Raw genomic sequence first — 144,179 nt, 5'->3', positions numbered from 1 at the left:
GGTTTGAATCCCCACTCAGCCATGAAGCTCACTTGGAGTCAGTCGCCATCTCTTATCCTCGCAGGGTTGTTTGTGGGGATGAAATGGGGAGGAGGAGAACAGGGCTGTCTTAAGCATATGTGGCGCTGAGGTGCAAAGATCTGCCCACCACCTCCGCCCTGGTTGCCCAGTCCCAGGCGTGCAGGAGGGCGCCAGCTGGCTGGGTCACCCCCAAACTTGCAGCGCAGAGCTGCCCACAACAGAAGAGCCCGCCGGACTCAACTCTTGGCCTGGCACCCCTGAGAACCCGGCACCCAGGTGCCCCGCACCCCTCATGCCTATGGGTAAGACGGCCCTGGAGGAGAACCTTGGAAGATAAAGGTGTATATAAAAGAAATAAATGAATAAATAGCACAGGGATGGGGAATCTGAGACCTTCCAGACCTTGTTGGACTCCAACTCCCCTCATCCCTAACCATTGTTCATGCTGGCTGCGACTGATGGGAATTGGAGTCTAACTCGGAAGGGATACAGCTTCCCCACCTCTGGTGTAACAGCACGTTGCCAAAGGAGTTCGAAGAAACATATTTGGTGGTTTCCATTCACTACTCAGCATTTTCACTTAGTAATAGACATCTCAAGCCCCCTCCAATAATTTTTCTTTTCTTTTCCCATCTATATGTTTTGTTTTTTGAATCAGCGGATCATAGAGATCACGTGTCAACTACAGCGGATGCTCGGGTTGCGAACATGATCCATGCGGGAGGCACATTCGCAACCCACAGTGTTCGCAACCCGTGCGTGCACAGACGCGGGTTGCGATTCGGCGCTTCTGCGCATGCGCAAAGTGCGATTCAGTGCTTCTGCGCATGCGCGACCGCTGAAACCGGAAGTAACCCGTTCCTGAAAAAACACAACCTGAAGCGGCTGTAACCCGAGGTATGACTGTACATCCATTTAGTCACTGCTGAGGCGGGATGATCTCCCACTGTATCCTTGTTCCTGTCCTGTCTATCCTAGACACAACAGACTGTGTGGCAATTGTTGACAAAGCTAGACTCCTTGCATACACAGAGTTCCACGCTGCTGCTATTTCATTCTCCTCAGGAAGTAATGAAACTACTTCTTCTTTTTTTCTTCTTTCTTTTCACGGCCAGTTTTACTTCTGCTTTAAAATTAGCCAAAACTGAACAGGCAAAAAGGAGCTGAAAGAGACAGGAAAAGAGAAGCAGCGAAGAGCAGGAGAATATTGTTATGCTCTGCTTTTATCTTCTGATCTTATCCTGTTAACTTTCATAAAACCTGCAGGTATGGGGCGGTATATAAATTAATTTAATTAATTTAATTAATTAAATTATTAATTAAATTAAAAATTTGTAATATGGTTTGTTTATATAAAGCCTCCCCCCAAATCAGAGTACACAGCAGCAGCAGCAGCAGGTGTCAAGGTGGACTTGGAGCTGCTTACCTGACCTTCTAGCTGCTAACCAGGAGGGGGATAGGTCATTTGGCTGCGAGACCTGCCTGGTCTCTAGAAACGTTAGAGGAGCCCATCTGGGCTTCCTGCTAGTACATTTAGACTGCTCCCAGTAAGTAGCTGCAACTCACCTGCCAGAAGTAGCTGCAACTCACCTGCCAGAAGGTCAGGTAAGTACCTCCTCCCCACCATCAAAGGATGGTAAAAAAGTACTGTACAATAAACGTGACCAGCCAAAATTACATAAAGCAGCGCAATCAGCCAACACCCACAATGACATTCTTGCTCTCACAACATAGAGGCCGCTTTGTAGCATTCAGTCTCTCATTGGGAAGCCGCATTTACTCACATAATAATAATAATAATAATAATAATAATAATAATAATAATAATAAATTTTATTTATATCCCGCCCTCCCCAGCCGAAGCTGGGCTCAGGGCGGCTAACAACAATCAAAATAGCTCAACATTCTAAAACATTCATTATAAAATTAATTAAATCAAATTAAAATCAAATTGATGGCAACCATCAAGCAAAGTTTTGTGCAGATTGCCAGAGGAGGGGGTCAGGCTGCGCCCTGACAAAAGGCCTGGTGGAACAGCTCTGTCTTGCAGGCCCTGCGGAAGGATGTCAGGTCCTGCAGGGCCCTAGTCTCTTGTGACAGAGCGTTCCACCAGATTGGAGCCGCGGCCGAGAATCAGTACCCCCCCACCCCCAATCTCTCACCTAGGAGCCTGCTAGCCCATCCAAAGATAACTGCCCTCATAAACCCCAACGGAGGGCATGTAGTTGGTGGTGAGTTAGCCAAAGCATCTGGGTATCATCAGCGCTAATATGCCCAAGAACCTCACCAAAATGCTGGAGAAGATGCACCTCCACAGACACATACCTCCACATGTGGTGGCAATGTCCCAAAATCCAACTCTTCTGGACAGCAATCATACAAGAAATATGCAAAATACTGCTTCTTCTAATTAGCTAAATTAACAGTGAAAATTAGACAACAGGGCGGTGAAACATTTCAAAAAGAATGGGAAAAATTTATGTTGTATATAGGAAAGATAAGGTGAAATAATGAAACCAGTAGAACTGAAATAAACCTCATAATGTGAAATACAAAGAAATTTACCGGATAGTAAAAATAAAAAGAAGCAAAATGACTAATGTAACTAATAGTAGTTGCAAATGAATATAGATAGACAACAAGAATTGTGTAAATAGAAGGATTTATTTGTGTACAAATACTCTATGGACAAATATGGAAGAAGAACAATAATATGCAAAATGGATAAAAACAGATGCAATACAAAAAAGCCAAAAGAAGGAAGGAGGGAAGTCAGCTCTCAAGAGCAAGTAGAAATGTAAACTGTAATACAATATGTGCATGTGGAGTATGTAACTGAAAAACCAATAAAGATGATTTTTTTTTTTTAAAAAAAGAAAGAAATATGCAAAATAACGAAGCAAGTATAAACCTCAAGGGAGCAGCCTCCTCTGTTTGGCATCACCCCCAACAGGACTGCACATTGGCAAGGTCAGGAGGGATGTTTCATGATCAATGTGATGCTACAGCATCATGCTCAGCTACAGTGAGGTTCACAGCACTCTTCTAAGCTGTTACAGCGACAGCTGGACAGGAAATACAGCTGGGGATCAGCAGCACACACACACACCCACACACCCATGGATAACTCAGCACTGAAACAGCCCATGCAGGGCTGCACTGGATTGGTCTACTACTACTACTACTACTACTAATAATAATAATTTATTTGTACCCCGCCCATCTGGCTGGGTTTCCCCAGCCACTCTGGGCGCCTTCCATAGAAACCAAAATACAGTAAAATATCACACATTGAAAACTTCCCTGAACAGGGCTGCCTTAATATGTCTTCTGAATGTCAGGTAGTTGTTTATCTCTTTGACATCTGGTGGGAGGGTGTTCCACAGGGTGGGTGCCACTACCGAGAAGGCCCTCTGCCTGGTTCCCTGTAGCTTTGCTTCTCACAGTGAGGGAACCGCCAGAAGGCCCTCGGCGCTGGACCTCAGCGTCTGGGCAGAACGATGGGGGTGGAGACGCTCCTTCAGGTATACTGGGCCGAGGCCGTTTAGGGCTTTAAATCAAGAAGCATTGGGGGCGGGGTGGAATTATGTTATGCATCACGAATAATTTATTATTATTATTATTATTATTATTATTATTATTATTATTATTATTAATACCCCGCCCTCCCCAGCCAAGGCCGGGCTCAGAGCGGCTTACAAGCAATAATAAAAACAAGTTGAATGATTACAACTTAAAAACAAAATTAAAATACAACATTAAAATAATGAAACATTAAAATATTAAAATGTAGTCTCATCGCAGGAGGAAAAGGAAAAGAAAAAAGAAAGAGAGGGAGAGAATCAAATTGGCTCCAAGCCAAAGGCCAGGCGGAACAACTCTGTCTTACAGGCCCTGCGGAAAGAAATCAGATCCTGCAGGGCCCTGGTCTCATGAGGCAGAGCGTTCCACCAGGCCGGGGCCAGTGCTGAAAAGGCCCTGGCTCTGGTTGAAGCCAATCTAACTTCCTTAGGGCCCGAGACCTCTAGGGTGTTGCTATTTATGGACCTTGAGGCTCTCCGTGGGGCATACCGGGAGAGGCGGTCCCGTAGCTACAAGGGTCCTAGGCCGTCAAAAGCAAAAGGTCAAAAGCACCACCTTAAATCTGACCCTGTACTCCGCCGGGAGCCAGTGCAGCTGGAAAAGCACTGGGTGAATATGCTCCCATGGCAGAGACCCCGTGAGGAGCTTTGCTGCAGCATTCTGTACCCGCTGGAGTTTCTGGGACAGCTTCAAGGGCAGCCCCGCGTAGAGCGAATTACAGTAGTCAAGCCTGGAGGTGACCGTCGCATGGATCACTGTGGCTTCACACACCCCTTGCTTTCCTAGGAAGATGCTTCTGCCCACTGGTTTGTGTAGCTCAGCACATTACCCTGCCCAGCAGCGGTTCTCGTGGTGTTTAGGTCTTCCTCTTCCCTCCTTGGAGATGCGCTGGCTAAACAAAGGACCCTGCACATTGCAAACCATGCCCTCTGCCACTGAGCAATGTGCTCCTTCCTTCCTTCCATGCTAGAGGCCGACCAGGACTTGACATTTCCCTATGCTTATCAAGCATCTACATAGAGATAGACAGGGAGCATCAGAACAAGCAAGATAAGCAGAAGAAAGCATGCTTAATCCAATGGCTGAAAGCGTGGGAGAAAAAAGGTACAGTGTGATCCGCTCTAAGGAACATTCCTGCACATCCTTGTCAGTCACCCTACCTGCTTTCCCCCATCACCACCCAACTATAAAGACTTATCCATCGTATTTGTTTTTCTCTAACTGCATGTTGGACTGCTGACCTTACAGGGAACCAGATGTGAGCAATAAGTAGGAGGAGACAGACACACACACACACACACACACAGAGAGAGAGAGAGAGAGAGAGAGAGTTTGGAGCAGTGATGTGGTCCTCCAGATGTTGCTGGGCTCCAGTTCCTTGGCCAATGATGGCTGGGGCTGATGGGAGTGGGAGATGCACAACATCTGGAGAAACACAGGTTCCCTGTTCCTGTGTCTGAGCCTTCCTTGGAAAGGGACTCCCCGCACACATTCAGCGGCCAACAAATCGCTGGGGATTAAGGCAGAGCAATAACTCTGTGGATGTTTAACCAAGAAGCGTCACAGATGCTGATAGTCAAAGGGGAGTGACGTGGGAAAAGCTCTTTTTTTTTTACAGAAAGGCATTCCTACTGTTATAATCTTAATATTTATGACCAGATAAAGGTTTCATTTTTGAAATAATAAATTTTCAGAGTAGTTTTTACAGTTATAACAAAAATTACTGATTTGGTTATATTATTAGAAATACATAGACAGATAATTATGAAATTAGTGTGAGGTTTAATAAGCTAACTGTTTATATTTGGACAACTTTTCTGCTGTACTTTATTGGAAGGAGAAAAATAATCATTTCCTTAATAACAATTTTAACAATTTATTTAACTAAAACAATAACATTATAGCATATGTATCCATGTTTGTTAACTGATGCGGTTAAACATTTAAAAACAAAAACAAAAAAAAAACCCCTTAGACTGATTTTCAGCACACAAGTAAAACTTAAAACAAATCCTTATTTCCTGATGGCCTTTGGACTATAATGTAACTTAAATAGAAAACTATATTTAGAAATATATTTCCCTCCAAAAGCATTTTATTTTAAAAATTCAATTTAAATTTTAAAAAGTGATTTAAATTTAAAAAAATTGATTTAAATTTTAAAAAATCAATTTAAATAACAAAATCTGATTTAAATAAAAAATATGATTTTTTATTTTTTAAAAAAATCATTGATTTTTATCCACCCTGCCTTCAGCTCACTTCTGCACTCACAAAATATTCCTCTTCTCCTCCAGCATCATTTGCAAAAATCATGATGCATAACATAATTCCACCCCGCCCCCAATGCTTCTTGATTGCGACTCATCAAGAGCCCAGCTTCAGTAAGAACATGGAAACTTATCCAGCTATGACTATTTCTTTGGGAGCCTGTGATTCAGTGAGGCGCCATCTATGGAAACAGCTTCGTCAGACACTGAGTTACAGGCAGGGGTGGGTGGGGGAAATCTGATTTAGTTCACATTTTAATGGTAACCTATCTAAATGGCCTGCAGACCTCCAGATGTCAGGGAACTTGCATCAGCCCCAGCCAACAAGGTGGCCAGTAGTCAGGGATGATGGGAGCTGCAGCCTGGAGGGCAGAAGAAGAAGGAGGAGGAGGAGGGGGAGGAGGAGGAGAATTTGGATTTGATATCCCGCTTTATCACTACCCTGAGGAGTCTCAAAAAAGGAACGTGGGTGGCACTGTGGGTTAAAACACAGAGCCTAGGGCTCGCCAATCAGAAGGTCAGCAGTTCAAATCCCCGTGACGGGGTGAGCTCCCATTGCTCGGTCCCTGCTCCTGCCAAGCTAGCAGTTCGAAAGCACACCAAAGTGCAAGTAGATAAATAGGTACCGCTCCGGCGGGAAGATAAGCAATGTTTCTGTGTGCTGCTCTGGTTCACCAGAAGTGGCTTAGTCATGGTGGCCACATGACCTGGAAGCTGTACGCCGGCTCCCTCGGCCAATAAAGCAAGATGAGCGCCGCAACCCCAGAGTCATCCGAGCCTGGACCTAACGGTCAGGGGTCCCTTTACCCTTTACCTTTAAGGAGTCTCAAAGCGGCTAACATTCTCCTTTCCCTTCCTCCCCCACAACAAACACTCTGTGAGGTGAGTGAGGCTGAGAGACTTCAGAGAAGTGTGACTGGCCCAAGGTCACCCAGCAGCTGCATGTGGAGGAGCGGAGACGCGAACCCAGTTCACCAGATTACGAGTCCACCGCTCCTGGTTTAAACAAACAAAATAAGGAAGTTTTCCTAACAGAAACACTTTCCCCAAGCTGCTGTGAGCCACAGTACGGGGTTTGTTTGTTTGTTTGTTTGTAAAGCAACAACCCAGGTACAATCTGAATAGCTGCCTTTTTGTCCTCCACAGCTAATATGACCTTCAGAGGAGGAGGAAATCAAAGTGAGGACTATCACAGGGAGAGTTAATCTCCCCTCCTCTAGCAGCAAATCCCCAAATCCAATGCCCCCTCTTCCAAGTCCTGGAAGTTGCTTTTAAAGAAAAGAGAAGCCACTACAGATCTAATGATGGACTGACCCCAACATCACGTCTAGTTCAGGCACAATGTTCTTAGGACCTTGAGTGAAGAGGTCTGTTATCAGCAGGTGCCTTTTAAAGTCATCCCCGGATGACAGGTTGCATCTACCAAGCCACAAACCCTCTCCTGTACAAAACGAAACCTCTTGTGTACCCAGCTGCTAAAAGGAAGGAGGCCTGTCCTCTATTGTGCCTGCTTCCTTATAGGTAGTGGCATAATTAGACTCATAATTAGGCAACCAAGCTAACTGCGTCACACTCAAGGCTTCCCTCCCTCTAATTAGGGCAGTAGGTTAATGGGAAGATGCAAAGCAGGTCAGGTCTCCAAGGAGCCAAAGCCCAGGATAATTGAGACGATCTGGACTGGGGAAAGCAAAGGTGGCCATACATGATAAACAGAAGAGAAATAGAGCCAGGCTAGTCGGTCACCAAGGGACGCGGGTGGCGCTATGGGTTAAACCACAGAGCCTAGGACTTGCCGATCAGAAGGTCGGTGGTTCAAATCCCTGTGACGGGGTGAGCTCCCATTGCTCAGTCCCTGCTCCTGCCAACCTAGCAGTTCAAAAGCACATCAAAGTTCAAGTAGATAAATAGGTACCACTCCGGCGGGAAGGTAAACAGTGTTTCCGTGCACTGCTCTGGTTCGCCAGAAGCGGCTTAGTCATGCTGGCCACATGACCCAGAAGCTGTACGCCGGCTCCCTCAGCCATTAAGCGAGATGAGCACCACAAACCCAGAATCATCTGCGACTGGACCTTACGGTCAGGGGTCCCTTTACCTTTACCTTTAGTCAGTCACCAAAGCTACTGGTCCATTTCATTCCTCCGCATTAAAGTAAGTTCTTTATTTCTCATGTACAATTGGAGAAATCCTCTGGTGGTGAACCCAACTCTGAGCAACCATTGCCTATCTGAGCCTTTGTCCAGCTGCTTCAAAACAGAGATGGGAAACGTTATTTCGGTCCAAGGGCCAAAGGGCAATGGCAGGAGGAGCTGGAGGCAAATGTGGGCAGACCAATGCATGTATTTTTTTACCTTTGTGTAGTAGTGTAGTTTACACACACACACACACACACACACACACACACACACCTCCCTGTCCTCCGTGCAGAGCAAGAGGCAATATGGGGGGTTAAGGACACATTCCAGCCAGGCCAACGCATTGGGGATGCAATGAAGGCTTTGCCCTGAAGGCTGCCCTCGGTCCCTGGATCTGAATCCCATCACCACCGCTTTAAAATGAACCAACTGGTCATCCGGAGGATGTCCTAACAAATCACTTTAAAGGATTCCGAAATGAAGGAGCGGCAGACAAGGAAGAGAGCGGCCGGCCGCCATGTGTACAGGCAAAGAATGCCGGAAGGAAACAAAGTCTTGGAAAGCGCTGCTTGGCAAGGAAGAGGTCATGGCAGAAAACATCTGCAAGATGATCTTCATTACCTGGGGGGAGGAATGTGTGTGCTTGTGTGCATGTGTTAATAATGCATTTGGACTTTGTGGAATTCTGTGTTTGTCAGTTCTCTGCCCGTCTGCCTTTAGACACCAGAATAAAGCAAACAGTGGCTACTGGGCATGGCAGCAATGTGCTCTTTCCAGGACTGGGGGGGGGGTGAACCATGCTTCTGAATAACCACAGTAGAATCCAACCAAAAGGTCAAGGTAAAGGACCCCTGGGTGGTTAGATCCAGTCAAAGGTGACTATGGGGTTGTGGCGCTCATCTCGCTTTCATGCTGAGGCAGCTGGCGTTTGTCTACAGACAGTTTTCTGAGTTATGTGGCCAGCATGACTAAACCGCTTCTGGCACAACAGAACACCGTGACAGAAACCAGTGCGCACAGAAGCACCATTTACCTTCCCGCTGCAGTGGTACCTATTTATCTACTTGCACTGGCATGCTTTCGAACTGCTAGGTTGGCAGGAGCAGGGACCGAGCAACGGGAGCTCACCCTATCGCGGGGATTTGAACTGCTGACCTTCTGATTGGCAAGCCCTAGGCTCTGTGTTTTAACCCACAGCGCCACCCACATACTTCCAAGTACTTCCCTTAGCAGAAGGATTCCCACTGGCATGATGGAGAATGGAACTTCCTCTCTTTCTCTCCTTCCTCTCTGCACACCATCTCCAAATCTGCTCTGCTCCAGAGGGGTAGGGGGTAACCCCAGAACAGATTTAAGGGGTGCAGGGGATGGGGAAGGGAAGTCTTGCTGCAGAGACAAAAGTCCTTGCACCAGCCAAACTCCTTTTCTTGGCTACTGCCCTCAGCTGCTGGGGAGCACTAGCAGGGCAGAGCTATTACTCTCATGTCCTGCCCCTAGGCTTTGCATAAATGTCTGGTTGGTCACTATAGAAAACACAATCATGAGCTAAATGGGCTTTTGGTCTGATGCAAGAGGCCTCTTCTCACATTTTTTACTTTAATGTGCCTTTGGCCTAGCTTGTAAAGTTTTGTTTTAGTTGTCTTCTTCAGGATTTTGTTTTTGTTTTTCTTACTTCCCTCCAGAATTTTTGCTTGAATTGCATTTTTTCCCCTTTTCTTCTCAAGAGTTGCCTTCCTTCACATAAGCTTGATTGGCAATTTCACTCGCCATCGGAGGCCCTGCGAAAGATTTCTCTGCTGCCAGAACCATGGCGGGGGAAGCACCAAAGATTTGGAATAGCTTTACTTTTGCAAAAGCAGCAAAGAATAATTTACTTAAGGGAGTCTTTGACTGATACTCCCTCTTAACTTGATTGTTTCTACCAATGCCTTTTTAAAAAAAGAATAGTTAAGTGTTGGTGGGGGGAAAGCAACGGGAGCTAATTCCATCGGGGGGGGGGGATTTGAACCACTGACCTTCCGATCAACAAGCCCAAGAGGCTCAGTGGTTTAGACCACAGTGCCACCTGCATCCCCTCACTAGCCAGGATGAATCTGCTCTGTCTCCACAGTCAGTGAGAGGCAGGAATGCTTCCGAATGCCAGCTGTTGGGAGTCACAAGATGGGAGAGGGCTCTTCTGCTTGAAACCTGCAGGCATCTGTTTGGCCACTGGGATGAAGAATGCCAGATTAGATGGGTCACTGGCCTGACCCAACAAGCTCTTATATTCTTAACTAACATGATGACTGCTGGAATCAACCACAAGTATAGTTCAGGGCATGGGCAGCTGCTTTTACATTGCTTTACAAGAGGGGAAAGAGGGTGCTGATTTCCATAAAACCTGCACATGCTAATGTATACATACAGATGCAAATTTAAAGGTAAAGGGACCCCTGACCATTAGGTCTAGTCGTGGCCGACTCTGGGGTTGCGGCGCTCATCTCGCTTTATTGGCCGAGGGAGCCGGCGTACAGCTTCCGGGTCATGTGGCCAGCATGACTAAGCCACTTCTGGCGAACCAGAGCAGCGCACGGAAACGCCGTTTACCTTCCCGCCAGAATGGTTCCTATTTATCTACTTGCACTGGTATGCTTTCAAACTGCTAGGTTGGCAGGCGCTGGGACCGAACAACGGGAACTCACCCCATCGCAGGGATTTGAACCACCGACCTTCTGATTGGCAAGTCCTAGGCTCTGTGGTTTAGACCACAGTGCCACCCACGTCCCTTTTAGATGCAAATTTAGAGGGAAATAATCTGAATTGAAAAGCAGGGATGGCTGGAATTAGGTGATCCATTTGTCTGCTCAGTCTGGTGTCCAGCTGCTGATTGTGGATGGGCAATTTAAAGGGCCTGTCCTCCTTGCGATGCGTTATCTTTAAACCAGATGAGGACCTGATGAAAAATTCAAATAGAGGACTTCCCTCTAACAGCCCTTCAGATAAAGGTAAAGGACTATCCTCTGTAAGGTAAGGCACTGGGGTGCTAGCATTTGAAAGCAACACCGGTACAACTTGCTCTCTTGCAGATTAGCGTGCAAAAAACCCCCACAGAAAAATAGTGTCTGGTATGGAATGGATGGAGTCGGGTGTGTTTAACCTGCAGAGATTCGTTCACAAATGCAAGTTACTGCTTTGACCCTACAAGCATCAAGAAATGAATATCCACGTAGAAATTAGAAGAAAGTTATGTACTTACAAAAAACAAACAAACAACCCCAAAGGATGCAAAATGCCTTGGCTAGTCCCAAAGTGTTCTGCTTGTGTATATTCATTGGAAGCTTATTCTATTCATTTTGTAAAACGGCGCTGCAGTGAGATGACCTGATTACTGAACAATGGCATACAGAAACATGTGGGGGTGGAACTATTCAGTGTTGCAAACACACGACTGAAAACTGAATCATGTGGGTCACACAGTGTAGCAATTGGACCTCAAAAGATCGAAGTGTAATTTCTGTTAGGAATGTCTGCAACTGCTTCCCAAGAAAGGCAGTATAACTCCTGCGGCTTGGAGTAATTAAACTGAGATTTAGATAGTCTCTTGCAGGTGATGTGATATCCTCTTAAGATTAAGTGAAGCCAGGTAAACACAAGAGCCTCTTCCAGTCCCATACAATCAGCCTGAACTTATTTTCCTTTCAACACCTGCGTGAGCGAGATAAAATGTAGCTGACTCAAGCACAGCAGGCAAAGTTTACTTTGCATCAGCTTCTTCAGTTCTGGGCCCAACTTATAAAGTGGTGATGGTTCAAAGAACCTGTGGCTCTCCAGATGTGGCTGGACTCTTAACTTTCATTAGCCCCAGTCAGCATTACCAGTGGTTGGTGATGAAAGTGAGTTGTAGTCCAACAACATCAGGACCAGTGGTGTAGCGTGGGGGGTGCAGGGCGGGCCGGCCGCAACATCTGGGGGTGCACGCTCGCACTCGCAGCTCTCTGCCCCTACCTGGCTCCACGGGTTAGGGGGCGCAAATTACTTGCCTTGCCCCGGGTGCTGACAACCCACGCTACGCCACTGATCAGGACAACCACAGGTTCCCCATCCCTGCCTTAAAATACTTGAAGGACTATTTGTATAAACCTGCCCGAGTCTTAGGCTTAGCCTCTGAGGCCCTGTTTGTTGGTTTGACAGCAAGAAGCATTATAATGGCTGCTACAGAAGACAGGGTCTTTTTCGTGATTGCCCCATGCCCATGGAACTCCCTGCTTAGGATTTTTAAAAAAGCAAAAAAACCCAAACTGCTTTAAATTCATTTTTATGTTGGTATTTTTCTGTTCCCAATTTTTTCTGTTTGCTTTTACACTTGTATTATTTGAGCCTACTGATAATTGTTTTTTATAATATTGCTTTGAGGATTGTTAGGTTTGTTGCTGTTTTTTATTGTTATGTTTTTATTACTTGTTTTTAACATGTTGGGAGCTACTGTGAGAGGGGCAGCCTCAAAAGACCATCTATAAATATGGAAAATAAATTACGAAAAAGTGAAAATGCAAGCCCTGGGTACTCCGTATAAACTAGCAATGAGAGACTTTGACAAAGTACTTCTGAAACCAGCAAGAAACTGATACAATGCGGACCAATCTGCAAAACGATAACTTTGAAGTGTAAATGGATGGAGTAACAGCAGCATACTGCTCAGTTTTAAGGCTCAGTTCTAAGAATAATTTAGGATTGTGGATCTAAATGCTTCCAAAATTAACTCTGTCACAACTCTGGGCTGGTTCCAATGCTACGTTTTGCATCTACTTTAGAAAAATTCCTGTGGGGAAATATATCTGGAAAAATGTTGCAGAAGAATGGAAATCCCATTTGAATTGCAAATGGAAAACCCTCAAGCAGAAGTCTTCCAGATTTTAGTATCTTGATAGCAGATCTTTCCTACAAAAGCCAGTCTAACATGCTGGGGTACCTGGGATTTGCTAGACTACAACTCCCATCCCTGCATAGCCAGTGGTCAGGGGTGATGGGAGTTATAGTCCAGCAACATCTGGGGGGGCCACAGGTTTCTTATCTCTCTGCCCACAAATCATTTATATTTATACCCCAGGGAGCTCAAGGCAGCATACAGGGTGTTCCTTCTCTCAACAACCTTGCCAGGCAGGTGAGCCTTAGAGGCTGTAACTCATCCACTTTAGCAGCCCACTTTACAGAACAAATAAATGTGCCACCAAGTGCACTGCAACCTTGCTTCCAGCACTGTGGCACCAGTTCTCCAAAATTCTCTTTCTAGAAAGAATGCAAGCCCCAACATTATGTTTTGGGCTGTTGGTTGAAAACACTTCTTTCCCTTCAAGCCGCTCCAAGTTATTAGTCCATTTTATTCCTGCAGTTTTTAATTCCTGCCAGTTTCATGTTCTTAACATAATGTTCTTAACATTATCTTCTGTTTTCTTACACTGCATTCTCTCTCTCTCTCTCTCTACACACACACTTATTTATTGCAGAGCTGTTCAAATTCTGGAACGAACAAAATACAGTAAAAACAGACAGGTAAACCTTATCACCAGCATCTGCCTGTGCATTGCCACTCTGTGAGGGGTAAACAGCAGCACCCAGAATTATTTTGAGGGAAAAGAGAGGCTTCAAAGGGCCTTGTGTGTCTGCAAATGAACCCAGCCAGCCCCCGTCTCGCTCGCTATTGTCTGCACCGCCTGCCCTTTCCAACGCTACCTGGAGATGCTGGCGCTGAACCCTGAAGCCTTTTTGCATGCAGGGCACGTGCTGCGCGCCGCTGAGCTGCAGCCAGCCAGAAGCCTCTCTGCGGCATTTCTCTACACACAGCTGGGCTTTGTTTCTCTGAGTCAGCGTGCTCTTTTTCCCACCAGTTAGAGATAAACTACCACCGCCACACACACACACAAAAAAAAAGGAAAAAGAAAGAGAGCAAAAACCAAACCCTCGAATCTGGAGGAGGATGCAGCAAACACTCTCCCCCCCCCCTCTCCAGGCCGGCTCGATTCCAAGCCTAAACCCAGATCCCCTAACCCATGGGGGGGGGGTTGTCACCCCAACTGCAATATAAAGCCCCCTCTCTCTCCACCCTCCGTCGCTGAGCCAGTCGAGAGAGGCGAGAGAGGATCAGGGAAAGCGCCATCGCCGGAGCAGACAGGGGACCTCTCCAAACCGAGCCTAGGCGCGGCGCGCCGCGTCGCCGGTCCCGAGGGCGCCCCAAGCAGCAGCCGGCCCGGCCCGGCGAGGCGGGGCCCGGATCGCCCTTTCTTACCAGCTGTCCCTGGAGAAGGAGCGCAGGAAGCGGATCCCGGGCGCGGGGATGGCTCTCATGGCGAGCGGTCTCGGCTAGGGCGCACAGCGCGGCGACGGACGCGAAGCAGGACCCGGGCGAGGAGCGCGCAATCGTCTCTCTCCGGGCGAGATGGATCAGGCCGTGCGTCTGCTTCGGGCCGGCGGCGGAGATGGAGGCGGAAGCTGGCGCTGCTCCGGGCCCGGCGCCCGCTGGCATTTAAATGCCCCGCTGGAGCCCGGGCACCGGGCACATGATGCCCGTGATTCAGGCAGCCTCCCCGCCCCGGCGCGGGCAGGGCTAAGCGGGAGAAGGAAGAGGCCGCCCCGGCAGCCCCTCCCCTGGCTCCGGCCGGCCCGGAATCACATGCTGCGCGCCCCAGTGCAGAGCCAAGGCGGGGAGGCGGCAACTGCGCCCCCGGGAATGGCTGTCAGGTTTTCACGCTGCTGGGATGCTTTTGAGCACCACCAGCCGCCTTGCCTCGGAAAAGCGAGAGCCTTTTTTGGTGTTGTCCTCAGCGTCAGAAATCGACGCTGGCAACTTTTATTCCTTGCTTCATTTGCTAAGCAATCTAATTTTGCCTGCAGCGCAACACGCTTGTTCTCGTTTTGTTTGCTTAGGAATTTGTTCATAGGATCATAGAATTGTAGAGTTGGAAGGGGCCCCCCAAGGAAGTCGAACCCCCTTCAGTGCAGGCAACGGGGTCTGCATAAAAGGCGGATCTACACGGATCCTCATGGATCCTCCACTTTTTAAAAAATAATATCAACAAATGCAGTGTCAAATCACACCTAGAAGGCACGCCTACAATCTGGACTATAAAAAACGTGGATCCAACACTTTGCCGCGCTGCAGCACCATAAAAACATGGATCCGAGGCACGGATCCTCATGAATTCATATGATTTTTATATTGAAACAAAATAAAAACATCATGATACTGTAGACCACATCTTAGACTGTAGGCAGAACCAAAAAAATCACGCATCCACGATTTCGTGGTGCCGCAGTGGCGCAAAAACATGGTTAAAAAACACGGATCCTCATGAATCCTCATGATTTTTGAACTAGATCAGCCCAAACTCACTTTCAAATTACACATCATGTCTAGGGGCACGACATCCACCACAGAAAACTCGGATCCATGGCTTCCTGGCCACACCATGGCCCAAAAACGTGGTTTTCAAGAACGGATCCTCATGGATCCTCACACTTTTTGCATTGGGCCAACCCAAACTCACCGTCAAATCACACATCATAGCCAGGGGCACAGCCTACACCACAAAAAACTCGGATCCATGCCTGCCTGGCCACGCCCTGGCCCAAAAACGTGGTTCCGAAGCATGGATCCTCATGAATCCTCATGATTTTTGCACTAGATCAGCCCAAAGTCACTGTCAAATCACACATCATTCCCAGGGGCACAGCATGCAACACAAAAATCTCAGATCCACGGCTTCCTGGCCACTCCATGGCCCAAAAACGTGGTTCCGAAGCACGGATCCTCATGGATCTTCACGCTTTTTGCATTGGGCCACCCCAAACTCACAGTCAAATCACACATCATAGCCAGGAGCACAGCCTGCACCACAAAAATCACAGACCCACAACTTCCTGGCAACACCATGGACCCAAAACGTGGTTTTGAAGGACGGATCCTCATGGATCCTAACACTTTTTGCATTGGGCCACCCTAAACTCACCATCATATCACACATCATGTCCAGGGGCACAGCCTGCACCACAAAAGACTAGGATCCACGGTTATCTGGCAACGCCATGGACCAAAAACGTGGTTTTGAAGCACGGATCCTCATGGATCCTAACGCTTTTTTCATTGGGCCAACCAAAACTCAATGGCAAATCACATATCATAGCCATGGGCATAGCCTACACAACAAAAAAATTGGATCCACGGTTATATGGCAACACCATGGACTAAAAACGTGGTTTTGAAGCATGGATCCTCATGGATCCTCATTCTTTTTGCACTAGATCACCCCAAAGTCACCATTAGATCAAACATCATGGCCAGGGGCACAGCATCCACCACAAAAATCACGGATCCACGGCTACCTGACCACTCCGTGGCCCAAAAAGGTGGTTTTGAAGCACGGATCCTCATGGATCTTCACGCTTTTTGCATTGGGCCAACCCAAACTCACTGTCAAATCACATATCATGGCCAGGGGCACAGCATCCACCACAAAAATCACGGATCCACGACTTCCTGGCAAATCCATGGCCCGAAAACGTGGTTTTGAAGCACGGATCCTCATGGATCCTCATGATTTTTGCACAAGACCAGCCCAAAGTCACCGTCAGATCTAACATCATGGCCATGGGCACAGCATCCAGCACAAAAATCACAGATCCATGGCTTCCTGGCCATACCATGGCCGAAAAACGTGGTTCCGAACCACGGATCCTCATGGATCTTCACGCTTTTTGCATTGGGCCACCCCAAACTCACAGTCAAATCACACATCATAGCCAGGAGCACAGCCTGCACCACAAAAAACTCGGATCCACGACTTCCTGGAAAATCCATGGCCTGAAAACGTGGTTTTGAAGCACGGATCCTCATGGATCCTCACGCTTTTTGCATTGGGCCACCCAAAACTCACAGTCAAATCACACATCATGTCCAGGGGCAGAGCCTGCACCACAAAAAACTCGGATCCACAGCTTCCTGGCCACTCCAAAGCCCAAAAACGTGGTTTTGAAGCACGGATCCTCATGGATCCTCACGGTTTTTGCATTGGGCCAACACAAACTCACCGTCAAATAACACATCATGTCCAGGGGCACAGCCTGCACCACAAAAAACTCGGATCCACTGCTTCCTGGCAATGCCATGGCCCAAAAACGTGGTTTTGAAACACGGATCCTCATGGATCCTCACGGTTTTTGCATTGGGCCATGTCAAACTCACCGTCAAATCACACATCATGTCCAGGGGCACAGCCTGCACCACAGAAAACTCGGATCCACGGCTTCCCTGGCCACTCCATGGCCCAAAAACATGGTTTTGAAGCACGGATCCTCATGGATCCTCACGCTTTTTGCACTAGATCAGCCCAAATTCACTGTCAAATCACACATCATGTCCAGGGGCAGAGCCTGCACCACAGAAAACTCGGATCCACGGCTTCCTGGCCACTCCATGGCCCAAAAACGTGGTTTTGAAGCACGGATCCTCATGGATCCTCACGCTTTTTGCATTGGGCCACCCCAAACTCACCGTCAAATCACACATCATGTCCAGGGGCACAGCCTGCACCACAAAAAAATCGGATCCACTGCTACCTGGCAATGCCATGGCCCAAAAACGTGGTTCCGAAGCACGGATCCTCATGGATCCTCACGCTTTTTGCACTAGATCAGCCCAAACTCACCGTCAAATCACACATCATTCCCAGGGGCACAGCCTGCACCACAAAAAACTCGGATCCACAGTTATCTGGCCTCTCCATGGCCCAAAAACGTGGCTTTGAAGCACGGATCCTCATGGATCCTCACGCTTTTTGCATTGGGGCTCCCCAAACTCACCATCAAATCACACATCATGTCCAGGGGCACAGCCTGCACCACAAGAAACTCGGATCCACGGCTTCCTGGTCACTCCATGGCCCAAAAACGTGGTTTTGAAGCACGGATCCTCATGGATCCTCACGCTTTTTGCACTAGATCAGCCCAAACTCACCGTCAAATCACACATCATGTCCAGGGGCACAGCCTGCACCACAGAAAACTCGGATCCACGGCTTCCTGGCCACTCCATGACCCAAAAACGTGGTTTTGAAGCACGGATCCTCATGGATCCTCACGCTTTTTGCACTAGATCAGCCCAAATTCACCGTCAAATCACACATCATGTCCAGGGGCAGAGCCTGCACCACAGAAAACTCGGATCCACGGCTTCCTGGCCACTCCATGGCCCAAAAACGTGGTTTTGAAGCACGGATCCTCATGGATCCTCACGCTTTTTGCATTGGGCCAACCCAAACTCACTGTCAACTTACACATCATGTCCAGGGGCACAGCCTACACCACAAAAATCTCGGATCCATAACTTCCTGGGCACTCCAAGGCCCCAAAATGTGGTTCCGAATCACAGATCCTCATGGATCCTCACGCTTTTTGCATTGGGCCAACCCAAACTCACAGTCAAATCACACGTCATAGCCAGGAGCAGAGCCTGCACCATAAAAATTATGGATCCACGGCTTCCTGGCAACGCCATTGCCCAAAAACGTAGTATTGAAGCACAGATCCTAAAGGATCCTCACTCTTTTCGCATTGGGGCTCCCCAATCTCACCATCAAATCACACATCATAGCCACGGGCACAACTCACAAATCATGAGTTGCACTACAAAAATCACAAAAATCCCCTTACCTGCACTGTTAATGTCACCACTGCAATATTATTATTATTATTACCTGGCAATGCCATGGCCCAAAAACGTGGTTTTGAAGCACGGATCCTCATGGATCCTCACGCTTTTTGCACTAGATCAGCCCAAACTCACCGTCAAATCACACATCATGTCCAGGGGCACAGCCTGCACCACAGAAAACTCGGATCCACGGCTTCCTGGCCACTCCATGGCCCAAAAACGTGGTTTTGAAGCACGGATCCTCATGGATCCTCACGCTTTTTGCACTAGATCAGCCCAAATTCACCGTCAAATCACACATCATGTCCAGGGGCAGAGCCTGCACCACAGAAAACTCGGATCCACGGCTTCCTGGCCACTCCATGGCCCAAAAACGTGGTTTTGAAGCACGGATCCTCATGGATCCTCACGCTTTTTGCATTGGGCCAACCCAAACTCACTGTCAACTTACACATCATGTCCAGGGGCACAGCCTACACCACAAAAATCTCGGATCCATAACTTCCTGGCCACTCCAAGGCCCCAAAATGTGGTTCCGAAGCACGGATCCTCATGGATCCTCACGCTTTTTGCATTGGGCCAACCCAAACTCACAGTCAAATCACACGTCATAGCCAGGAGCAGAGCCTGCACCATAAAAATTATGGATCCACGGCTTCCTGGCAACGCCATTGCCCAAAAACGTAGTTTTGAAGCACAGATCCTAAAGGATCCTCACTCTTTTCGCATTGGGGCTCCCCAATCTCACCATCAAATCACACATCATAGCCACGGGCACAACTCACAAATCATGAGTTGCACTACAAAAATCACAAAAATCCCCTTACCTGCACTGTTAATGTCACCACTGCAATATTATTATTAGAGCCGATAGGAGAATATATGACTACCGTATTTTTCGCTCTATAGGACACACTTTTTACCCTCCAAAAATTAAGGGGAAATGTGTGTGCATCCTATGGAGCGAATGCAGGCTCCTTGGCTTCAGCGATAGCAACACGAAGCCTCTGAAGCGCAGAGGGAGCGCTCCCTCCATGCTCCGGAGGCTTCACGTTGCTTTCGCTGAAGCCTGGAGAGCGAGAGGGGTCGGTGCGCACCGACCCCTCTCGCTGTTCAGGCTTCAGGGATAGCCGCCTGAAGCCTTTGGAGCACAGCACAAGTTCCTGCTGATCTCCGAAGGCTTGTGGTAAGCCGCCTGAAGCCTGGAGAACGAGAGGGGTCGGTGCACACCGATCCCTCTTGCTCTCCAGGCTTTGCTTCGCTGGAGAGGCACTGCACAATGTTTCCTCTCTGCGCAGCGCCCCTTCAGTGAAGCTGGAGGAGAATCCAGTAATGAAGTTATGTTCTTGGGGGACAGGGGGTGGGCTGGTGTGAAGGACTCCCTGGTCCAGAATGGGGTAACTGTGCCCCTGAAGGACCAGGTGCACAGCCTGGGAGTCATTTTGGACTCACAGCTGTCCATAGACGCACAGGTCAATTCTGTATCCAGGGCAGCTGTCTACCAGCTCCATCTGGTACGCAGGCTGAGACCCTACCTGCCGGAGACTGCCTCACTAGAGTGGTGCATGCTCTTGTTATCTTCTGCTTGGACTACTGCAATGTGCTCTACTTGGGGCTACCTTTGAAGGTGACCCAGAAACTACAACTAATCCAGAACGCAGCAGCTAGTCTGGTGACTGGGAGTGGCCACCAAGACCATATAACACATGTCCTGAAAGACTTACATTGGCTCCCAGTACATTTCTGAGCACAATTCAAAGTGTTGGTGCTGGCCTTTAAAGCCCTAAACGGCCTCGATGCAGTATACCTGAAGGAGCATAATAGATGCCTTTCTTGCCTCCAGGGTGATCATGGCCAAAGAGCTAGGTCACAATGGAACAATTTTCCCACTTACCGTACTTGCCACTTCATGCAGATATGTCAAAGATTGCCAGTGCAAGCTCTGAAGAACTATTTGAGATTTGGAGTGCTAAAGAAAGGTGTTTTGATTATTCCAGTAAATGACAGAGAAGTCCACTGGAAACTGATAGTAATCATTTTTAAAAGGAAGACCATGCTCTATCTAGATTCCAAACATGGATTGAACCACTCTGTGATTGATGCAATAACATCCTTCTTAGCATGTTTGTATAAGATGGATTCAAAATATCCCTATAGTTTTGCGGCTGATCATTTTTTGCACCAACTGATATACCCAGGCAAGGTACCATAATTCCAGTGACTACGGTCCTTTCACATGTACCATTGCCCATCTGATTGCTTCTGCTGCCCAATTACAGTTCATACAAAAGGATATGGCTGCCATTAGACCCTGGATTGCAAAAGAAATAATACAGTACTGTGGGAAAACCTATTTTGAAGGACAAGACAAATATTTTCAAGTGGAAATTGATGCTGTTCCTCCCAAGAAGAGACAAATCTTGAACGAGAGTTACATTACTGTGTCTCGATCATGCCCAGAGGGATGGAAGGATACACTAACCTGTTGCTCAGATATCCTTGTTTGAAGGCTGCTGGTCACTATGTTTCTTGAAGGAAGGGTGCAGGAGGCCCAGTGGTGACCTAACTATGGCTTACTGTGAAGGAAACTGCAAGGACTGGTACCACTGCTTTCGCATAGGCATTGATTCAAAAGAACTTCCAGAGGTTTTTGTGTGTCCAGACTGTCAAACCACTGTGGCCAAATAGATTTTGAAACTGCGAACTGTCATATTCCACAGGTTGGTATAATACAGCAAAATCCAAACATATAGTTTTCATCATCATGGCAGGGATGGTCCTTTTCCATAGAATTCTTATTTATGGAGTTAGTTTTTATATCCTGCTTTTCTCTACTTGAAGGAGTCCCAAAGTGGCTAAAAATCTCCTTTCCCTTCCACCCCCGCAACAAACACTCGGTGAGGTGAGTGGGGCTGAGAGAGTTCAGAGAGAAGTGTGACTGGCCCAAGGTCACCCAGCAGCTGCATGTGGAGGAGCGGGGAAGCGAACCCAGCTCACCAGATTAGAGTCCACCGCTCTTAACTACCACACCACAGAAACGTATCTCTTAAAACTCTGGAGCAAGCTGTTCAGTTCAGCCTCATAGTGATACTGATTTGTGGAGGGAAGGTTGGTGATGAGCAAGATCTGTTCCCATTTCCCAACACAGAGACCATAGAGCAGTTTCTTTTGGGGGCTGAACCTGCAGAGTGTTTCTGTTCAGAATTTCCGTGGCAGAAATTGGCTAAGTGCCTTCAGCTTCTCAAATCGAACCCCATCATGAAACTTTCAGGTGTAGTTGTTGGAGGTGGAGGGCAGAGAAGGTGCTAGTCCTTACCTCCCTCCTCCCAGCCTATCATTGCCCAATGGGCTGAATTTCAGGGCTTTTGCATGTAAAGGGCAAGCTTGTTCTTTACTTGTTTAGACTCTTTAAACTTGGAAACAGATATTTGGCTCCATGACCAAAATGACCAAAAGGGTCATGTGATGGGATGATGAGCTGCTTGTGCATAAAATAGTAGTCCCTCAGAGTTTGTTCAAGTCCACAAACCTCTGTCTGTGACGGAGCCCCTCAGACATGGCTGCTCTAGTCACTTGCAGATTCCGACAGTGGTTGCTTTCGGAATCGCTTCCAGCATAAAAGCTCCTTAACGGAAACACGTCTTCTGGACTCGCGGCGTGACAGTTTCCGGCGAGGAGTGGGTCTCCCTATGGGAGGTTCAGAAACCTCCCCACTGTTCTCGCTGGACGTGTCCCTGAGCCCTCCCTCTTGCTCGCTTTCCCTCATAGACCCACCTCTCCCCCTGCTGGTTCCTGCTTCAGCTGCTGAGTCTCTCCCAGCCTCCGTGAGCCCTTCCACCACCTGTTCCTCCGATGGCAGTTCCCTGACAGGTCAGCTTCTAGAGGACTGGAAAGATCATACTTGTACTTCCCCTACCCTCAGCCCTAACTCCGTTGAGTATTTTTTGTTATGAGACTGAGTGTTTGGGGCTGATGCTGTAGCATTCTTGTCTGGGGGCTTGATGGAAAAACAGAAAAGTGACCCTCACCTAACTCTCCAATGCCCTTCAACAAGAATGCTGTAGGAAATATTGCTAAGCCCAAAGGGAGGCAAGAATTTGCTTCAGCTCACCTTGTTAATGGCAGAGCAAAAGCTATGTGTGTGTCATTCTCAATCAGTCTACTTTCAGGACTGATTTTAGAACCCTCTTATATCAGGCCACATGGTCACTGGAGGTGGCCCCATCATGCAAAATGACTATCCACACAGGGACCATCTATTTTTTGTTTTGTTTTTTCCTGATACTGGATTTTAAGTTACAGTTACATCTTTTAAAACAGCTGTCAGTATATCACACTGTATTCCACTTGCCTTCCAAAGGAACACGTGGCTCTCCCCACATAGCGGGTTAGGTTGAGACTGCTGATCCAAAGTAATCAGTAATTTTTACAGTAATTACAATCCTGCTTTCCCTTGTACCAGCTTACCTTGACTTCAGTAAGGCCTTTGAAAAGGTCCCCCATGATATTATTGCAAAACAACTAGTAAAATGTGGGCTAGACAAAGCTACTGTTAGGTGGATTTGTAATTGGTTGATGGGCTGAACCCAAAGAGTGCTCATCAGTGGCTCACCTTCATCCTGGAAAAAGATGACTACTGGGGTTCCACAAGGTTCTGTCCTGGGCCTGGTGCTATTCAATATTTTTATAAATGATTTGGATGATGGAATAGAGGGTGTGCTAATCAAATTTGCAAATGACTGCAAACTGGGAGGGGTTGCTAATACACCAGAGGACAGGGTCAGAATTCAAAATGACCTGAATAGCCTAGAGAGCTGGGCCAAAACCAACAATATGGAGTTCAATAGGGAGAAATGTAAGGTACTGCACCTGGATAGAAAAAATGAAACGCACAGGTGGGGGACACTTGGCTTGACAACAGTACCTGTGAAAGGGATCTGGGAGTCTTAGTCGACCACAAGCTGAATATGAGTCAACAGTGTGATGTGGCAGCTAAGAATGCCAATGCAATTCTGGGCTGCATCAATAGGAGTATAGTGTCTAGATCAAGTGAAGGAATGCTACCACACTATTCTGGTTGGTTGGTCAGACCACACCTGAAATACTGTGTCCAGTTGAAGAAGGATATTGTCAAGTTGGAGTCTCCTTCTTTAGAGGTCTTTAAGCAGAGGCTTGACAACCATATGTCAGGAGTGCTCTGATGGTGTTTCCTGCTTGGCAGGGGGTTGGACTCGATGGCCCTTGTGGTCTCTTCCAACTCTATGATTCTATGATTCTATGATTCTAAGTTGGAGCATGTCCAGAGGAGGGTGACCAAAATGTAAAAGGTCTGGAATTCAAGCCCTATGAGGAGAGACTTAGGGAGTTGGATTTGTTTAATCTAGAGAAGAGAAGATTAAGGAGTGACATGATAGCCATGTTTAAATATTTGAAGGGATGTCATGTTGAAGAGGGAGCAAGCTTGTTTTCTGCTGTTCTAGAGACTAGGATGCAGAATAATGGATTCAAACTATGGGAAAAGAGATTCCACCTGGGCGTGGTAATCCAGTCAGGGGAAAAGGGAGGCATATTATGTTTAGGACACCGTTTCCAGCCCCTTCCCCTTTTCGGGGTGAGCATAGTGGATCCTAAAAAGGGCTGCTCAGTCATGGATACAGCTGCTGAGCTGCTCAACGGCCTCATTCCTTGAGTCAGAACGACTGACCGCCCATGTGTCAGTTCGTGACTAGGGGCTTCACATTCCTGCCACAGTAGCCATTTAGTGATGGCCATGGGGGGAGGGTTTGGGGAGGTTGGGTTTGGTTTTTGGAAGACGCCTGTACGTGAATTTGTTTTATGTGTGTAGATTAGTGCACGCTGACCAACGCACAGTCTTCGCAGTAGGGCTTTGTTCTGATGGCATGAGTAGTCATGACAAACTGGTGGATCCTATCTGCTGCAGCCTTCATCCGCCTTCAGAGCCGTTGTAACACACTGCTTGTTATCACCCGCCTGTTCTGCCGTTGAGGACTTCTTGGATCATTCTTTGTCTAACTCCTTCCCTGTTATGTACTAAGCTTGGATCCTAGAACAATAGGCAAGTAGGATCCTAGAATGCAAGAACTGATTGGCTTGCAGGAAAAGACCAATCAGGCTCCAGGAGGGAAGCAGAATCAGCTAGTCAGACGGGACTCATTGTGTAAATAATGTATATAAAAGCCTGAGGTTTTGGGGGAAATTCAATCACTGTTTTACAAGCTGCAATAAAGAGCATGAAATCACTACAGGACTCTGAGCATATTTAATTTTCTTTGACCTTACCACCTTGGGTGACCCTGCTGGGAGTACAAGATTCCCAATGGCTTCACTCACAAGGGTCATAGGAATGTGCAAGCCCACTCACCATGACAAGTGAGAGAACTGAGATAGATTGCACTGAGCCCTGGTTCTCATTAGACAAAGCGTTCCACCAAAAAGGCTCTGGCTCTGGTTGAGGACAGCTGGATATGTTTTGGGCCAGGGACCACCAGTAGGTTGCTGTTAGATGAGCGTCACACTCATGGGGGGTGTATTGGAAGATAATTCCCACAGATAAGAAAGGTCACAGACTGTTTAGGGCTTTAAAGATTAGCACCAAAACATTGAACCTGATTTGATACTCCACCTGGAGCCAATCCAGCTGATGAACAACCAACTGAATGTGGGCTCTCCACAAAGTCCAAGTAAGAACTCATGCACCTGCATTTTAGACCATTTGGAGTTTCTGGAGCAGTCTCAAGGGTAGCCCTGCATATCTATCTCTCTTACTCTCTCTCTCTCTCTCTATCACATTTATACCCTGCACTCCCCGGCTCAGGTGTACAGCAAGTTAAAGTAGTCTAGCCTGCAGGTGACTACTGCATGGATCACCAGGGCTAGGTTGGAAAGGGACAGGTACGGTACCGATCTCCTAACCTGACATAGATTCAAAAATTCCAGTTTGGCTACATTTGTGACCAATGCCTCCATAGAGACAGAAGCATCCAGGATCACACCGGGACTCCTGATAGCGGCTACAGGTGACTATTGCGCCCCATGAAGAGCTGGGAGCTGGCAAACCAAACTGAAATTATTCTGGCCCAGCCATTGGACGCCCATCTTTAATGGATTGAGATTCAGCCGGCTCAGTTTCCTCCATCCCCGCACACCCACCTAAAAATTGGCCAATATATCCAGGGTAGCATCTGGCAGTAGATCCATGATGTTTGTGGTCAGATCTGTGGTTATGTACAAGATATTTGAATAAAGGGTGAATTTGGGGTTCCCGAATGCAAAAAGCGTGATGATCCATGAGGATCCGTGCTTCAAAACCACATTTTTGAGCCATGGAGTGGCCAGGAAGCTGTGGATCCGAGTTTTTTGTGGTGCAAGCTGTGTCCCATGGCATGAAGTGTGATTTGACAGTGATTTAGGGGTGGCCCAGTGCAATAAGTGTGAGGATCCACGAGGATCCGTGCTTCAAAACTACATTTTTGGGCTACGGTGTCGCCAGGAAGCCATGGATCCGTGATTTTTGTGGTGCAGGTTGTGCCCCTGGCCATGATGTGTGATTTGATGGTGAGTTTGGGCTGATCTAATGCAAAAAGCATGAGGATCCATGAGGATCCGTGCTTTAAAACCACGTTTTTGGTCCACGGTGTTGCCAGGCAGGTGTGGATCCGGGTTTTTTTGTTGTGCAGGCTGTGCCCCCTGGTATGATATGTGATTTGACAGTGAGTTTGGGTTGGCCCAATGCAAAAAGCGTGATGATCCATAAGGATCCGTGCTTCAAAACCACGTTTTTGGGCCATGGTGTTGCCAGGAAGCCGTGGATCTCGGTTTTTGTGGTGCAGGCTGTGCCCCTGGCCATGATGTGTGATTTGACGGTGAATTTGGGCTGATCTAGTGCATGGACTGCAAGAAGATCAAACCTATCCATTCTGAAGGAAATCAGCCCTGAGTGCTCACTGGAAGGACAGATCGTGAAGCTGAGGCTCCAATACTTTGGCCACCTCATGAGAAGAGAGGACTCCCTGGAAAAGACCCTGATGTTGGGAAAGATGGAGGGCACAAGGAGAAGGGGACGACAGAGAATGAGATGGTTGGATGGTGTTCTTGAAGCTACTAGCATGAGTTTGATCAAACTGCGGGAGGCAGTGGAGGACAGAAGTGCCTGGCGTGCTCTGGTCCATGGGGTCACGAAGAGTCGGACACGACTAAACGACTAAACAACAACAACAAGTGCAAAAAGCGTGAGGATCCATGAGGATCCGTGCTTCAAAACCACGTTTTTGGGCCTTGGAGTGGCCAGGAAGACGTGGATCCAAGTTTTCTGTGGTGCAGGCTGTGCCCCTGGCTATGATGTGTGATTTGACAGTGAGTTTGGGTTGGCCCAATGCAAAAAGCGTTAAGATCCATGAGGATCCGTGGTTCGGAACCAAGTTTTTGGGCCACGGTATGGCCAGGAAGCTGTGGATCCGTGATTTTTGTGATGGATGCTGTGCCCCTGGCCATGAAGTTTGATCTGATGTAGACTTTGGGCTGATCTAGTGCAAAAATCATGAGGATTCATGAGGATCCGTGCTTCGGAACCACGTTTTTGGGCCAGGGCGTGGCCAGGCAGGTGTGGATCCGAGTTTTTTGTGGTGTAGGCTGTGCCCCTTACTATGATATGTGATTTGACGGTGAGTTTGGGTTGGCCCGATGCAGAAAGCGTGTGGATCCATGAAGATCCGTTCTTGAAAACCACGTTTTTGGGCCCCGGTTTCGCCAGGAAGCCGTGGATCCGTGATTTTTGTGGTGGATGCTGTGCCCATGGCCATGATCTTTGATCTGATGGTGACTTAGGGCTGATCTAGTGGAAAAATCAAGAGGATCCATGAGGATCCGTGTTTTTTAACCATGTTTTTGCGCCCCTGCGCCCCCACGAAACAGTGGATGCGTGATTTTTTTGATGCTTTCTACAGAGTAAGACATGGTCTACAATATCATGGTGGTTTTATTTAATTTGGATGAAAAAATCATATGAATTCACGAGGATCCGTGTAGATCCGCCTTTTACCTTTTTCCCAGGCAACGCAGCTAAAGAATCCCTGACAGATGGTAGTGTCAGACCTTGTTGTTGTTTAGTCGTTTAGTCGTGTCCGACTCTTCGTGACCCCGTGGACCAGAGCACGCCAGGCACTCCTGTCTTCCACTGCCTCCTGCAGTTTGGTCAAACTCATGCTGGTAGCTTCGAGAACACTGTCCAACCATCTCGTCCTCTGTCGTCCCCTTCTCCTTGTGCTCTCCATCTTTCCCAGCATCAGGGTCTTTCCAGGGTCTTCTCATGAGATGGCCAAAGTATTGGAGCTTCAGGATCTGTCCTTCCAGTGAGCACTCAGGGCTGATTTCCTTAAGAATGGAGAGGTTTGATCTTCTTGCAGTCCATGGGACTCTCAAGGGTCTCCTCCAGCACCATAATTCAAAAGCTTAGCATCTCGAATTTCAGTGGCGCCCTGGGCAATGCAAATGTCCGGTGCCTCCCCACCTCCTTCTCATGCTCCATTGGACTTCATAGTTGCGGTGCTTGCTGCAGCACCACAGAAGATCTCCACCCAGGGTGACCGAATTGGTTATGCTCGCCTAGATCCACCTTTGCAGATAGCCACCCAACCGCCAGTGAAGGAGAACCCACCACTTCCTGGGGATTGGCTCTTTCTGAGCCTCTCTGGGGAGAGCATTCCACAGATGGGAAGCCACCACAGAAAAGGCCTCTTCTTATGTTGTCAAACTTGAACCTCTGAGGAATGGGGACTTAGAGAAGAGCCTCAGGTGACAAGCACAGGGTCTGGGTGATTTGAGGTGTCAAGCAGTGTAACGCTACTGTTTGATGCATTGTTTTTCAAACCATCTCCGCACCCATAGGAGGGTTGCCATTTTTGAAGAGCAGAAAAGAGGACACAATTGCGACTTTTACTTTTAGTAAACACACAAGACATAACCGGCTGTATGCTTGAAAAAATAATATATACTATTCATTATATTGAATCAGTTTATCAGTTTATGCATAAGGTCCATATATGTGAAACTACTATGTGAGACTACTGTGCTATAAGATCCACTGCCCTGTGATATCATATATGAGTCTGTACTACTGATGAAGCCTAGGACGGCGAAACAAGGCTAATATTCCTGAAATCCTTGTCTTAGATTCTGTGAAAGGATTCTGTGGAACTGCAACAACCTTTTGTGTGGATTGTTGGACTCTCTGAACAGACAGGTGGAATAGACACTTTCACATATGTGGACCTTATGCACAAACTGATTAGAGAATGAACTGATCCACTGGGTTGAACTTTCTTTGTTGAACTGCTTCTGTTGAAATCTACAATTCAATACAATGAATAGTATATATTATTTTTTCAAACGCACAGCTGGTTACGTCTTGTGTGTTTATTGAATATGTTTCACGTAACCAGAGGTTTGTTGTTGTTTTGCGACTTATACTTTTAACCATGGATCACTATGACAACTCTCATTTTACATACCCACGAGAAAGAGGACACATGGCAACCCATCTCTAGCCAATAGGTGAAGAGCTTTGCACATGATAAAAGCATTCTTGCCTGTCAGCACCCCCTGGTGTGCACACAAACAGAAACGATTCTGAAATGTTTATTTTATTTTATTTTTATTTATTTATTAAATTTTTATACCGCCCTATACCCATAGATCTTAGGGCAGTTCATAACATATGATTACAATATTAAAAACCACCAAATACATAATAAAAAATACGAACAAAAAACCAAACCAATAACCCCTCTCCCCTTCCGCAACACATTTAAGAGAGCATCGGATGTCAATCGGCCAAAGGCCTGGTTAAAGAGGAACGTTTTTGCCTGGCGCCTCAACGTTTATAATGAACCTCCCTGGGGAGAGCATCCCACAAATGGAGCCACCACTGAAAAGGCCCGTTCTCGTGTTGCCACCCTCTGGACATCTCATGGAGGAGGCATAGGATCCGGGTAGGTTCCTATGGAGAGAGGCAGTCCTTGAAGACATGTTTATGAAAGCAGCTAGGAAAAAGCTATGAAACACATGGGGGGGGGAACCTTACTGTGTTCTAGTGTGAGCACATCCTTATTATTTCACCCAGAAACACAAACAGAAGGCTAGCAGGTAAAAATAGCATATATGATATCACAGGGCAGTGGATCTTATAGCATAGTAGTCTCACATAGTAGTTTCACATATATGGACCTTATACATAAACTGAGAAGCGGACACGGAGCAATGGATCCAAACTACAAGAAAGAAGATTCCACCTAAACATTAGGAAGAACTTCCTTGACAGTAAGAGCTGTTTGACAGTGGAATTTGCTGCCAAGGAGTGTGGTGGAGTCTCCTTCTTTGGAGGTCTTTAAGCAGAGGCTTGACAACCATATGTCAGGAGTGCTCTGATGGTGTTTCCTGCTTGGCAGGGGGTTGGACTCGATGGCCCTTGTGGTCTCTTCCAACTCTATGATTCTATGATTCTATGAAATAAAAATTCCCACAAGTACAGAGCAATGTCATGTCTCCCCATGGCTACCCCCAAGGGCCTGGTGCCAATGCTGATGTCTTTTCCACACCAGACCAAGATTTTTCTCTGCATCTGAATGCTACTCCTCTTCTTTTCTCTCTCCTGTTGTGGCTGCTTTTGGTCCAGTCTGCTATTTTATATAGCAATCACTTCTTTCATGTGAGCTTGGGTTGAGGTTTGAGGTTTACATTTGAGGTTTGAATGTGTGATCGTTTTTAGTTAACTGTTGATGTGTGGGGTTAATACTGACTTGTCTGTTAAGTATGTCACCTTGGGACCTTCAGGTATAAGATAATAATAATTAATAATAATAATATATATTTATACCCCGCCCTTCCTGGTTCAGAAAACCGGGCTCAGCACTTAATTGATGCAACAAAAAAGCAGCATAAAATACAGCATAAAACATGAATAACAATAAATTCAGAATTCAAAAATCAATTGGGGGGGGGGAACCATCCAATAAACATTAGCTATGAAGCAGCAGCAGCAGCAACAACAGAATTGCATTCCATTCCCATTTAACCCTAATCTCCTCCTCTTTGCCAGTGGCGTAGTGTGGGGGGTGCAGGGGGGGGCGGCCGCACCGGGCGCAACATCTGGGGGTTCGGGTTAGGGGGCGCAAATCCACGGGTTAGGGGGCGCAAATTACTTGCCTTGCCCCGGGTGCTGACAACCCACGATACGCCACTGCTCTTTGCCTCTTTGCACTATTCACTTGACAAATGAGGATCATACTCCCTGCAAGATGAACTGAGCATTAGTCTATAAAAACTTAGGCTGTAATGCATTTTAAGGTAACACAAGACTTTTTCTTGTTTCTTCTGCAAATGACTAAATACTGTACATCCAACCCTCTGGGATATATGTATTTTGTATTCCTAAGAACATAGGAAACAGCCTTATGCCAAGTCAGAGCCACTGGCCAATTTAGTTTCCCATCCCTACCTGGATATGCCAGGAATTTGGCATCCGATGCCAAAATCCAGCATTGCCTGAGCTCTGCGAGTTCAGCTTTCTCCCGATTGAAGTGCAGAGTGTTTGAGGTCCGGGACACTTGCAGGGAAACCAAAATGCTTGTTTACAAAGTTATTGTACTACCAACCTTACTGTATGCTTGTGAAACGCGGGTCACTTATAAATGCCATCTCCAACTCCTCGAAAGATTCCATCAACGGTGTCTCCGAAAATTTTTACACATCACTTGGGAAGACAGGCGAACTAATGCCAGTGTACTGGAAGAAGCAAAGATCACCAGTGTCGAAGCAATGATTCTTCAACATCAACTTCATTAGACTGGTCATGTTGTTCGGATGCCTGATTATCATCCAAAGCAACTACTCTATTCCACGCTTAAAAATGGAAAGTGTAATACTGGTGGTCAACAAAAGAGGTTTAAAGACTCCCAAGGCAAATCTTAAAAAATATAGTATAAACACAGACAACTGGGAAACACTGGCCTGCGAGTGCTCAGTGGCGTAGCGTGGGTTGTCAGCACCCGGGGCAAGGCAAGTAATTTGCGCCCCCTAGCCCGTGGATTTGCGCCCCCTAACCCGTGGATTTGCACCCCCTAACCCGTGGATTTGCGCCCCCTAACCCATGGATTTGCGCCCCCTAACTCTAACCCCCAGTTGTTGCGCCCGGTGCGGCCGGCCCCCCCTGCACCCCCACGCTACGCCACTGAGTTCTCCAATTGGAGAACAGCCTCTACCAGAAAGGTGTTATGGGCTTTGAAGAGGCTTGAACTCAGGACGAAAGGGAGAAACATGCTAAGAGGAAAGCATGCTTGGTAAACCCTCGCCGTGATCAACTACCGCCCGGAAACCTATGTCCCCACTGTGGAAGGACGTGTGGATCCAGAATCAGCCTTGGCTCACTGTTAAAACCGTGTTCATGGCGGACAATCTTACTTGGCTACGAGATTGCCAAGTAAGAAGATGCCAGGATTTCAAGCTGCATGCAAGGCAGATAGAGGTTCTACTATTGAGCTCTGACCCTTCCCTACTTTTCAGCCTTGCATAGAAATGCCTCCTGATTTCATGGACTAGGCAGCCCCCAAACCCAGGATTTCAGAAATATAAAATTATAGTCACAGAAATAGTGTATATATGCATGCATGTATATATGAAGACCACTATAAAATCAGCAGTAAAATATATTTGCAAATATAATGCATTGTGCATATGCCAAGTGAGAACTTATTTTACTGATTTATTATTATAATAAGCAATGCATAACACTCAAGCAAATAATCCCTGATTCACAATGCTGTCATATCAGAATATTGTAATTATTTGCTGGCCTGACCTCCCCACCCCCATAATGATAGACATGAATTTAAGAATTCTTTGTTCAGAATTCTGATTCTGAATTCTATTATGGATTCAGAGATCCATAATAGTTCATCCAACTTTATATCCCCGTAAATGAATGTCACTGGAGCTGCTGTAATTTACGTGCAGCTTCGGGAGATAGTCATGCTGCTGTCACCCATCTTTAACCCTTTTTTGGAAAGAAATGCTTTGGTATTCTATTTATTTTCCAGTATTTATGTCCTTAATTCACATGCTTCTTCCAGTGCCCTGACATCTTCTCTGTTATACCAATAGACACTCCATTTGAATCTTGATAACATTATCCAAAGATAAAACGGGTGCTCTCCATTCTGTTCTTGATAAGCTCTCTGCAAATATTTGTCCTGTTCTGTAGGAAGGTGGGAATAAAGGACAGTATTGCTCTGTGGCCACCTTGGAGGACCTGCAGCTGGAGCTGAAAGAAATCTATGCTGCTGCACAGAGATCACCAAACACCATATCCGTGTTCTGAATGGTGGTACCCCATTTTGATCATCAGTACGGATGGTGACGCGGGTGGCGCTGTGGGCTAAAGCCTCAACGCCTAGGGCTTGCCGATCGAAAGGTCGGCGGTTCGAATCCCCGCGGCGGGGTGCGCTCCCGCTGCTCGGTCCCAGCGCCTGCCAACCTAGCAGTTCGAAAGCACCCCCGGGGGCAAGTAGATAAATAGGTACCGCTTACCAGCGGGAAGGTAAACGGCGTTCCGTGTGCGGCTCTGGCTCGCCAGAGCAGCGATGTCACGCTGGCCACGTGACCCGGAAGTGTCCCCGGACAGCGCTGGCCCCCGGCCAATAGATGTGAGATGGGCGCACAAACCCCACAGTCTGTCAAGACTGGCCCGTTCGGGCAGGGGTACCTTTACCTTTACCTTTACCTTACGGATGGTGAAGACAACGGAGGAGATTTGGTATGTCTTATATTTGCTAGCACTGGATAGGGTGACCATGCACCCAACTTTATAGATAGCATTGCCTGAAGAGTGTTGGAGAACGGTCCCGTTTGGACTACTGCAATGCACTCTATGTGGGGCTACCTTTGAATGTGATCTGGAAACTACAACAAATCCAGAATGCGGCAGCTAGACTGGTGACTGGGAGTGGCTGCCAAAACCATAGAACACTGGTCCTGAAAGACCTACATTGGCTCCCAGTATGTTTCTGAACACAATTCAAAGTGTTGGTGCTAACCTTTAAAGCCCTAAATGGCCTTGACCCAGTATACCTGAAGGAGCGTCTCCACCCCCTTCGTTCAGCCCGGACATTGAGGTCCAGCTCCCAGGGAGCCAGGCAGAGGACCTTCTCAGTCACGGCGCCCACCCTCTGGAACGCCCTCCCATCAGATGTCAAGGCAACAAACAACTATCTGACTTTTAGAAGACATCTGGAGGCAGCCCTGTTTAGGGAAGCTTTTAATGTTTGATGTTTTGTTGTGTTTTTAATATTGTCTTGAGAGCTGCCCAGAGTGGCTGGGGAAACCCAGCAAGATGGGTGGAATATAAATAATAAATTGTTGTTGTTGTTGAGCAGCTGCCTGATCTAAGTCTCGTTTAAAGATACAGTGGTACCTCGGGTTACATAGGCTTCAGGTTACATACGCTTCAGGTTACAGACTCCGCTAACCCGGAAATAGTACCTCGGGATAAGAACTTTGCTTCAGGATGAGAACAGAAATTGTGCTCTGTTGGCAGCAGGAGGCCCCATTAGCTAAAGTGGTGCTTCAGGTTAAGAACAGTTTCAGGTTAAGAACGGACCTCCGGAACGAATTAAGTACTTAACCCGAGGTACCACTGTACAGAACCATTGAAAGGATCAGCAGAGGCCCTGAAGTTGCTCACCAGCATATAGTAGATAGGGGAGGCACAGAGGCAACCTGCGCATGGCCTTCACCCCTATGTTGATATGAATGCCAATTTAAATTATAGCATTTCTCAGTTTGCCACCATACATGTAAATTAGCATGTGCAAAACGGTGTATGCAAAATGGTGCTTTCTTTTTCTTTTTCCTTGACACATCCCTGCTCTATCAGATGCTGAAATCAGCTTTGCCTTGGCTGGTTTCAGGTGTATGGAATTACAGAGCTTCCTCACCTTTGCACTGTGGGAGAGAAAACTGGTTGCGACTGGGATTGCCATGCAAGGTAATGCAGCACAACAGAGTTAGGAACTCAAGTACTGTGGCTGTGAATGGTCACTAGTTTACCTTAAGCACAGCTGATCCTTACACACACATGTCCTGCTTTGCAGAAGTCTGTCCCAGGCTGGGAGGTGTCCTGTGTTTGTGGGCTGTCTAGACCAAGTCTGGTTTAATAATAAGGAACCACCAAAAGGGAAAGCAGGAACCTTGCAAGTTGCTCATCAGTTGTTAGCAGTACCTGCTCAGCAGACTGAGCAGGCAAACCTCTCACATGCTGTCTTCCCTGCTATGGGGAGGTGTATTGAACTTATATTTAAATTATGGTGATTATTTATAAATTTGCACACATATGCTGATTTTATGGAACTTTTAATGGAAATTGGAGGTACACTTTTCTCTTTGTAGGGGTGCAAATCCTGTTTTGGGCCGTGCATATACTAGCAAAGCTAACGTATGAGAATGCATTCAGTTGGGGGAAATTGCTTGGAACCATACATATATTTGTCAAAATTGCATTACAAATGTGTTTATTAGGAGAGAATCATTCTGGAATGTTGGTGGATTTCTTCAAAGCAACAACAACCTGGAAGCTGCTGCAGAAATGTGCAGCTCTCAATTTAAGATAGGAAAAACGAGAAACCAAGAGGACCAAAGCGAACAGATTCACCCATTCCTATGATTATGTCTGTGTCCTCTTTGGAGGTAGATACTATAACATACAAATACATCCTGTGGATTTAAAATACCCATACATTTTGATGTGTGCGTGTCTGTTGCAGTTTTAGCCATCTTTAAATTGCTTGTCAGAGGTTGAGACAATAATACTTATAAAATCGTGAGAAAGCAAAGGCATATACAGAAATCTGCAAGCAGTTCTGCAATGGAAGCGATGAGCTGGAGAGGTGGTAGACAGTTCCTCACTGGAAGTTTTAAAGCACACACAGAACAACAAACTCTTGGGAGTCCTCTTGCTTCAGGATGCCTGCATCAAGCGGTGTTTGTGTGTGTGTGTGTGTGTGTGTGTGTGAGAGAGAGAGACAGACAGACAGACAGACAGACAGACACCCCACTCTCTCCCCACCACCCTTGTCAACACTGTGTATCTGCATGCACACGAAAGCTCATACCAAGAACTAACTTAGTTGGTCTTTAAGGTGCTACTGGAAGGAATTTTTTTATTTAGACAGACAGACAGACAGACAGACATACAAGGACCTCTCCAACTCTCTGACACCCTCCAAGCCATGGCAATTGTCAGGCGGTCAAGGAACCAACCCCCACGGCACGTTGCCAGGAAAGGATAAGACAGGGAAAAGTCCTTACCAACCGCTTTTATTCAATATTTACAGAGACAGGCTTGGGAATGCAGCCTCTTAGAATAATGGCATTGCCCCGAGTAAATCTCCCCTCTCCTTCTCTTCCACTTCCTCATTTGTCATCCCTTCTAGAGCTGGCACTGAGGGCCCTTTGTTTCTGAGCCTTTTGCTCTCCTACTTTTAAGGCTCACCGGGTTCTGGGAGATGGTGGGTCTGGAATGCTTTCAAGTGCTAACATGTCAGCCAGCTGCTCCAACTCTGCCTCCTCCTCCTCTCCCATTACTTCCCAACTTCCCCCCTCATCTTCCTCTCAGCTGTGATCTCCCTCAAACCCCTGTTGTAATTCTGAACTGTCTTCTTCTCTAGAAGGGTCAGGCTGGGAAGGTGGTCTCCACCATTCCTCCTCTGCCCCGTCCCTGACACCATGTATGTAAAGGAGATACTGAACTGGCACACTAGCTAATGCAAGTCCCGCTCTTTCATCATAGGCTGGCTTCACAACTTGCATTTGAGAGCGACTCGAGTGCCTTTGGGATAGGAACTGGCTCATGTCCAGCAGAACTGGTAGCTGCCTTTTATCAGCACTGCCTCAAGTACTGCCATAACACAGTAGGATGATGATTATTTTTTTAAAGTGCCGGGGTTGCTCAATCAAATGGGCTGGGTTGGAAGAAAACTTCTCACACAGAGTTAAAGTTATGTAACTGCCATTAAAAGCTGTTTAGCAGAACCACAGGATGTATTTTTGACTCAAGCTTCTCTGCTGATTCTGGTATCGCTCCAAACTACAGGTGGAACAAAAAAACTGCGGGAGAAGAGAAAGTGTGCATGTCTCCACAAAAAACCAAGAACAGGTCATGCCCCACAGGTGTGGTAGCATTGCATTCGCTTGTGTGTCCTGTGTCCCAACCCACCCATGGGCGTGGGCCTGGGGCAGACCCTGTCTCCTGTTATGGTTAAAACAGAAAAAGACAATTAGAAAATATAAGTAGCTGTATAAAAATCTGGCAAGATGAACCTACATGAAGCCGCTGGGAGAGATCATCAGGGGGGTTGGGCTGGGTGTTCATCAGTATGCAGATGACACCCAGTTCTACCTCTCTTTTAAATCAGAACCAGTGAAGGCAGTGAATGTCCTGTGTGAGTGCCTGGAGGCGGTTGGAGGATGGATGGCAGGTAACAGATTGAGGTTGAATCCTGACAAGACAGAAGTACTGTTTTGGGGGGACAGGAGGCGGGCAGGTGTGGAGGACTCCCTGGTCCTGAATGGGGTAACTGTGCCCCTGAAGGACCAGGTGCGCAGCCTGGGAGTCATTTTGGACTCACAGCTGTCCATGGAGGCACAGGTCAATTCTGTGTCCTGGGCAGCTGTCTACCAGCTCCATCTGGTGCGCAGGCTGAGACTCTATCTGCCTGCAGACTGTCTTGCCAGGGGTGCATGCTCTAGTTATTTCCCGCTTGGACTACTGCAATGCGCTCTACGTGGGGCTACCTTTGAAGGTGACTCGGAAACGGCCATTAATTCAGAATGCGGCAGCTAGACTGGTGACTGGGAGTGGCCGTCAAGACCATATAACACTGGTCCTGAAATATCTTCATTGGCTCCCAGTATGCTTCCAAGCACAATTCAAAGTGTTGGTGCTGACCTTTAAAGCCCTAAATGGCCTTGACCCAGTATACCTGAAGGAGCGTCTCTACCCCCATCATTCAGTCCAGACACTGACGGCCTTCTGGTGGTTCCCTCGCCCACCCTGTGGAATGCCCTCCCATCAGATGTCAACAGAAAAAACAAGGAGACATCTGAAGGCAGCCCCATTTAGGAAAGCTTTTAATATCTGAGGGACTATTGTATTTTAATATTTTGTTGGAAGCCGGCCAGAGTGGCTGGGGAAACCCAGTCAGATGGGTGGGTTATAAATAATAAATTATATTATTCTTATTATAACCTAGCAAATGAATTTTACAGGCAGAGTCCCTTGGGAGCATGGAAGGAGGCTAGGACATTGCCTCTGTCCTTTTATTTATGTGCCATGTTTTCCACGAAAATTTATGTGCTATGTTTTCCAAGAAAATCTGCGCTCAGAGCTGTTCACACAAAAATCAAAGGCCAAATGCAGTTCATACGATAACAATGCAAAATAAGATATATAACATCACTGTGGCAGAACACTAAAATCAATAAATAACAATTAAGAGTTCATTAAATGTACATAAACATTTAAGTCAGCATATAGATTACCAAGATGTCATTTGAGAGCATCTAAGGACATGATGCTCTCCTACCTCTAACCAGAGGTATTTTTTTCTAGAGAAAGAGGTGATGGAACTCACCACGAACACCTCCCTCATTCTCTTAGAATGGCAATGGAGCCTATCTCAGGTGTGCCGGAACTGAGTTCCAGAGAGTTCCGGCTGAAAAAAAAAAAAAGCCCTGCCTCTAACTGTGGCATCTTCCGGGTGAGATGGGAGAGACAGGAACTTGAAGACAGGTGAGAACCAAATGGGGACTGAAACAAGTTGAGAGCTGGTGGAAAAGCCAGCATCAGGATGGGTATTTGCTGGGCATCTAATGAGGTCACCACCCAAGGAGGGGGTCCACTACTAACCCCTGTTGTCACAGCCTATTTTTGACTTCCTTTTCCCCCTTTTAATTTTTATTTTTGAGTTTGGGTTTTCTACTTACATTATATTATCTCCTTCCAATTTTAAATTTCCCGTACATTTTTTTCCCTTTTCCTCCCTCCCTCCCCCCCCATATCCATTGGAAGGGTTCAAACTATTATCCTCAGCCATGGGCCTAGCATCTTTAGTTTCCACCGAATGTCTTTTCCTCCAGTAGTTTTTATCCATTGAAGACAGGGGTTCCATCTGTTCCTTATCATGGTGGACTTGACCTTCCACGTTGTTTCCTGTGACATGACTGCAACAATGTCCGACTGAATAAGTTCAAACAAATAAATATTCCATGCCTCTACTGTCCATTTTTCTCTGTCTTTTCAACCTAAAGCTTTCCCACTAATATCATAGCTTTGAAGGTAAACTGGTCACCTTTATGGCTTCCTTTTAAGCCAGGGATGGCTTAAAAATGGATTAGAGATATCCGTAGAGGACATGGCTATCGATGGCTATCATGAATGATAGCTATATATATTTTTCCAGCAACCAAGATCGTCTTCCTCTGAATACTAGTTGCTATTACATGCATGTCCTGCTTGTGGCTTTGGTTGGCCCCTGTGGGAACAGGAAACTGGACCTGATAGGCCTTTGCCTTGCAGGGCTCTTCTTTAACATGCCCCTAGTTTCCTCCCAAAAGCTTTTGATAAGATACTCATAAAAAAGAACCCTATTAAGTAACTATGGGGCAAAGAGCAGAGTTCAATTACGGAGCAAAGGGTTGTTAAGCAATAGGAACATTGCTGTATCACCTCCACCAACAGAGCTCCCTCCCAGGCGTGGCTTGAAGTCTCCTCCTGTCTTCAGCTGTGCCTCACGTGCTTTTGCACTCCTGCTTTTACAAGGACGTAAAGTTAGTCCCAGCCCTTAAAGTAGTGCTTGCAAATCTAATTTAACAAAATTTAGGTGCCAGAACCATTTGCATGTCGAGTAACTATTTTCATCTAAATTCTCCCTGCAGGTAGATCACAGTGATGAACCCGGTTTGTTAAGTTGTGGGTGAACATATCAAACGACATAGTGATTATTCAGACTATGTTTATTCACAGGGCAGAACAGAACTGGGCTGAAGGGTTCAGCCAACCTGCTTATATAGCGTTCAACTACAAAGCAACAGTAACAACTTTCTGTAACTGTCCAATCACCGAACGTCACTTCCAATTCCTTATTTGCATATGCGGACCTGAGTGAAAACTATCTACAATATCACCCTGCTGGCTCAGGGTGAGAACTTCAGTACATAACACGGTTCTCTCCCCAACCCCTTACAATTCTGTAAGGCTGAAAGCGGTGGCAACTGGCCAAATATTTGACACTGAACTTCATAGCCGAGGATTTGAATTAAGGTCTACCAAATCCTAACACAAATCACTACACGCCATGCTGGCTTGCTAATAATGGCCTCACTTAATCTAAGCTAGTTTTCTAGGGTGGCCCTGATGAAAGGCCACTTTCTTAGCAGAGGGAGGCCCCTCAAATTTGTTTCGGGTCCCTTCCCCGAGTTTCCAGGAAAGAGAACGAGAATCACCAGCCCTTATATTTGTGAAGATGTAAGGAAATCTGTGCAGAACATATTATGCCCGAAGGTTCAGTAAGAAGGAAAAGTGTTCCTACCTTCCAGAGTATTGGTTGATGCATTTAAAAGCACTAGAGAGTGGACAAGCACAAAGAAAAAAATAGCTTTGTTGTCTCAGTAATGGAATGGCATAAAAGAACATTATAAACATATAAGGCTGCCTTCATTTTAGTCATTCTGCACCAATTCTTCCTACCCTGGCATACTCGTAAGAGGCTTCCTCGCTACTGACCTTCCTCTTGGATAGCCTTTTTGAGAGCCTCTTGTAGAAAACACACACGGGCTGCAAAGAGATTGCATTGGCAATTAGAAATTGGGTGAATAGTGATTTATTTATTTTTTAAGTAAGTAAGTACAGTAGGGTGGGATGGATCATTGGAAGGAAAACTCCCATTCATATAGGGAAGCTTTTAATGTTTGATGCATTACTGTATTTTAATATTTTGTTGGAAGCCACCCAGAGTGGCTGGGGAAGCCCAGCCAGATGGTGGGGTATAAATATATTATTATTATTATTATTATTATTATTATTATTATTGGTATTGGTATTACTCCCTGTTTCTTGGATTTGTTACTGAGGTTGTTTCTCTTTTCTTAGAAATCCCCTATTGTTCAGTTTCTGTACAGAACACAGTAGAGTTTGCAATCCATTTAGTTCCTTCCATTTACTCATACCTTTTCTCTGTTACTGCTGTGCACATAGACTACACACTTCAAAAACAAAAACATTGATCTCATATAACAATTTTATGGAATCAAAATTATTTGTTGTGTCTAAAAGAATGGAAATGGTTTACTGAATATTAACAAAAAAAAAACTGTAAACAGATAAGGACATTGGCAGGATTATTGTAATAACCTGCAGTTTCATAAGTGCAGTGGTACCTCGTGTTACAAACGCTTCGGGTTACAGACTCCGCTAACCCAGAAACAGTACCTCGGGTTAAGAATTTTGCTTCAGGATGAGAACAGAAATCATGCGGCGGCAGTGGGAGGCCCCATTAGCTAAAGTGGTACCTCAGGTTAAGAACAGTTTCAGGTTAAAAACGGACCTCTGGAACAAATTAAGTGCTTAATCAGGGGTACCACTGTGTATTTATTTAAAGAAGATGAATAAAAGAATAAGTTAAGTTAATTTAGAATATGCAGGAAATGTAAAAATAAATTTAAGGAACCACAGAAAGAGGAGGAAGGAAGTCGAGTTGTGAAATGTCAGAATGATTGTAAAACTATTGAAATGTACATAACTGAAAATCATAATAATTATTTTTTTAATTATTTGTTGTGGTACATTAATTTGCATCTGTGTTAGTTGATAATATTGCACAAAAAATAAACCTTTTGACTGCATCAAGATTCTTTCTATGTGATTTTTTAAACTCAATGAACACAAATGCATATCATTCCAATGCTGCCTGAAAACTCATTTATTTAAAATTTACTCATTTATTTAAAATTTTCTACCCACACCTCCACTTTTCCAAAGCAGATAGCCTGCAAAACAACATAAAACAAAACCACTGCCACCTGATTAAACCCACCTATCCGCTCAAAATAGTAAGACAAAAATATTCTTTTGCAATCACTTTTGCCATCAAAATTGCTTTTTGGACATTGTTTTACTGATGAACACAAATGCCCCTTCGGACATGTATTGGGAATGGGGGGGGGGGATAAAAATGATGTAAGTAAAAGCTGTAGGAGACAGCTCATGTTCCCAATTCCTGAATGACCTTTTGAAATTCTTCAAGTTACGCTGGAATTCCGGAAGTGGTGATTACAAAACAAAACCTTAAGAATAATAATAATCAAATAGAACAGCAAGCAGGGTGTGACTCAGTACGCTAAAGGTTGGTTGCATAGCTGTAGAGTTCAGTATCATGCTTACAACTGCACTTTAAGGCACCAATAGAAAAGAAATCTGTTTGATAAGATAGGAGCTATAATTTCATTGATAGAGGAACAGACTTCCAACATTCCATGTTAAACAACAAGGAAGCCAGGACAACTTCATTGCAATAGGAATGAACGATAAGCACACAAAATAAGACCCGCAATATCTGTTTATTCCAGTCAGTGAATTTAAGTAACTTGATTTCAATGGATTTACTCCGAGCATGGCTTAGCTGGATGCCAACCAACGTGTTTACATTTTCCCTAATGCGCTTGCATTGGAAAGACATGGGCTTTGTGAAACTGGGATCTTTTTTCAGGGAAATTAATGGAGGATGAAAAATGGCATCAGGGTGGATTGAAACCCTCAAAGACTTGGAGTGAAATGACATTTATTGTAGAAAGGCAGGGAACCCTGGCTCTGGAAGTAGATGTACACTACAGGACCCCAAACGTACCCTCAATAGAAGAGAGATGAGGAACTTGGGAGCCCGGTGACATCTGTAGGGCCCAACTCCCACCAGGCAATGGTCAGGGATGATGGGAGTTATCCCAGCATAGCCAATGGTCCTTACTGTCTTAGCAAATATCCCTGGATGCCTGTGCGTGATTGGATCATACAGGGGCTATGCTTTCTGAAACTTGCTTAAGGATATGGGTTTTCTTCTCCACCACCCCAACCTGGAATTATTGTAACAATGAAATACTTTATAGGGGCACGGGTGGTGCTATGGTCTAAACCACTGAGCTTCTACAGCTTGCTGATCAGAAGGTTGACAGTTCGAATCCCTGCTCCTGCCAACCTAGCAGTTCAAAAGCATGCCAGTGCAAGTAGATAAATAGGTACCTCTGTGGTGGGAAGGTAAATGGCATTTCCATGCGCTCTGGTTTCCGTTGCGCCAGTTGCAGTTTAGTCATGCTGGCCATATGACCCAGAAAGCTGTCTGTGGACAAACACCATTTCCCTCGGCCTGAAAGCCATATGAGCGCCGCAACCCTGTAGTCACCTTTGACTGGACTTAACCATCCAGGGGTCTTTTACTTTTTACCTATAGGATTTATATACCTTGGGTTAAGAACTTAATTCATTCTGGAGGTCCATTCTTAACCTGAAACTGTTCTTAACCTGAGGGACCACTTTAGCTAATGGGGCCTCCTGCTGCCATCACGCCTGTTCTCATCCTGAAGCAAAGTTCTTAACCCGAGGTACTATTTCTGGGTTAGTGGAGTCTGTAATCTGAAGTGTCTGTAACCTGGAGCATCTGTAACCCGAGGTACCACTGTACCACTAAATAATAAAATATCCCCAAGCCATTTACAGGAAACAACATGAAGTATTTTTTTACGAATCAATAAAACAAAATAAACCAAGTTGACCTAAAATTTATCAAAATACAAGTGAAATCAGCAATATGTATATAATTTCACAGTGTTCCGGAGAGGAGTGCCAGCTTCTGTCAGTGCAGAGTTAGGTTTATACAGAAAACAATTTAATTCTCATATCTCAAGCCACCGAGAACATTCAGACAAATCGTTAAGCAACAATAAAATTTTATGGCCGTGTTGTTTCTTTAAACAAGAAAGTAAACATAGAACATAAAGTTGTCCTTACTGGACTGCAGGAGCATTTGCCAGGGTGGCGCTTGGACTTCAGTGAGGCAGTGGCATGCCAATTTTCCTGTCCCAATAGCACACCTATGTGCATTGCTGCCAAAGCACCCCAACAGAAAGGTCCTATACTGCAACTCTGGGCCAGCATAGCTACTCATTCCAGGTCTTCAACCAGTAGGTGGGTTGCAAGGACACGCCATGTGGGTTGCAGCAAGACTGCTGCCACTATGTTTGATTCTAGCTTCTGCTGACCAAACCAAAAGACCACTACATGTGTGTCTGGATTAAAGGTAAAGGTAAAGGGACCCCTGACCATTAGGTCCAGTTGCGGACAACTCTGGGGTTGCGGTGCTCATCTCGCTTTACTGGCCAAGGAAGCTGGTGTACAGCTGCTGGGTCTTGTGGCCAGCATGACTAAGCCGCTTCTGGCGAAGCCAGAGCAGCGCACGGAACCGCCGTTTACCTTCCCATCAGTCCCAGTCATAGGTGCTGTGGTCCAACAACGTCTGGAGAGCATGGAGGAGGACTGTTCCAAAACCAAGCACAATATTCCTGTCATTGGTGTGCAGTTGAAATGGCTTTTATATATTTATCTATGAATGTAAAGTGCCTTATTTTTTAGGCTGCAGTATTTAAAGTTTTAACTCTCCAGGCTGTGCATTGATGCACAGAAGCATGTAGCGGGATTTCAGCAGAATTTGCAGCAATGACATTTTCACCAAAAAGGAATAAATATATAAGAAGGAAAACAGAGGCAATAGATCGGTAAATAGCTTCGCTCAGGGGCTCCTCAGGGACAAAGGCCTTGAAAATTTAAAGAGCTGTTGGATCATAGAAACACCCCATTGCAACAGTGTTTACTCTGTAAAGTAAGAGTACTTGTGTATTATCTTAACAACCCCATGCTTTCTGTAACTCAGAATTTACTAGCTCTCACAGGAGCAAAAAGTTGTGAAACGTGACCTTGTTGAGAGTGGGTCATGGGGAATGCAATATTTTGCTGCACATCCCCCCTCCCTTGTATGTCTTGATTTTGGTAGTCAATACAAGTACAGCTTCTTTGGGACACTAGAGCCAAACATTAATTTTTCAGCCTGTTCCATCTGGGTCTCCTTTCTCTGCTGTTAGGCAGGCAATCCCTAGTCAGTTCTCTTCAGCCATTACCTGGCAACTGCCTGTCCATCCTTCATTCTTTCCTGGTGACTTGTGCTTGGGTCTCGTTTCTTCCCATATTTTAGACTGGCTCAAACGCCGCCTCCCTCGGCCTGTAAAGCGAGATGAGTGCCACAACCCGCAAGTCGTCTGCGACTGGACTTAACTGTCAGGGGTCCTTTACCTTTTTACAAGCAGAAGAAAGGATACCCTCCGAGTCTCCTGATTTTCCAAGGACAGTCCCAGAATTACAAAAGACACCCCGGTTTCTGATTTGATCCTGGAATATCTCTGTTTCTCCTGCCACTGCCACTGAGCCCAGGGAGGGGATGAACAGGAGCAATGATGATGGGAGCAACTGCTGGTGCTGCTGTGAGGGAGCCTCCTGTTGTCTCTCCATGGCTGCTGCTGCCAGCCTCCTCCCTTGGGCAGCTCGTCGTGGCTGCTGGAGAGCGGGCAAAGGAGAGGAGGGGCTCCCACTACTGGTGCCCAGTCCCTGGTGGCGCAACAGCTCTGAGGGGCAGGCAGAGGGCAGGGCCACCCTGGGCGGGAAGAAGCGAAGCGCAAGGAGTCTCAATTAAAAATAAAATAAAATGCTTTGTGTGTCTGCGTCTAATCTTACCCCTTTCAAAAACGTATTTATTGGTGTGTGTTTTGCTTTTTGTAAATCTACCAAAGAATAAAATAAAATGAAATTGGGATTAATGGGTTCTCTTGGGGCAGTGGAGGGCATGTGAGCTGATAGGAATTGTTCTGCGGGGGGGGGGGTGACATAAAAATGGGGGGGTCAAGGTGGGTCAGTGGGGTAGGGGAGTGAGAAATTTCCCTATTTTCGTCTGAGGAACATTGGAGGGTATGAGAAAGCCCAACTGCAGTTCAATATGAGGAAGAATCAATCGGAATCTTAATTGGTGAATACTGAAACAAACATTGTTGCCACAATTTTGTTTTACTTATTTCATAAGATTTATACACTGTTCCATATTAAAGGAAGCAGTTTACGAAAAAAAAAAAACACACAATCAAATCATGACCGTGCTTTAAAATATTAAAACATTACCTCAGCTTTCTAAGCATCCTGGTAGGCTTGTCTAAACAAGAGTGTTTTTAGGAGGCCTTGAAAATAGTACAGTGAAGGTTCCTGCTTGATTTTCAATAGGCAGGGAGTTCCAAAGTGCACATGCTGCCAGACAGATAGCAGAACAACTGTGTTCCTTAACAACATTGTCAGGGCTGCTACCCAGTCCCAGCTCACATAGGACCACGCTAGCCAGCGTTCACGTTATAAGAGTCTTTATTGGGTTACAGGTTCCATTTCCGAACTGCAATGTGCAGCCCTACGTCTTCTACGTTAGACCGGTGAAGACCCGTCTGAGTCTCCGCCTCTTGCACACCAGCTTAATACCCTAGCCTTGCTCCACCTCCTGCGCCTTTCCTTCCGTCTCTGGGTCCTTCTGCCCCCCGGGGTCTCCTCCTTCCTACTCTCTTCTGACGCTGACCCCCCTGACCCTTCCGCCTCCTTGCGGCGGGCTTTGGGACCTGGCTCACTCTCCGGGCTGCTTACTGCTCCAGCTTCCGCTGCATTTGAACTTGGCGCGCGCGCCCAACCCTCTACCTTCCTCTTAACCGTTTCCTCGCTCCCTGATGTGGGCGTGACTACTCCTGACTCATGCCCTCCCTCCTGCTGAAAGCCTCCGGAACCTGATGCCTGGTCCCCTTTCTCCCCGCTGCTCCCAGCTGGGCACGTTGGTCCCGATTTCCAGCTGCTGCTCTCTGATTCCTCTCTGGCCCCTTCTTCCTGGGGTGTCCCCCTTCTTTCCCCCCTTGCTCTGACCGCTGGCGCTCCCTTCTGGGAATCCTCGGACTCACTGGACAGGCTCGGGGATCTCGGGTCGTCATCCCCACTCATCCTTCCTTCGTATTCCTCCCCCTCGCTCTCTGTTTCCTCCCTTTTCTGCGTCTCTGCTCCTGAACCCCTGACAAACATGAATTTCAAAAATAGCGCCACAAAAAAATTCAACGTATACATTATTATTTTATTATGTATTGAATTTCTATACTGCCCTATATTTGCAGTTCTCAGGCTGTTTCACAGAATAAAATCAAAATATAAAACCACAAAATACTTAATCAAATTAAAAAGAACAACGACCCAATACCCCACCCCCCAAAAAAACATTTTAAAAGTGCATAGGGTGTCAATTAAATCAACCAATGTCCTGGGATTAAAATGGAATGTTTTTGCCTGGCACCTAAATGTGTATAATGAAGGTGCCAGGTGAATTACCCTGGGGGGACACACACACACACACACACACACACTCCATATATCTCTAAATAAGTAGGACAAAGGACAATACATTGGTTTCTGAAAATGGAGTGGGGGGAATCATTTGGTGCTTGTGTGATATTGCCAATGTCTCCTCAGGGGCAAAGGTCTTGAAAATTTAAATAGCTGGTGGATTATCTAAACATCCCATTGTAACAAGTAAAGTAAGAGTACTTGTGTATTATCATAACAGCTATTCTGCCCCACGCCTTCCATAACTCAGAATTTACTAGCTCTCATGGTAGCAAAAAGTGGTGAAACGTGACTGTGTTTCTGTCCAGCGAAGGCCAAATGAGACCAAACTCGTAAAATGTCTGCAAGTGTGTTTCGGTAGCTTGGCGATGTGCTTTCCCTCCTACTCTCTCATATATTCTGCAGAAGTTCGACACTTGTGAGGCATCACATGGTCTTCATCCTATGGATAGTTGGTTGTTGTTATTCCCTGCATCTGTACCTGCTCCAGATAAAAAGTGGAGGTAAACAGCAGTACTGTATATGGTTGCATATGTCCACTCCTTGTATTTTAAGAGTGTACTTCTGCTGGCAAAGCGTGCAAGAAACAGCTGAGCCATCGAAAAATAAGGAAAGATGCACATGCATATGCAAATAGGGAATAGCTCCTTCTTTCACCCATGTGGTCCACTAGAACTGTACTGGACTGACAGCAAGAAGTGCCTGGCAGGGGTGACAAATGGAAGAAAAGATGGGGGGGCAGGAAAGTCCATCCCTACTGTTATGTACTGAGTTGAATAGGATCCAAACTGCAGCAGTCTGATTGGTCCTAGAACAATAGGATCCAAATTGCAGCAGTCTGATTGGTCCTAGAACAATAGGATTCAGAATGCAGCAGTCTGATTGGTCCTAGAACAATGCAGCAGTATGACTGGTTGGCAGGAACCACCCAATCATGCTCCAGATATAAGTGAATCCACAACCTGATTGGCTTACAGTAGAATTCCAGAATTAGCCAATCATGTGCAGCCCATTGTGTAAATAATGTATATAAAGCAGATACTTTGAGGGGACTTCCGTTCATTCCTCCTCACCACTATGAGCTGAATAAAGAGCATGAAATCACTTTGCGACTCTGAGTATATTTCACCTACATAATCAATCACATGACATGGCACACACACGCCATTTGAATGGCAATGCCCATCAACCTGGGAGAGGGGTGTCAAAGGGACCTTGGCCCCTAGGAGTTGGCTCCTATGGTGCCTGGCATTGGCTGGCAATTTGAAGGAAATCCAAAAATTGTGGTTTGTAAATGGATACTGTAATTTGTGTGTGTGCACATGCACACATGGAAAGACCAACTCAGGGCTCTAACCCGGGTCAAATATACGTTGGGAATGTAAGGAAAAGGAAGAGACCTTTTACCATATGTGGTGGGAATGTAGAGAAATTAAAAAATTCTGGGGAATGATATATAATGAATTGAAGAAAATGTTTAAAATGACATTTATAAAAAAAACCCAGAGGCATTTCTGTTAGGGATTGTGGGACAAAACCTGCCAAGGAAAATAAATAACTTATTTATGTATGCGGCAACAGCGGCAAGAGTCTTGATAGCACAAGGATGGAAAAATGAGGAAACCCCGACAAAAGAACAGTGGCAAGAGAAATTGATGAACTATGCAGAACTGGCGAAACTGACATGCAAATTGTGAGATAAGGACAACTGTGACTTTAAAGAAGAATGGGAACTTTTTACAAATTATTTAAAAAGACAACAAAATGAACTGGACTCCTTGGCAGGTTTTGAATACACATACACAAATTTATTGAGGGTTAATATAGTAGACAGATAATAAAAGGATATACAGTATACAATTTTACAGTATGCAGAGAATAACATGAGTTGAGAAATCAGAGAGAGGAGCTGAGGGAATTCTTGGGGGGAGGGAGGGAGGGTTCTTTGGGCAGGGGGAGGGGGAAAAGGGGGGAAATAGTGAAAATGATTTGTTTTGATAATATGTTGTGTTGAAATTGTTAATAATTTTTTTAAAAAAAACAACAAACCAAAAATTCAGGGCTCTAACCCAACCTGGGAAGCACCCAGCAGAAAAAGAAGAAGAAGGGCAGAAAACATTTCACCTTTTCTCTAAACAAATAGGATAGAGGATAATAAATTGGTTTTTGAAAATGGAGTGTTGAGAAAAAAACATTTGGTGCCTTTGCGATGTTGTCAGATGGTGGGAAATCTCCTCAGAGGCAAAGGCCTTGAAAATTTAAAGAGCTGATTTAAACATCCCATTGCAACAATGTTTGCTCTGTAAAGTTTATCATCTTAACAGCCACTCTTTGCCCCATACTTTCTGTAACTCAGAATTTACTAGCTCTCACAGGAGCAAAAAGTTGTAAAACGTGACTGAGTTGAGAGTGGGTCATGAGGGATACAATATTTTGCTGCACATCTCCCCCTTGTATGTATTGATTCTGGTAGTCAATACAAGTACAGCTTCTTTGGTTCCAGTTACAGATAGGTAGCCGTGTTGGTCTGCCATAGTCAAAATAAAAAAAATCCTTCCAGTAGCATCTTAAAGACCAACTAAGTTAGTTCTTGGTATGAGCTTTCGTGTGCATGCACACTTCTTTGGGACGCTAAAGCCAAACATTAATTTTTCAGCCTGTTCCATCTGGGTCTCCATTGTCTGCTGTTTGGCAGGCAATCCCTAGTCGGTTCTCTTCAGCCATTACCTGGCAACTGTCTGTCCATCCTTCTTGCTTTCCCAGTGACTTGCTCTTCGGTCTCGTTTCTTCCCATGTTTTAGACTGACTCAAATAATGGGGTCACTAGCATAGGCGCCGACTCCATGGGGCTTGAGGGGGCTCGAGCCCCCTCAAAATTTTTTTTGGGGGGCTCAGCCCCCCCAATAATCTCGGGCGCCCTTCAGCAGAGCGCCGCCGCCGTCCCCCGCCTCCTCCCCACCTGCTCCCTCGCCAGCCAGCCAGCCAGCCAGCCGCGCGCCCTAGCCGGAGAGCCCCGCCGTCCCCCGCGAGATTAGGGAATCCCCGGGGCCGGGGGCTCCTGCCTCTAGCCCCAGGTTTCCCGCATATCAGCTGTTCCGGAGCTGATTGATAGGCGCAGCACGCTCTCCCCTATACGCTCACGAGGGGGCGGCGCCACTTTATTTGCATATTCATGAGCTTATTTGCATATTCATGAGCTTATTTACATTTCACGAGCTTTCCCGGGCCCCCCCAATATTTTTTATAAGTCCGCATCCCTGGTCACTAGCCAGATCTGGAAAGGAAGGTTTGGTATGACGCCTATTTGGAAGTCAGGTGGGCAGATGCTGAGAGGCAGAGACTGTATGCTCTTGAGTGGGCATGCTGGAAGATCAGGTTTGGCGAGTTCCATGGATTGTGAATTGCATTTGTAGGGTGGATCATCACAAGCACCTCTGGTCCTGGATTAAGGCATTCTTATTTTTATTTTTTTCTGTGGCAGCTGCACCACCCACCAGCCTGAACCAGCATGGCCAATGGCCTGGGATGATGGAAGCTGAAGTCCAACAATATGTGCAGGGCAAGCAGCCGCCGAGACCACATAACACTGGTCTTGAAAGACCTACACTGGCTCCCAGTACGTTTCCAAGCACAATTCAAAGTGTTGGTGCTGACTTTTAAAGCCCTAAATGGCCTCGGCCCAGTATACCTGAAGGAGTGTCTCCACCCCCATCATTCTGCCCAGACACTGAGGTCCAGTGCCAAGGCCCTCTGGCGGTTCCCTCACTACGAGAAGCCAAGTTACAGGGAACCTGGCAGAGGGCCTTCTCGGTGGTGGCACCCACCCTGCGGAACGCCCTCCCACCAAATGTCAAAGAGAACAACAACCACCAGACTTTTAGAAGACATCTGGTGGCCCGCTGGAATGCGGAGTTAACCAGGGCTATCGACTGTCTGGCTCCGAAGCGCCCTCTCCGATTGCATGGAGCCCGGACAGCCCCGTGGTTTTCTTCGGAGCTGAGGGTGATGAAACAATCGCTGAGACGGCTAGAGCGTCGGTGGCAGAAAACTCACTCCGAATCTGACCGGACACAGGTTAGAGCTCAACGTCGAGCCTACCAAGTGGCGATAGCGACGGCGAAGAAGACTTTCTTCACCGCCTCTATTGCATCTGCAGAAAATAGTAGCAGGAGACTCTTTCAGGTGGTCCGCAATTTAACGGAACCACCTTTACCACCGGGGCCTTGTAAAGACCCCAAGATCTCCTGCAACGATTTTGCAAAGTTTTTTGCAGATAAAATCGCTCAGATTCGGGAAGAAGTAGACTCCACCGTGGGAGCAGGGCCGGGGCGGGAGAGTGCTAGAGCCCTGTCTGGTCAAGTTGCATGGAATCAATTTCAATCCGTTACCCCCGAGGATGTGGACAGGCTGCTTGGACGCGTGAAACCAACCACCTGTCTCCTTGATCCTTGCCCATCCTGGCTAATAAAAGCAAGCCGGGAAGGGCTGGGCGATGGGCTCTGCGGGGTGGTGAATGCTTCCCTCTGTGAGGGAACATTCCCAGATCCGCTGAAAGAGGCGGTCATTAAACCGCTTCTTAAAAAACCATCTTTAGACCCGGCCAGTATGGCCAACTATCGCCCAGTCTCAAATCTTCCATTCTTGGGCAAGGTGATTGAGCGTGTGGTTCCTGAACAACTCCAGGCACGCCTGGAGGATGCGGACCATTTGGATCCCTTCCAATCAGGGTTCAGGCCTCACCATGGGACTGAAACTGCCTTGGTCGCACTGGTTGATGATCTCCGGCGAGCTAGGGACAAAGGTGAGAGTTGTTTCCTAGTTCTGCTGGATCTCTCAGCGGCCTTTGATACAATCGACCATAACATCCTTCTGGACCGTCTAGAGGGGTTGGGAGCTGGGGGCACTGTTTTACAGTGGTTTCGCTCCTTCCTCCTGGGCCGTGTTCAGAAAGTGGTGGTGGGGGATGAGTGTTCAGACCCTTGGGCCCTCACTTGTGGGGTGCCTCAGGGTTCCGTCCTCTCCCCCATGCTTTTTAACATCTATATGAAGCCGCTGGGAGAGATCATCAGGGGGTTTGGACTGGGTGTCCATCAATATGCAGATGATACCCAGCTCTACCTTTCTTTCAAATCAGAACCAGTGAAGGCGGTGAAGGTCCTGTGTGAGTGCCTGGAGGCGGTTGGAGGATGGATGGCGGCTAATGGATTGAAGTTGAATCCTGACAAGACAGAAGTACTGTTTTTGGGGGACAGGAGGCGGGCTGGTGTGGAGGACTCCCTGGTCCTGAATAGGGTAACTGTGCCCCTGAAGGACCAGGTGCGTAGCCTGGGAGTCATTTTGGACTCACAGCTGTCCATGGAGGCGCAGGTCAATTCTGTATCCAGGGCAGCTGTCTACCAACTCCACCTGGTACGCAGGCTGAGACCCTACCTGCCCGCAGACTGTCTTGCCAGAGTGGTGCATGCTCTAGTTATCTCCCGCTTGGACTACTGCAATGCGCTCTACGTGGGGCTACCTTTGAAGGTGACTCGGAAACTACAGCTAATCCAGAATGCGGCAGCTAGACTGGTGACTGGGGGCGGCCGCCGAGACCATATAACACCGGTCTTGAAAGACCTACATTGGCTCTCAGTACGTTTCCGAGCACAATTCAAAGTGCTGGTGTTGACCTTTAAAGCCCTAAACGGCTTCGGCCCAGTATACCTGAAGGAGCGTCTCCACCCCCATCGTTCTGCCCGGACACTGAGGTCCAGCGCTGAGGGCCTTCTGGCGGTTCCCTCATTACGAGAAGCGAAGCTACAGGGAACCAGGCAGAGGGCCTTTTCGGTGATGGCGCCCGCCCTGTGGAATGCCCTCCCATTGGATGTCAAGGTGATGGACAACTACCTGACATTCAGAAGACATCTTAAGGTGGCCCTATTCAGGGAAGCTTTTAATGTATGATATTTTAGTGTTTTTTGGTTTCTGTGGAAGCCGCCCAGAGTGGCTGGGGAAACCCAGCCAGATGGGCGGGGTACAAATAATAAATTATTATTATTATTATTATTATTATTATTATTATTATTATTATTATATCTGAAGGCAGTCCTGTTTAGGCAAGCTTTTAATAATAATAATAATAATAATAATAATAATAATAATAATAAATTTTATTTATATCCCGCCCTCCCCAGCCGAAGCCGGGCTCAGGGCGGCTAACAACACTAAAATAGTGCAACATTATAAAAACATCATAAGAATTAATTAAAATCAAAATTGATGGCAACCATAAACTAAAGTATTGTAAAGATTGCCAAAGGAGGGAGTCAGGCTGTGCCCTAACCAAAGGCCTGGTGGAACAGCTCTGTCTTGCAGGCCCTGTGGAAAGATGTCAAGTCCTGCAGGGCCCTTGTCTCTTGTGACAGAGCGTTCCACCAGGTTGGAGCCACAGCCGAAAAAGCCCTGGCTCTAGTTGAGGCCAGCCTAACCTGTCTGTGGCCTGGGACCTTCAAGATGTTTTTATTTGAGGACCGTAAGTTCCTCTGTGGGGCATACCAGGAGAGGCGGTCCCGTAGATACGAGGGTCCTAGGCCGTATAGGGCTTTGAAGGTTAAAACCAGCACCTTAAACCTGATCCTGTACTCCACCGGGAGCCAGTGCAGCTGGTACAGCACCGGATGGATATGATCTCGCAGCGAAGACCCCATAAGGAGTCTCGCTGCGGCATTCTGCACCCGCTGGAGTTTCTGGGTCAGTCTCAAGGGCAGCCCCACGTAGAGCGAGTTACAATAATCCAGTCTGGAGGTGACCGTCGCGTGGATCACAGTGGCTAGGTCAGGGCGAGAGAGGTAAGGGGCCAATTGCTTAGCTTGGCGGAGATGAAAAAATGCCGCCTTTGTTATAGCTGCAATCTGCGCCTCCATGGAGAGGGAGGTATCGAAGATTACACCCAAACTCTTAACGGACGGTGCTGGCACTAATTGCACCCCCGCAAGAGATGGGAGTTGCCCCCTCAATCCCATATCGTCCCGTCCCAGCCAGAGGACCTCTGTCTTCGAAGGATTTAACTTCAACCGGCTCCCACGTAACCATCCAGCCACAGCTTCCAAGCATCTGATCAGTGTGTCTGGGGCCGAGTCAGGATGGCCATCCATCAACAGATAGAGTTGGGTGTCATCAGCATACTGATGGCAGCCCAGCCCAAAACTCCGGACAAGCTGGGCGAGGGGGCGCATAAAGATGTTAAAAAGCATCGGGGAGAGAATCGCACCCTGAGGCACTCCACACACCAAGGAGTGGCGGGATGACAGTTCCCCCCCAAGCGCCACCCTCTGTCCCCGACCAGAGAGAAACGAGCGCAGCCATTGAAGGACTGTGCCCTGGATCCCCACGTCGGCGAGGCGGTGGTCCAGAAGTTCGTGATCGACCATGTCGAAAGCTGCTGACAGATCTAGAAGAATCAGCAGCCCCGACCCGCCTCGATCCAGCTGTCTACGAAGATCATCTGTTAGGGCGACCAGAGCCGTCTCGGTCCCATGACCAGCGCGGAAGCCGGACTGGAATGGATCCAGAGCCGATGTTTCATCCAGAAACCTACCAAGCTGTTCAGCAACCGCTCTCTCAATCAGCTTACCCAGGAATGGAAGATTCGAAACTGGGCGGTAATTGGATAGATCTAAGGGATCTAATGATGTTTTCTTTAAGAGCGGACGCACCACTGCCTCCTTCAGTTCCCCTGGGAATGTCCCGGTGCCAAGGGACAAATTGATGATATCCCCCAGGGGGGCCCGCACCTCGTCTGGACATGCTCTAATCAGCCAAGACGGGCACGGGTCGAGAGGACAAGTGGTGGGCTTTCCAGCTCGGAGGAGTCTGTCCACATCGGCTGGGGATGTTTAATGTTTAAGAGACCACTGTATTTTATTACTTTGTTGGAAGCCGCCCAGAGTGGCTCGGGGAAACCCAGCCAGATGGGCGGGATATAAATAATAAATTATTATTATTATTATTATTATTATTATTATTATTATTACCCTCATGACATCATATAGTGGTAACACCCACTATTTGTACTTTCCAGAAACAATTGAAGATACTCTTGTTCCAATAAACGTTTCATGGGTGTTTGTTTCAATTGCTCAGAAACCTATATTTACCGTAATTGCTTCTATTGTATGATTGACAATCACCTTGACATTTCAGTGAAAGGCGATTCATTAATATCCTCCTCATCCTTATTAAAAATAACCATTGAAGTTGTGAGATTAAAAGAAAAAGAGAAGCATTAAGTTTTCTTCTGGTGAGATTCAAAGAACAGAGGCAGCTTAAAGAGAAGCTATGTACCTGTTGCAAGAAGCAAACCTTCTCTTTGCCATTTTGCTCTTGTTAAACGATGCCTCCTGGTGGCTGCTTGGTGACTGGCATAAAACAAACACAAATGCCACTTGGGGAGATATTTTAAAAGTTGTTTATTTTTTATAAAAAAACTCATATCCTGTCCCTCCCCCCCCCCGCCCAGAGCAGAAGCTGTTCTAAGTGGCAAGAACCACAAGAAAAGCAACCCACCGTAAAAACCATCAACAATTATCGCAATGAGTTTTGACTGAGTGGCTTAATCTGAGCAAGATCTTCCCCACAAGGGCCCATTAAGATGAAACATAGAATTAGAGTTGGAAGGGGCCAAGGGTCATCTAGTCCAGTCCAACTCCCTGCAATGCAGGGATCTCAGCTAAATCATCCATGACAGATGGCCACCCAACCTCTGCTTAGCAGCGATACTTTTATGTTTGAAATTCCTTCTCAGCAAAGGTGCTTCTATGTACCTAAAAAGACTTGCATATAAATTGCATACGCTAATTTATATGTAGCTATTACAATGTTGGGGACGCGGGTGGCGCTGTGGGTAAAACAGCGCCTAGGACTTGCCGATCACATGGTCAGTGGTTCGAATCCCCGCGGCGGGGTGCGCTCCCGTCGTTCGGTCCCAGCGCCTGCCAACCTAGCAGTTCGAAAGCAGCCCCGGGTGCAAGTAGATAAATAGGGACCGTTTACCAGCAGGAAGGTAAACGGCGTTCCGTGTGCTGCAGTGGCTCTCCAGATGCAGCTTGTCACGCTGGCCACGTGACCCGGAAGTGTCTGTGGACAGCGCTGGCTCCCGGCCTATAGAGTGAGATGAGCGCACAACCCTAGAGTCTGGCAAGACTGGCCCATACGGGCAGGGGTACCTTTACCTTCATTACAATGTAAGCTCCCGGAACTAATTAAAGATGGTTGGTGGCTGGGATCCATCCAGCCCTGAGCTTTCCAGAATGGCATAGTGATAATAAAGGCAAAGGGACCCCTGACTGTTAGGTCTAGTCGCGGACGACTCTGGGGTTGTGGCGCTCATCTCGCTTTATTGGCCGAGGGAGCCGGCGTACAGTTTCCGGGGCATGTGGCCTGCATGACTAAGCCGCTTCTGGCGAACCAGAGCAGCGCACGGAAACGCCGTTTACCGTCCCACCGGAGCGGTACCTATTTATCTACTTGCACTTTGACGTGCTTTCGAACTGCTAGGTTGGCAGGAGCAGGAACCGAGCAATGGGAGCTCAACCCGTCGCAGGGATTCGAACCGCAACCTTCTGATCGGCAAGTCCTAGGCTCTGTGGTTTAGACCACAGCGCCACCCGCGTCCCTTTTATAGTGATAATAATTGGTTTAAAATAAAATTAAAAGCGGAGGGAGAATGCAGGAGATCTGGGGTCCAGCAGAAAAGACCTGGAGCTCAGAAAGGTAGGGAAGGACCATGGCTCAGTGGCGGAGCATCTGCTTTGCATGCAGAAGGTCCCAGGTTCAAGCCCCAGCATCTCCAGGCAGGGATGGGAGAGATCTGTGTCTGAAATCCTAGAGGACCAGTCAGTGCAGACAATACACTCATCCACACTTGGGTTTAACATGCAATTTCTTCCGTTTGCCCCATTATTTCTAGGCATGGGTCTGAGAAGTTTTCTTTCATCCCGCCACTTCCCCGGGGAAAACCCGCTGCTCATTGCTGAATAGGAACAAACGACAGTCTGCAGAAAACTCAATGGACGTTTGCTCCGACTGAGCTCTAGAGAGTGGCTTTTCCTAGGGGACGAGAGGAACTGTTAATAAACGCTGAGCCACTCTCAAACACCCCTAGTTCTATGCAGGAAAACTCTGGGAATTGTAACACGGGTGACCTTGTCAGTAAATGGTAAAGGTAAAGGGACCCCTGACCATTAGGTCCAGTCGTGGCTGACTCTGGGGTTGCGGTGCTCATCTCGCTTTATTGGCCAAGGGAGCCGGCGTACAGCTTCCGGGTTATGTGGCCAGCATGACTAAGCCGCTTCTGGTGTACCAGAGCAGCGCACAGAAACGCCGTTTACCTTCCCGCCGAAGTGGTACCTATTTGATGTGCTTCCGAACTGCTAGGTTGGCAGGAGCAGGGACTGAGCAACAGGAGCTCACCCCATCGTGGGGATTCGAACCACCGACCTTCTGTACGGCAAGTGCTAGGCTCTGTGGTTTAACCCACAGTGCCACCCGCGTCCCTGACCTTCTCAGTACCTCTCTTTAAAACCTGATCCAGTGTTGCAGCTGGGAACTAAAGTTCATTTCTTTGTTATCTTGTGATTGTGGGGGAGAGTGACTTGCCCAGGTAGCATAGCCCCCACATTTTTTTAAAGAATCCTATCTTACACACTTTATTAGCAATTTGTTGCTCTTGCTGACGCAAATCGCTCAAGAGTTATCGGCTAATAAATGGCACCCACAGCCCTATTAAAGAGATAAATGATTTGTTGGTTAGCGTCGGGCAGAACACACGGGAGCAGAGCGACAGAAAATCAAACTTAAGAAAGTGCTACGAGAAAATATTGCATCTTGATTAGTGTCAAAGGATCTATACCACCCCTCTGGACTCTTAATAATGGTGCCTTGGAAAGTCCCTATGAGCATAGCTAGTCAAGGAAAGAACAACTTTTTCTCCCCCTTCTCCCATTTTTAAGCAAGGAGAAAACCACCATTGAGAAAAGTGGGATTCCTTTTATTGAACAACATTTATATACTGCTTGGTTGTGCAAAAACCCATCAGCCGTTTTCAAACATATGAAAAGATTAACATAATGGATAAAAACAGTTAAAAACCTGCATTTAAATATGTTCAAAAGATGGTTAAAATCAACAGTAGCTAAAAAGAAACGAAACATATGTAATTAAAACAAAAATGGTTTAAGCAGGCAACAAAAGGAATACAGCAAACTTGCCTGCCTGGAGTCCATAAGCAGGGAGTTCCGAAGTGTTGCTGCCAAAAAGAAAGAACGATTTCGTAGAAGTGTGGAATGAGTATTATGTTGGCACCTGTAATTCTGCAGACTGAGGTCTAGTGGGCATATTTGGGGAAAGGCAGTTACTGTTTAGTACTGATGACAGGGAGATTAAAAGAAGAGTGTTCAACAAAAAGAAGAGTGTTCCACAAGAATCATGACGAGGCCAATGATCTGTGGGAGCTATCGTATTTATCTTGTAATCCAATTTCCACCTCACCTTTCTTCCCCACAGTGGAAACTTAGGATGGCCAAATGCACCACGTTCAACCCAGTTACAGGAAAGCATTAAAAAAACTTGTTAGATCCTGCTTACACAGCTTTCCGGCTGCCTCTTGGTGCTTGCTGTAACTATTAGAAGTAGCATTTGAAAGAGGATACTGGAAAGACTGCTTTCCCCCCAAAACCTGCCAGATAACCACTTATCCTTGGTGATCTAAGCTTCTCCACACAAGGCCTCCATCTTTTTGCCTTGTGTGTAAAATAAGATTAAAAAATATTTATTTATTGCTTCACCCCATTTCTCCCCAAAACCATCGTTTAATCAGAGAAAGCAGGCGCTAGTTTGTAAATGTTTGCCGCATTAAATCTGTTAGTCATAAAGCCACTGCAAAACTCATGTTTGCTTTAGCAGAGTTATCCCTCGAGTTTGGATTTCACATTCCCAGAATTACAGGCACTTTTTAAATTTTATTTTTTTGGCCTCAGGTCTCAGCCCAATCCTTTACCTTTTTACTTCACTATTCCAAAATAAGAACACAGACCTACAGATGTAGCAGGAGGAAATAAAACAACAGTGGTACTACAAGCTTGAATGTCAAAACTTATGTGTCTGAGAGACGGTCCCTGAAGTTTTAAGAGCAGAGGAAGCTGCCTGGGTTCAGACAGCTCAGTATTGTCTGCAATGATTGGTAGTGGCTTTCCTGGATTTCATTCAGACGTATTACCAGTCCGACCTGGAGATGGCAAGGACTGAATCTGGGATCTTCACCATGCAAACCTGATGCTCTGATGCTCTGTTTCCCTAAGCTCTATAGTAGCTGAACACTTTTTTGGGTGTTTGTGACATATTTAACAGCTTCCAATGTGATGTGAGTTTCACAGCAATACAGTCGTACCTTGGAAGTCAAACTGTTCGACTTCCAAAACGTTCAAAAACCAAATCACAGCTTCTGATTGGCTGCAGGAAGCTCCTGCAGCCAATAAGAAGCCGCGGAAGCCCCGTCAGACGCTCAGGTTCCAAAAGAACGCTCGCAAACTGGAACAATAACTTATGGGGTTTGCGGTGTTCGGGAACCAAAATGTCCGAATTCCAGAGCGTTTGGGATCCAAGGTACGACTGTAGTTTCTGTCCCCCAGTTGTGGCTTGGAATGATTCACTCCCCAATGTTTTAATAGTCTAGTCTATTTGTTCTCAGCTCATGTCCTCCTGCAGCTGTTTATTACATATACCTTTGTCTGTTTCTTGCAAATATATATATATTTAAAAATATATACCAGCTTGCTAACTTGAAAACACATTTTGATGTAACAGAGGGGAAGGGGACATAGAAGCCAACTCCTAGGGGCTGTGGGGGGCTCCAGCCCCCACAAAAAATATTTGAGGGGGCCGCCCCCCACAAAGTTGATGGGCATTCCCATTCAAATGGTGTGTGTGCACTGTATCATGTGATTGATTACACAGGGCGAGGCTTACCTGGGCCCCCACAATATTTTATTCCAGTTGACACTACTGGAAGGGGAAATTGAGTTAGACCTACATTGAATTGTTTTGACAAGCTTTTCCTACTGGATGAAAAGCTTTAAAATGGGGTTAAGTTGGGTCTGGAAATGGACTGGGAGCTACAGAAACAGAAATAAACAACATGTGCCAAATCCCTGCTCTCTGTCTCTGGTCAGAGCTCACAGTGTAGAAGTTTCTGAACACTTTTCAGGCAGTGGCCCCATGTAAAGTAAGCAACAGAACTCCAATCTAGATGTAACTAGAGCTATGTACAATTATACTCAAATTTGTGTCCTTCAAGAATTACCGCAAGTCAAATCACTAGGATAAGCTGTGCAAACGCCCTACTAGTCGCAGCTGCCACCATTCAAACGCTCCAAAAAGGTAAATCTAAATTGGTCCCACCAGCACTTTTTGCCGTTTCTCTGAACCACCACTTTTATTGTGGCTGGTTGCGACAGATACAGAGGACGATCCAACGAGAGCTGTAGGGTTCAAAACAATCGCCTCTCCACCAGAAAGAAAACAACTGCAGAAGAAATGGGCCTTCTTGTTGGATTTGCTGCATAGTTGGCGAATTCTCACCAGCAGTTTAAGGTCTAACTTTTACTAGTGTCAACTACGTGCAAATCAAGTGACCATCTACACAGATGGAGAATAACACAGGCCCCACCCGGCAAGGTTATCTCAGGTAAGTTGAGACAGGGGAGAGGCTAATTTCTTGGAAAAACCACGCTTGGGCAATAAATCCCACACCCTGTAGCATGAACTTTCCATATACCTCAATCCTAAACATTTATGAAGCCATATTTGCTGGCAGTGCAGGTTATTAGATGGCTCATTACACTATGCAGGCACATCCTATGTGCCGTCTGTTGCCATGTAGTCTTTTCAGTACATCTATCCGATAGTCTTCACCTGGTTTAACTGACATGGTCCCCATGTCCTCAAGGTAACTTTGATTTTCCTACACTTATCGCTTTAGCGTAGCTATCAAGAAATACTCAACCAGAATCTAAGCATTTTACCATGGGCCAAGGTTAAGGATGGCCACATTTGAATCCAGACTTTGGATTCAGCTAGATCCTGAAGTGCCGTAGGTAAAACAGGAACAGGGAACCTGTGGTGTTCCAAATGCAGTTGAAGTATATTGCCCAAATCCCCGGCAGTTTGGTGATGCTGTCTGGGGCTGATGCGTCCCAATATCTGCAGGACTACAAAATCTCCTTTCCCCCACTCTGTTGACGAAGTGGGCACAGAAGACCAGGCTCCGACCATTTAATCATAATCATAGGATTGTACACTCATATTCATTTCTGACCCCAACACATCAGCCACGGCAACTCTCAGCGAGAACGTGATCTGTGCGGGATGCACGTTCGCAACCTGTAGCAGTGCGTCTGCGCACATGCGGGTTGCAATTTGGTGCTTCTGTGCATGTGCAAAGCGTGATATAGCGCTTCTGTGCATGCGCGACTGCCGAAACCCAGCTGTAACCCGTTCCGGTACTTCTGGGTTTCAGCAGCTTGTAACCTGAAAAAAACACAACCTGAAGCGTCTGTAACCTGAGGTATGACTGTACTGATGAGAATATTAAAAAGATGTAGTAAATGGAAGGCTCCATCTCTCACCCATTTTCTTTTTTAAAAAAATCCAAAATAATTCAGATCATAGTAAGCAAAAGGAAAGGGCTAAGTTATGATGCAAGAGAATACTGATGTAACATTCATGTTACTGCTATTTTTTTTTTTTTGCTGAAGTGTAATTGTTTGAACCAAACAGATTTACTTCTATTACTTGCATGTCTAGGCTTCACTCACATCAAGGGCACAGTTTAAGTTTAGAAAAGTGGCATTGCAGTTTGATTTTGTGATCAAGATGGCAATATAAAGTACAACAATATACAGGAAAATACAGGTGACAGTACAAACCAACCAACCAACCAACCAACCAACCCATCTTTCTAAAATACATTACTTCTGTAAAGCATAATCCATTGCCAAATCTAATGGCTGTCTTTCTGCAACCAGCTGACAACAAAGAGCCCCCCCCCAAAAAAAACAACCATCACACACCTGTTGTAGATGTGTCCAGAGTAGTTATGGGAACCATTGAACTACCACACTGAATAGAACAAGTCTGGAATCCAAACTGGACATACTGCAAGGGGGCACCAAACACAAACACTATAATTCTGGGAGTAGAATAGCAAGTGATATGGCACCTGAAAAAAAACCCCTATTATTAGTCATTCACATATTGTGGAAAAATGACACCCCTCCCAAAACAACTCTGCATGCAGAGGTCAACCACACTGTACTCCTCACATATCACTGCATATGTGGTTGTTGTATCACAGCAGAGAAGGGACCAAAAGGGACAGCCGAGAGTAGACACCAAGGGGGAAAAAAGGAAATATTTTTATTGGAATGGGTCAGCACCAGAGTACTATCATCCTGAAAGGTAAAGAATGCTCCTTGTTACAAATACTAATATTTACAGTTGGGAAGGTAATGAATTAAAACAAACTGGCATCTCATAACATATTTTTTTTTTTTTTGCAAACAACAATTATAGGCTTGACTTTAAAGTTTCACTTTGTAGAACAGTTTGAGAAGCAGAATGTGTCCAGAATTGTTCCTGTCCGAAACAGGGATTCAACCTATCAAAAAGGGAAAGGAAGTTGTACTATTTCAAGACTCTTGCCTGTCCTCTTAGTTTCTAAATCATGGACTCAAATAGAAATTCTGGTATAACAGCACCTTCAGAAACATGTCGAATCACATACTTTCACAAAATTCACATTTGCAGAAATTCTTTATTCATCAGATCTAAACATTGCTAAGCATCATTGTTATCAGCACCAACTATCCTTTTGGAATGATCACCTTCTCTTAGAAACTTTCTGCATATTGCAGTTTCACAATATGCATTCTGAAAGCCTGGAGTTTTTCTTTTTTAAAAAAAAAAAAGCAAGAAAGAAGAGGCAAGCCTTGTAAAATGGACAGAAAATAGATACAGCTTCTCCTCAGAGCCTCTCACTCAGCATCAAAAGCAAAGCTTGAACTATGGAGTACAATAAGTTACTCTTGCATATGCTTGTATGCAGAAGTACGCAGGTCTGGGTTTGGCTGAGCCAAGTCCTCTTTCCACGCATCATAGGTTCCATGCATGAGGTTTTAGAGTTTGACATATTAGTAACTTGTAGGACGAGATAAACACACAGTATTGGCACGAGAATGGAAAGGAAGTACCTTGGGGCAGAACTCCTTTCCAATTTATTTTTATTAGGACCTGGGCACACTCCAGGAGGTGGCGAGACTTGCATGCCAATCACCTACTTGCAGGCAACTTGACTGAACTGTCAGGGTGTTGGGTAGAACCAATTCCGAAGTCCTCTTTCAGGGATTCTTAGCACGAGCATGTACGGTAGCAAATGTATGAGCAGCAAGTCTTGTGTTTGAACCCCCATCAATAACATTGCAAGATGAGATGACAGATTGCAGAGCCTGAGCATAAGCTGAAAAAATAATGGAAGACAATTAGCTTTTGGTATAAGCTTGGGAAAAAGAAAGAAGAGGTGGAGAGGAGGTGATGGAGAAAGCACGAGAAGAGGTTTCTAAAATTATACGTAGTGTGATGATAGATAACTTCTATACCCTCTCCCACAATATAGGACATGGATTCAGTACCTACAGAAATATTTTCTCATGCAATCCATGATTTGAGGAGTTCATTGCCACAAGATGTGAACACTGGTTTATCAAGGGCTTTAGGTAGGTTCATGGAGGGTAGGTCTGGAAAAAATGGCTATACTAAATGCCACTAGATAAGATACTAGTCGCTAGCAGGCAACTGTGGAGAAGTGTTGTGGCCTTCATAGCCTGCTTGTGGTTAAACAGATGCAGCTGTTAGGCACTGCAAAGTACAGGATGCTAAAGGGACCTTTGCTCTTGTGGTCTTGACTATGCTACCACTCAGTGGATTTGTAACTGGCTGACTGACCGAACCCAAAGGGTGCTCATCAATGGTTCCTCTTCATCCTGGAGAAGAGCCTGGAAACGATGCCTTATGAGGAACGGCTAAGGGAGCTGGGCATGTTTAGCCTGGAGAAGAGGAGGTTAAGGGGTGATATGATAGCCATGTTCAAATATATAAAAGGATGTCACATAGAGGAGGGGGAAAGGTTGTTTTCTGCTGCTCCAGAGAAGCAGACACGGAGCAATGGATCCAAACTACAAGAAAGAAGATTCCACCTAAACATTAGGAAGAACTTCCTGACAGTAAGAACTGTTCAACAGTGGAATTTGCTGCCAAGGAGTGTGGTGGAGTCTCCTACTTTGGAGGTCTTTAAGCAGAGGCTTGACAACCATATGTCAGGAGTGCTCTGATGGTGTTTCCTGCTTGGCATGGGGTTGGACTCGATGGCCCTTGTGGTCTCTTTCAACTCTATGATTCTATGATTCTAATTCTCCAGGGCTGCTCTTATGTCAATGTTGTTAACTTGGATACAGTTAACTCAGCATTGGTATTGTTCTACAGCTACTTGCTGAATCAGGAATTGAGCAAAGAAGACAACCCTTTGCTTTTGACCAAGATGTGTCTCCCAACGTGAAGAACATTCACAGGATCCATGGGAACTGCTACAGCGCCACTGAGCAGCAGGCAAGTTTTTAGCATGACTGCTCAGAGATGCAGTTGCTAGGAAGACAACAGCTTGGGGAAATAGTTTAAAGTTTCAGAACAAGCTAAAAGGCATACACAAGCACTGCTACATTGCAACCTTGGTAGAAGAGTCTTGGCTTAGAATGCATATTTGTGGATCTGGTACAGCGGTAACTCGATTTTTGAACGTAATCCGTTCTGGAAGACCATTTGAGCTCCAAAACATTTGGAAACCAAAGCATTTATTTACGGAAAACTCAATATGGAAGCCGCGTGGCATGTTTGACTTCCGAAAAGTGTTTGAAAACCAAAGCATTTACTTCAGGGTTTACAACATTCAAAAACCAAAATGTTTGTAAATGGAGATGTTTGAAAACCGAGGTACCACTGTATATGTCCAACCACAGGCTTACTAGTAAAAACAATGTGAATGGCAACATTAGTTGCTTACCAGCTGCTGCAGCCTAGTCTCAAAGCCCTTCTACTCACAGAACTAAGATGTTCTGTAGCTTGAGCAGGGCTAATGGAACACCCCAAAGTATTCCCTAAATGGAAACTACAAAGAGAAAAGGATAGTTGAAATGCGATGGGATGGATGCTTAAGGAGAGTCCTTCAGAATAAATTCCAGCTGGTATCTGCCATTTCTGTCTTTCATGAGACGGCAACCTACTGTGCTAGGCACTAGGTGTTTCAAAATACGCTGATATCGGGGCCACTAGGTGGCGCGTTGGAAGATGGCCGACAATAACATCTCTCTGACCCACACAAGGTAGTTTAGGGGCTGCTATGGGAAGTAGGCAGCCTTCCCTCCCCACCAGGATGTGGTGGGGCCCTGTCTGGCCAGCGGTGTTCACAATGCACCCCCTGATCCGAGAGATGGGGGTGCTGAACACTTGGCCCGAGCCCTCGGTGAAGTCAGCTCTTCCTGAAGCCGATTCCAACTAGCGCGTGCTAGTTGCTTCAGCCCGGAATTACAATTGGAAACAGATGATTGGAAATGAGGTTGAAGCACATATATCAAGTAAAGCTCGACGATAAGGCTGCTGAATAATGGATCTCTGCGACCGAGAGCGACGGAAGGATAAGTAAATCTTTTGATGTGTCACCACCAAGAGACTGTATGTTTGGAACGAAGGGGGAGTGGAGGAAAAACTCTTTCTTCTTCTTTATATGATGTGACAAAAATAACCCTCCACCCCAGAAAGAAACAAGATCGTTGCGTTTTTTAAGAAACATAAGCAGAATTTTAAGAACTGTGTGGGAGGTGGAATACAATAGGAGAGAAGATTGATGAACGGTGAGGAATTTTTATGACGCAGTTAAAAAATGGCGTCTCGCCAAGACAGAGAGAAGAGGGAGGAGAATCAGGTGTCGGAAAGAGAAGGAGTACAGAATCAAAAGTTTGACCTGACAGAGCCCCCTGATCTATTTGATTTATTTGGCCTGCCTGGAAAAACAAAGGACAAATTGAAGATTAATTTTGTCTACGGAGGTGTCAAACAGAGGCTGTCCTGGGCTGATATAGCTTCTGAAGAGTATAAAACCCACACAGAGAAGCCAGCTTTCAGTCTGCTTTTGAGAATCATCAGAGATTGCAAAGAAAGGAATGTACGACTACAAGATGAAGAAAAATAATAAAGGACTATCCGGAGTGAACTGGATAGGACTGATTAATTAATGCAGTAAAATAAGTGATGTCTGGACTTATCCGGAATTTTGGACTCGTGCGGAGCTTGATATATGGGTACCCCCCAAAAAAAATTTAAAATTTGGCTGTATAATTTGGAACCAATGTGATTTGAACAATGTGATGTGATTGGCCTGTTAATAAAAATTATTTTTAAAAAAATAAAAAACAAAATACGCTGGTATCCTCTTCTACATGAGCAATGCTAAACAGCTGCCGGGAGGAACAACAGATGCCAGGGATAAAGAATGTCAGAAAACCTTGTACCTTTGTGATTTTTGTAGAACACACAATTGTTGGCGCAGCTATCAGGATGAGAGTCCCAGAAATCTGTCCCACAGAAGCACAGCAGAGGCAAGCTGATATTATACATTTTGATCTTCTCTCGCATCTGGGCTCTTAATGCGTCTACATATCTGAAACAAAATGCACACAAAAACACCCTTACTTTCATCTATTAAAAACAGACTTTTGGCCCTGAAAAGGGCCCCCAAAGGGGTTTACCAACACAAAGCAAAGCCAGTTTAAACAATAACAGGATTGATGCATTAAAGAAAAAGAGCCGAGTCAAAACACTCAATCTTTAATGAAGAACTGTAATTAAAATGCTTTCACTGCCTGCCTAAGGGTATTCAGGGATGAGGGCAGCCTAACCTCCCTAATGGGTGTTTTGTATGTGTGTTGGTAACTGATGGCATGTGAATCCCTTATGGACTGGCCAATAAGGTGAATCCCTTATGGACTGGCCAATGAATATGGGGAGCAGGCACCTGGGTTCATTGCAGTCCTTGAGCACTGCAATGACTCACATGGCCACATGACCCTGTAACCACCACTAACTTTGGTGGTTGGCTGCGATTGGCTGCAGTCATTGCAGTGGCTTTGCAGTCTGCCAAGAGCTGCTGCAATTGCTCTGATGACTTGCGGGGATGTTGGCTGATGTTGCAGTGTGACTGACCACATAGTCCCTAGGCTCTCAGGAACACCTGGAGTCTACTGGAGTTCAACTATCTTTGCTGGTGGTGGTCCTTGTCAGTACAGCCTCCCTCTGAATATAGCTGCTGGGGACAAACAAGGGAGGGAAGGGTTCTTGTCAGCACAGTGTACTGGTTTGCCATTGTGGGGAAAGAGATGCTGAACTAGATGGGCGTTTGGTCTGTAGAATGTGCTCTCAGTTGCTGCAGCTGGGATTTTAGGAAGAGAAACAAAGCCCCCCTCAAATATTTCAGCTCACCTTGAATATTCTTTATTTCTCTGTTGCCTTTCCTCTACCTTTTTCTTCTCCAGCATATCCCCTAGTTTAAGATGTTCCAGTTTTTCATAAGCTTTCCCTTTGGCATTAACATCTCCTTGGGAGGCCCTCTCTTGTATCTCCAGTTCCCCTGCCTGGTATGTCTCCTGTATCCTCGGTTCATTGTCATAGTGCCTCTCTTGTACTCTCTGTCTCTCCTGCATCCTCTGTTCCTCTGCATGGCGTTGAAGCTCCTTTTCCTTCTTTATTCTATGGATAAGAAGTGTAATTCTATTTATTCTTTCACAAGATCACACGTTATATAGTGCAGGCATAAGAATTAGAACCCCCAAACCCGGCCCTCCAGATGTTTTGGGACTACAATTCCCATCACCCCGACCACTGGTCCTGTTAGCTAAGGATGATGGGAGTTGTAGTCCCAAAACATCTGGAGGACCGAGTTTGGGGATGCCTGAATTAGAACAACATTCTCAGTTCTGCTGTTATATTCCTGTGTGGAATAATTCTAAGATGGTAAACACTGGTTAAAATTCAATCAGACTTTCCTTTGGCTCCAGCATGGTCCAGGCTTGGTAAACTCTAACAAAATTAACTGTCCCTAATGTGTTTCTGTACTGTGAGCTGCATGACACATTACATGTTACTACCATCTTCTTACTTTGCCTGTCTACATTCAACCTCTACCAGGTGTACTCCAGAGCAAAAACATGGGCCATGTATGGTAGCATCCAGGAGTGACCAAGTCCTTGCTTCAAAACTTAGCTATGAACTCACTAGTTGGTCTAAGGAAAGACACACACAGACCACCTAATATCTGCAAATTAGGAAGACTATTGGTCTAACCCAGGGTTTCCCAAACTTGGGTCTCTAGTTGTTTTTAGACTACAATTCCCATCAGCCCCTGGCCACTGGTCCTGCCAGCTATGGATGATGTGAGTTGTAGTCCAAAAACAGCTAGAGACCCAAGTTTGGGAAATTCTGGTCTAACCTTACAGGACTGGTTTAAGGTCGACTGTGATGTTTTTGAATCTTGAAAAAGAGCAATATGCAAGTAATATTAATAAATCTGCACAAGTCGATTTTTGAACTAATTATTTGTTTAATTCATAAATAACATTTATATTATGCATATCTTCAATAAATCACCAGTGACAAATAACCCTCAAAAAACCTATGCCAAAAACCCCCAAAAGGTGACTGAAAAACAAACATTTTCAAGCAAGCTGGATTACTTGCAAACAGGGAGCCAATGTAATCTCCCATAGCAGGGTGTTCTGCATAGGAGCTGCTACTTTTTTATTCACTTTAAATTATAAACAGCTTTAAAAGCTCCATCAAAGCAGTTATTATCCATAAGTGCTAAATGGAACTTCCACATTCAGAAGCAGTATGCTGGGGACAAGTGGATGAGGCCTAATGCCCTGCTTGTGGACTTCCCAGAGACACCTGGATGGTGACCGAAAACAGCAGGCTGAACTATATGGACCTTTGTCTGAATGAGCAGGGTCCCTCCGCTGCCAACTCGCTAAATCAAAGCTATTCAAATAGAGAGGAAAGGCACAAGAAAGTAAAAATATTTACTTAACAAAGCCATGCTGCTGAAGGAAAATAATCTCATTTGACACTTCTCTCCCCACTGCAGCAATTTCCTTAATATTCAATATTTGAACGAACTTTACTGCATCATAGTAAAATTTTCATCTATAAAAGCCATGGGAGTAACGGCAGGCCAACCTTATCCTCAATAATTATAAACAAGATAAGTAACTCCTCCCCACCCAGTTAGCAAACTGAAACAAATAAAGATAACTCTGTCGTGGAAATACAAGATTCTTCACGTGTTTTCGAAAACACAGCTGCCTCAAGGTGCATTTTCCTTAAGTGATCTCTATACTATGAGGAGACTGAAGGAATCCACCTGGATGCATTTGAAGAGGCCCCAATTAATTATAAAAATTATTTTATCTTTTGGCACTTTCACCCTTTTTATCTTAACAGCAAAAATAGGTTTATGGTTTCCAGTGACTTCACGGCTGCCACAATATGGCCCTAATAAACTGAGAGCAAAAAGATGGTCATGTGTAGAACACGTACTTCTCCATTTTTCTCTGCCACTCCTTCTGCCTTTGCTGCTCCTTTACTTGTTCTCTTTCAATATCCATGAAGAGGCGCCTGTATCTCAGGTACTGGCCTTGGCGCTACAGAAAAAAGATGCATTTCAGAGCAGTAGTGGACATGGCACACTTACCATGCTCCAGCTGCTATACAGAGAACTATTAGTAACCATTCCACCTGGCTGCAACCAAGAGAGAGGCTTGGCCTCACTGCCATTTAGCTCCCTCTCTGCCTGAATTCGCTCCGTCAGTAGCTATTCCGTCTACTCACAGAACGTTTACATCAGTGAAGAATTCATTCTTTTTAATGCACTTATTTTCACAGTGTCCTCCCTTTCTCTTTGTGCTTTCGAGTCACATCTACAGTGGTACCTCGGGTTACATACGCTGCAGGTTACACATGCTTCAGGTTACTGACTCTGCTAACCCAGAAATAGTACCTCGGGTTAAGAACTTTGCTTCAGGATGAGAACAGAAATCGTGCTCCGGCGGCGTGGTGCAGCAGGAGGCCCCATTAGCTAAAGTGGTGCTTCAGGTTAAGAACAGTTTCAGGTTAAGAACAGACCTCTGGAAGGAATTAAGTACTTAACCCGAGGTACCACTGTACTAGATTGCCCATCTGCTAGCGGGAACTGTGTTTGTTCCTTCATTTTCGCAGTGACAAGGAAGCACCGAGTACTTTATCATTACTTTAACAAACAAAACCGAGATTCCAGAAGGCAGGGATTCACTTTTTCTGGATTAAATAATCTAGAATTTAGGAGCACATAGAAGTGGCTTCCAGGGCTCTTCCTGTACAAGATCTATCATACTACACACTCTTATATTTCTAATAAGAATTTTTTGGTGCGTGTCCCCACAAGTGTATTTACAGAGCTCAATAAAGTGGCAGCATTCTGCAACTACAGTCAAGGTATTACAATTTATTGAAGTGGTTCAGTTACAAGACACAAAGACCTCCTGAACCAGGTTTCCCTCTGCTGGCCAGCATTTAAATCACAACTCCGTATTTTTCTGTGACTCCCCATTTATGAAAGTGTAACATTCTAATGCCTGGCTTATTCTCAGTTTTACCCTTGGGTTTTAAAGAAATCACACTCTGCCAGTTGCTCATATCTCACTTGAAGTCCCAAACCAGAAATGCATCTCTATTTATTTATATTGCCTGCTCTGGAGATGTTTTATAAAAGAGGTAGTACCAAAACTGCCTTTTAAAAGGTTTTGGTACGTTAAGTACAGGAGGCAGCACTTAAGCAACTCCATGTTTGAATTCTGGCAGCACTAGAGATTTATTATAGTGAATCCAGCTAGGAAATCTTACCATTTGTTCGCTAACCAGCTGCTAGAAAACAACAGAAGTGTGAACTGTTCTTGCCCCTCCCTTTTTCCCTACTTACACCTCTTTAGCACCATCCTAGGCCTAAGTCCCAGTAATTTAGGATGTGGCAGCAGGGCTTATTGAAGCAGCATAGCCACATCACCACCCAAAGCCCACCGATAGGAAGGCTGGGGGAGGGAGGGGAAATGAAGGGTGGGGGAATGTCTCTTTGCTAAGTCAGCTCCCAGGCTGGTGCAGCAAAGAGGCACAGATTGGGCTGTCTACCATCACCTGAGAGCAGCTGGAACATTTCTGAATCCAACAGAACATGTGTTGGCCTGGATCTGCTCCCTCACCTCCCGCAAAACACCCTATTTCAGTGGTTTCCGCTTGCTACCGCAGCAACAAGTTTCTGCCTTTGGAGAGGGGCACAATGGGACTCTCCCCTGCCATCAATAGAACTCCCCTGCCAAAGAAAGCAAGCAGAGATATAACTTCATCTCCTCCCAGTACAGTAAATTGGGGGGCTGGATTTCTCTGCCCAGCTATAACCAGTGGCAGTCATATTTTTATAATGATGGCATGTGTGTGTGCGAGTGCACAAGCACACAATTGACTCTCAGCATTAAAATATCCCACATCCCTTAAAACGTAAGCAGAGAGGCAGAGGATCACAACTGCCGTCACCACAGCCTTGCATTGTTTCCTCATGAAAATTCATTTGCAAGGTGAAGTAATACAAGACTATATACCTGCTTCTTTGATTCTTCTTTCTCTGTTCCAGACCAGAGTATCCTGGCATCTCGAGGTTCATTGCCAGCTGTGGGATAGGTACTTTTCAGTATCTCATTATTAACCTACAAGGAAATCAGAGCAAGTAGCTAACTTCTCACCTTTTGACACACATACAATAAATAATAATAATTTGTTTATACCAACAAAATATTAAAATACATAAAAGGCTTTCTCTGAAGTTTTAACATATAGCCCTTCTCCTCTTTGTATTTATATAGATAGATATTGATATAAAACCCAGCAATGGACACGATCCATCCACAGCAAAGCAGTTTTTTGTTCCACTGGTGTTCACTGGAAAGGTTCATGCATCTGCTTAATTTTCTCATGGATGTCAATGGGACTTAAAACTGTTCAGCTTTGGGGTAAAACAAATCCCATGTTTGATGTAACATTCTAAATTTCTGGTGCAGTATTTTAGGCTTTTTTGAGTCCAGTAAGTAGTCTGGAAGAAGGTATGAATCTTATTGGTCCATTTTATGAGCAATCCATAAAAGAATGGGGCATTAATATAATAAACATAGTTTAGTAGACTGTAAATGTTTAAAGAACCATTGCAATGTATCAAGTATATGTGGGAATGTTAAGGAAGGTGGGAGAAGATATATTGTTTTGATATTATCCCTCCTCACTCATGTTATTGAGTAAGCAGCAGAGCATATTCCCTTTGCAACTTATTGGAAGCAAGCTGATGATTCGTTAGAATCCTTTAATTAAGCAATTCAGTCTGGCTTGTCCAGTCTGGATTGTTCCTGGTAAGTTTCCCCTTTATTTCCCTCTTAAAATAATAATAATAATACACAGTCTTCTTTAAAAATAAGAATAAAGTTTTTCTTACATTTAGTTCACAGTAGTAATCTGAAGACAGGCTTTTTCTTGTGGTTACAGTGAAAAGAAGTCTGAGCTACATCTCAGACTTTTGGCTTGTGGGCTCCCATCCTATGTGAAGGTTGAGCCAAGCGCTGGCTGAGAGTCCAAGAGTAAGAGAATAAGAGTCCCAAAGAGAGATGGTTGCATGGCCAACCCTTTTATCTAGTCAGCTAGGGTCACATCTATCTACCTGGTCACACACAGGGGGAAGAAGCTCCAGAGCAGGTATGACAGGATGTCCTCCCTGTCTAGAGCCACATTCCCCTGTGTGTCCATTCTAGGCAGCAAGAAAATGTTGTAGTTGATTGCTCTAGTATATCCCACAGTATATACCCAACCCAATATTTCAGGGTTTTTATTGTTGCACTGTCCTATAAAGCAGGGGTGAGAAACTTGTGTCCTCCAGATGTTGGGACTCCAACCCCCAGCATCCCTTTCTATGAGCCATGCTGCCTGGGGGCTGATGGGAGCTGGAATCAAGCTACACCAGGATGGCCACAGGTTCCTCATCCCTGCGATAAAGAGCGGTTCAAAATTAGTTTAGCAAACTATAGGAAAGCAAGCAGCTAGGAAGACATAGGAAGTCTCATGCAAGCCATGATAACAAGTTCAATTGTCTTCCTCTCCTTCAATGTCACAGCCTCTCACACAAGGAAATAGGAGAACAGCAAGGGCGATATTCTCCTAAAGCAAGTGTCTCTTCTGAGCACAGAACTAGTACAGCTAACATCAGCTGCAAGACCGGCATTGGAGAAATCTTACTTTCTGAACACTCTGGAAGAATGGCAGATGAAGGTGAAGAAGAAGAAGAAGAAGAGGAGTTTGGATTTGATATCCCGCCTTTCACTCCCCTTCAGGAGTCTCAAAGCGGCTAACATTCTCCTTTCCCTTCCTCCCCCACAACAAACACTCTGTGAGGTGAGTGGGGCTGAGAGACTTCACAGAAATGTGACTGGCCCAAGGTCACCCAGCAGCTGCATGTGGAGGAGCGGAGACACGAACCCGGTTTCCCAGATTACGTGACTACCGCTCTTAACCACTACACCACACTGGCTCCCAGTGTGATTGATTACATGGAATTGGCAAAAATGACTGGCAGAATTCGAGACCAGGGAGAAGAGTCGGTGAAAGAAGACTGGAAGAAATTTAAAGACTATCTACAGAAATATTGTAAAATTAATGAATGCTAGAAGGATGTTGGATAGAAACTACCGTATTTTTCGCTCTATAACACGCACCCGACCATAACACGCATGTAGTTTTTAGAGGAGGAAAATCCATAGGCATGCCACCCGTAGGCATTTCCTCCATAACACGCACAGACATTTACCCTTACTTTCTAGGAGGAAAAATGTGAGTGTTATGGTGCAAAAAATACGGTAAGTGGTTTCCAGCTGTAATGCTTTAAGAGGTAGGAAAAAAGGTTTACAAAAGGGTAAAAGCTTAATGGTAAGGATTTGCTGAACTAACAAACTGAAGTGGAATACAAAAAAAGGAGGTACGAGGAGGTCCGGGGAAATAAGTGTAAGGAAGATATGTTATGGAAAATCAATGTGTTTTTTTAACTGTTTTTATTTTGTATGTTTCTTTTTATTTGTTATTTTTACTGTTATACTTTAAAAACTTCAATAAATATCTTTTTTTTAAAAAAAAAAATCTTACTTTCTGAAGCTGCACTGTATAGTATGAGTCTTTGTTCCGCTGTCCTTGTTCCTGCCCTTGAAGTTCAGCTGGAAGGTCGTGGTGTCCCACAAGAAGAAACTCGCCTCTGTCACCCTCTTCTGCATTGCCTGGAATTGTCTTGGGAGATGCTGGCTCCTAAACAAAGTTGAAGACCTTATTTCAAAAGCCTGTTACATGAGCCTGCCGAGACTGAATAGCTTTACTGAAACGTGTACGTCATTTTGCACTGCATTAGCCACTTAAGAGTTTTTATTTGAAAATTGGTACATGTAATATTCAAAATAAATACACAAACCAAACAGGGGAGGTGGTTTACTCTTCGGAAATCCTGCCCCAGTCTTGAGACACAGCAGCTTGGTTCACATGTCACATTAAACCATAGTGTAGTGAGCGAGCAGTATGCTCAAAACGTTCCTACAGTACTCTCCCCTGCTCCTGCTGTGCCACAGACGAAGCGAACTAGAGTCCAAGGAAATCAACCACTAATTCCAATTCAGATGACCCAACAAGCCAGACTGGCTTGTTTTGTTTAATGTGGTATGTGAACTGGACCGGGATATTGGCAGATCCATATATCAGGGACATGTAAATCATTTGCCCCACCTCCAACCTCCCCCCCCCCCCGCAAAACAGTCTTAAGAGAACAAAGTCCCCCCACCCCAGCTGAACTCTGAAGGGGAAATAATGCTACAGGAGAAATCTGCCATTAAAAAACCTGCTTGCTGGTAAAAAATATGGTTGGAGGAAGGGTTTAGTTCACCTTTTTCGCCCATGCTGTGCCTTAAATCACAACTGAATTTCCCTTCTGATTCATAGGGATTTGGCATTGCCTAAGTTGGGTCATGCCACTGCCACACATTTTCACAAAATGGCAAAACATCACTCTTAACAGGGCAAGTTGCCCACATAAGAGCTACAACTTTCACCTGATTGCTTGATGTTGTAAACAGCTAGATAAGCTATCATAAGATCATGTTCTCATCACTTCAGGCAATTACCTAATAGAAGATAAGGCTAAACACACATTTGGTATCACATTAAGTGGACTATGTGAACTCACCTAGCTAAAGTCACCCAATAGCACACTTTAAATACATCTCTTGGTCTGAATGAAAACCTGCACTCCTTGTCCTCTGAGCTGGTATTACTTTGAGATTATGAACAATTATGTTTTTAAACAGAAAGTTTATTAGTGTTAGGAAAGCTACATAAGGCTTTAGAAATACTGGCCCTATGACCTTAATGCATAGTTATGCTAAAGATTCAGAAGTGGTAGAATCCAACTCATTCTTCATTTATCACAAAATCAGCTTCCTCTGTTGGTATGTCTGAGGGCATTGGAGAAGATTAGCATGGCAGAGAACCCAGAAGCATAGAGCAGGAACTGAAAAATAAAACTGGTAAGTTGAAATTCAGAGATTACCTATACTTGTCTATTTACAATTACTCCCAGGTAATTGTATAAAGGACTACAGCCTCAATCATGCTTCACAGCTAGCCAAGCAGGTAAAGACGATATTGCAAAATGTACCAAAATAGAGAGTATTTTCTCTTGTTGTCACCTGTACGCTCAGACGGCTCTCCCAAACACCTCCTGGAAGTTCTGGAGCAGGATCACTTTCTGACACAGATTTCCGGGAAGCCAGCTTGCGACGGACCTGTTGCACAGTTTTTCTTACCTATGAAACAGAAAATAGGCGCAGGTTAATTCTGTGTCCAGGGCAGCTGTCTACCAGCTCCATCTGGTACGCAGGCTGAGACCCTACCTGCCCACAGACTGTCTCACCAGAGTGGTGAATGCTCTAGATATCTCTCGCTTGGACTACTGCAATGCGCTCTACGTGGGGCTACCTTTGAAGGTGACTCGGAAACTGCAATTAATTCAGAATGCAGCAGCTAGACTAGTGACTGGGAGTGGCCATCGAGACCATATAACACCGGTCCTGAAAGATCTTCATTGGCTCCCAGTACGCTTCTGAGCACAATTCAAAGTGTTGGTGCTGACCTTTAAAGCCCTAAACGGCCTCGGTCCTGTATACCTAAGGAGCGTCTCCAGCCCCATTGTCCAGCCCAAACACTGAGGTCCAGTGCCGAGGCCTTATGGCGGTTCCCTCATTGCAAGAAGTGAGGTTACAGGGAACCAGGCAGAGGGCCTTCTCGGTAGTGGTACCTGTCCTGTGGAACGCCCTCACATCAGATGTCAAGGCAATAAGCAACTATTTTACTTTTAAAAGACAACTGAAGGCGGCCCTGTTTAGGGAAGTTTTTAATGCCTGGTGCTGTATTGTTTTAAATATTCAGTTGGAAGCCGCCCAGATGGGAGGGGGGGGGAGAATAAATAAATAAATAAATAAATAAATAAGTTATTATTATTAAAAATACTACTCACATAATTGAGAATTATAAGCAGGCTGGTACTGGACTGCTCTTTTATTTTTATCTTATTCAAAAACAGATGGCCTAATAATAGAAAGTATTGATTTTTGGAAGTGCTTTTTGTTTTTTCAACAGCCTAATGAAGATTTAGTATTTTGTTTTGTTAAGTCAAGAAGAGCTTGATAGAAAATATGTACTTGCAGATTTGAGCTTGCAGTGCAGCTTGGAAGGTCTGTGTAAAAAATGGTGTCTGGGCGACAAAGCATTAAAATAATTCTGGAACAGACTCAAGCAGGCGTCTCTGAGCAGCATGCTACAAGTATTAAAGTCCGCAACCAAGGACCCCATGTTCTACTCCCTAATGGATCTTTGTCTTGCAATGAACTGCAGAACCCCAATAACATGCTATGAAAGCACTGATAAGGCTTTCTTCTCATGGTGCATTATCAGTGCTACACAATATGTATTGACTCATGTAAATGTGCTCATCAGTGGGTGAGTAAGTAGCACAGTACGTACGTATGTGAATCTCTGCTTAGGGTTATCTCTACCAGAACTTTCATATCATTTTGAATGTTTTCAATCATGTATCCTGTAGCCACAAAAGCCAAGATCCTGTACTTCATGTGTCTGTAGCAAGTATGAATTGTCTTCCCTGAGCAATACAAGTATTTCTGCATATATCTCACATTCTGGGCAAAAATCAGAACAAACATGTTATTTTAAAGGACTGCTGTTTTTATTATGTTTTTAGATATGTTGTAAGCCACCCAGAGTGGCTGGGGAAATCCAGCCAGAAGAGCATTGTATAAATAATAAAATTAAATTATTATTATTATTATTATTATTATTATTATTATTATTATTATTATTCAGGTGCAAATAAAAGTTGTGTATATATCAGTTTTGCATCAGTAAAATACATTTGCTGACTATTTATCAGATACTTAAGATCTGAGGCATCATAGACCAATGAGACTTAAGGTTAAAATGCCCACAAAACTCAACAGAGCGAATGGTTGATATGGCGAGAAAACACTCACAGTTTTAGCATGTTCTGAAAACTGAACATTTAGGACCTTTTCTTCCAAGTCCTCCTCGTAATCAGGCCTCTGCATAGAGTTGAATTTATTACCAGTACTACAGATAGCAGAATCGGTGTTATGTCTGTACAGACACGTGCTTTTCTTGGGGGTCAATTGTAATGCAGAATCTGAAAATCCCATCACAACAGAGCTTTCTTTAAGAGCCTGCAGAAGAAAAAGGTAAAGAACAACAGAGTAATAAGAAGACGGTAGACACATCCTAGCTTACTGCTGTTACGAGGAATGATAGTCATTTAAAGGGTTTGAAGTGATAAAACTGACCTCAGAGGTCATACCTCTTTATCTTTTTTATTTACAGTGGATTCTAGTGTTTCTAAGACTGATATCAACTTGTTATTTTCCTATCTGGTGATAAAGTAATATGGGAAAGCAGAAGTGAGCATACTTGAGAGATGTTCCAAGGTGTGGGCTGAAGGCAAATGAGGCCAAAATTGCTGAAGCTGAGCAGGTCTGCACAGGGTCAACCTGTGCCCCCAAACTCTTTTTATGTGGTCTCCAATACCCCCTGAAGCTGTCCCATTATTTCATGCCATAAAAGTCCCTTCCTGTTTGCGCCTTATATTTATCGACCTTTAAAAATGTTTTCCACCTCTTCCTATGTTGTTTTGGAACCATTTGGAAGAACAGCACTTTATTTTATTTATTTTCTATAAGTTATTTATATTTAACTTTGTACTGACTACATGGCTTAGAGAAAAAGTTGTCTGGAAGCCAGAAAGAAATTACTTCTACTTGCTTTTCTGACCAGTAGATGCATTAGTTTGCTGTACTTTTATAAAAATCCTCCTTGTGCTCATTTATGAATGGTTCCATTCAGGGTAGTCTTTATTCTGGATTATTTAATCCAGAACACTTTTGTCTCTGGCTCCTCTCATCGGCAATGCCATACAGCCCTCGATAGACGACACCTGAGGGAATGTGGTCCTTGACAGTAAAAAAGGTTGCACTCCCCTGATGGATCCTAGATTAATGGAATGCCACAGCTTGGAACATCATGGTGCAAGTTATCACCACAAATCCTAAAACCAAATTCATACTTGTCAGAGCTGCTACCAGGTCCCAGCTCACATAGGACCACGCCACACAGCGTCCACTTTAAAAGAGTCTTTATTGAGTTACAGGTTTCATTTCCGAACTGCAGCGTGCAGCTCTACACCTTCTGCTCTAGGTCGGCGAAGACCCGTCTGAGTCCCCGCCTCTTGCACACCAGCTTAATACCCTAGCCTTGCTCCACCTCCTTCGCCTCTCCCTACGTCTCTGGGTCCTTCTGCCCCCCCTGGGCCTCCTCCCTTCTACTCTCCTCTGACGCTGACCCCCCTGATCCTTCTGCCTCCTTGCGGCGGGCTTTAGGACCTGGCTCACTCTCCGGGCTGCTTACTGCTCCAGCTTCCGCTGCCTTTGAACTTGGCGCGCGCGCCCAACTCTCTACTTTCCTCTTAACCGTTGCCTCGCTCTCTGAGGAGGGCGTGACCACCCCTGACTCGTGCCCTCCCTCCTGCTGACAGCCTCCGGAACCCGATGCCTGGCTACCTTCCTCCCTGCTGCTCTCAGTCTTGAGCGTGGGTCCCGACTTCCAGCTGCTGCCGCCCTCAGTTATGAGCGTGGGTCCCGACTTCCAGCTGCTGCTCTCTGAATCTCCTCTGTTCCCTTCCTCCTGGGGTGTCCCCCCGGATCCCCCCCTTGCTCTGCTCACTGGGGCTCCCTTTTGGGAGTCCTCTGACTCACTGCTTAGGCTTGGAGATCTCGGGTCGTCATCATCACTCATTCTCCCTTCGGCTTCCTCCCCCTCGCTCTCTGTTTCCACCCTTCTCTGCGTCTCTGCTTCTGAACCCCTGACATCCATCCCCCCCTCGAAGCCCCCCCTTCCCCCCTCCCCGCTGTCAGGTGTGGGTGCTGGGCGCTCCATCATCATGGGAGGGAATGCTGGATACAGGTCACTCCCCGTGGGTGGCCGCCAACTGAAGACCTCCGAGTCTTCCCCCTCGCGGTCGTCGACGTTGACTTGTTGCTCTTCCATCTCTGTACCGCCGTGCTCGAACCCGAGGTCCTCCCCGAACACGTCCATGTCAGTCTCTGCGTCGGTCGCTCGACCTGGCATCTCCAGCCACTTCCTGCGCCATCGCTCCTCTGGTCGATCGTCCCACCAATACGAGTTGCCTGATGCCGAACCTGCCGGTGAACCTTCTGGGGAACGGGTGCTCCGTGCGGGTTCCCCTTCTGAGTCGAATCCATGGAACGTGCTGGAAGAAAGTGTGGGTGTGAACAACCAGTCGTCGAAGAAGCTCGCTGGCATGGGTTTGTGTGGGAAGAGGGCATGAAACTCGTCCTTGAGCAGGGGTTCCTCCAAAGCGTAGTCTGGTACCCAGCTATTGGCGCTGGCCCGGGTGCCCTCTCTGGCTAAGAGGTATTCGACTCCCTCTTCCCCCCATCTGGAGTCCAAAATCTCCGTGACCTCGTTGATGTGGTCCTGGTGCTTCACCCCCCGCGTCTCCGTCCGTTCCCGGAGCGGACTTGGCGCCGTCCCTGGCTCCTGGAACCTGTGAGGTGCCTTGTAGGGAGTGAGCACCGACCTGTGGAACACCGGATGCATTCTGGAACCCTCCGGCAGCGCCAGTCGGAAGGCTACCGGGTTGATCTGCGCTTCGACTTGGTACGGACCGATCTGCTTGTGCCCCAACTTCTTCTTGGCAAGCGACCTGGTCGGCACTGCGTGGGCTGCCAACCAGACCCAGTCTCCCACTTGGATCACTTCGCCAACCCGCCTGTGCTTGTCAGCTTGCACCTTGTAGGCGTGCTTAGCTAGCTCCAGCTGCCGTCTGAGTTGATCGTGGACCGCCTGCAGCTCTGACGCGAACGCGTCCGCCGTCTGTGGTTCTCCTTCCCCCACTCTCTCCAGTCCCGGGAAGGTTCTGGGATTCCTCCCATTGTTGGCAAAGAACGGCGTCACTCCTGTGGACACGTGCTTCGTGTTGTTGTAAGCGAACTCGGCTAGCGGCAGGTAATCCACCCACGTCGCAGGCTGTTGATTGGCATAGCATCTCAGGTACTGCTGCATGATGGCATTGACCCTCTCTGCTTGCCCGTTGGTCTGCGGGTGTCTTGCTGATGCCAGATTGACCTTGACATTTAGAAAACCCATCAGCTTCTGCCAGAAAGACGAGATGAACTGGCGTCCGCGGTCGGACAGGATAGACCGTGGCAGGCCATGCACTTTGAACACGTGATCTATGAACAGTTTGGCGGTTTGTTCCGCCGTGGCCACTTTCGCACACGGAATGAAATGTGCCATCTTGGTGAACAAGTCCACCACCACTAGCACAGCTGTCTTGCCTCTCGAGTTGGGTAAATCCGTCACAAAGTCCAGGGCCACCCTCTCCCACGGTTCAAACGGTGTTTGCAGCGGTTCTAACAGTCCCGCCGGTGGTCTGTGTACCGGCTTGGCCCTCTGGCAGGTGTCGCACCTCGCGACGTAGTCCGCGACCTCTCCTCTCAGCCTGGGCCACCAGAAGTCTCTCGCGACTAATTCCATCGTTTTCTCTGTGCCAAAGTGACCTGCCGTGGGTGCGTCGTGCAACTGTTGCAGTACCTTGGCGCGAAGGTCGTCTCCTGGTACATAGACAGCCCCTTTGCGTAGGAGCAAGCCGTCCCGCACCTGGAACTCGTCCGTGGTAGCCGTGCCTCTGAGCAGTTCCGCCATCTTGTCTTGCGCGAATGAGTCGTCCCGCAATGCACGTCGCACCGCATCCAGGTCTACTGTAGCTGAGGCACACGCCCACGCCGTCGGTGCGAAGATGTGCATGGCCGCCGCTGGCGTCACCTCTTCTAGGTATTGCGGTTTTCGGGACAGTGCATCCGCCATGATGTTGGTGTCGCCTGGGACGTACTCTATTCGGAAATTGAAGTCAGCAAAGAACTCCGCCCAACGTATCTGCCTCTGGTTCAGGAACTGAGCCGTGCGCCAGTGCTCCAGATTCTTGTGGTCCGTGCAGACCTGCACCGTGTGCTTGGCGCCGATTAGGAAGTGCCTCCACGCCTTGAAAGCTGCATGAATGGCCAGCAACTCCCTGTCCCAGATGGTGTAGTTCTGCTCCGACTTGCTGAGCTTTCTGGAGTAGAACGCTCCCGGCCGCCACACCCCCTGCGGGTCTCGCTGCAGCAGGACAGCTCCCACGGCTCTGTCTGACGCGTCTGTCTCTACCCTCAACGGTTTACTGGGGTCGATATGCAGCAGTTGCTTCTCCGATGCGAAGAGATGCTTGAGCGCTTGAAAGGACTGTTCCGCCTGCTCCGTCCAGATGAATTTCTTTTTTTTGGAGCTGAGCGTGTCCGTAATTGCTGCCGTCTGCATCGCGAACCCCTTGATAAACTTGCGATAGAAGTTGGCGAAGCCGACAAACCGCTGGACCTCCTTCCGGTTGCGCGGGCTTTTCCAATCCAATACCGCACGAACCTTGGTGCTGTCCATGGCTATCCCCTTGTCCGACAACTTGTATCCCAGGAAATCCACCTCCGTCGTGTCGAACTGGCACTTCTCCAGCTTGGCGTACAGTCTATGTTGTTGCAACCTGCTGAGCACCTCCCTCACGTCTCGGTCGTGAGCTTGCTGCGAGTCAGAGAAAATCAGGATGTCATCCAGGAAGCAGACGCATGTCTTGTAGAGGAGTCCCTCCAACACGTGATGCATAAAAGCTTGAAAACAGTGAGAGCCATTTTGTAATCCAAAGGGCATAACTCTGTATTCGTAGGTGCCCAGCGGTGTGAACATGGCCGTCTTCCACTCATCGCCCTCCCGCATGCGGATGAGATTGTACGCCCCTCGCAGGTCCAACTTGGTGAACACGCGTCCCTTGCGCACCGTCGCGAGGAGGTCGTCAATCCTGGGCATGGGGTAATCAGACGGTTTGGTCATCTGGTTCAAAAGGCGGTAGTCCACAACTAGTCTTTTTTGGGGCGTGTCTTTCTTTTTCACGAAGAAAACGGGACTGCCCCCCACTGCCTTGGACTCTCTGATGAAGCCACGCTCCAGATTATGCTCGATGAACTGTTTGAGTTCCTGCATTTCATCTTCAGACATGGAGTATAGCCGCCCCTTCGGCAGCGTCGCCCCCGGTAGGAGGTCAATCTTGCAGTCATATGGCCGGTGAGGGGGTAGCTTGTCCGCCTCCTTCTCGCAGAAGACCTCCAAAAAGCTCGCGTATTTGTGGGGGACCGCTTGCAACGTTCCCAACTGCAGTTGTGATTCCTCCTCCTCTCCCTCCCGTCGGGGCAGGATGCAGTGTTCTGCGCAATAAGAGGAGCCGAAGATCAGTTGTCTCTGGTACCAAGCCAGTGTCGGACTGTGCCTGTCCAGCCAACTCATGCCCAACACAATGGGCGTGTCCGACAGTTGGGTGACATTAAAACTGATGACTTCCCTGTGGTTGCCAAGGCGCATCACCATCGGTGGCGTCTGCTTCACCACCTGCCCCCCTAGCAACTCTCTGCCATCCACTGTGACGACTTGCAGGGGCAGAGTGGCAGGCAATAGCTGTATAGCGTGCTGCTCCACAAAGCTCTGCGCAATAAAGTCTGCGTTGCTTCCAGAATCCACAGAAAGCGGCACTTCGATAGTGACGCCGTCGGGTAGCTGGAGAGATGCTGTGAGCTGCACTACTGGTTTGGGTGGGAGGGGATCCGTGGGTTGCAAGATTGCTGGGGACTGCTTCACAGATGCGTCTGGCTGGGCCCCAGTGCCTCCGTCTCCAGCCAGACATCGTCGTTTCCCTGCTGTGGTTCTCCTTGCTGCGTTGCTGCAGTCACCATTGCTGAGGCTGCAGTGTGCTTGTGGAGCCTCCGGGGACACTCCTTCGCCAAATGGCCTGGATCCTCGCAGATGTAACACTTCCTGTTCCCTCTAGGAGGCTTCGCTTTCACTGCTGCCGGTGCTAGGGCTCTGGCTGCTGACTGAGCCCTTGCACCTCCAACCTCCATCGGTTCCCCTCCCCCTCCTGGCGGAGGTGTGGATTGCGCACGCGCTGCTTCCCTCGGAACGAAAGAGAAACTTCTCGCTGCTTCGCGCCCTCCACGTCCTTCATCTCTGCACCATGGACGTTCTTCCAGCCTCACCCCCACAGTCAGCGCCCTTTGGACCACCTCCTGCGTGCTTCGGGGCCTCTCCCCCCTTGCAATTTCATCCTTAACCGCTTAACTTAGACCCTCCCAGAAGAGGTCTCTGACAGGGGGCGAATCCCGATCCCATTCTAAAGCACTGACCAGCGCAAAAAATCGGGCGTGATACTGCCGGACGCTCGCCCTCCCTTGTTTTAGTCCATGAATCTCCCGTCTGGCAAGATCCACATCAATAGTAGACAAAAAACACGCATCCATCGCTTTGATAAAGGCATCTGCATTCTGAAGCGCCGGATCTTTATCCCTCCACAAATTGCGCAGCCAGGCTTTGGCATCCCCATGCAAATGGGACAATATGAACCCCACCTTCTCTTCCTCATCTCTAAAGTCTTTTGCCAGCAGTTGCAGTGCGCACATTACGTCTGCTCTAAAATTAGGGTACTGTTGCAAAGTCCCATCGAAGTGAGCCACAAGCCCTCCTGCTCTCCGTGCCAATCCCACGCCCTCCGGTCTGGGTCCCGGTTGCCCTTGCTTAACAAGCATTTCAAACCTGGCGTGTAGGTCTCTGTAGGCGGCTGTAGTCTCCTCCTCCCGTTTCTTGGAAGCCAATACCTCTGAGGACAACTGGTTCACTGCCTCTTGCAGCGCGGAGATCCTCTGTTCTTCCGTCATCTTGCTAACCTTTGTGAGCTCGCTTACAGACACCCCTCTTCCTCCCCTAGCGGCTTCTGCTCCCGCTGCGAGGTTTCAGGTTTCTGAAGCTTTGATGAGACGGGTCTTACTGTCAGAGCTGCTACCAGGTCCCAGCTCACATAGGACCACGCCACACAGCGTCCACTTTAAAAGAGTCTTTATTGAGTTACAGGTTTCATTTCCGAACTGCAGCGTGCAGCTCTACACCTTCTGCTCTAGGTCGGCGAAGACCCGTCTGAGTCCCCGCCTCTTGCACACCAGCTTAATACCCTAGCCTTGCTCCACCTCCTTCGCCTCTCCCTACGTCTCTGGGTCCTTCTGCCCCCCTGGGCCTCCTCCCTTCTACTCTCCTCTGACGCTGACCCCCCTGATCCTTCTGCCTCCTTGCGGCGGGCTTTAGGACCTGGCTCACTCTCCGGGCTGCTTACTGCTCCAGCTTCCGCTGCCTTTGAACTTGGCGCGCGCGCCCAACTCTCTACTTTCCTCTTAACCGTTGCCTCGCTCTCTGAGGAGGGCGTGACCACCCCTGACTCGTGCCCTCCCTCCTGCTGACAGCCTCCGGAACCCGATGCCTGGCTACCTTCCTCCCTGCTGCTCTCAGTCTTGAGCGTGGGTCCCGACTTCCAGCTGCTGCCGCCCTCAGTTATGAGCGTGGGTCCCGACTTCCAGCTGCTGCTCTCTGAATCTCCTCTGTTCCCTTCCTCCTGGGGTGTCCCCCCGGATCCCCCCCTTGCTCTGCTCACTGGGGCTCCCTTTTGGGAGTCCTCTGACTCACTGCTTAGGCTTGGAGATCTCGGGTCGTCATCATCACTCATTCTCCCTTCGGCTTCCTCCCCCTCGCTCTCTGTTTCCACCCTTCTCTGCGTCTCTGCTTCTGAACCCCTGACAATACTATTTTCCATTGCACATGGGCTTCCACTTATAAAACAATCTTACTTGCAAGGAAAGAGCCTACATGTGTAGTTAACAAAAGAAGCAGATATAAGGAGACACTGTCTTACTGCTTCATAGGACTTCTGAAGCTGGTGTTTTCTCCTCATCTTGATGTGCTGGTTCACCCTGTGCTTCACCTCCTCTTGAAAGCGTTTCAGAAGCCTCTCTTTTTCTTTTCTTTGTTCTTTGTACGCTTCTTCAATTTGAGCTGCTGCTGCCTAAAGAAGTTTGAAGATTGTTGAAACCAAGAGTGGGTGGAAGGTAAACTAAAGTTCATCCGTGAACCACTAGCCAATTTTGCACAGAGCATCTAGTTGGTGGGATTCTTGCAAATAATGCTGAACTAGATAGAAATTGGTCTGATCCCACAATGCACTTCTTACGGGTTTAACAAAAAATGGAGTCTTAGCATCACCTTGCACAGATTAGGTATTCCTTAAATGTTACTAGATCCCAAGTAACTTGCTTGGAACTTTTAATATACTGGACCAGATCCCATCTTAATGCTAAGGCAATCTATGGCTTAGCTGCAGGTAGCATGGCCAGGGAAAGAGTGAAGAAGTCACAATTTTTGCTCTTGCTTGTTTATACTAAGCAATGGTTTGGCTTAGCATTACATGTAAACCAGGCTACTGGCAGACAGTAGAATTTGTGTGTTTGTGCGTGTGCGTATTTAAAGGGAGACCAAGATCACCCAAGACTCAAATATGCCTGCCTCTTGTTTATGAAAGTTATTCAGAAAGGGAATGGCATATCACCAACAACATAGGATACACAAGTTATGAAAGAATAGAAGCTGGGTTTGTAACATAATTATATAACCTAGATTTCAAGAAAAGTTGTTCAAAAACAAACAAACAAACACAGACATTACAAATTATATTACAAATATGAGGCTTTGTTAACATTCTCAGATAGCAAATACAATCCTGACAATCTGTAGTTCCTCATTCAACACCTCCACCAGCAGCAGCTTTAGAGAGTTTGCTAGCTGGAGAAGATAGCATTGGGCTAGATGGACCACTGATCCTGCTCAGTAGAAAATATCGTCTTTCAGAAAATGATGCTTTGGAAAGTTCAAAAATACTGTTGCATATGGGGTTTCCTTTCTTAGTACTTACAAAAACTGTGTTCTCTTCTTGCTCTGCATCATCTTGGGCACTCTCCACCCAAGCCCCAACAGCTACCACACACTGCGTCCTTTCTGCTAATACGTTCCAGTTCACTGCTGCTGACTGAGGCCTTACTTTTTCCTCAGCAGATCTCCAGGGATGCTGCTGCTGCTGCTTCTTGGAAGGTAGCATCTCAGCAACAGAGTAACTTCAAATCAGGGACATCTGGAAGGAGTCTCTGTTGAAATACAAGATTGGGCTCAAGATAAGCTTTTAGTTGCACTAACACACCACTACCAAGTCAAACTTAAGATGTTCAAATAGGGCAGGGAGATAGACCTGTGGCCCTCCATATGTTGTTGGACTTTCAACTACAGTGGTACCCCGCAAGACGAATGCCTCGCAAGACGGAAAACCCGCAAGACGAAAGGGTTTTCTGTTTTGGAGGCGCTTCGCAAGACGAATTTCCCTATGGGCTTGCATCGCAAGACGAAAGCCCATAGGGAAAGGCTGGCGGTCGGGAGCAAAGACTTTCGCCCACAGCCGGCCTTCAGAAGAGGACCTCTTCTGAAGGCCGGCGGGGGGCAAAAGTCTTTGCTCCCCCCCGCCTGCCTTCGCCCCCGCCTGCCCCGGGCGATCTTAAAATGCTGGCGGGCAGGAGCGAAGCGTTCGCTGCCGACCCCCAGCATTTTAAAATCTCCCTGTGTCCCGGGGAGATTTTAAAATGCTGGGGGTCGGGAGCGAAGCGTTCGCTGCCGACCCCCAGCATTTTAAAATCTCCCTGTGTCCCGGGGAGATTTTAAAATGCTGTTCCGAAGCGGGGGGGGGGCGGGAACACCTGCCCCAGCCGCCCCACTTCGGAACGCTGTTCCGAAGAGGGGCGGGGGGCGGGAACACCTTCTGAAGGCGGGCAGGGGGCGAAAGTCTTTGTCCCCCCTGCCTGCCTTCCCAGGGGCTTTTAAATCGCCCCGGACAGCGGAGAAGTCCTCCGCTGTCCGGGGCGATTTTAAAATGCCGCCCGCCAGCATTTTAAGATCGCCCGGACAGCGGAGAAATCCTCCGCTGTCCCGGGTTTTTTTAAAATGCTGGGGGTGGGAAGAAAAGCCCTTGTCCCCCCCCCCCAGCCTTCAGAAGAGGTCCGGGGACAGACTGTCCCCGGACCTGGTCTGAAGGCGGTTTCCCTAGGAACGCATTAATTGATTTTCAATGCATTCCTATGGGAAACCGTGCATCGCAAGACGAAAAACTCGCAAGACGAAGAGACTTGCGGAACGAATTAATTTCGTCTTGCGAGGCACCACTGTACCACCAAACCCAGAGACCATGGCAGTTTTATATACAGTGGTGCCTCGCAAGACGAAAAGAATCCGTTCCGCGAGTCTCTTCGTTTTGCGAAGCACCTCCAAAACGGAAAACCCTTTCGTCTAGCGGGTTTTCCGTCTTGCGAGGCATTCGTCTTGCGGGGCACCACTGTATGCAACTCCCCATTTGCATGGGAGGGGGGGTCACGTCCCGGGTCACCCATTGAAAAAGCCTGCAAACACCCCGTTCCATCCCTGCCCTGCCCCTTTTGTGACGTTTTCAGATCACTTCCATCTATGGAGCAATGCGTGAGTGTGCAGTCGTGCCTATATTGGACGTACCAAAAACGGTCTAGAAGGTCATGCATTCTTCATCCCTCAACTGGGGTCACCAACTGGGTTGGGGGAAAAACCCCCAGCCTAGCCCAGCTTGTGTTTCTTTAACAGAGTTTTGATCTTCAAAAAATCAACTGGTGAAGCTTCTCCAGATTTTCATTTAAGCAATTGATATGTAATTGTTTATGAACAAAGTATAAGTTTATAAACAAGTTAACTACAATCACTAAGCAAAGTGGGGTCGAGATCACCTGATCCTTACTGAAGATCAAACTGCTGTTAAAGGAAGAGCTTATAGGAGCAAGCACAAGAAGTGGACAACTCTCCCTAAGAGACAAGGTAATTTTGCTACCTTAAATTAAAAAAACCCTATTGCTTTTAATGACCTCAATTCGTGCACACTTATGCTTTAACCCTCTTTTATAGAACCCTGCTTTTTACATGTTTGGCTTCCTACCTCTGTAAAATATCAAAACTCAAAAAAAAAAGGAGTTGATTTCTTCTTCTGCAAAAAGTTCCTAAGAGTTTTTCGTGATGACAGGCAACCTTTAGAGGTAAGGCTGATCTGCTGCTGGGGTTGCCAACTAGCTAGATCACAAAAGGGAAAATACGAAAATGGGAGGGGAAAAGGCACGTTAGCTTACTCCTGCTTCCTTTGGCGGAGGCTTCAACAACACTAGGAACTTATCCACAGAATGGAACTAAAACAGGGTCCTTATGTCTACCAAGGCTAAGCCTATGCTTTCAACACCTTTATATACAAAACTGCTTTAACTTTTCTTTTTTTAAAAAAAGAAGAAGAAAAAAAGAAGCTTTAAGCACTTCCCATCTCCAAGGAAATCGCGTTACCAGAACTTCGCCCGGGGACCGAGGCTCCTTTTGCGCCCCTCCGCTTTTCCCCACAGCATCCCGGAAAACTGCTTCCGCCGTTGTCATAGCAACTCCCTCCGTCCTCACCCGCGTACCTGCCCTCAGGGACGCCCGCCGCGACGGGCGGCGGCTGTCGCCATGGCAACCGCTTCAGGCCTCGCCTCTCTCCTTCCGGCCGGCCCCGAGCAAAACTCTTCCCCAACCGGAAGCGAGCTGCCAGAACTCCGGGCCTTCTTCTTCCCCTTCCCCTCCGAAACCGTCCTTTTTTAAAAAACGCCGCTTCCGTCCCGGCAGAGTTCTGGCCCCGCCTGTCCTTTTACAGGCAACCAATCCGGTAGCAGAAGCGGCTGTAACGTCATGGTTGCGACGCGCCCCCTTTTAGAACTTTGGAATGTCGACGCGCCTCTTTAGAATTGGCCACGCCCCTTAAGGGGTGGTCGCGACCGTCTGGCCCTTGGTCCTTCAGTGTGAGATGCCTTGGGGCTTTGCTTGTTGCTTGGTGGAGGGAAGTTGGCACGGGCTGTTCCGTTTTCAGGACCAACACATCTTATTTTTATTTTATTTTATTTTATAATTTTAATTTAATTTATTTGCCGCCCTTTTCCCGCAGGTCTTAGTGCGGTTCACAGAATAATAAAACTGGGTTGGGGTGGAAATAAGAGGAACCTAGAAATGAAAAAATATTAAAAAGCCAATACATGGCTTGCGTAAACTCCAGGACTTCTTTCTTCCATCTCAGCCGCTCCCCAAGGGTTTATGTGGAAATTCCAAATTAAGGAATATTGAAGGAATATTATTACGGCCCAAGGGCTGGCATACAGAATTAAGGAATATGGAATCCCTCGGTTAACAGGGTACCTAATTGGAAATTTTATCAGTCGAATGCATATAAAAGAGATGTTAAGATACCTTGGCACTTTTGAATTGCTGGACTCTGCCAGGAAGGGGCCTGCTATCTAGTGGTGGACATGTTGTGAACTGCCCTGAGATCAATGGGTATAGGGCGGTATACAAATTTAATAAATAATAATAATAAATTTTAGGAGCCTGACAGAAAAGAAGTTTGCACGTGCTCAGAGGCACTTTTGTTATTTGAGCAGAGCTTTATGTGTTACATTTATTATTATTACCTGCTCTTTACCCAAAGGTTGAAGGGCAGCTTGCAGAACAGTTAAAACACAATATTAAAAAGAATTTAAAGCAACTTGCAGTCACAGAAATAAGGTGGGTTGTAGAAAAATACATCCCAAGTGCCAAAGGCCAGGACGAAGAGGTGCGTCTTTGGCGTTTGCTAAAAACTGTGACGATGTGGCATCTGAATATAGACTGCATTTTTAATCAAGGCATATATTGGCTTATATCTTGATCAGGTTCCTAAATTAAATGGGCTTAGATTTTCAAAAGTTTCATGCCAGGCAGACCAACTGCTTAAGAAAACACTGACAGTGTTTTCCTTCTAGACAAAGGGGCCCCCCCTTTGATTTATAGCAGAAAACAATTCTCAAAGTCGTAAAAGCTGGAATTACAGACTGAGAGTGAGGACACTGACCCTACATGTTACAGAAGATAAAAAGGGCAGAGACCAAACATAATAAAACCGTTAAACTTGAGCCACAGGACAAAAGGCCAAGAGCACATGGAAATGAGGCTGTAAACTGTTTCTTCCTTTTTACTTTGAGGAAGTTTATCCTTCTAAAAAGCTATCTATGTTATGTATTAAATATATTGTCTTAAATGTAATTATGCAAAGGATTTAAGAAATGCTAGATTTCATATAGTTGTATTTAGCCCCCCTTGTCAGACAAGAGACGCCAAACGAGCCCTCATGACAAATGGCTGTCAGACCTTTGTTTAAAGACCTCCAAAAGGAGATATTTCATTGATGATGCATGAGAATATGAACCCAAGGTCTCTGACATCTGTTCAAGATAAAATTTTAAAATTATTAACCATCTGTTTTGGAGGGCAAGGAAGACAAGAGGTGAGCTGGTAATTAAGATTCCTTGTTGAGACACATGTAAGATATATTACTACTTATTTGTCATTTATAGATGAAACAATATATAGCTCTTTGTGTTCCATATAAGGACAGAAGGATATGGGTGTATCTCTTAAAATTAATTATAGCAATCAGCCAATAGGAAATCCAACCAGGCTGATTGAACAGAGGCAGCCACAGGAGGAGCAAAGGGGGCTGGATTAAGGGAATATAAGTGCTGGCCATAATGGCAGGAGGCCAGGCCAGAGCTTGGTAACCATATACCACTGTGCCTCTTATTTATTTGTCTGACAAATAAATTATTATTTTAATTTCTCTGTTGCTGCGTTGAATATTTCATTCCAGCTAAGCGTTAACCACAAGCAGGGTGCTACATTTTATGGTGCCTGCGACTCGGATAAGTGGTCTGCTGGAACGCAGCCCCTTCGCCTTACTGGACGGGGTACAAGAGAGAAGACAACTGATTGCCTACCCAGCGCGCACTGGAAATTTTTTTTCCAGGGGAACGCAGCAGTCTCGTCTGTCTGATACCCTGCCCACTGACGGCGACGGACCGGGGGGGAACCAGAGAAATAAACAGGGAACCAGCTAAGGGTAAGTGCACTAAGGGGTTTTGGCCCTCCAATTAATTGGGAGGAAGAGAAGTCCTGATCAAACTTCTGCGTCTCAGTAAAGGGGAACTGAGTACGCTAGGTGGCTGGGTACATCAGATGGTGATCTGGTGTAGGGAAAAGGGAAGATTGGGAGGTAGAGTATGGTTGAAGTATCTGGCGCATTGCATGTGTGAGAAAGTACAATGTGTAGCTGACCTAAGTGTGGAGTGAGTACTACTTCGTTTCCCAGTAAGGTGTGTGTGTGAGTGACTGAGTGGATACTTCACAGGGCCATACAATGGGAGTTGGGGGTTCAAAGGGGGGAAATACACCTCTTAAATGTATGTTAAATAATTTTAAGAAAGCCTTCTCAGGGGCATATGGAGTCAAAATGACGCCAGAACGCCTGAGAACGTTATGTGAATTAGAGTGGCCGAAACAAAATACTGGATGGCCATCTCAAGGAACCTTTGATATAAATTTAGTAAGCAAACTTTGGCCTAACATCGCCAAAGAAACTGGAGGGTGCCCAGAACAATTTTCATATATAGATTCCTGGCTGAGCACATTAAATAAAAATCCTCCATGGATAAGGGAATGCAAAGTCCAACGATGCAAATTATTGGCTGTAAAAGCCGAAGCTAGGAAAGGAATCTTGCCAAATAAACTCAAACCCATTTTTGAGGGACCAGAGGAAGAGGTGTTTCTATCTCCACCCTATGCTCCACATCGAAGGGAGCCTAATTCAAACCCTCCACCAGTTGTAACCCCAAGGCAAGAAAGTGGAATGAATAATGGGGGGTGGAGTCACAGAACTTGATTCCTTGATAGATTATGATAAATATCTTCAGGAGGCATTGGAGGCCTATAATAAAGCCCAAGCAGAAGTGGTTATTCCACCTGTGAGTCCCAGTAGAACTCCATCTACAGTCTCCTTTAGTGGAACAACTAATTGCCCACCCCAAACCCCTGTACATCCAAGTCCTAGAGAATTATTACAGAAGTTACAGGGAGACCTTGATCGGTCAGCAAGCAATACAGCCAGGCGTATAAAGCTGCTAAAAGAACGCCTTGGGACAAATACCATCCCCTATGATTTGAGGCCCCTAGAGCAAAGCAAAGAGAAAGGTCACGTAGTAGCCCCTCTTAGAAGAGTATTTGATGCACTTGAGGAGCCTGTGCTGGTTAATGGGCAACTCGGAACACGGCCACCTTGAACTTCGATCCTCCAGTACATTCCATTCACAACTACGGATCTGATGAATTGGAAAACACCCTATCTTTCGCAGAAAAACCTCAGGCTATGATGGACTCGGTGACTTCAATAGTAGATACTCATAGTCCTACTTGGACAGATTGTCGCCAGCTCCTGAATACTCTCTTCACCACTGAGGAAAGGAGAGACATAATTGAAAAGGCACAGATATATTTGCGTGAGCAGGCCAGAGTGGGAAATATTTATAATATTGACCGTCATCTCCAGGACAACTTTCCCTTGGAAGATCCTAATTGGGATCCAAACAATGCAATTCACCTGGCCAGGCTTACCACCTACCGCCAGATGCTTGTGCAAGGTATCTGCAGGGCATGCCAGAAGCCCACTAATATGTCTAAAGTCTCAGGAGGGTAGACGTGTTACCCATAACACTGTTTCGTGTTCGGTGCACACCCACAAAAAGACTTAAGTTGTCACCTTTTGAGCTCCTGTATGGGAGGCCGCCCTCCTTTGTTCAGGATATTCCAACTGACCTCAAACAAATAGGAGACCATGCGACACAGGGACAAGTGCAATCTCTCTCCCGTGTTTTTGTCTCTCTCCCGTGTTTGTTTGTTTGTTTTTTATCTTAACAGGTGGGCCCTCGAGCGCACGCCGTGCAGCATTGCCGTGCCGATTCATCAGCTCCAGGCTGGCATAGCATATGGGTGAAAGAGTGGAAACGTGATCCACTTGCACCTAAGTGGCGTGGACCTTACACCGTCTTGCTCTCTACTCCAACAGCGGTGAAGGTAGCTGAGGTGACCCCCTGGATTCATCACTCCCGTTTGAAGAAGTCCGAAGGCAGTTGGACGTGCAAAGGTGACCCCTCTAATCCTTTAAAACTGACTCTCTCCAAAAAACCCTGTATCTAGCCCTACGGGGAACGGGCTAGGTCACGGGCAACATTAGACGACCGGCCTGCTGCAGCCACAACACTGGAAGCTGGCTGACCTGCGCACGCCTGAAGCTTGAGGAGCGTCTGAACCAGCGACTGTGAGCGGAAAGATTCCCTTATACAATTAATTGACTGCCCCCTTGTGGAACAATTATCAGAGATATTACACATTGGGGATCCTTGGGATATATGTTTTGGTCTTGGTGGTTCCCCATTTCTGTCACTGGGGGAATTATATTGGGACTAATATTTATTTGCTATCACAATAAGGTAATCTTTTGTGAAAGGAATGCATATGCTAGACATCAACATGATTTTATTATTAATCCTGATCCCTTGGGAAGGGGAAGGGTCCTTGAATCTGACTAGATTTGCTAAATATGGATTTCGCTATGACCACAATATGTGGGTAGGTTTAGCTGAAATGGTAGCCAATGTTGCAAATAGGACCAATTGCCTTGTTTGCTCTCTTGGGCCAGATGATTCAGAGGGAGGTATGCCCTTATTACCAATACCATTAAATGCCATTGGTATGGTAAGCGAAATGCCACACCAAACAGAAGTACAGAATTTCCCCGGATGGAACTCAACTAAACCATTACGAGTTATACCTGTACAAGGGGAATTCTGTGTACATAAATCATCAGATGCAGCTGATTCTACCATGATAGGCTCTTCTCATTGTCACTATACTTGGGATTATATTAAGAATAGTCATACCTGGGCAAACGGTACTACCTATCGAACTCGGAATGCCTTGCCCTGTGCACCTTCTTTTATTCATGCATGGAAAGTGGTATGGAACATAACTGTGACAGAAAAAGGCAATCTAACATACTGCACTGTGAACTCTCTACCTCTTTTGATATTTCGCCTTATGCACTCCACATACCAAAACCCTCAGACCCGATGGTTGTGGTGGATATGTGGAGAATGGGCATACAAGAAACTCCCTTCCAAATGGAGTGGGACTTGTTTCCTGGGATGGGTGTTACCACCAATGTGGATTATGCCCACTAGTTCAGCAAAGCGAACACGAAGAAACGCTGATATTTCTCATATAGCAGGAGGAAGTACCCAAAGTTGGAGCGGTACTGATGATTGGCCACCAGAGCGCATTATAGCCTATTATGATCCTGCCTCCTGGAATCCTGGTGAGCTCATACAAGGGGCACGGGATCCTATTTATAATCTAAAGAGAATAATTCGATTGCAAGCAGTAGTGGAACTTGTAACCAATGTAACGGCCCAGAGTTTGAGACTTATTGCATAACAGCTGGATGAAAGTAGAGCCGCCTTTTTGCAGCTGTAAATGGGAATGGATTATGTACTTGCCAAGCAGGGAGGCCTATGTGGAGTCTTGAACTTGACAGGGAATGCCTGTTGCTTTAACATTTCTGATAATGGTGAGGCAATCCGTGTGTTGGCCACAAAGAAGGAGAGTATAGCACATGTCCCAGTACAAACATGGGAAGGATGGGATATGGGATGGCTCACCAATTGGTTACCTAAAAGGGATACTATTGTCTTGCTTGTTTTTCTTGACAGTAGTAGTGATGGTTTTATGTATGATGCCATGTATCATTTCATGTTTTAGAAGTACAATTAGCAAGATAATTTCGAATGAAACTCTACCTCATATCATGGCCCTATACAGAGCTTTAACTCAGGAATATGATGAAGATCAAGCTATCAAGGACGCTTGGTGGCAAGGTCCTTGAGCTTGAAAGGGGGGAATGTGGCATCTGAATATAGACTGCATTTTTAATCAAGGCATATATTGGCTTATATCTTGATCAGGTTCCTAAATTAAATGGGCTTAGATTTTCAAAAGTTTCATGCCAGGCAGACCAACTGCTTAAGAAAACACTGACAGTGTTTTCCTTCTAGACAAAGGGGCCCCCCCTTTGATTTATAGCAGAAAACAATTCTCAAAGTCGTAAAAGCTGGAATTACAGACTGAGAGTGAGGACACTGACCCTACATGTTACAGAAGATAAAAAGGGCAGAGACCAAACATAATAAAACCGTTAAACTTGAGCCACAGGACAAAAGGCCAAGAGCACATGGAAATGAGGCTGTAAACTGTTTCTTCCTTTTTACTTTGAGGAAGTTTATCCTTCTAAAAAGCTATCTATGTTATGTATTAAATATATTGTCTTAAATGTAATTATGCAAAGGATTTAAGAAATGCTAGATTTCATATAGTTGTATTTAGCCCCCCTTGTCAGACAAGAGACGCCAAACGAGCCCTCATGACAAATGGCTGTCAGACCTTTGTTTAAAGACCTCCAAAAGGAGATATTTCATTGATGATGCATGAGAATATGAACCCAAGGTCTCTGACATCTGTTCAAGATAAAATTTTAAAATTATTAACCATCTGTTTTGGAGGGCAAGGAAGACAAGAGGTGAGCTGGTAATTAAGATTCCTTGTTGAGACACATGTAAGATATATTACTACTTATTTGTCATTTATAGATGAAACAATATATAGCTCTTTGTGTTCCATATAAGGACAGAAGGATATGGGTGTATCTCTTAAAATTAATTATAGCAATCAGCCAATAGGAAATCCAACCAGGCTGATTGAACAGAGGCAGCCACAGGAGGAGCAAAGGGGGCTGGATTAAGGGAATATAAGTGCTGGCCATAATGGCAGGAGGCCAGGCCAGAGCTTGGTAACCATATACCACTGTGCCTCTTATTTATTTGTCTGACAAATAAATTATTATTTTAATTTCTCTGTTGCTGCGTTGAATATTTCATTCCAGCTAAGCGTTAACCACAAGCAGGGTGCTACAACGAAGGTTCCAGACTCACCTCTGCTGCACTTACTAGAGCTCAGGCTTTCTCCAGCAGGCTCCAGGTGCCATGCTGGCTTCCCCTCCACCCATTCTGTTTTTACAACAACCTTGTGGGCTTCATCAGGTTGAGACTGCCATTGCTAAAGCCCCCCAGTGAACTTTATGGAAGAGGGAGAGTTTGAACTTTGGTTTCCCCACTCCTATTCCCTTGCTACACTACACCACATTGCTCTCCTAACACTTGAAAAGAGTGTTCTGGGTCTTGGCTCTGGTTCAAATTACAGCATCTTAAAAAGCAGAGACATCACCTTGCCAACAAAGGTCCGTTAAATCTATGGTTTTCCCAGTAGTGATGTATGGAAGTGAGAGCTGGACCATAAAGAAGTCTGATCGCCAAAGAATTGATGCTTTTGAATTATGGTGTTGGAGGAGACTCGAGAGTCCCATGGACTGCAAGAAGATCAAACCTCTCCATTCTGAAGGAAATCAGCCCTGAAGGCTCACTGGAAGGACAGATCCTGAAGCTGAGGCTCCAATACTTTGGCCACCTCATGAGAAGAGAAGACTCCCTGGTAAAGACCCTGATGTTGGGAAAGATGGAGGGCACAAGGAGAAGGGGACGACAGAGGACGAGATGGCTGGACAGTGTTCTCGAAACTACAAACATGAGTTTGACCAAGTTGCGGGAGGCAGTGGAAGACAGGAGTGCCTGGCGTGCTCTGGTCCAGGGGGTCATGAAGAGTCGGACACGACTAAACAACAACAACAACAGAATCAATGCATGGAGGGTAGGGCTGGATTATTGGTTCTATCCTCCATTTATTTGCTTATTCCATTTTATGTATATCTTGCTTTTCAGCCAAGCTTTGCCGTTGAAACAGCTCACAACAATTCAGCAAAAAGATGTTAAACATGACGGGTGCAGGGACTTCCCTATAGGGAAGAGACCAGGACTGTGGCTACTGGCAACGCTTCCCAATACTGATGTCCAGTGGCTATGCTTAATGGAAAAATATCCTACAGGTGTGCAGGTGAACATTAATGCTTCCAGAGAGGTGTGGCCAGCAGGCACATTTGCTCTTATTAGGTTTGGGATTAGCTGCTATTCTCCATGCATTAAGATGTCTTGAAGTATCTATAAAAGGCTCCAAAATAATCATCCAAACTCATCTGACCATATCACCAACACGTCGTTGAAAAGGTAGACAGGCTCTGAAAGATTTGAGTTTTGCTATGAATCGTCTGCATTTTTAATTAAAAGCCAAAGGCTGAATTTCAGCTGGCTAAAGTTCTTTTGTTAAGGCTCAATGTGTGTTACAAGTAAAAGCTATCTAGTCACCATTAAGTTCTATGGAGCCTGCTAGTCCCAGGAAACTATGCATAAGGTTGCAGTCATGCTGATCCTAATAAACTGGGTATTGTGCTATTTACTACTATTCTTTTGTGTGGGTGTGTGATAATGGATCAACACAGCTGCCTGAATTTTTGGGCTCTCCTTTGGGGGCTTCAGAATGGATGCCTTCACGTCAACATTTACCACTACACCTCTGCTACAAGGATGCATTACAGTTACTGTACAGTATTTCTGATGGTCCTTCTCATCTCTGCTAGTAGGCTGGGTGTCATGAGGGTTTTATCTGACTATATTCACCAAAAGGGTAGACAGGCCAGCTGGAACAAAGGCCTGCAGCATTCAGCAATATATTGGCTTGCCTTGCTGAAAACAAAGCTTTTGTTTGTGACTTTGCACTGTGTGGAGGCCAAGAACTCCAGCAGCAGAAAAGAGTGTGGAGAGATTAGCTGTTTCAATTTAAAAACAGAACGGGAATACTTATGGGAGGAGGGAAAAACCCCACCCCCTCCTTGGAAAAGAAATATTTCACAGGAATAGCTCAAAACACACTGAAATGCACTCAACCAGCCTCCGAAGTCCCTGATTCTGTGGATAGATTCAAAGCAAAGGGTTTTAATTGCTAGCATTTGGAAGACACAGACAATAAACAGGATCAAATGAGCATTTCGGGGACCACCGCTTCTTACTTTAATCAGCCTTTTTGGAACAATTGGCATGTTCCACTTGACAGTAAATAACGAATTTATCAACGACAACAGAGCTGGAATAAGAGTGTTTAGTTAATTTCTGCTTTTGGCTGTGCCTGGTGACTGTGTCTGAGGCTCTGTACACATTACCAGCTTAAAGCACAGCTAGGTTGGTATTTTTCTCAGTTTGGATCCCGTGTGGTCTGGAAGGGAGGGGGCACAGTACAGTATTTCATAATAAATGATAGGATAGGCACATTGTGACCAACATTGTGTAGGTATAGATTGTGGCTAAGACTGTGTGTGCACCCCTTAACAAGCTAGCACAGGATACTGAGTAAAGGGGAATGTGTACACAGCCTTGTTCAGAAGATTTGGGATGACAAAAAGAGACTAATTGGGACTTCAAGCCTGGAATGCTGTCCTAGTTAGGAGGGTGTAGGGAGGACAGCAGAGCCAATGCTGAAGCTCAAAGTAGAGTTTTGACTCAGTAACCGTGGAAGCTTAACATGGTCACATTCCGTATTGTTTCTGTTCCCCTACAGTTTGGTTTCTGCTAAAACCTATCTTATTTGTCTCGCTAAACTCCATGGCTGAAACTTATGTAATCAGTTACCTAATTCATTGCAATGCATTTCAGTAGAAGAGAATTTTTTTTTTTTTAAATGCAGAAAATAACTTTGCAGACTAAAACAGCAACACTCGCAAACACAACTCGTATTCACTTGTGTGATTTCTGTTCCTGGTATGTTGGACGGACATGCAGATTGTGGGGATTTCTGCTCCCATTTTTGTTTCTGGTATAATTTTCTGACAGCCTTGTGCTCTATCATTGTACTATGGCCCATCCTCTTGCAAATCATTTGACTGAAAGGTGGAGTAGAAATCTTCAGAATAAATACATCCATTGGCCAGGGTTAAGGGTTGCTAGGCTGTGTGGGTTTCAGTTTGGGGTATGTGATATTTTTGTATTTTTGGCATGTGTGTTTTATTACAATCTAAGCCACCATGAAGATCATTGTTGAAAGGTGGAATGTATGTCTTACCAGTAAATGAAAAATCAGTGTTTTTGAACTAAGAGTGGCTCCCTAATTTGAACAGGGCAAAGACTATTGGTCTAACAAGCCTTTGCTGGATCCATTGTTGGGAAGCAATCCTGCCTGCAAATGTCACAGCCTCTCCAGAAATCCTCCCTCCAACCTGCCAACTGATGCGACTCCTTGGGGCAGATTTGCCAGCTAATAGCCAAAGCCCAGGAAGCTACATAGAACTGCTGCCACAAGGAGCACAATCTCACAGAGTACCTTTTCAAGGCCAGGGCATGCAAACGGCTCCCAGCATTCCCCTCTGTCGCCTGCCAGAACGTGCATTTCAGAGAGTTGTGGGTACAGCGTGGCATGTGTCAGGCTCCCTAGGAACTGTGGGAGGGAGGCTGCAGACAGTGATCTGGAATTCTGAGCCACCTCCTTGTTCTAAGAAACTCTGAAAAACAAATCAGGCTTTTGCTGCGATATTATCTTCGCAAGTTTGGGAATATTGGTCATGTGTTGTTGTTTTTTAATGCATGGTCAGCTAATCCCTTGAAACCGAGGATGTAAGGCTCACGAAACTGGAAAACATCAGGTCTGACCAAAAGAGAAGAAAAGGGGGAGAGGGGGGGGAACCAACACCCCACAACAACACACAGAGGCTCTGTCTATTGAAAGAGGACTTGGCAGAGTTCAGTGGTGGCAGAACAACTCCAAGCGGTACTAAGGGACGTGCCCAGAGTGGACAAATCATGCTAATTGTGTGCGAGAAGGACCTAAAACCAAACCCAAAATGAAGAGAGAAAGAGAAGTCTTGTCCAGAGTTCTCAGCGTGTCGGGTTTTGTGCACGTAGCTTTCCTTCTTATAATCAACTACACAGGTAGGAGAGCAGCACTCTTGAAAGCCTTTGGGGGAAAGGGCTGTGCGGTTTGGCGGATGCTCTTGTGAGGGGATGAGGGTTTGGTTCAGAGGTGCTGAATGCCCAGGCACAGAGGTGAGAGTCAGTCAAGTGACAGCCCTGAACACCTTTTTGTTGCCTCACATAACAGGGTCTCTGGCAGTGGGGGAACTATTTCTTCCCTTGCATTTCAGTGTCGTGAGAAAAGACTTCATCAAAGCATTCTTTACAGAGGAGATTACTGAACTGTGCATCTCTAAAATTGGGGCAGCACTTTGAACCATGTGCCCTCTGAATTGGATGACTTTTATTTTTTTAAACAACAACAATAACTTTGCTGTGGCATGTTTGTGGCAGAGAGAACCCACTTCCAACAGTTCTTCTCTGAAAAATACTGTAAGGCTCAGACAAAATGTCATAGAGAGCCTATTCTTTGAACTCTCCATCCTCAATTTTAGCTTAGGCTAAATATATTGTGTGGGCTCAGAAAGCAAATTGTGTCTTTGTGGTTTTTTTAAAAATGTTTTTCCAGATATGCTGTGGACCTTATTTAACTTCCATTTATGTAAAAACAACAACAACAAAATCAGCAGAACTGGTGTGATGTATGGAGGATCCATGCCGTACATTTAAATGCATATTTCAAGCACATGACTTCCAAATAATCTTGGGAACTGTACTTCCCCCCCTACCGAGCAACAATTCCCAGTACCCTTAGCCAGCTACAATTCCAGCATTCTTTGAAGGAAGTCATGTATTTTAAATGTGCATACTTTAAAAGTATGGTGTGGATCTTGCCGTAGTGACAAAGAGACTGTAGCGTCAAACTAGGAAGTCCTCAGTTCGAAATTCAGCACTGCTATGAACTCAGTAGGTGATTCGCTCAGTTTTACTCCTCTCCCCCATATCTGCAATTCAGGGGAAATAACTGACTTGCCTTTTGAGGTTATTGGAAGTATTGGAAAGAAATAGGTGTCAATTATTTTACAACCTCTCAATCAGTAAATAAATGCCTTGATAATGTGTTAATTTCCATTAGCCTGATCCTAAACATACGGGGCCTATTTCAATAAGTTAGTTCTGATTTCATAGAATTGGAGAGTTGGAAAGAACCATGAGGGTCATTTAGTCCAACCCCCTGCAATGCAGGAATCTTTTGACCATTTCATTAAGTTAGTTCTGATGTTGTTGCCATTGAAAACCAGGGAGTGAGACTTAGCTGTGTTACTGTCGTAACAATGCAAGCCTATGCATGTTTACATTCAAGTAAGGGACACGGGTGGCGCTGCGGGTTAAACCACAGAGCCTAGGACTTGCCGATCAGAAGGTCGGCGGTTCGAATCCCCATGACGGGGTGAGCTCCCGTTGCTCGGTCCCTGCTCCTGCCAACCTAGCAGTTCGAAAGCACCTCAAAGTGCAAATAGATAAATAGGTACCGCTCCGGCGGGAAGGTAAACGACGTTTCGTGCGCTGCTCTGGTTCGCCAGAAGCGGCTTAGTCATGCTGGCCACATGACCCGGAAGCTGTCTGCCGGCTCCCTCATCCAATAAAGCGAGATGAGCGCCACAACCCCAGAGTCAGCCACGACTGGACCTAATGGTCAGGGGTCCCTTTAACTTTACCTTTAAGGGGCACACAGAATTGGAACCTTAGTTTCCATTTATTCCACTGTGACTTCAGCTGCAATTCTATACCATTGTACTTGAGTGTAAGGGTTATTGAACTCCTTTAGATCTGCTTCTGACTCAGCATGTATAGTATTATATTGTTAGTTGTGACCTCTTGCTAGTTTACGCCCAGAATGTCATATGTCCTGTTCACACTGTTAAGTGATGGGGTGCCTGCATGCCTTCTTGTTGTGCAGTGGTTGAAATACACATTTCAGCTGTGTGGAACTGAATGAAGCCGTGTTTCTTCCAAGTGATGTGCTCAGAACTTGAATGTATATGAAGCTTACATGTAGATAGGGATTGCACATCCCTAAACGACTACATAAAATCTATTGCACACCTCCAGTAGAGTTAGGGAGGTTCCTCTCAGGTTGCCATTGCCATGATTATGATTTAGGAAGCTGTCCTGTTGTTTTCACTGCTGCTTGTGCCATGGGCTCTTGTACTAGACCATTGGTTAATGCATACTGTACTTCATGTGGACTGTATCCTCCCATTATATCTGCTTGAATGGGAGCCAGATCTAAATGTGTGTATGAGGTGCTGATGGGTTTTGAATTTTGTCCCTAATTCTCACGCAGATTGTCTAATTGTATGTTTTGTGACTAGTGAAACACTAGCCTTCTTGTTTTGTTACTGGATCAATGTTCCTATTATACATAGAACTTTGTAATTCTTCAGCTAGCATGGCTTGAGTGCAAAAAACAGAGAGAAAGTGACTTGAAACAATGCAAAAACAACAACAACCAGATCTGTGATACCAGAAGCATATGTCACTTAAGAGGTAGGGAATGACTCATTTTGCAGTTACGTAAAACAACAAACAACAACCACCTACAAAACCACCACTGCAATTCTACTCAGCAGCAAATTGTGGTATATTCAGCAGGATTTCACTCTCTAACAGGGATGAGCAACCTATGGCCCTCCAGATGTTGTTGGACTACAAATCCCATAATACATGATCATTGGCCATTCTGGATGGGACTGAAGAGAGTTGGAGTCCCACAATATCTGGAGGGCCACAGATTTCCCATCCACACCTGACCTAGTAAATGCATTTAATCTTGTAGCTATAGGCAGCCTGGGCAGGAATGCTCATTGGACACAGTGCAACTTCCTTCCAAATGAATGTGCACCGGAGTTTGCAGTGACGTAGCTTGAAACTTCCCATGCAACATGGCTTTCCCCATCTTATCTTCTTTACAAATATCTGCTTTCCCCACAAAATGTTGTTATGAACCTATGTCTTAATATACCGTATTTTTCACTCTATAAGACACACTTTTTCACTCCTAAAAAGTAAGGGGAAATGTGTGTGCGTCTTATGGAGCGAATGCAGGCTGCGCAGCTATCACGGTTATCCCAGAAGCCAGAACAGCAAGAGGGATCGTTTTTGCTGCGCAGCGATACCTCTTGCTGTTCTGACTTCACTTCGCTGGAGAGGCTCTACACAGAGAGGGAGAGCTGTGCAGCGCCCCTTCAGCGAAGCGGGAGGAGAAACGGAGCCCCTTCCATTTCTCCTCCCACTTTGCTGGAGAGGCGCTGCGCAGATTCAGAATATTTTTCTCTTGTTTTCGTCCTCTAAAACTAGGTGTGTCTTATGTTCGGGTGCGTCTTATAGAGCGAAAAATACGGTAATTGGAGTGATATAAATGGTAATGTATTCATTTTACAAAAAAGCCTTGTGGTTTAACTTGTGTTAAGGGCTTTTCATATTCACTCAAAATGTTAAGGTACTGCAACAGTTAAGGGTGATAACAGATGTGTTATGCAGGCAATATTGTTAACCTGTGGTTAGTCCCAGTTTCACTACCCGCTTGGAGGTGGATGTCTCTTAGTGGTAGAGGTGTGGACCTAAGTTCCAGATTTGTCTGTTCACTGGGATAGATATATAGAGTCTATACAAATGAAGCTACTATGTATTTCAAGCTCCATAAATATCCTTTCCCCATCCCCTCCCCAAAGTCTTTCGTGTATTCAAAAGCTGCCCATCAGAAATTAGTTCCCTCTCCCTCATGCCAATCAAATGATTCTTAATAATCTCCTGTGATTTATTTCCCACCATCTCCTTTCACACATAACTTCTAAACATCTTGGCCTACCAGGACTGTAAACCCTTTAAAACTTAGGCCTGATTTGTGATCATTTTCATATCCCTCTCATCTCCTCATCCGATAAGGTCCTTTTTTATTCTTACCATAGCCCTACTGTGATTTTTCCAACCTACATCCATTTGAAATCCCACTAACTAACACTGGCTACAAACATGTTACACAACACTTGAGCAATGGCACATATTAGATGCCCCTCTTGAGCTAACACAACAAACAGCTTCCTAAAATATGCAATATAAACAAAGATATTTCCTAAAAAACCACCCTAGTGAAGACTATGAAAGAAAAACACACATCATCTGTCAACTTTCAGAAGTCACCTATCACACATTTAACTCATTCAAATATACTTTCCTTTCCATTCTATCCAAATTCGGCATTGAGCGTGCTCAAACCTAGCTCTTTTACAAAGCCAAGTTCCATAGAATTTTGTACGGTTGGAAGGGATCCCAAGGGTTACCTGGTCCAACTTGCATCAAATCAGTCTGTTGGACCATTTTCAGACTACAAGCCAGAAGTGGAGAACCTCTGACTCATGGGCCAAACTGTGCCGGAGAGCCAGTTCTCTCCAAACCATGCCCACCTGTCCCACAGGTATAGGGATGGGTACAGCCGTGGCTTCAAAGCAACAAATGGAAGCTTAAAGTGAGCACTCAGTTGCTCCTTTGCTTGGAGCAAGGTGCCCTCTCACCACCCATCAACTGGGGAGAGGGTGCCTTGCTCAGAAGTGGATTCCATTGAAATCACTGCTAAATTAGAGGTTTCACTGAAATTGCTGCTCAAACCTCTGGACTGCTCCCGAATAAGGCGTGCCCTGGGCAGTGAGGGCATACCTTGCTCTGGGAGCATTTTGCCAGCGTTGGCTGGATGAAGGAGAATTCCCTCATGCAGATGCTGCCTGCCAAAATCAGGTTTCTTTTCCCTCCGTTCCATTTGGGCTCTGGCTTTCAGTGCCAAAAACGCCTCCCTCTTCTATAAACCATAGAACAGGCTTCCTCAACCTCGGCCCTCCAGATGCTTTTGGCCTACAACTCTCATGATCCCTAGCTAGCAGGACCGGTGGTCAGGGAGGATGGGAATTGTCTCAAAACATCTGGATGGCCGAGGTTGAGGAAGCCTGCTATAGAATATAAGTGGGGACCCACCCCTGCCCAGCACAAGACCCAGTTTGGCCCAACAAGGCCATTTCCCTCAAACCCGGGCCACCTGCCCCACGACGGACATCATATATGATGTCAGGTGTGGAGCAGATAAGGATGTGGCTATAAAGGACCCACTGGCAGCTTCAAATGAACTCCTAATTGTTCCTTTGCTAGCGGGGCTCGCTGATACCACCTGTCAACAAGCCCTACTCGGGTTTCCTGCAGCAGTGACGGCTGCAGGGGTTTGCAATCAGCACTGATCACCTTGAAAGCAATGCTTTCCTTGGATTCAAGGTGCAAGGTTCAAAACACCTTGTCGTACCAGTTACAGCATATTGGCAGTTACAGAAAGCCCCTTTTGACCGATGTCAGGTGGGTAGGTCTACCCGCCTGTCAAAGGTGGCTTGTGGGGAGTAGGGGAATTAATTCACTACCCCTGCTATCCTGGCTCCCACCCTAGTTCCTCATTATACCGGCAAGATGAGATTGAGTGCTACAGTTGTGGCCTTATAATAAATATTATTATCCAGGGAAAAAGAGAGAGTATGATGAAATCCATGTATTTCTCAGAGCCTGGGATATGTCCCCATTTTCCACCCACTCATTTAATTTACCTTTGAAGGTGCTCCTCTTAGAACTATGTAACACTTGTGCTATTTGCCCCCCTCGCTGCTTAAGACTGTATGCATCCCCCCCCGACCTTCATCAGTTGTGCTGCAAGTATACTTGGAACACTGTGTCCCTGGCTTTGAAGCTGGACAAAGCTGAATGAAGAAGTGTTTCTCTAGAGCACGCAAGACTTTCATGCCTGCTTTGATCTGAAAGTGGCTCTAAATGCACACTTACTCAGGGGGCCGCGTTACATCGTTCAGAATCCCTAAGCAGATGGTGCTTCTGTACAGAACAGTTGAGAAATCTGCAGGTCAATTGCAACATAACCATCACATTGTGGTGGTGTGTCCATTTACATGTTGTGCGGTGTTGCGACATGGGCGAGGCAGTTTGCTAGCATGTATGCAGTATAAAATGCAGTCATCATATACATCCTGGTCTGAAAGCTGGTATCGTGTTCGTTTTTACACCGAAGTGCGATTTGTGCAGGAATTTTGTAGTATGTCAAGCAGCCTATGCAGTACATTAATACCAAATGCAATACAGTGGTACCTCGGGTTAAGTACTTAATTCATTCCGGGGGTCTGTTCTTAACCTGAAACTGTTCTTAACCTGAAGCACCACTTTAGTTAATGGGGCCTCCTGCTGCTGCTGCGCCACTGCTGCATGATTTCTGTTCTCATCCTGAAGCAAAGTTCTTAACCCGAGGTACTATTTCTGGGTTAGCAGAGTCTGTAACCTGAAGTGTATGTAACCTGAAGCGTATGTAACCTGAAGCGTATGTAACCCGAGGTACCACTGTACATCAATAGCTCAAGCAATAGTTCAAGAAGTTTTTAATGACTGATGTTTTAATGTATTTTTAATCTTTCGTTGGAAGCCGCCCAGAGTGGCTGGGGAAACCCAGCCAGATGGGTGGGGTAACAACAACAACAACAACAACAACAACAACAACAACAACAACAACTTTCCTTCGCAGCTCTTCCTGTGAATACCAAACAGCATCTGAGAGCTGGTTCTGCTATTACTTTTATCCATGCAGGGACTAGCAAGTTTGACTTGAGACTGGGAGATGTGGGTTCAAGTCCTACCAGTCCTATTTTTCTAGAGGTACCAGAACTCACTATGAACACCTCCCTCGTCCTCTTAGAATGGCAGTGGCACCCACCAGAGAGATGCTGGGATTGAGTTCCTGTGAGTTCCCCCTGAAAACACACACACCTGAATAATACCATTACCCATTGTTTGGCCTTGGGCAATCTGAAATGAGTGACGAACCTTCAACCTTACAAATCTTGTTGAACTCCAATTCCCATCAGTCCCAGCTGGCATAGAGTACATACCATTTTAACCCCCTCTCTTTAAAAAACCACCCTCTTTCCCATAATAAAATAATCTGGTTGAACTCTGTCTACTGTGCTGGTTCCCTAGTTGTCAGGAATCCTTTTTCTTCTAGAATCAAAGGGAGGTGTAACCTGACCTCTGCCACCAGGCAGGACACTGAGAGGTTGCATTCCTTACTTTGCAGGAAGATCGTCAGGACACAGAGGAGACCAACTTGACCCCATTCATTAGCAGCTGAAGGACCAGCTTCTCTAATATTTGCATTCCCATTCTCTCCTCATTTCATCCCTCCCTCTCTTGCCTATCATATTGCAAGCTGGCAGACAGAGACTGTCATAGCTTTTAAATATGTGCAGTACTTAGAACTTTTAAAGGTAAAGGGTAAAGGGACCCCTGACCATTAGGTCCAGTTGTGGGGTCGTGGGGTTGCGGCGCTCATCTCGCTTTATTGGCCAAGGGAGCCAGCATATAGCTTCCGGGTCATGTGCATGACTAAGCCGCTTCTGGTGAACCAGAGCAGCGCACGGAAACGCCGTTTACCTTCCTGCCTGAGCGGTACCTATTTATCTACTTGCACTTTGATGTGCTTTCAAACTGCTAGGTTGGTAGGAGCAGGGACCGAGCAATGGGAGCTCACCCCATCGTGGGGATTCGAACCACCAACTTTCTGATCGGCAAGTCCTAGGCTCTGTGGTTTAATCCACAGCGCCACCCATGTCCCACTTAGAACTTTTAGGTGCTATATAAATGTTAAATCGTAATAGGCTAAGTTATGCCATTCAACCCAGTGTGAATTAATTCATAATTGCAACTTATTTTTCCTAATTTGATTCGCAAACATATTGCAGATTTCAACTCACGCTCAATAGTCCCCACTTCAATATTCCTTTCAAACTTGTTTGATAACTGCAGATGGACGCCTTTGTTTCAGGACTTGTCAATCAGTCAATCATTTCCCTTTTCTAAGCTCTGCTATATGCTGTTTTCCAAAACCAGTTTATGACATGTTCCGCCTTCCAGAGCTTATTGTTACCTAGGTAACGCCTGGCCATTTGCTATTCAAGGTGCTAGCCTTGCTTGTTCGTTCCCATGAAGTCATGAATAGGTGCGGCTGGATGCGTTATGGCTGCCACTCAGTATTAAGAACCCTTGGACCCGCGGTAAAGACATATGCAATGGAATGCCTCCTTGCTGAATAGAGCCATTCATCCACTGGGGTGGCAGTTCGTTGCACACAGATTTGGAAAACAGACATTTGCCATCATCTAATTTGCAGCTCATGGATTATATTTTTGGAGGGCATTTGGTGGAAGAGTTAAGGCTGGGAAATGATAAGGCAAGACTCCAATTTGACTGCACATGCATTTTAAGAACTGTGGGGCTGTGCTTCTGGTGCAATTATTTAATCAGCCTAGAAAACAAATTCTGGCCTTCAGCCAGATGGCTTCCAGGGTGTTTCATGATGATTGACAGTCATTAAGTCCAGTCAAGAAAAGGAATACAGCAAAACAAGTCAATCTTAATACACCTTAGGTGGTGACTGGAGAGAGACTTTTTAGTGGTTGCAACCCTACCTTACAGAACTCTCTTTCTTGGAAAGCTTGCCTGATGCCTACAAAGGCACCCAGAGGTGCCTTTCCTGCTTGGCAGGGGGTTGGACTCGATGGCCCTTGTGGTCTCTTCCAACTCTGTGATTCTATGATTCTATGATTCTAGGTTGATATATCGGGGACTTTAAAATGCACTCATAACTGGAGAAATAGCATGATGGATACTCACGGGAGGTTTCCTCCCAATGCAAAATCAACTTTGGAGGGACACTCTTTAAAGCGTTCATCCTAATTTGCTTGCACAAAGCTTACTCAGTGGCTAGAATTGAGGGGTCAGCAAACTTTTTCAGCAGGGGGCTGGTCTAGTGTCCCTCAGACCTTGTGGGCGGGGCGGACTATATTTTGAAAAAATAATAATGAACGAATTCCTATGTCCCACAAATAACCCAGAGATACATTTTAAATAAAAGGACACATTCTACTCATGTAAAAACACACTGATTCCCGGAGCCTCCGCTGTGCGGATTTAGAAGGCGATTGGGCTGGATCTGGCCCCCGGGCCTTAGTTTGCCTACCCATGGGCTAGATTATGCCCAGTCTTTGCTTATGGGGCACCTGTATGAGTCTGAGCATTCATCCTGATTTGCTTTCAGAGCGCCTAGGTGTCTTTACAGATTATTTTTCCCAGTTCTTAATTCAGTTCTCCACATGTCTTCAGCAATTTGTGAATTTTAAAAAAAATTCTCCTGAAGATTCCGCAGCATTTTAGTACACGTTTCTCCGAATAAACACTGTTTTGTGTGCAGTTGACTAATGTTCAGATTTTTTGCAAGCAATTTGTCATGCTATAATGCATTTTTTGTGTTATTTCCACTTACATATTGAATGTTATGCACACTTTCCCCTAATATGTGCATTTTTGTAAAAATAAAAATAAAATATATTTTTTGGTAAAAAAACATTTTATAAACATTAGTTTTTGGGAAGTAAGTCCTACTGATTTTGTTAGTTAGTTAGTTTTCAATACCTGAAGGAACTCCTCCTTCTGGATGCCAAGATCCTTGGATGAGGCCCCAGAGGTTGTGCTGCCAAATGCTCACAACAGCATATGGAACTGCCTTTTCCAAAATAAGGCAAGCACCAACACTGATGTGCTTTCTATGTTTGCCAAAGACTCATTAGTTCACCTAGGCATTTGTAGGTTGTTAATACTGTATCTGGGTAGTTTATCCAGCTGCTGTTCTGTGAATATACTGATACATGGTGGCTAACAGATTGAGACTGAATCCTGACAAGACAGAAGTACTGTTTTGGGGGGACAGGAGGCGGGCGGGTGTAGAGGACTCCCTGGTCCTGAATGGGGTAACTGTGCCCCTGAAGGACCAGGTGTGCAGCCTGGGAGTCATTTTGGACTCACAGCTGTCCATGGAGGTGCAAGTTAATTCTGTGTCCAGGGCAGCTGTCTACCAGCTCCATCTGGTACGCAGGCTGAGACCCTACCGGCCTGCAGACTGTCTCACCAGAGTGGTGCATGCTCTAGTTATCTCCTGCTTGGACTACTGCAATGTGCTCTATGTGGGGCTACCTTTGAAGGTGACCCAGAAACTACAACTAATCCAGAATACGGCAGCTAGACTGGTGACTGGGAGCGGCCGCCGAGACCATATAACACCGATCTTGAAAGATCTACACTGGCTCCCAGTACATTTCCGAGCACAATTCAGAGTGTTGGTGCTGACATTTAAAGCCTTAAACAGCCTCAGTCCAGTATACCTGAGGGAGCGTCTCCACCCCCATCGTTCTGCCCGGACACTGAGGTCTAGTGCCGAGGGCCTTCTGGCAGTTCCCTCACTGCAAGAAGCCAAGTTACAGGGAACCAGGCAGAGGGCCTTCTCGGTAGTGGCATCTGCCCTGTGGAACGCCCTCCTACTAGATGTCAAAGAGAAAAACAACTACCAGACTTTTAGAAGACATCTGAAGGCAGCCTTGTTTAGGGAAGCTTTTAATGTTTCATGGACTATTATATTTTAATATTATGTTGGAAGCCGCCCAGAGTGGCTGGGGAAACCTAGCCAGATGGGTGGGGTATAAATAATAAATTATTATTATTATTATTATTATTATTATTATTATTATTATTATACTATTATACAGCAAATTATACAGGCTCATAGGTTAGCTGTCAAAGAGAAAAACAACTACCAGACTTTAAGAAGGCATCTGAAGGCAGCCCTGTTCAGGGAAGCTTTTAATGTTTAATAGGTTTTTGTATTTTAATATTCGGTTGGAAGCCGCCCGGAGTGGCTGGGGAAACACAGCCAGATGGGCGGGGTATCAATAAATTATTATTATTATTATTACACTTCCTTGCCAAGGGTGCAAGGGACCCTAGGTAGGGTGGGTCCGCCCCTTCCTCCTCACAGAGTTCTTCATCAGGTATCAACCTGGAGGGTGGATCCTCACCATTGAATTCAGGCATTGCCATTCAAATTGTGTGCATGCACTGCATCATGTGATCAATTATGTGGGGTGGGGCTTCCCCCCCCCATATTTTATTCAACTTGGCACCCCTGGGCATGGCAAGGCTAGGCAAAACTGCCTACAAAAACGAGTGCATTAGGAGAAATGTGCATTGAAACCCTGGCAAATTTTCAGGAGGGCTTAAAAAGAAAATCACAGAGTGACGTGGCAATGTGGAGCGCTGAATTTAAGGTGGGCAACATGAGAAAGGAAAAGAAACCAGAACTGATCCTCTATCCCTCCTTGTCCAGAGGGCTGTTTGCCCCCTCACTCCCCTCTGGCACCACATCCGAAGGGTGATATGAACTTGAGGGTCCGAGACGGTGCTTTAAGTGGCCCCGAGAGTCCAAAAGTGCTTTGAACTCGTACAATTGCCTCCCTTGCTGAGAATGGGGGATAAAAGAAAGAAGCAAAGCAAATCAGGTGCGTTTCTAAGGAGAAGGCCATAATGAAGGTCTCTTCTGGGGGTTTGCTCAGGCTGTGCCAGGCAAGAAGTGCCGCTATCGGGGGTCTGGGAGACTCAGCTGTCTCCGCTGCCTTTGTCCAGCTGCTGATTATTACATTTGCCAGGTCCTTGATGCAGCCTAGTGAATCACAAATGCTGATCTTCCTTACACTGCAGGCTTTTAAACTTGGGCCAGGAAGGAACTAAAGCCCAACAACCGCAAGCTTTGTCCTCGGCTCCTGGCAGTCTCATTTCTGTCCCCCATAAGCTGGAGCTGGTGCCTAGGAGACCAGCCTGCCCCCCCTCCCCTCTTCCTGCAGGGAGTTACTAGGCTCAGGATACAAAATGTACTGAAAGAAGAAGCCAGCCTTCCAAAACAGTCATCCTAAACACTTTGCCAACACTTATTCCCTCACTCCCTCGGTTTAAAGGAAATAATACATCGGATTCTCTTCTCAGTATCCAAGCAGTGGAAGAGTTCCCCAAAAGGAACATCTAGTCTAACCCACCTGCTGTGTGAGGCAAGACCACCCACCTCATCACCATCATAAGGGGTCGAAGCAGGATTCGCATCAGGCAGCTGCTGTGACTGATGCATTTTCTATTACATGTCCCCTTCACTTTCCGTATCTCAAAAAAGTCTGATATTTTGAGGAAGTGGGTTTGTTGCATGATGCCTAATCAGCTCTAGTTGTGCAACCTGAATTTACTGGTATGTGATTTGACACCACGCCAAAACACTGGCATTCTGGAAGATCATTACAGTGGACGCTCGAGTTGTGAATGTGATCCATGTGGGAAGCACATTTGCAACTCGCAGTGTTCACAACCCGTCTGCACACATGCGGGAAGTGATTCGGTGCTTCTGCGCATGCGCGAGTGCCGGAACCCGGAAGTAACCCATTCCAGTACTTCCAGGTTCAGTGCGGTGCACAACCCGAAAACGCACAACCTGAAGCGTCTGTAACCTGAGGTATGGCTGTAAATGGATCTGGGTGTGCAGATATTATTTTTGTGTTTAGCAAAGGTAGCTTCTCTGGAATAGGAAGAAAATATCAGTTCTGCTAAACGTTCCATGTTTAGTCTCTAACGAATATGAACTGGGTGTTTCATTTGTTTTCATTGTACAGTAGCTGGTTTCCATCGTGTCTTTTCTCCATCAAGTGTTAGTTCTGAATGTGTTAGTTGGGTAGTTCTGAATGCAAACTGCACAGATTACAGATTCAGGTAGGTAGCCGTGTTGGTCTGGCGCAGTTGAAATATATATAAAAAATTGTCCAGTAGCCCTTTAGAGACCAACTAAGTTATTTCTTGGGACGCGGGTGGCGCTGTGGGTAAAACCTTAGTGCCTAGGGCTTGCCGATTGCATGGTTGGCGGTTCGAATCCCCGCGGCGGGGTGAGCTCCCGTCTTTCGGTCCCAGCTCCTGCCCACCTAGTAGTTCGAAAGCACCCCTAAGTGCAAGTAGATAAATAGGTACCGCTTTATAGCGGGAAGGTAAACGGCGTTTCCGTGTGCTGCGCTGGTGCTGGCTCGCCAGAGCAGCTTCGTCACGCTGGCCACATGACCCGGAAGTGTCTCCGGACAGCGCTGGCCCCGGCCTCTTAAGTGAGATGGGCGCACAACCCTAGAGTCGGACACGACTGGCCCATACGGGCAGGGGTACCTTTACCTTTTTAAGTTATTTCTTAGTATAAGCTTTCTTGTGCATGCACATTTCTTCAGATACAGATTACAGAAGTGTTCATAACCTTTTGGTAATCTGAGACAGCAACGTTTCCCAGACCAGGCCACTTTGAAATGAATGTTTTTTTTTCTAGGGTTGGAATGCATGTTCTGCTTTGTCCTCTTGGCTATATTCAGTAGCTATCAGTGGTGTTGATATGTTGTTTAAAAGTGTGCTATATGGGTTATTCTGCCTCAGTATTTTCTTAGCAGGGTATCCTTCTCTTTTGGCTTCCCTGATTGCTTGGGGGCAGCGATATGGTCATGTGGGGACAGCTGTAAGATATATGGAATGACTAGGATTCTGCGGCCCTAAATTAGGTTCATTGTCATTCTTCTGGAATGTGAAATGTGAAATGGAATGTGAATGTTCATCTGGAATGCAAACAAATTTATTCTTCAATTGAGCAAATGCAATAGGCAATATCAGGCAAGAAGGATATCTGTATATTCATTTGCTTGCACTGGCTCAGTCTCTCCTGCATTTAACACTTCCCTTTCAATATGCCCATATTTCATTGGATGTCAGGACTGGCCACCCATCTCCCATCCATTCAGAACAGATGAGATGTGTGAAGAGCTTCTGTCTGTGAGCAATAGTCATAGCTAATGTAGGTGATTTCTCCCCTCCCAACTGTAGAGGGGGCATAGCTATACCAATCTGTGGTCCTGTCTTCTTTCCCCCCTCTCTAAGACTTAGCAGTCATTTAGTGTTCAGTCACACCTCCATAGCAGCCATTTTGTGACTGGCAGCCATGACATGTTCTAAAAATTCCAAATGCCCCCAAAGTGTCCGCAACTCCTGATCTGTTGGGTAAAGATGTAGCGGTTAGAGGGGTCTTCCAATTGGCAATGCCCTATATCAGTCATACTCAGACCAGACCCATTAAAATCAATGGACTTAAGGAACTTAATACCATTTATTTCAATTGGTTTAGTCTGTGTATCATTTTGTTGAAGATAACCCATTCAGTTGATCTGTTTCTTCTGCTGTTGTCACAGTATAAGAGTTTGCTCCTTATGTCATTTCCAATGCTGCTCAGGTCCATTAATTTCAATGTGTTCGCTCTGAATAGAAGTTAATTTGATATAACTCAAGAGTGTCTGCTTGGCTTATTTGCTGGATTTCATTTGAACTTCATGTTCTTGGTGGATACCGTCTTGGATTTCCATCCTCATGGACTGTGGTACAACAATAAACTTCCCTGTTGTTATTAGATCTTCCAGTTCACTGAGTTGTTCATGGTCAGGAAAGTATTTTTACCCTTCTCTGAAGCATTTCTATATCCCAATATGATATTCTGTATATCCTGTTCTGCTAATGGACAGAAATCAGGACCATGGAAAGCTCTCAGTCAACCTTGTGGACTTTTGTTCTCCCAGCTATTACACATAATGAAGATATATTGTCTCAGCAGAGAACTAACTCTGGGGATGCTGCTGGGGGAAGGCCCAGTTTTAGGCAATTCCCCCATCTCCCAATAGCCACCATTGTTCAGGAAGGACCCTGACCCTTCAGAGAAGCCCTTTGGGCACTGGTAGGGAAAGAGGACAGGAAACATTCCTTCCATGAACTTCTTTAAGTTACCTTGCGGCCCAAGTCAATATATTTTAAGTAATTAATTTAAGGTTCATGACACCATCCCTCCCCTCAAGCTTGTTGTTTTTACCTCACATATGCAGCTGGTAGAACTTGGAAACTGTTTTTTTCCCAGGAAGTAAAAGCTAGAATTTACAACTGAAACCAATGCATGGCATTGTTTAAATATCATGTCCACTCTGATAAATTAGATCTGGCCACAGACACTCTGTGCCTGCTCTACTGGGGAAACTGAATGCAGTTTCTTAATAGCCACTGCCAACACTTCCATAATAGGGGTGGGAAGAGCTTTAAAAAAACAAAAACAAACCCAGTGCCTGAGACTAAGGGACTCCTCAGAGTTCAAGCTGCATTAATGCAGAGTGTGAAGGGGGTGAATTCACAGCTGAAAAAGAAGATTGAGAGGTAATTGCATTAGAGTCTATAGATCCTCTGACCTTTTGCAGAAGTAAATGGATACATTTGCTGTAACATTTCATGTGACAATAAAAGAAGGACAGAGTTCTTCCATTGATTTCAATAGGCCTGCCTTTGAAAGGCCTTACCAGGCAATAAGAGTAGAGAGTCTTCAAACCCTGATTCCGCAGCTGATTGGCCAATGTGGAAACGTGATTCTGGAAAAGATCAACCTTTCTTTTGATGAAGCAGGGCTCTTCTTATGTCCTTAACTTATTTATTACATTTATATCCCACCTTTCTGCCAAGGAGCTCAAGACAATGGAAATTGTTCTTCCTGTTTAATCCTTGCAGCAACACTGTGAGCTTATTTAGGCTGAGAGTGATGACTGGCCCAAAGTCACCCAGAGACTCTGTTGTACTTCCATCCAAAAAACAACAACGCCAGCAGCACTTGTTTGACAGTAAGGACAAGATATTTATTCAGGTTAATAGCAAGCACAAGGTCCAGAAGTCAAGAATCCCATGAGTGAAGGAAAGGATTAATAGCCAAATGGAAGCTACGAAGATGTCCCAACAGCTGGGGCACCTCTCCCGCCAAGCTTTTAAATTCAAGGTGGAGTCGTCTGGCCCATCAGATGATGTCATCTGTGATGTCACCTGATAGGTGGGTAGTTGTGGTTTTGGGGAAATGGCCTTGTAGGCCAAGATTGGCCTGCCAGCCAGAGGGTCTCCAACCCTGCATTCCTTGAACATCTCTTCCCAAAAGCCCAGGTAAAGTGATTCCTTCTTATTATGAACAGGATCTGTCAGCCACAAAGGGCTCCCTTCCCATCCTGGTGTTTCCCTTATATGCAACTTGGGGGGCGGGGGAGAGATTGGAGTTTTTGCAGACATGCCGTCTGCAGTTCTGTTTGACTCTAAATTTCCATTTCACTCACAAGAAGCCCTGGATTCAATTTGGAGCAATTCTCATGGAACCCACTTCCCGAATCTCTCCAAATCAGCCCAGTTTGACTTGAGATTCTTCTGAATCCATTGCACACCTCTGGTTTGTTCTACTACCAGTGTGCTGTCTCCCTGTATTCTGGGGTGGGGATTTCTCCTGGCAAACCAGCCCAGCTTTACCATAAAGCATCAAAAATTGGTTATGGAAGAATGGGCTGAAATACATGATGATGGCAAAAAGAAGCAGATCAGCCCTCTGGCACCATATTGTAGAAGACATATGTGGGTGATTTTCTCCAGCTGTGATACTGCAAAAGCAACCATAACTAGTCCAACTACATGTCATTGGAGGTGGAACAGTTCAGTGGCATGTGAGCACCGTGTGTGGCTGGCTGAATCTGCCTGGCTCTGCATGTTGATGGTATATCTCTACATCCTCCAAAAGCAAAACAAAGATGCACTCTCTGCAGGTGATCAGAGATCACAATGGTTGCTTGGCAGACATTCCCTGGCAGCCCTCCTTACAGAACATCCTGATGCCCAGTATACCGCATTCCCTTGGCTTTGCTTCTGTTCTCACACTTTCTTTGTACATGGTGCTGGGAGGTGAATACAGGGCCAGTGTTTGCCTAGCTACGATTTAGACAGGGAATGGAGAGTTCAGTGTCTCTTTAACCCAGTGATTTATATCTTTTTAAGGAAAAGCAGCCCTGGAAGGCTGAGCTTGGTAGCAGAGAAACTGTTTAAAGCAATAGGATACTGCATTAATTGTATAGCACAAATGTCTCTGCCAATTGCATTCCAACTCACTGGGGGGTGGGGAGCAAAGAAATGGCAGGAAGGTTTAAGCAGCCTTCACCCCTGCTCAGCGTTCAAAATTAGCCAGGTGCCAGGCACATTTTGCACCTGGCTATTGGCCATTTGCGACCAAGAGAAGAAGTTGCCCAGGCACCAGGATGGCGCTTGAGGTCTGCATCATCTGGAGGTGCATGTTTTCACAAACTAGCAACCAGTGCTATTTTTGTAGAAAAAAGGGTGCCAGAACTGACAATGAACACCTCCCTCCCTCCGGCTGAAAACCCCCCAGCTAGCAACACATCCTGTAGAGTTCTGTCCATTATATTTTATCTGCCCAATCAGAATGAATTTCGGGAACCCAAAAGCCATATTGAAAAAAATGACCTTTGAGCTGCTTGGCCCCAAAATAGCAACTAGGCATTCTGCTTCGGTGACTGTCACCCTGGTTTAAGGAGCCATTTGGTGCCTAACTTACCGTATTTTTCGCTCTATAAGACGCACCAGACCACAAGACGCACCTAGTTTTTGGAGGAGGAAAACAAGAAAAAAAATATTCTGAATCTCAGAAGCCAGAACAGCAAGATGGATCGCTGCACAGTGAAAGCAGCAATCCCTCTTGCTGTTCTGGTTTTGGGATAGCATTCGCTCCATAAGACGCACACACATTTCCCCTTACTTTTTAGGAGGGAAAAAGTGAGTCTTATAGAGCAAAAAATACGGTATATATCTGAGTTTTTAACACTGCCCACTCTCACTGAGCTACAATTCCCAGAGTTCCCTGAGAAAGACAGGCGGACTGTTAAATTGCTTTGAAAATTGCAGCTCTCTGTAGGGAACAGAGGTCCCCATACAACTCTAACCACACCCTTAATTAACTGCAGTCCTCAGGATGCTTTGGAGGAAGCCGTAAGCGTTAAAGTGGTATGATATTGGTTTAAATGTATAGTGTGGATGGGACCTTACTTCAATACTGGGAACAGGAAGCCCTTCCACCACATCCAACGACAGCAGGCTAGCTTTGAGGGTGCAGGATATGCTATCTTAGGAGACTCAAGAGGAATGGCTGCCATGCCAACCAGCATATGCCACCTGAGTTAACCACCTCCCTCTGCCTAATAGTAGGGCTGGCCTGCTACCATCTCCTGCTTCCCAATCCTTTGAACTGTAGGAGGTGCCGGAACTGAGTTTTGGCAAGTTCTGGCTGGTGAAAAGCCCCGGGTTTCCCCTTCTGTTTGCATCAGGCAAAGGGAAAGAGAGAGCAAGAGAGAGGTTTGCATACTAATAGATCTCATGACTTCGGGACTTGTTTAAGCTCTTTCTTGTGCTTCTGCTCGCAGCTCCTAATCTAGCAGTTAATTGTCACCCAGATGATTCATGTTCCCCTCCGCTGCATATCAATACTGGTTTTGTTTTGACCTCAGCACCCAGGCTGCAGGCTGAAGCCATTTTGGAAGCAGCTCGTCTGATACTGAGCGTCTGCTGTGTCCTCTTTTGCCCCGGCTGCATTCACTGAACCTCAGTGGTGGCTGGTGCCCACTTTGCCAGGTAGGGCAGGTAAGGCAGGGAGGCTAACCATAGGTGGAGCCAGAAGCAATGGCAGGAAGAGTCAACTAATTTGGTTTCCATCCAATGTTGAAACGAAGAAGAAGGAAGGCCCCCAAGGGCCTGGGCAGATTTCCAAGGGCCACATGCATGTCAGTGACATGTGGGGCTAGAGGCAGAAGTGGGTGGAAAAACTAAATTCTACCTAATTGTAAATTTTACCTTTGTACTGTTACAGTTCTGGGGTCATCTGGGAGTGATTGTTAGAAATCCATAAAGATTTCTATTCAGGTAGTACTTGGAGTTTTGAAGGGAAGGTGCCAAGCAAGTGAAAAATACAGCTAAGCTTTTCTTCCTCCAGGCCAGGGCCTCACCTGAGATAGAAGTCACTAAGAATGACAGAAGGTACTGGAAGCAAGTCATTAACCATCAACCAGGCAGGAGGCTGTGTTGGTGCTTGGTGGAGGCCACCAAGGTGATGGGGAAGCGTGATATCACACAGGAAAAATATGTCCTTTAGGAAAACAGAGGTCTGGATAAGAGGAATGAGCAGATAGATGGAAAGGAGTTACCTGGAGCAGAGCTTTTTTTGTGAAGCAGAAAGGAAGTGGGCAGAACTCCATGAGCAGCCATGAAGGCCAGAACCACCTTGGCAGGCCGGGGCAGAACCATAAAGATGGCATGTAGGATGTCTTAGACTCCAATGCTGCACTGATCTGGGGAACAAGCCCCTCTGGAGATGTAATGCTCTGAACTCTTTCTGCACAAGACCTGGGTGTAAATATATGCAAAATAAACCATATATTTTTGAAGACACTAATCTCTGCTGTGCCTTAATGCCCAGCAGAAAACATAGGGAGTGCCTGGAACCCCCTGGAAACTTACTGCTGCTCAGCAGAGATTGGGGGTGGCGCACAGCCTTTTAAACAGGCGCATTAGGCTAGTGTCTGTAAAGATTCACTCACCCTTCTCTACCCTTCTTCCCGGCAAAGCAGGAGTCACTGAGAGCATTCAAGGACACATTCCAGCCAGGGGAAAATACTCCAGGAGAGCAGAACCAGTCTGGCGTGTGGCAATTGGGAAGGGGACCAAGGGCCAGAGAGAGGGGATTGGAAGGCCACATTTTGCACCAGATCCCAAGGTTCCCCCAGACCCTCCAAGTGTCCCTATTTTCCAGGGACAGTCCTGGATTTTACAGAAGCCATCCCGGTTTCTGATTTGATCCCAGAATGTCCCGCTTTCCCTTTGGACGCCCCCTTTTTCATTGGAGAAATGTTGGAAGGTATGGTGTGAACCCTGAGCCAAGGAGATAAGTAATACAGTGGTACCTCGGGTTAAGTACTTAATTCGTTCCAGAGGTCTGTTCTTAACCTGAAACTGTTCTTAACCTGAAGCACCACTTTAGCTAATGGGGCCTCCAGCTACTGCCGTGCCACCAGAGCACGATTTCTGTTCTCATCCTGAAGCAAAGTTCTTAACCCAAGGTACTATTTCTGGGTTAGCGGAGTCTGCAACCTGAAGCGTCTGTAACCCGAGGTACCACTGTAATGCAACCTTTGGAAGACATCTGAAGGCAGCCCTGTATAGGGAAGGGTTTTAAAATGTTTTATTATGTAGCAACCCAGTCCGATGTATAGATATTCTTATTATGGAGTAGGACACCCCTATTTTCATTGGAGAAATGCTGGAGGGGATGTTCCCCTTGCCTGCTATACACGATTATAGTTCCTTATCTATCTCCTTATCTATCCAGGCAAGCAAGCGTTGTCAGAATTCATGCACACTTTTCTGCCGGGCAAAAATAATCAAGGAGCGCATGGGTAAAAAGCAGGGGTAGTGGAGAGCGTGTGAAGAGTGGGTGTGGCTTGTGGGGACGATGTGGGGCTGCATAATGAGTATTGTGGGGCCACATTCCCCCCACCCTCCAACCTGAGATTCTACACCCTTGCTTCTGATTAAGTTTCACCCCTTTCTGAGTTTTATTATGATAAAAGTGTGCATTGACAATAAGTAATATGAAATCGAAATATGGAATAGACGGGAGGTTGGGTTTTTAGTGCTAAGACCAACATATGTTTTATTGTTTGTTAAGAAAATTATGTGTCTATGGTTATTCCTGTGTGTAATTTGGTATTTGTGTTTTTTCTTTTTTCTTGCTATATCAATAAAAATTAATTTTTTTTAAAAAAAAGTTTCACCCCTTTTTGGCATCAGTTGCTCCTTTTGCAAACTGAAACCTTTCTTTCTGCGCTCTCCTTTGTTTTTTCAGCACCACCCCGGCGTTAGCCCAAATGCCGATGAGTTCATTCCTATGCACAGGAGCACATTTCTGAATCAACAACGTGAAGCCATAGCAGTCCTTCAGACATTCTTGCTCTTCAGGATGCTAAGGAGAGGAAAGGGCACGCGAGCTGTGCCTCCCTCCCAGGGGTCTTGCCTGGGTCCCAGTGAAATGTCAGGGCAAGGATTTGAGGTTGTTTCCAGGTTAACCATTGTGAGGCCTAGATCACCATCCGCCTTGCCTCATGCCATTGAGAGCCAGGGCTGGGAGCATTAACTGCTTGACTGCCGTGTTGTACTCAGACACAGTGAATTAGCTGTGTCTTGTCCTTACAAGCACAGTCCAGCCTCCGCTGCTTATTCCTGTCAATTCAATCCAATATTTAGACGATTAAAAGTTGTTGTTGTTTTTAAAAAATCAACACCATCTTCATTTTTGTTGTAATCGTTTGCTGTTGGTCATCAAGAGACTTGATCATCTAATCCAGGCATGTCCAAAGTCCATTTCGGGGGCCTTTTTCCTGGGGTAAAATCCTAAAAACACCTCAACAACTTCAACCCTAAAAACTTTGGTTGGCCCTTCACTTCATCAAATCTGGCCCTCTTTGAAAAAAGTTTGGATTTGGATACCACTGATTAATCATAGTAACGCTTAGTACTTAATAATTTGCCAGTGTGGTGTAGTTAGAACAGACTTAGGACCCAGCTACATGAATAAAAAAATAGTGTTTTAAATGTGTTAGAAACATGGGACCCCAGATGGCGCTGTAGAGCACAAAACTTTTCTATGCGATTTTACATACGGTTCCCCCCCTTTTGTTATAACAATTTAATTTATGACATACTCATAGCGTTTCCCCCCTGTGTGTAGATCTACCTTTAGAGTGTCAAACTAGGATCTCGTTTGAAATCCTCACTCAACCTTGAAGCTCACTGGGTGCTGCTGGGTAGATGACTACGTCTTAGCCTCACGTACCTCACAGGGTTGTTGTTATAAAATGGGGGGTGGGAGAACCATGAACGCCACCTTCAGTTCCTTGGCGGAAAGGTTGGACATACAATGAAGTGTTGACTTTGTTGATTCACAGTGAAGTGCCATGGGTGCCAGCACAAGATCACTTCTACTATGGGCAGTAAAAATCTTTATTAAAAAGTTGGAGGGACTCTATAGCAGTGAATACTGTCACAAAAAGCATTGATATATGTGATAAATAAAAAGAAATACTGTTTATAGGTGCAATCCGAGGTTCAGGGTGGCACCCATAGAGCCATAGGATATTGCAGACCTCCCTCTTTGTGGGTGGAGAGGAAGATCTCATTACAGGGGGGGCTGCAGTAAATGTGTCATTGGATATTATTATGATCACATCCACACCAGAATTGATGTGATATTTCTATTGTTAACGTCAGCTGATGAGGTCTCAGACTCTACCCCGTTCTGCTATATTTGCATATTTAAAAAAAGCTATGGCGGGACTTGACATCTTTCTGCAGGGCCTGCAAGACAGAGCTGTTCCACCAGGCCTTTGGCCAAGGCACAGTCTGATCCCCTCCTTTGGTAATCCTCATAGAACTCTAGCCCAATGGTTGCCATTAATTTGATTCTGAATTGATTTTAGAATGAATCGATTTTAGAATGCTGTGTTACTTTTATTGTTGTTAGCCGCTCTGAGCCTGGCTTTGGCTGGGGAGGGCGGGATATAAATAAAATTGTTGTTGTTGTTGTTGTTACAGTGGTACCTCTGGTTATGTACTTAATTTGTTCCGGAGGTCCGTTCTTAACCTGAAACTGTTCTTAACCTGAAGCACCACTTTAGCTAATGGGGCCTCCCGCTGCTGCCGTGTCGCCGGAGCACGATTTCTGTTCTCATCCTGAAGCAAAGTTCTTAACCCGAGGTACTATTTCTGGGTTAGCGGAGTCTGTAACCTGAATTGTCTGTAACCTGAAGTGTATGTAACCCAAGGTACCACTGTATTATTATTATTACAGTGGTACCTCTGGTTACGTACTTAATTTGTTCCGGAGGTCCATTCTTAACCTGAAACTGTTCTTAACCTGAAGCACCACTTTAGCTAATGGGGCCTCCTGCTGCTGCCGCATTGCCGGAGCACGATTTCTGTTCTCATCCTGAAGCAAAGTTCTTAACCCGGGGTACACTTTCTGGGTTAGCGGAGTCTGTAACCTGAAGCGTATGTAACCTGAAGTGTAGGTAACCCGAGCTACCACTGTATTATTATCTATCCTATAGCTCTGGTGAGGACTCTTATCGCCGAACCGACGGCTTCCAATTCTGGTTTTTCCAGCACCAGAGAGCCACGCTCATACTACCTCCTTCAAGTGATCTCTACCCCTTAATGCTAATGCTGAGTATCCTTTGCTTCTTCCTCTTCTTCTTGCTAGATCTGCTGGAAGGAGTCAATATCACCAGCCCGGTGCTGTTAATCCATGGTACTGTTGGCAAGTCTGCCCTGCTCTCCGTGAAATACACCAGCACCAGCCGCGACAAACCCGTGATCAAATGGCAAGTGAAGCGTGACAAGGCTGTGACGGTGGTCCAGTCCATCGGCACCGGGATCATTGGTAACTTGCGCCCGGAATACAGGGACCGGATTAGAATCTTTGAGAATGGCTCCTTGCTGATCAACGAGCTGCAGCTCTCGGACGAGGGGACGTATGAAGTGGAAATCTCCATTACGGCCGACACTTTTACAGGGGAGATGAACATCAACCTTACAGTGGATGGTAAGTGAGCCTTAGAAAAAATGAACTTTTTTTAGTTCATTAGTTAAAGGTATTTATTTATTCTCTAGGTGGGGGGAAAGACTTTCATGCAGCTTCGACATATAATAACACATGGTTTGGACTAGGAATGGGCAAATCTGTCAATTTCAGTTCCACCTTTTCCACGTATTAAAATTCATTTCCCCACCAATTTGCATGGAGAGAGAGAGAGAGAGAGAATCAGAAGCATTCCAGTGCAAATTTCTCTTAATACATACATTTTTTTAATGCAGTGTTGCCCAATCTGCACAATTGTGCAAAGCATTTTTTCCTAATTTTTGTACACTGTTTTTGTATGTTATTTTCACTAATTTATATACAAACTTTACCCTGGTGTGTGCGCATTGTTGCATACCTTACCGGGCTGCAGAACTGCATTTCAAAATTCAGAGAAGTGTGAATTTCAGAGGGATGGCTGAGTTTTGGTTCACATCCCGTTTCAGAAAATGAGAATCAGGTAAGTTCACTTTCAAACATGAATTGGATAAAAAAAAAAATCTCCCTCATGCCAAGCTTGGGCCTTGCTGAAAACCTTTTGCAAAACATCGTCCGCAGTTGCTACTATAAATGAAACCTCCTCCTGTATATACCCTCTAAGTCAGTGTTTCCCAACCGCTGTTCCGCGGCACACTAGTGTGCCGCGAGACGTTGCCTGGTGTGCCGTGGGAGGGAGGCGGGTGAGTCGGGCGGCGAGAGGCGGGGCGACGAGGAGAGGCTGCCCAGCGCGGGGCTCTCGCCGTCTGCCTGCGGCTAGTCATCTGCAATGACTAAGGAAGGCAGCGCGGCAGGTTCCCTCCCCCCGCCTTTCTTTCAGAGATTTATTGCTGCGCTGGAGGGAGCAATGGGATCCGGAGGCCCAGAAGGACAAAGGCAGTTGCCCACCAGTCGGGAGGAGTCTCACTCAAATGGGGCATTGCTCAAAGGGGAACGTCTCCCTCAAAAGGGGAAGAATGTGGTTTGCCCATGGGTTGGGGGGGGGAGAGAAGACACAGCGCCAGCCACCCATCTTTTTCTGAGCTGGCTGCTATTGAGCGGATGGCAAGGGAAACAACTGTGGGAAAGACAGCAACGGAGGAGCCGGGAAATTCTTGGCGTTGGCCTTAAGGCATTCAGAAGTGTGTGTGTGTGTGTGTGTGTGTGTGTGTGTGTGAGAGAGAGAGAGAGAGAGAGAGAGAGAGAGAGAGAGCATGTTTATCAGATCTCTCACTTGAATCTGAAACTCTCGAGGGACCCTGTTTTCACACTTGAAACGCTTTTATTACTGGGCTATGGCAAGAAGTATTGTCTGCAAATCCAACCTTTTGGCTTTCTTCTTCGGGGTGAGGAGAGTGGAGGTAGGTTGGGGAAAAGTTCCCCAAAACTTTAGAAATACTTCCCCAGTGTATATTCTTGCTTTCTTCCAGTGTCCACTGCTACTTACGGTAACAGGGACACCAAAGCTGGCATTTCCAAAGCAAGACTCGGACCCAGGCAGGATCCTGCAAAGGTTTTTCAATGCAAACTGTTGCAGGCCACCCCAATCTACAAGTGATGAGAGAATCCAGGGGTTCCAAGTGCTTGCGCAGGTTTTGTTTCCCCAGAATGAAGGTCAGTGGAGACTGTGGTGTCTTTAGAACATATGGTTTTATTTACACATCTATGCAACCTGAGCATAAGATGGAGGGGCTCACAGAATTAACCGATCTTCCTTCTCTGTTATGTATGAGCACCAATCAGACAACTGCAAAATGAAAGACAGTAATCAAAGCTTTGGATCCAGCCCAGAACAAGCATGTCTCTAGGTCTCCAGCTTCCATTCTGCTTCTAGCCCAGCTCACTTACATACAACTCTGAGTACCAAAAACACGCACAATCATTTCTGTTAAAAACAAAACCAGACAATGTAAAATACTTTCTTTGTGTTTATTTGATTCCTATTAAAGAGAATTACTTTATATATAGTCAATATAGGCACAGAGTTAATTTTTTAAAACATTTTCTAATGGTGGTGTGCCTCGAGATTTTTTTCATGAAACAAGTGTGCCTTTGCCCAAAAAAGGTTGGGAAACACTGCTCTAAGTTCAAATCCAGTGGAGAGCTTGGAGACACAGCGCTGCATTGTCTCATGCCAGCTGGCTTGGATTTCAGTGTCATTGTCAAAGCACAACTGCCATCATGTGACAAATGCTCTTTTCTTTTCTCTAGGCTTGCCTTGCTTGCCATTTAGCCCTCTCCTATAACTCCATTGCTTTCTACGGGACTGCCTCTCCTGGTATGTCCCATAGAGGACCTTACGGTCTTCAAACAAAAACATCTTGGATGTCCCGGGCCACAAGGAGGTTAGGCTGGCCTCAATCAGAGCTAGGGCTTTTTCAGCTCCATAGTTTTATCATTTCCTTCACTTTCCTCTTTACTGTTAATCTTTGCTTGTTTTGTCTTTGTCTTCCTAGTTCCAATTTCAAAGCCTCATGTGGCCCTGGCCTCTTCCACTGTGCTGGAGCTCAGCGAATATTTCACTCTGAACTGCTCCCATGAAAATGGCACCAAGCCCAGCTATACATGGCTGAAGGACAGCAAGCCCCTCAGCAATGACTCCCGGCTGATCCTCTCCCATGACCAGAAGGTGCTGACCATCACCAGAGTCCTGATGTCTGACGATGACACCTACAGTTGTTTGGTGGAGAACCCCATCAGCAACGGGCGCAGCATCCCCATAAAACTTACCGTGTACAGTAAGTATGGTCAACGCAGATACCGTACACAGAAGGGACAACCAGAGACTGGGTCTGCCTTAATTATTATATACCTTGTCATGTGAAAAAACCCAAGCCTTCCTTTTAGGAATTCTAGGTGCCGAAATCACAAGGGAGCAGAAAAAACTGTTTATGCATGCGACCACGGCTGCACAGATGTTATTGGCCCAGAGATGGAAAGGAGATAAAGTCCCTACCAGAGAAGAATGGCACATCAAGTTGATGGATTATGCCAAAATGGCTCAAATGACTGGAAGAATCAGAAACCAGGAAGTCCAAAATTTTAATAAGGAATGGGAGAAATTTATAACTTATCTTAAAAACCATTGCAAACAGTTAAAATAGTTAGCAGGATTGGAATTTCACTTGTAGTTTAATGGTGAATTTTGGACACAATGGTGAGGCAAAAGATTTTGGATTATCATAAAAGACGCAGGAGGAAATGATTAACAATAGGACCCACAAAGGGGAGGAGGGAAGTACAAGAGATTCCTTGGAATCTTGTTTTTACATTGTAAGTTGGATATGTGACTGTAAAATTGTAATTTGAAAAACCAAATAAATAAATAAAATTAATAATAATAATAATAAATGTAGCAGAACTGGAAACAAAGGCGGAAAATGTCCTGGCCTTGCTGAAGCCAACATTCCATTACTTTCCGAAAGTTTATGGATGTTCCAGATTTTTTATTCAGGTTTTTATCCAGTGCTAGAGTAGATCTATTGAAGTTAATTGACATCTGCACTATACATTTAAAGCAGCATGTATCATTCAACTTTAAAGAGCCATGTCTTCTTCCAAAGAATCCTGGGACCTGTAAAGGTTTCTGGGCGTTGTTAGGAGGCCCCTTCTTCCCCTTGCAGTGTTATAATTCCCAGAGAGGGTTAACAACCAATCCCTTTTCTCTTGGTATCTACCCATCCTTTTGACCCATTGCCTTGGTGATGTGGGAAGAGCAGTTGACACTCTCTCACCGCTGTTAAAATAAGTGTTATGTGCTGCTGCTTATAACTAGGGGTGGGGGAGAAATACCACTCAGTTCATGTTGAAAGTGTTGGAAAATTCCATTCCACCTTTAGTTGCAGACATGGAACTGTTGCATGTCACATGCCTGTTTACACACCAGCACAGCTTGCTGGGAACTTCCGTTGTGTGTATAGCTTTTGCTTTTCCCTGTCTCTCTGAGAAGACAAAGAGAGAGAGAGGACATGTTTCTTTGTCCTGATTTATGATTACTAAATCCGTAGTTGTATTATGCTTCCACAAGCCTCACACCTATTCTGTATGCACAGTTTCTATCTGCTGGGATAGTGTGCCCTGGCTTTGAAGCCTGGGTTGCTGATTTACATCGGAGCAGAGGCCGATGGGTCTTCGCAGCGGGACGGCTGGAAGGAGACGACCCAGCTGGGCTAGTCAGCTGGCCTTGCGACCCTCTGCATGTGGACAGAAAGATGAACCTCCCTGGTTTGCGCTTTCCTAGCCAAACAGTACATGAACACCGCCATCTGCTGAAATGGGCATGTCTCCAAATCTTGCATTGCAGGTCTCCAGCAAAACAGGTGAAACTTGCTCTAACATCTGCCTTGTCTTTTGTGTCTCTGTAGGAAGGAGCTCCCTCTATATAATCCTTTCGACCGGGGGAATTTTCCTTCTGGTTACCTTAGTGACCGTCTGCGCCTGTTGGAAACCATCCAAGAAGTATGATGTTTAAAATTATATGTGTGTTTTGTAACCTGAACGAAATGTTCTATGCTTATTTGGGGTAAATCAACACCTAAAGGCACCTTCAGGGTTCCCTGTGCCCCCTCCCCAAAGATTTGTGTAGCATTCTCTCTCTGTAACAAAGGCCGCAGCTGCACTACATGTTTAAAGCAGCATCATACTGTTTAAAACCACCATGGCTCCCCCCAGAGAATCCTGGGAAATGTGGTTTGCTGAGGGTGCTGATTATATTCTAATGGATTATTGAATATTACTTTATTTGATATAAGTTGCTTATTTTAAAGTGATGTTTTTATTATGGCATTTTTGAACTGGATCAGATCGTTATAAGGTGTGTGATTTTGTTGTTGTTTCTTTGTATAGAAAGGAGGTACACAAATGAAAAGTGAAATGAAATGAGAGTTCGACTGAGAGCTACAATTCTCAAAATTCTCTGGGAAAAGGGGTTCTTAAACTGCTGTGGGAATCGTAGCTCTGTGAGGGTGAACAGGGAGTCTCCTAAGTACTCTCAGCACCCTTAACATACCACACTTCCCCAATATTCTCTGAGGGCAGCCATACTGCATTAAATGTATAGTGCAGGTGGTTGAAAATTGTAGTTTAGAGCAAGCTGCCTAATTGGTGCCATGGAGGGCTTGTTGCGTTTGAGTCAGCCTTGGCTAAAACAGTGTCCTTACAAGCCGCTGGTCCTCTTATCATTGGCAAATTCCTTACAGCTTGTACGAACAGCTGTGTTTGAGGGCACATGTACCCAGGACATTTGCCAGTGCTCAAATTATGCCCCCCCCCAAGCTCCTGCAGTTTTTATGTGATGATGCCTCTCCATCGTTTTCTTAAAAACAGTAAGGTAAAGGTAAAGGGACCCCTGACCATTAGGTCCAGTCGTGACCGACTCTGGGGTTACGGAGCTCATCTCGCTTTATTGGCTGAGGGAGCCGGCGTACAGCTTCTGGGTCATGTGGCCAGCATGACTAAGCCGCTTCTGGCGAACCAGAGCAGCACACGGAAACACCGTTTACCTTCCCGCCGGAGTGGTACCTATTTATCTACTTGCACTTTGACGTGCTTTTGAACTGCTAGGTGGGCAGGAGCAGGGGCTGAGCAATGGGAGCTCACCCCGTCACGGGGATTCGAACCGCCGACCTTCTGATCGGCAAACAGTAACTGACACAAAATGTTGAGAGTTTGGGGCAGCTGATTTGAGCACTGATGCTCGGTTGTATATAGTCATTCCCCCCCCCCCCCCCAGTAATTTTCTTTTCCCATTACAAAATGTAGCTGCAGAAATTTCCACCTGTAGCAGAAGACTAGAGTGGTGGAGGTTTTCTTAACCCTTTTCACTCTGGCCATTCCCCCCTCCGCAGCTTTTGTTGCTGTTGCTCCTGATGGGAAAAGATGTGTCATTTGGCCCTTATGTCCCAGTTGGTGTAAAGAGGAGGCGCACGGACTGGTTCTGTGAAGAGTACAGTGTGTTAACAAAGCAGCCTGGGGTTGTTTTACCTGACCTGTTTCTCGCCCTGCATTTACCGCACAACATGACAGTTTGACTCACTTTTGGGCAACTCTCCTTTGCTAGGAGAGGATCACATGTGGGGCTGATTTGCAGGCTGCCAGGACCAAGTAGGGCTGACCTCCTTCCATTCCAAGTGGCTGTGAGGGAGCCTCTGAGCAAACTCATGCAAACTTTTGCATCCACAACGGCTATGTTCAGTTTCCACTCTCAGACGAATATGCTTCTGAATACGGTTGCTGGGAATTGCAGGTACTGTGGTTCTGAGGGGCAGCTTGTGGGCTTCCCTCAGGCATCTGGTCGGCCATTGTAAGAACAGGATAGAATCATAGGATCATGGAACTGTAGAGTTGGCAAGGTCCACAAGGGTCATCTAGTCCAACCCCCTGCAATGCAGAAATCTTTTGCCCAATGTGGGACTCAAACCCACAACCCTGAGATTAAGAGTCATAGGTTCTAACAACTGAGCTATCCCAGACCGCTGGACCAGATGGGCCATTGGCCTAATCCAGAAGGCTCTTCTCACTTTCTTATGGTCTTATGCCTCTTTTTGTTTTGTTTTAGAAACAAACGGAAAATGGAGAAGCAAAATTCCTCTGAATATGTGGACCAGAATGAAGAACAGTTGAAGCAGGATGGTAAACTGTGAACCTCTGCGTTTGAATTCTGACTCTCGGGCTGGCGTCTTCCAGGAACTGGCCGTGCTTTGTTTGCTGGTTTATTGTTGTCAATGCTAAGTTGTAGGCAGTAGTCTGAAAGCAGCCATGATCTGGGAGCCAGGGGGTCAAATTTGCAATTTGGAATACAGTGGTACCTTGGTTCCCAAGTGCCTTGGTACTCAAACAACTTGGAACCTAAACACTGCAAACCCGGAAGCTAGTGTTCCAGTTTGCGAACTATTTTCGGAAGCCAAACATGCTCCGTTTTGAGTGTTACGCTACTGATTTGAGTGCTACACTTCCATTTTGAGTGCCACACTTCCGTTTTGAGTGTTACGCTGAGGTCTGTCTGTTTTTGCTATTTATTTTGCATTTTTGTTTGGGCGGCGCTTTTTTTGTTTGTGTTACTGTGTGGAACCCAGTTCAGCTACTGATTGATTGATTGTGTGACTGCAATACATTGTTTATTGCTTTCATTTTATGGATCAGTGGTCTCGTTAGATAGTAAAATTCATGTTAAATTGCTGTTTTAGGGGTTGTTTTTAGAAGTCTGGAACAGATTAATCCATTTTCTATTACTTTCTATGGGAAAGCGTGCCTTGGTTTTGGAACGCTTTGGTTTTGGAACAGACTTCTGGACTGGATTAAGTTTGAGAACCAAGTTGCCACTGTATCGTAGATCATGGGGAGCCTACACTGAAAGGCTAAAGCAGGAATGTGGACACGGACCCCAACTCCCACCAGTGCTGAAGTTATATTCCTCATTTTCAGGGGGTGAGGACTCAGGAGCTGAAAAGGCATGCAGGGTCATCCCCAGAAACATGTCCACAAGATGCCCGAGGGTGTAGCATTACCAACCTTGGAGGACTCCAGTGCCAAAGACCTGGTCAGACCAGAGACTCTCCTGCTGCATTACTTCAGGAGATTACTGGTGCAGGATGGGGCCCTTAATGTCAGGCTGCATCTTGCAGCCCTGGTGGTGTTAACAATCTATGCCTGCTGCTACTGTTACATAAGCACTCAGTTCCCACTTGCTCCTTCCTGGAGCAAGATCAGAGCTCCGCTGTCCCATTGCACAGCCTCATGTGTGCAGCAAGTGGAGTGGTGATCAGGCTTAGCAAGGATCTTAGCGATGTCAGCTGGAAAATGGGGTCTCCCTCAGTGGAGACAGTGTGCCTCTGGTTGTTGGGGAACACGTAATAAGAGAAGGCATTCAGCTGCCCGTTGTCGGGACCAAGGGGCTGGACTTTTGGTCTGATCCAGCAGGGCTCTTCTTAAAGTTCCTTAGTCCAAAAGACGGGATCCATAAATCTCTAAATAAATAACATTTGGTTTAATCTACCAAGGCTCTTCTGCCTGCCTCTTTCTCCCATGCTCACTCGCATAGCAGACCCCTTTTCAGACTTGATTGAAAAGGAATAACTCATTTCCATTCTCACTTTAATGCAGTGGAGATTGTTCCCAGGAGTGGAGAACACGAACGCAAGAATCCCGTTGCTTTGTACATCTTGAAGGACAAAGTAAGTTTCAAGTGTCGTGCTTCGAGGATGCTTCAGCCCTGTACTCTGCTAATTAAATAACTTTCAGGCCAAAGGGCAAAATGTGAAGTAACGACGAGGGAGAAAATTGATTCAGTTCACATTTCAAGGGGGAATCAACCTAATTTGCACTTTCTGAAATGAAACATAAACCCAAACACATTTGTCCGTTGAAATTCACAGTTCCACGAATTTTGCAATATAGTTGTCCACCCAAATAATGTGTACAAATAATAATAATAATATGCAAATACTAGAGTAATGACTTGTAAGGGAGATTAGAATGTGTGGAGAACCAAGTTATTTATTTATTTATTTAAAAAAATACCAACTGATATATCTACTGATAAATGGGATTTGTGTCATTTCTCTTTTCTTGCACAAGTGACAGCCTGTGGTCCTCTGGGCCTTGCCTGAAGTGCATGGATAGCTCTCCATCTGTCCGTATTTTTATAGTAGCTCTGTATACTTTCTGGCATGCCTGTCTGTTTGAATAGGGTGTCCTTAATCTCAGGAACTGGCTTCCCATTCGCTAAATTGCTGCCCGTTACTTTCCCATGACTCATGAGCGACATCTTCTGGTAGCAATTTTTACAGCTGTCTGCTGTGCTGAACGCAGGCTGACCACAACCTGTGCTGCTGTGCCGCATACAAAATCGGAATAATAGTAACGTATTTCACTCGATGGTTATGTGTGTGCATGCGGTAACATTGCCTAAGTCAAAGCAGACCAACTTTTCCTGCAAAGTGGGCCACAGGAGTACATTGACATGAAACCTGCAGACACCACAATGGCTTGCCATGTTGCATGGGGGCAGAGGAGTGGCCAAAATTTTATGCCCCCCCTCCAGTCCTTGCACTGCTTTCCCAAAGCTGGCTAAGTGAGGTGTGAGGCTTTGGCAGGGTCCTAGAGCCCTCCAGCCTCCTTTCCCAAGCTAGGGAAGTGCTAACTAGGCTTTGGGAAAGAGACGGGAGGACTCTAGGACCTTGTCTGCATCCTCATGCCTCCTTCCCAAAACCCAACGCTTTGCTTACCTGGCTCTGGGAAGGTGGCACAAAGATTAGGGGCTTCAAATGTTGCTGAAGGGTGCCAAAAAAACGCCTCTAGGGCTGCATGCAGCCCATGGGCCACATATTGGACTACCCTGGTCTAACCACTATATAAATAATATTACCATGGGGGGGGGGGAAAGAGAATATTTTTCCATATATCATGGAGTTACTGCTTTTCCTGCCCAGAGTCCTAGTACAGTGGTACCTCGGGTTACATACGCTTCAGGTTACATACGGTTCAGGTTACAGACTCCGCTAACCCAGAAATAGTGCTTCAGGTTAAGAACTTTGCTTCAGAATGAGAACAGAAATAGTGCTCCGGCAGCGCAGCGGCAGCAGGAGGCCCCATTAGCTAAAGTGGTGCTTCAGGTTAAGAACAATTTCAGGTTAAGAACGGACCTCCGGGATGAATTAAGTACGTCACCAGAGGTACCACTGTATTATTTATTATTATTATTATTATTATTATTATTATTATTATTATTATCCTTCTGGCACACCTCACCTCTGAGCCTCCTGGCTCTCACCCATTCCCCCCTTCCCCCAAAACCCCCTCTCTGGGGCCATGCACAAGAATACAGGGCTAAACCAAGACATTTTGCTGCCTGGGGTGGAGCAGAAAATGATACTCCTATCAAGTCAAAGTGCGTAATAAACCACGGTAAAAAAAAAACAAAAAGTATTTTGGGCCTTTAGGCAGATAATCGCACAACCACCTCTCCCCTTCCCTGGCAGTAAAAAAAAAGAGTGCTTCTTTTTCCTGAAGCACTCTGTCTGATGGTAGGGCCGGCCCAGTTCCAAAGTGCTTTTGAAGTTCATTGCAGTATGTTGTGGTACTATGCTCATCTTCTGACCGCGGCTGCTTGCTTTTACTTGCTTCCCCAAGGACTCTCCAGAAGCTGAAGAGGAATCCCTTACCGAGTCCCGAAACACTGCCGAGCCCTCGCCGCCCAGCTACTCCAGCTCTCCCCCTCCTCCTGGAAGATCACCTGGACTGCCTGTTCGGTCTGCTCGTCGATACCATCGCTCGCCAGCCAGGTCTCCGGCCACCTCCAGAACACACATATCTCCTACCAGGTCCCCAACCCCGCCAGGGCGCACCCAAAACACCACACGCTTGGTGCGGACTGCTGGAGTTCACATCATTCGAGATCAGCAGGGGGAGGCCAGCACTGTGGAAATCAATGCCTGAAGGCAGCTGGCAGTGTGCATCTGTCTTGTCTCTGTGTGTGTGCAGCGAGGAAGCCTTGCTGTGCTTGTGAATGTTTCCTGGGGTAGCAGTGAGTGTGCGCCGGGCGTTGTTATGTTTTTTTGCACACGCAAATGCATGTTTCCTATTCAAAAGAAGATGCCCGGGCTCTGCTTTTAGGTAAAAAAGTGAATCACGCAGTGTTCCACAGGCTGGATGGACCCACTTTAAATGGTTTACAGTAGTTTCAACGCTCCTGCTTCCATACATACGTTTTAAAGGCACTAACTTGCTATTTGTAGCACCCGGGGAGTTAGCACACTGGTGTCGATAAAACTTTTGCTTTTGGGAACGATGCTCAACTAATTGCTTTAAAGCCTGATGTTTCCATCCAAGCCCTTTGAGACGTTTGTATGGGTGGTGATAATGCAGCCAAGGTAAAAGGTGAAGGGATGCGGGTGGCGCTGTAGTCTAAACCACTGAGCCTCTTGGGCTTGTCGATCAGAAGGTTGGAGGTTTGAATCTGCACAACGGGATGAGTTCCCGTTACTCTGTCCCAGCTCCTGCCTACCTAGCAGTTCAAAAGCATACCAGTGCAAGTAGATAAATAGGTACCACTGTGGTGGGAAGGTAAACTGTGTTTCCAAGCGCTCTGTCCTGTTGCGCCAGAAGCGGTTTAGTCCTGCTGGCCACATGACCCAGAAAGCTGTCTGTGGACAAATGCCGGCTCCCTCAGCCTGAAAGTGAGATGAGCACTGCAACCCCATAGTCACCTTCAACTGGACTTAACTGTCCAGGGGTCCTTTTTTTACCCTAATGCAGCCAATGGGAATGTATCCACAAGTCACATGTCTCGAAGGCTATCTGTGGCCTTCAGTGTAGTCAGGGATGCCCCAACATTAAATCTAATTGCATTTCAAGGCTAGGATCCCTCTTTAAGCCTTGTAAGACTCCTACTTGACATTATGACCTCCTGCTCATTATGAGTTGCTTGCGAGCCTGTGGCATGCTGCTAACCACAGTTGGCTGCTACAAACCATTGCCGTTGTCCCCTGTGAAACTTGCATGTGAACACCTTCCAAGTTCCAGGTTCGTCCTACCCTTACTCAGAAGGGTGTTAAGGAAACACAGCGCAATTCAGAATGTTCCCAGGCTGTTGGCTAGAGGTACCTAGCTTTCCAAATCCTCTTCAAACAAATCCCGACTCAGCTGTTCTTCTGCACAGGACATCCCAAGCATTTGTCATACCTTACAAGCACTGAACAGGAGGTGAACAAAGCTCAATGGAAAAGCACATGGATTGCATGCAGAAGGTTCCAGATTCAACCCCTGGCATCTCCAGGTTTGTTTGTTTCTTTTTAAGGCACCAGGTGCTGGATGATGGGAAGGAACTTGGCTACAGAACCTAGTGCTGCCCTAAGAATCTCTGCCAGTTCCCATATGCCCACATTCTTATTTACATCCAGACTTGGGAGTGGCACTGACTAGTTAGAGCAGACGATAACAGCCTAACTGGGACAAATAGTCTAACTGGCAGCTTCTATTTTTCTAAAAAGGTAAAATATTATTTTTAAAAGTAGTTGATTTTATGCCACGCTGTCAGGTTGAAATCATGACTGTATTATTATTTGCCTTTTTTTTTTTATCCTCCCCACTCCCCGCCTTTCTTCCAAAAACTTGGGAGAGCATCTTCACAATAACCCTGTGAGGCAGTTAGGCCCAGAGGTTAACCATTGACCTTTATCTCTAAGTGTAAATTTGAAGCCTAAGTCCTAGCCTGACACTCTGTGCATCACTGAAGGTCTCCGCACGTGGCAATCCCTTGGTCACAGTCCAACATGAGGGGCATTTCTGAAAGTGTGGTGGCCCGTATATGGCCTGGGTGTGGGTGTGCGCACATCCATCAGACTGCAGGTGAGGAATTTTTATTTGACAGCCTATGTGTGAATGCTTACTTCTGCGTGTGCGTGCATGCCTGCGGTGTGGACCGCACAGTGCATGCTGATTTCTGAGCTGGATGGCTGCAGAGAGGAGCTGAGACTCTTCACCCTGGGCCCCTGGAAGGGGTCCCTTGAGCATGCTGAGCCTTGATGCCAGCCCTGGTAGGTAATGCCAGGCTAAATGCTTACAGAGTTCCAGGCAGGTTCATGTACTCAAATGAATCCAGGCTAGTCCATGAGTCTCAGAACTCAGCAGCGAGGAAAATTAAGACAAATCTTGGCTCTGTCTGTCATTTGCTCTGAATCCACCCACTATAGGGCTCTTTGCCTTCTGCCCTATCAGCTCCAATGGGCACCAGCCACCACTGTTTAACTTGTCTCTGTTTATACCTATTTCATGGTACACTTGGGTTTGTCTGTAGTGAAGGGGAAGAAGGCATCACTCTGCAGTTTGTGCTAGCAAGCCAGGGATGCAGGAATCAAGAGCAGGTTTGACCCTAGAGCCATGCAGTGGCCAGTGTAGCAAACCACACAGCAGTGCTCATTTCCCCCAACTCCACCCTGGGAGGAAGCACCCTGAGGCATGCATTAGCTTGAATGAAATATCAAGCAGACATGGGCTTTGCAGTATTATGTCAGATGGAAATAAGTTATCCTTTGCATTAAACCTTAGTGAAGAAAGTTCATGTGAGATCTCATTTTTGTGACTGAAAGATGCACACAGGGGGAAAGTCTTAGAATCACAGAATGGTAGAGCTGGAAAGGACCTTGAGGGTCATCTAGGCCAACCCCCTGCAATGCAAGAATCTCTGAATCGTACATGACAGGTGACCATCCAACCTCTGCTTAAAAACCTCCATCACCTCTCATGGGAGTTCCATTGTTGTGCAGCTCTTACTGTCAGAAAGTTCTTCCTGATGTTAAGTCAGAAACTCCTTTCTTGGAACCTGAATCCATTGGTATGGGCCCTAACCTCCAGAGCACGAGAAAACAAGCTTGCTCCATCTTCCACGTGACAGCCCTTGAGATACTTGAAGATGGCTATAGTAGTATCTGCTCTCACTCTGCTTGTTTCCAGGCTGTCATGGTCCAGTCTATGGGCAATTGAAGTCCTGGCTGAGGACGTCAGGACCAGGGGCAAGATGGCGGGGTGGAAGCAGGAATGAGAGTCCAGAAGCCAGGGGTCCGAGGGTCAGGAAGCAGGGAGTCATGAAGTCGGGGGTCTGAGGATCAAGGAGCCAAACGCAGCAAGGCAGGGAATGTGTTGCTGTGGCAAAGAGCCGAAGGGAAATGCTGACCTTATATCCCTTCCCAGCTCTTGCCACCAGGTGCAGCGAGTTACCAATTGGCCTCACCTGTGCGGTTGCGCCTTGCCTCTTCAGAACAAATTTAGGAAGGCCCCAGCCCTGCAAAGTCCTACTGGTCACAGGGCCTGGCTCCTGCACACACTCCTGACACAGGCTAAACATACTCAGTTCCCTCAACCGTTCCTCATAAGGCTTGGTTTCTGTTTCCTTGATCATATTGGTCCTCCTTCTCTGCACATGTTCCAGTTTATCCATCCTTAAGTTGTCTTTTTTTTTAAAAAAAGATATTTATTAGAGTTTTTAAAAATATAACAATGAAAAAATAAATAAATAAAAAGAAACAAAATACAACATAAAAACATTTAAAAAACAAATAATTTTTCATAACATATCTTTCCTACACTTATTTCCCCAGACCTCCTCATACCTCCCTTCTTTGTATTCCACTTCAATTTGTTAGTTCAGCAAGTCCTTACCATTAAGCTTTTACCCATTTATAAACCTTTTTTTCCATATCTCCTAAAGCATTACAGCTGGAAACCCCTTAGTTTATCCAACATCCTTCTAACATTCATTAATTTTACAATATTTCTGTAAATAATCTTTAAATTTCTTCCAGTCTTCTTTCACCAACTCTTTCACCAACTCTTTCATCAACTCTTTTTTTTGCACTTGGGCAAAAAAAAATGAGAGGCACAAATACAAGATGGGTGACACCTGGCTTGAGAGCAGTACATGTGAAAAGGATCTAGGAGTCTTGGTTGACCACAAACTTGACATGAGCCAACAGTGTGACGCGGCAGCTAAAAAAGCCAATGCAATTCTGGGCTGCATCAATAGGAGTATAGCATCTAGATCAAGGGAAGTAATAGTGCCACTGTATTCTGCTCTGGTCAGACCACACCTGAAGTACTGTGTCCAGTTCTGGGCACCACAATTCAAGAAGGACACTGACAAACTGGAACGTGTCCAGAGGAGGGCAACCAAAATGGTCAAAGGCCTGGAAACGATGCCTTATGAGGAACGGCTAAGGGAGCTGGGCATGTTTAGCCTGGAGAAGAGGAGGTTAAGGGGTGATATGATAGCCATGTTCAAATATATAAAAGGATGTCACATAGAGGAGGGAGAAAGGTTGTTTTCTGCTGCTCCAGAGACGCGGACACGGAGCAATGGATCCAAACTACAAGAAAGAAGATTCCACCTAAACATTAGGAAGAACTTCCTGACAGTAAGAGCTGTTCGCCAGTGGAATTTGCTGCCAAGGAGTGTGGTGGAGTCTCCTACTTTGGAGGTCTTTAAGCAGAGGCTTGACAACCATATGCCAGGAGTGCTCTGATGGTGTTTCCTGCTTGGCAGGGGGTTGGACTCGATGGCCCTTGTGGTCTCTTCCAACTCTATGATTCTATGATTCTATGATTCTATGATTCTATGATTCTCCCTGGTCTCGGATTCTGCCAGTCATTTCTGCCAATTCCATGTAGTCAATCACCTTCATCTGCCATTCTTCCAGAGTGGGTAGATCTTGTGTCTTCCAATACTTTGCAATGAGTATTCTTGCTGCTGTTGTAGCATACATAAAAAAAGTTCTGTCCTTCTTTGGCACCAATTGGCCTTAAGTTGTCTTGGTGTGATGTGGCTGTAGTGGCCGAACTAGGCATGTAACCTTTCCTTGAGAAACTTATTAAAATTGAAAAGTAACCTTGGGAGGCTACGACTAGGAGTGTAAAAGCAGCAGAGGAACGAGGGAGATGCTTAACCCTGTCCCCATTGTCCATATTATCCCACTGAAAGTTGCCCAGACCAGCTGCCTTCAGACCTGTGGTGCAAAAGGCTCTAGTGTATCCTTATGACCAGTGGCGTAGCGTGGGTTGTCAGCACCCGGGGCAAGGCAAGTAATTTGCGCCCCCTAACCCGTGGATTTGCGCCCCCTAACCCTAACCCCCAGATGTTGCGCCCGGTGTGGCCGGCCCCCCCTGCACCCCCCACGCTACGCCACTACTTATGACGTAGTTGGTGTATCGAGACTGAAGGTTGATTGGATCTGTGCCGACTTCAGCATGTAATGAAAAGGTCAAGCGATTCCCTTTGCCTTGTTTGAGGGATTTTTCTGCTAGCGAGCCTTGGCAGTAAGTGCCAAATCCCAGAGTGGTAGCCATCTGCTGTATGAAGATCAGGAACACAAGAACAGTCTGCTGAATCAGGCCATTGGCCCATCTATTCCAGCCTTCTCTTCTCACAGTGGCCAAGCAGATGCCCGTGGAAAACCTGCAGGCAAGATCTGCACACAGTAACACACTCTCCTCCTGCAGTTTCCAGCCACTGATATTCAGAAGCATCACTGCCTCCGACTGTGGAGATAGGTACCTTTTTTTAAAAAAATAAATATTTTATTAGATTTTAACAATAAAAAAAAATTCAGAAAAAATACAAAGACAGAGAAAATACAAAGTCACAAAATACAAATTACAAAATACAAAAATACAGACATTAAACACGAAAAAAGAAAAAAGAAAACACATATAGTAAAGAAACAAAAATTCCCTCTTAATCTCATCTTCAGTTAACTTATTTTCCCGACTTCCTCACGTCTCCCGTTCTTGTATCCCTTTTACAAATTAGTTCAGCAAATTCATATCCTGTAATTTATCTGTTATTGATCCAATCTTACATTTTGCCTTGTTGCTAGAACCCCTGCAATTCATTTCAATGTCATCAGCATTCAAAAATTTTACAATATTTCTGCAAATAAATTTTAAATTTCCTCCAATCTTCTTCCACCGACTCTCCTCCCTGGTCTCAGATTCTGCCAGTCTTTTCCGCCATCTCCATGTAGTCTATTAGTTGCATCTGCCAGTCTTCCAAGGTGGGTAGATCTTGTGTCGGAGATAGGTACCTTTTGTGGCACCTTAGAAGTGAACGAATGTACAGGTGAAACTCGAAAATTAGAATATCGTGGAAAAGTTCATTTATTTCGGTAATTCAACTTAAAAGGTGAAACTAATATATGAGATAGACTCATGGCATGTAAAGCAAGATATGTCAAGCCTTTATTTGTTCTAATTGTGATGATTATGGCGTTTCACCTTTTAAGTTGAATTACTGAAATTAACGAATTTTCCCACGATATTTTAATTTTTCGAGTTTCACCTGTATTGTGGTGTAACCATTTTGTGGACCTGAGTCTTCTTTATCAGGTGCATTAAATATTATCCCCCATTCACCATATATGTGTGTTTGTGCAGCACTCGATTTCTCTCCGCTCTGGACACACACACTTGCCCATTCACCACAGTCATTGCTGGTCAACAGTAGATGGCAATGTTGCACAAATTAATGGGCAGTGCAGTCCAACCTCTCAGGATGGAGGCAGCATGCTTCTGAATACTAGTTGCTGCAGGCTTCCCAGGAGGCATCTGATTGGCCCCTGGGAAACTGGATGTTAGAATATGTGGACGTTTGCTTTGTTCATACATTCGTATGTGCGAAATTCATGGCACTTACCACAAATCAGGGGCTCACAGTTATAGGAGCAGATGGGCCAGGGAGTGTCAAAGCTTTTCCCAAGCTGTGCCTTGCACATATCTGTTAGAATTCCTGGCTCCGTGATTGCAGTCATTCACATGACGGTATATGTTTTGGCTCCACAGAGTGGGAAGTGACGAAGTCAGGATGTTTGTGTTACTGTGTTCCATGAAGTGGGACTATTGTCCTTTTTTTCTTTGCTGTCTGATGCTAGAGAGAGAGGGAGCCATGTTGCAGTGCTCCATGTGTGTTTATATGTAAATAAAGTAGATCAGCCAAAATGCTGAGTTGCTGAGGTTCTGTTATGCAAGTTGCGCAAACCCTGCGGATCCCTAAGCGTGCTGGTGTTGGTTGGCATCAGTCGCTGTGATGTTCGGGCTGAAGAAAGCTCATGAAGCTCCCGAATGATCGACCAGGAGGGAGAGAACATGCCAGTTGGGCATGTGTTTCTGCCAGGGTCCTACTCGAGTGTAGGCTGAACTCCTGACAATATCAAGCCCAAATCATTCAGTAGTGCAAATCTAGCTTGCATTGCATCACATGTTAGGGATGGAGGATAATTTAGGTTGTTAGGATTTTAATGCAACCCTACCTAATTTGCATTTTCTGAAACGTTATCATTATTATTAATAATACATATATTTTAAAGTTGTGCAAATGTTTTCACAGATGTTTAAAGGACACCCCCCAAAAAAACCAAGATGTTGGTATTGTTACCAGGCACAGTGCAGGTCCTGTTGCTTTTATTAGCATCCTTGAAGTAGGAGCAAGATAATTTGCAATCCATGCTAATGCACAATAGAGAGAGAAGAAACAAATAAATATGACTGTTACTTATTTTATTAATGGATTTGAATTGTGGCTCCTTTTTTAGCACATTCAAGGTGGATAACAATAAAGCAAAGCAAAACCACACAATAAAACAAATGGAAGGGGCAAAGCTCAGTGCCAGAGGGCAGGCTTTTGTGTGTAGAAGTTCCTGGGTTCAATTTCTGCCATCTCAAAGTAGCGCAGGCAGACCTCTCTCTGAAGCCTTAGAGTGCCTTGAATGGTAGATAGAAACACAAATAGAAAAAAACAGGGGTTCAGGCCAGCATACAAAGACACAATATATGGCAAGCAAAGTACAATGAATTGTAATCATCACAATGACAAGAAACAGCCCAATTTCTTGTCTCAAGAGTACCTTCTCAGTGTTAATTCTGTTGTATGGGTCTGAGAAGGTGCTCTTGAGACAAGAAATTAAGATCTTCTCAACAGAATTACGCTGCATGGCTTTAACATACCTTTTGATTTGGGCTGTTTCTTATAATACCTCTTTAAGAAACCTTTGATGTTTTACATTCTCTTCTCATAAATGTCCACTAGTGGGCTTCCTCTGTGCTCTGCTAGCCAGCATGCAGCAGGTACCTCAACTGGTACCCGATGTGGGACCTTGTTAACTTCACAGGGTGAATCAGCCTGCTCACGGTCTGGAAAGGTTACATTGCATTATATGGTTTGGCTTGCGATGCTACCATTTTCTTTTATGTCATCAAGTGAAAAAGGAGTTTCTCTTCGAAACTGGGATCACCGGGCTCCAGTCCTGTTTGCTACAGCAGCTCCGCCGCTTCCAATAATTTTCTTGCATCAGAGATAATAAAAAACAGATCATTAATTGTAATATTGTACTTATTTTGATTATTCTGGAGTACCGCTTGTATGTACTGCATGCCTTGTAATAGCGGGTACATTGTGACAAATACAATTCATTCTACTTTGCTTGCCATATATCGTGTCTTTGCATGCTGGCCTGAACCTCTGTTTTTTTATTTCTGTATATTTTTATAAAGTGGGTTCCTTATTTTTGTGTTTAATGGTAGAGAGATCCTGCCCTAGATGGGCCACCACAAAGCACAGGCAGATCAATACAAAGCAGTTTCTGAAGGCAACAGAATAAAACAAACAAACCAGGAGGCAGTAAAAAACCTCAAACCCAGAAACAGGAGCAAATGTTCTGAAAGGCAGAACTAATGCCATTCAAAGCCCAAAGGAAGGGGTCAACTTCCACATAGCACCTAAAGAATGGAGAGCACAGATGCTTAAGAAGAGAATTTCATCATTTGGCTGATCAAATCTATGACAAATAAGAAAGTGCAGGGCAAATAAGAAAAAGTTTGTACATTTACCATAACGGCGAATGCCTCATCTACCAGTAAAATCCACTAAAACTTGCATTGGTTACCGAGACATTTGTTAATGATTCACAAAATCTATGGACAATTCCACAAATGATTATCCAAAGCAATTCCAGAAACCCATTCATTTTCTTCCAGAGAAATATTTGAGATCATCCAAACCTGGAAAGGATATTTGTAAATGTTTTTATACTTCCCTGTTATTACTTTTCCTTTCGCATTTTGAATTTGTAAAGCATATAGTATGAATTGGCATAAGCTTTCAGCTGCCAAACAGTGTCAAAAACTACGTACCATTGCACACTGTATGTCAGAGACAAAACACCATTGCA

The 144,179-nt window shown here is 45.8% G+C and overlaps 3 protein-coding genes across 7 annotated transcripts in view; 1 reads left to right on the top strand and 2 right to left on the bottom strand.

Moving 5' to 3' along the window:
* The window catches only part of SLC37A2 (solute carrier family 37 member 2), a 60,002-nt gene extending 45,357 nt beyond the window's left edge, over positions 1 to 14,645 (bottom strand). Inside the window, exon 1 of one of the 4 annotated variants that reach the window (XR_014213841.1) lies at positions 14,268 to 14,642. Coding sequence is in view for 3 of the 4 variants with exons in the window: in XM_082200485.1 (XP_082056611.1) it covers positions 14,268 to 14,326 (59 nt within the window). In the remaining variant the exon portion in view is untranslated. Of the gene's footprint in view, positions 1 to 14,267 lie in introns of all 4 variants that reach the window. The other 3 variants (XM_082200485.1, XM_082200484.1, XM_082200486.1) reach the window with 3 other exon arrangements.
* Positions 14,646 to 62,822: 48,177 nt separating this feature from the next.
* Positions 62,823 to 89,725, bottom strand: CCDC15 (coiled-coil domain containing 15). 2 transcript variants are annotated; one of them, XM_082200483.1, is made up of 11 exons: positions 89,604 to 89,725; positions 87,011 to 87,239; positions 85,958 to 86,107; positions 78,093 to 78,299; positions 76,236 to 76,352; positions 74,653 to 74,808; positions 72,078 to 72,182; positions 69,988 to 70,091; positions 67,876 to 68,142; positions 66,909 to 67,057; positions 62,823 to 63,808 (listed from the first exon to the last, which is right to left on the bottom strand). In XM_082200483.1, exons 2-11 carry the CDS (start codon positions 87,191 to 87,193, stop codon positions 63,690 to 63,692), a joined length of 1,557 nt encoding a protein of 518 aa, XP_082056609.1. In that variant the 5' UTR covers positions 87,194 to 87,239; positions 89,604 to 89,725; the 3' UTR covers positions 62,823 to 63,689. The 2 variants fall into 2 exon arrangements, with proteins under 2 accessions (XP_082056609.1, XP_082056608.1); XM_082200482.1 differs by lacking the exon at positions 89,604 to 89,725 and adding an exon at positions 89,488 to 89,597.
* A 10,726-nt stretch (positions 89,726 to 100,451) lies between these two features.
* Positions 100,452 to 137,522, top strand: HEPACAM (hepatic and glial cell adhesion molecule). The gene is made up of 7 exons (XM_082200567.1): positions 100,452 to 101,009; positions 124,117 to 124,458; positions 126,927 to 127,208; positions 128,835 to 128,928; positions 131,027 to 131,100; positions 132,571 to 132,641; positions 134,599 to 137,522. Exons 1-7 carry the CDS (start codon positions 100,922 to 100,924, stop codon positions 134,902 to 134,904), a joined length of 1,257 nt encoding a protein of 418 aa, XP_082056693.1. The 5' UTR covers positions 100,452 to 100,921; the 3' UTR covers positions 134,905 to 137,522.
* Positions 137,523 to 144,179: the final 6,657 nt, after the last annotated feature.

The sequence above is a fragment of the Podarcis vaucheri genome (genome assembly GCF_965113315.1).
Source record: "Podarcis vaucheri genome assembly, chromosome: 15".
NCBI lineage: Eukaryota > Metazoa > Chordata > Lepidosauria > Squamata > Lacertidae > Podarcis > Podarcis vaucheri.
Note: the sequence above shows the minus strand (reverse complement) of the source record. Positions and strands in the feature narration are given on the sequence as shown.

Coding starts and splice junctions, on each gene's coding strand:
- HEPACAM (XM_082200567.1), top strand. CDS start 100,922: ATGAAGAGAGAAAGAGAAGTCTTGTCCAGAGTTCTCAGCGTGTCGGGT. Junction 101,010..124,116: donor TCTTATAATCAACTACACAG/GTAGGAGAGCAG, acceptor TCTTCTTGCTAG/ATCTGCTGGAAGGAGTCAAT. Junction 128,929..131,026: donor TGTTGGAAACCATCCAAGAA/GTATGATGTTTA, acceptor GTTTTGTTTTAG/AAACAAACGGAAAATGGAGA.
- CCDC15 (XM_082200483.1), bottom strand. CDS start 87,193: ATGCTACCTTCCAAGAAGCAGCAGCAGCAGCATCCCTGGAGATCTGCT. Junction 72,183..74,652: donor ATACAGTGCAGCTTCAGAAA/GTAAGATTTTTT, acceptor ATTTCCTTGTAG/GTTAATAATGAGATACTGAA. Junction 63,809..66,908: donor GTTCTACAAAAATCACAAAG/GTACAAGGTTTT, acceptor TTATTTTTTCAG/CTTATGCTCAGGCTCTGCAA.